Below are 144179 nucleotides of genomic sequence, written 5' to 3'. Positions count from 1 at the left end.
GAGCAATTATCTCGCTTTAATACAGGAGCCAAAGTCAGAGCTGATAGATGAATCGCTTGCACTTTTAGGTACCCGGGTAAGTAGAGCAAATTAAACTAAACCTAACATCAATTTTAACAACAATTACGTCAATCGTGCGCAACAAATACCCTACTCGCCGTGGTAGTTCCGTAATTATGACGTTGTGTTGGTATTCTCAAGGTGGCGGTCAAGGTTAATAAAAAGATGATTGTGGGTTTAACGTACCGAAACTTCAGAGTTGGTTACGAAGGATGGCTTATGATTTCACCCACCTCGAGTTCTTTAACCGCGCACCGCACTATATATGTCAGATATGACGGCGATGATGCGCCTTATATGATACAACTTTAACTTCTAGCACGCAAAATGGAAAAGAAAGAAAAGCTTACGTAATTGCTCAGAATCTATGTCCTCTATAGCAGTGAAGTACACCGAAAGTTGAGCACTAGAAATATTATTTTCAGTAATTTCTTTAGTATGGCAGAACCTGATTACACAGCGAACAAAATGTTCACCTTCGCACAACACAAATGTTTGTGAGTGATCTCGTCGAGACAGTGACGCTAACAACTAGTAAATCAAGCACGAAGCAATCAAAGTTGTGAAAACTTGTACTAGGTGAATCTGCAAAAAAATAATGCACTCCTCTTGTTAAAGGCAATGTTTCATGTTTTCTTTTATAATGAAGAAGTTTTCTGTACTTAAACTGTCATTTGGCATGGTGATAAAAAATGTCAACTTCAATATGCAAAAAGTAAACAAAAAGTGAAAAAACCATTCCCTCTCTTTTTTGACCATAATGGCCAAACCGGGCGCTCTCTGAATGAACGCTTGCTAGAGCGTCGCAGGAATGCTACTTCACTAAGTGGCGCCGGTCATTTAGCCGACCACATTCGCCGTTGCTCGCACAAGCCAGCATGCAAGGCGTTTTTCGAACGAACATGTGTGTTGCGCAAATATAGTAATCAGAAAAACCGGGAAATTTTTGAAGCCTTTTGTATCTCTAATGAAAACGATTACGGTGTCAGTGCTCCTTCTGTTGTACTCGGGAAAAAAGAACTTGATTATATCAGGGCTAACGGGTGTGTCGAATCAGCTAGGTAGGGCGGGGTTGAGCAAGATTGTACTGAGTGATATAAAAAAAAGAGGGAATGGTCTTTTCACTTTTTTTTTTCACTTCTTGCTTTTATTCTTTTTTTCTTTTGGTTTGACACTTCTGATGACTGTTGCCTAGACCAAGGAAATATTTTTGGGTGGTCCTGCGCACTAGCAGACCCCTACCCCTGTGTACATAAAGCCCTGTTTTCCATGAATAAAAGTGCGCTGGAACGATGTTTCATAATGCTAATCACTGAGTGACGGGGGCAGGTACTCGCACCATTGATTTCAATTACCTCATAGAAAGAAAAAATTAAATAAAAACCTAGTATCGGTTCAAGTTGCCTTCATTCAGCAACAATTCGAATTGCCTGTCCGCCGGAACGCCTTTTCGCGTGACTGTGACACATGTTGATGTCATTATACGCGAAGTGAAGTGGATGACTATTTTGGTTTTCTTTGAATATACAGAAACAAAATTTGTTATAGTGCCAATATAGAGGTCAATGAAAAAGGAAACAATAGGTTCAGCTCCATTCTTGGCTTGCCTCAAACCTACGGCACTCTCAAGTGCGATCTTTTTAAGCTATAACCTCAGCGCCCTTATTACTACATCGTTCATTATTGCGATAGAAATGAAATGGCCACTCCAGGCGCATTTCTGCGCTCGCCATCAGCGTCCTCAGCACCGCGATGTTCCGCATGCAGTCAAAGGGCGATAATAGGCAGTTTTAGCAGAGCGTTTGCTTATGCTCTGCTCCGCAGACATTTCACGCGCACCGGTGGCTGCAGAGAATGCATTGATTTCGCTTATCTAACAAGCAAGTCTCCCAGAGACGCCACTGACGTCCTCTCGGCTTAGCTGTAAAATGATTACGGAAGCAACTACACGCTCCCTGACGCACCGCTATATCGGGTCCCTAGCGGAACGTGATCAGCGTCCCACGTTCCGTTGCCGCTATGTGTGCTGTGCGCGCGCGCCTCAGTGTTCCCGGTAACGTTCTGCTGAGCGGCTGTGTGCAAATTGTTGTGATAGGCCGGTCTGAATGGAAGGGATCGTAAACGCTCTGCTAAAACTCTCTAATATCGTCGCCGCGCGCTGTGTGCCGTACTTTCGAGCGAAAGCGTGCGATGGTGTGCCGGCGATGGCGGCTCAATCTCGCGCGTGCATGGAAGGAAAGCGGGGAGGAAGCGTGCCGTCTTCGAGGGCGCGCAGGAAGGGGGGTAGGGATGTGGGGGGCGGAGCGTTCTACTTCGGTGACTGCTGCGTATGACGCAGCTGCGCGGGCGCTATCTCGAGAGCGATCTGCAATGGAGAGTTTTAGTTTAGGGGACGCAAACGGCTTGCGTACGCAGGAACTAGGGGCGACGGTACTGCGCATGTACAGGCCTGGACATAAGTGTCTGCGCATGCGCAGCACCGTCGCCCCTAGTTCTTGCGTACGCAAGCCGCTTGCGTCCCCTAAACTAAAACTCTCTAATGACGTCAGAGTGCGCCGAGTGCTGATCGTTTTATGCGCTCTGTGTTTTCGCCACTTAGTTCGCGTTGAAGCCAGGAAGGGCGAAGGTTAACTCGTTCGGTGCAGCTGCCGCGCTTACTGACTCCAGCATTTTGACGTTAGTTTCAGCGGTCAGCGGGCGAGATTAGCTGATGTTTGCTTGTGCACGCGATATGCTTCTTAATATAGTTAGTGAGCGAATGTTTACAAATACATACCGCAGATAAAACTACCATCCTTACTTAGCTAATGTAAAGTATTTATCCCATGCACATGACTCAAAGGCCAAACAAACTGACATCCTCCCTGGGAATTAGCGCTCCCTAATTATCGCATGTGGCGGTCACCGCAGTGACCGCCACATGCGCGAGTCACCACACCCTGTAAAAAAGGAACAGCGTGACCACCGCATCATTTTTTCAGACGACCACCGAATTCGCTTGTTGGTACAGGAACCACTGTGAGGTAGCTTTTGGTCTAGTAGTCGCTAACTCGCCCATTGAAGATTTCTTCAAAGATTGTAGCTTGGCCTTCCTGCTTGTTGATCATTACGTACCAGGGCCACGGGGCAATATAGTTAATCCACATTGCTCCATTGAATGTTAAGCGATCCTTCCATTCCACCGGCATCACGAAGAGAACAAATAAAGGCAAACGGCTGAGAATCGAAATCCGCGATGTTCGCTGGTTGCCTGACACAATTATTAACCTTAGGTGTACTGCACAGAAGTGGTGATCCAGAGTACACGCCTTCTTCTTGAGACTCGGTCGGAGTTCAAGGAATGTCTTCGAATTCCTGCGTCAACCCACCGGATTCCAGAGTCTCCAAAATGAGATGCTTACAAGAAGCAACATAAATGTACTTCTAGTGTAGCCAATGGCAAATTTTTGCTGCAATCTGATTCTTTTCTGTCAGGCTGATTCGTTCCCCTTTCAAGGCACTCGAAGTCTCACGCCTCTGCCGATTATGTCAAAGTGGCCCTGTGTACTTCAGAAAAAAATTAAAGAAATTCGCCCACTCTTCCATATAAGACATGTATACACCAGACTGAATTTGTTTGATTGGCGCGAACTGCTGGATTTCGAAAGAGAAAATGAGGGGGTGTAGGACATTGAGCTGTGCCTTAGGAAACTTCGTTGCTTCTCCTCTTAGTTGAGCTCTACGTACCGAGTCTTGAACATGTAAAAAGAGAACTGGATAGAAACAGGGTAAGCGCAGCTGACAAGACCAACGGCTCAAAACAGCATAGGCATGTGATGAATAATTGGAGAGGTCCCAATTTCCCAGTTCGTATTGGTGTTTCGCAAAGACACGTCATCTGATTCTATATATCGCCTCCGTAGTATGAGCTGACCCAACGTTTCCGCGCTCTGATGTTATTCCCACGGAGCTCTCTTATGGTGGCGACACCATAAAGAAAGGCTCACAGTTTTCAATACTCTCGACGGGAGGAAAACTCGCATTTGTAACTTGCGCAGAAATGGCACTACGTGGGTTGAATGCGTAGTGGCGAAGACTTACACAGTAACGGGAACCGCGAGAGTACGGTGTGAACTGCGACTGAATGACGTTCCTTTTAGAGGCGCGATACTCGTTCCGCAGAAGGATATAAGGAAAATTGTATACACGGTACAAAGTGCGAGAGTGGTGCATTGAGAGATAGACACTCTTTAAAGAGCGCTGGAGATGTTTTACTGACATGCTTGGCATGCTACGCCAAACGAGATTCAGTACGTTCACAGTACATAAATATAGTACAGTAGTTGTACAGCGCATGCAAATGTTCACTAACCTCGGAGGACTGCTTCGGCCGTGGTCCTCAAATTATTTTTCTGCTGATCAACAGGCCGCGCCCGTACTTTCACCTTGTCCCTCTTTCTATGAGCCTTCAGCAAAATGAACCAGAGCATCTCCCCCATTTCACCACTATATAGACCTTTAATGAGGCCTATAAATGAACGTAAATGTTGACACAAATGTTAAAGCTCCTTTCTGAGCAAAATTGGTGTGACCATTCTATAGGCTGCCGAGTGTGCCCTTTAACTGTGGTAGCTCACAATTTCTAGCGAAGAACTGCTGCTGGGTATTTTAGGAATTACGGCTGACGAAAATGGAAAAGAATCTGCATGTGGTAACTCAATAAAACACGTTGCTCGTCTAGTCGATGCATGGCTAATTACCAGAATGGCTTTGGGAGCGCGCCTGACTATGTTGCCTCCAAACCCCCTCCCCCCTCCCTTTTCTGTCGCCCCTAGTCTTTATACTGTACTGCAGTTCTGGCCATAAACTGCGTGTGTAACTTGTAAGCAGGCATTGTCAGTCAAAATAGTTAAGTTTTCCAATGAAGATCCAAGCAATCAAACATTTCACAGCCTCACCTGTGCCAGTTTATAATTTCATCGTAGTTAGAGGTGTAAACTCGAAAAGCGAAAATAAGTGCCATCACTATCGAATAATGGCTCATAAATTTTCTTTCTTCCTTATTGATTTAGGTAAGAGTGGTGCTTTTTGAAAGAAGCCTACAGCGACAATGCCATTACACTAAGTCAGCAGCTTAAAGACAGGCAGAAAATCCAAGGAGTTGGAATCCATATATAGCGAAGCTTTGTGTGAGTGCACATAGAGCCGAAACGCGAGTTTGTGCTTATTGAATATCCGCGCGAAGTGACACGGAAGGCTTTATTCAGGCACAGTAGAGAGGCTAATGCAATGCCGCCGCCGCTGCCGCGCATGCGCGAAGGCGAGTTTCAGATTTCCTTTTCTTTCCGCCACACCGCCGGTACCGCCACTGTCGCGGGTGGTTGAATGGATGGATGCAATCAGCATCCCCTTTAAAACAGGGCAGTGAGTTGCTCTACCAAGCTCTCGAAATTATCTTGCCTGATGTCCTACCTATATCTAAAAAAAAAAAAAAAATTCTCAGCCTCAAATTTTCTGTATTATTATCGGCATCATTGTTTTTGTACGCGTCCGCTGTTTGTGGTCGTCCTACTATTCTGCCACCATACCTTCAATTGCCACTTAGACAAATCTATTGAGGACATGCTTACTTCCACCTGCTATCTCTGGGTAGATAGTTTCACATTCTAATAAAACATATGTTGCATCTTTGCTGTAGCTTTATCGCAGCAAGCACGTTGTTCTTCTATGCAGTACCTCGCTTTACAGGTACGCGTTCTAAGGCATCCTCTTCTCAATTCGCAAAGTAAGAGGCGGGAATCACTGACGACTTGCGCCTCTAGAATTATGTGATATATAAGACTTCTCGTCAAGGTGCTGTTAGCAGAGTGCTCCTGTGCGTCAGAAAGGACCTACCATCTTATCAAATTCAGTCCAGTGATTCAGACTTCCCGGAATTCATCGCATGTAAAGTATCCTTTGGCAAGCTCTGTATAACAGTGATTAATCTATATCTACAACCTTCAAACCGCATTTCAGTGTAAGCGCTAGTGGATATCTTCAAAATAGCTCATTCTAATGTATTTATATGTGGCGACTTCAACGCACACAACATCATCTGGGGCAGTGATCATTGTGATGCACGGGGTAATGTTATTGAGTGCGCCATAGATAAATGCAACTTGACTGTTTTAAACGATGGGTCGCCAACATTCCTTCGTGGATATAGTTACTCAAGCTGCATAGATGTTACCCTGTGTTCACATGATCTAGTGAATGGTGTGGGATGGACAACAGATATGGAAACGCGCGGAAGTGATCATTTTCCCATCCTTGTTAACCACCCTAGCATGCACTATGATATCGGGCGTTACAGCAGACTAACCAACTGGCAAGCTTTTCGGTACCGCCTAACGGATCAAATTAACCAACATGCAACAGTGGAAAAATTTACAGAATTTTTGCAGGATAATATGAACATATGCACAAAGAAGGTCCCAATACCAAAAGATTATGCTGCAGTTGACGGAGAATATGAACACCTAAGAGCCATCCGACGCCGATTCGAAAGAGCTTACCGACGGAGCGGAAGTTTAGAAGCATACAGAAATGCTCAGAAAATACACATTGTAATGCGCAGACGAATGGCAAGCTTAGGCAAACGGCGCTGGCGTGATTTCTGCGGCACGCTGTCTCCTCACACGGCTGTCCCACGAATTTTTCTTGTAATTCGTTCTTTAAGCGGACCTGTAACACAAAGCTTCCCATTTCGTGCTCTCGCTGTAGCTCGGGACACGTGTGAAATAATAGTTGCAGATGAATTTTGTGAGCTTATTTCAAGATCTTCTTTTACGTCACAATGTGCGGAATTTGATATTTCAGTAGAGTTGGCTAAGCGAAAAATTACTGCTTGCTACTGGGCCCAACATCCTCGATTAGATCATACTTTCACATTAAGGGAGCTCCAATGTGCAATTGCATCATGTCGCCAAAAGTCCGCTGCTGGGCCGGACGGCATTACGTACAATATGCTAAGAAACCTCGGACCGACAGGTACAAATGCGCTCTTAGACATCTATAATAACTTATGGATAGAGGAAACTGTACCTGACTCTTGGAAAGTCGCTCAAATCATACCAATTTTAAAACCTGGTAAGACGCCCTTGTGCCTTGAATCCTTCCGCGTCGTTAGTTTGACAAGTTGTTTATGCAAAGTAATGGAGAAAATGATTGACGCGCGACTTCAATGGTGGTGTAATGAAACGAAGGTGTTGTCCAACTACTTAGTAGGTTTTAGAAAACATAGATGCACAATGGATGCAATATTAGATATAGTTACCTGTGTGGAGCACGAGCGTGCACGTGGAAACATGACTATAGCAGTATTCCTAGACATCAAGAGGGCATTTGACACCGTTAGTCACGTTCATGTTCTGCTAAGCATGTTGGAACTTGGTCTGTCTGGCAGGTCCTTGCGATGGATTTCTGAATTTTTATCAGGTCGCAAAATATTTGTTCAGACGGGTGAAGGAAACAGTGCTGAACATATTGTCAAACAGGGAGTATCACAGGGAAGCGTACTCAGCCCCTTCCTTTTTAACTGCGTCATGGCTGATTTAACGCGAAGACTGCCATCACAGTTAAAGTTTTCACTGTATGCAGATGATGTGTGTATTTGGACATCTGGGTCTAATGCTCAACTACTTCAGATGGCATTGCAAGACCGCATAAATATCATCAACCAGTTTTTGAGAGAAAGAGGAATTGTACTATCACAAGCAAAGACTGCTGTATTGCCCTTCACTCGGAGGCAGTTAAAAAATTTCACTCTTAATCTGGAAGGACACCCTCTAATGATTGTCACGCAGCATCGATTTCTTGGCATAATACTTGATAGGCAGCTATCCTGGGCACCCCACTTAAAAAAACTCGAAAACGAGGTCAATGCCACAGTGACTGTACTTCGCAGACTTGCAGGCACATCATGGGGCGGATCAGTATCGTCCATGCTGACTGTTTACAATGCATTAATACGACAAAAAATTGCATATTCCGCGCCCATCTTACACGGACTTTCCCACACGTCAGAAGAGAGACTTCAAAGACTTTTAGCTAGAGGACTACGCCTATGTCTAGGAGTTCCACGAGCGACTTCGAGCTCTCTTGTAATAGCTGAGGCTCGCCAATCACCATTTCCAGTTATGCGAACTACAGAAACATGCCGGCATTATTTCCGTCTTCAAACCCAGCATAAAAACCACCCATTGGCTCTAGACATAATGAAACGAGATAGAAGTTATGTTCATATCGAAATTCAAAAAAATCTTCACATATAGCCAGGAAATGAATTTTGGAACTCAGAAATTGAATATCCTCCATGGCTGCTTACAGTTCCAAAAATCGAATTGTCAGTAGAAGGAATATTCAGCAAAAGAGACATGTTCATTCAAGCTGCTCAACAACTAGCACTATACCAGATATATATGCGGTATTCAGGATACACACACGTCTATACAGACGGCTCCAGTACAGCAACCTCTTCAACTTCATCATTCATTATACCGCACCTCAACAAACAAGAATCATTTAAGTTATCTCGTGCGACTTCGTCCACAACGGCTGAACTGTTCGCAATCCTATGTGCGGTAAAATTTATATTGTCAGTAACAGAAGCGCAAAATTGGGTAATTTTCAGCGATTCACAGGCGGCTCTAACATCACTCTGCAGCACAAAGGGGAAAACATTCAGCGACAGTATCATATATGAAACACTTAAAAACCTCACAAAGGCAAGCGAAGCGAAACATGCAATAGCATTCCAGTGGATACCAGGGCATTGCAACATTCCTGGCAACACAGCAGCCGATGAAGCAGCACGACAAGCGCACCTGAAAGATGATACGGCTCCGCTCCCAATATCAAAAAATGAATTACGCTGCATTATAAGGACAACGTCTTTCAACATGTCTAGAAACACTTGGTTTGACCAGAATTCTAAGAGCTCTGACTTATATCATATTGATCCATTTATTGAATTCAAATTTTCATTGTCATTAGATAGAACTATGGAAACGCTTATTCATCGATTAAGGCTAGGCACTGCCTACACAAAGCATTTCTTACACAGAATTGGCCGAGCGGAAACCCCCGAATGTGATTGTGGATTTGTAGATGAAGATATATATCACCTCCTTCTAGACTGCCCACATCACGACACACCAAGATGCCGACTTAAATCAGCGCTAAGTAAATTAGACCGCAGACCTTTCAGTTTAAGGAAACTTTTGGGCCCTTGGCCAACAACGGCCTTGCAGAAGAGCGCTTTAAAAGCACTAAAGACTTTTTTTGAAGACAGCGGCATCGTTGGACGTTATTAGTGCTTTCATTGTTCTGTTCATTTGAATGTCACTCTATCTATCCATCTGTTTGGGAATTATGTTATGTTGACTGCTTTGTTGTGACTGTATGTGCTAATATATTTACACGATGTATATACCACCCGCTGACTTGACAATGTGTTATTAGGCGACGGTATCGTTTGTACTTTTGAGACTTTCGACTACATAAGTGTGGAGACATTTGCCATGTATATTGTATTGTATGTACCCGCTGACCCGCTGATTAGAAAATGTGCTATTAGGTGACAGTATCGTATGTACTTTTGAGACTTTCGACTACATAAGTGTGGAGACATGTAGAACCCTCAATGATGTATGACGGAACCACCCAAGAGACTTTCGACTACATAAGTGTGGAGACATGTAGAACCCTCAATGATGTATGACGGAACCACTCAAGAGATAAGGAGTAGCCGGCGCCTTAAATTGCGCGCCAACATCTCCTTATATCATATCAATAAAAAAAAAGAAGCTTCCCTTTGAGGTATCAAAAATTATTTCTTTCCACATTTTCTTTGTTCCTGTAACAGGTTTCTTTCCCATTGCAACCACCCATGAGATTGCCTCGGCCTCTCTGACGTTGTTGACGTTCTTCGTTGCCATGTTGCTTACCATACCGGTCGCATACTTGCTGGTAAGGTTCCTAGTTCTTTCCCTTCACTCTGAGTCAATGTTCTTCCTGTACAAATATTTGAACACTCTCGCAACTCATTTACTCTCTTCCACATGCCTCATTTGTTCTTCAAAATCAATGTTACTCTGAGCTTCACTGACCCCAAACTTGTCCAGCCTATATCACCCTGCACAGCTTTATTTGTAGTCATCCCGTGAGCGCCCAATGCGAGGCGTCCCATTGATCTTTGGTCGCCATCTAGTGCTGATTGTGCCCCTAACTTCAAGCAAACCGCACTTCCAAATGCAAGTCCTGGAACCAGAACACCTTTGCACTTGCCCCGCAGCACCCAATACGTATTTTATCCCCTTAGCAAGCTTTGTTTCATTGTGGCCACATTTCTCTTACTCTTTGCTGATATTGTTTTTTCCCGTGTTTCCACATATCTATTGGCTTCGTTTAGGCATATACCAAGGTATTTGTATTATTTTACCCGAGGCATTTCCTGTCCCTGTATTGACACTGTCTGTTCGTTGTCTTCAATGAATACCATAACACCTGATTTTTTAACGCTTAATTTCAGACATAAATTCTCGCCTTCCTGTCCACAGATATCGGCCAGACGTTGCAAATCACTTTGCTTGTTAGCTAGCAACACAATGTCGTCCGCATAAGATAAGCCTGGGAGCTGCTGCTCTGCTTTTGTGTCCGCCTGTTTGGATGAGAGATTAAACCCGAAAATGTTTTCTTCTAGTGCACTTTCGATCCTCAACTTGTACATCAAAAACAGCAGTGGGAATAAAGAGCACCCTTGCCTCACTTCCTTGTTGGTATCAACTTTCTCCTCGCTTCTCATCCCTTCTTAGTCAATGCCAACTGTATTTTTAGGTAATCCTTCAAAAGATGTACACATTCGTTGCCTAAGCCTTCCCCTTGCATAATATCCCGCAAAATGTTGCGGTCTACTCGTCATGCGCTACGGTAATCTTTAACAAAGCCACATATAGTGCTCTCCCTCCTGCTCTTGATATTTTGCTGATATGAGTAAGAGCAAGTAAGTTCTCATCCAGACACTTACCGATTCTGAAGCGATTTTGACGCTCTCCAAGTAGGCCATTATCACTTCCCATGCTTCCAGTTTTAATTTAGTCAGCTGTATTGGTAACCTGTACATTTCCTATGTGCATGGTCACCGGTCTATATGAGCAAATTTTATCTTTTCCCCGTTTTATAAATTCAATTCCTTGTACTTTGCCGCCAACTCCCTCGCATTCGCCTATCTCGTCAGCTTTTTATCTGCTGCTTTCAAGAGAGTTTCCTTGCTCTTTGGTCCTAGTTGGTTAATTAACCTTTCTCTAACCCCGTGGCTGTGTGCGCTTAGGAATTTTTTCTTCGGCTTTCTTCCAGTTAAAAGTTCTCAGCACCAGCTCCTTTTCCGTCTGGTTCTTTTTCATGCTCTTCTTTTCCTCTAAAATCACTTCGTCATTGCGCGGAGGCGAACGCCATCTGGTGGTCGTGCAAGGAACCCAGCGGTGCGCGGATACTCCGCTTTGATTCGTTGGCATATTCGGCAGGAGAGTGGTCAGGCCGCAGAACCCACGGTCACGAAATCTGGCGAGCTTCGCAATGAAAATATTCGCTTTTTAAAAAACGCGGTTAAGATATAAACCAACTACATCATGCTGTATTCATTCGAAAAGCCTACCTACGTGCCACACTTATTGTTACAGGGAGCTATAGGCTCCCTTCACCCCGGTGACTGATTCATTGGCGCAACACATTCGCTTATTATGAGCGCAAAGCTTAACATTCTTTTAAATTAGCACGAATGAGTAACGCTTCCGTTTCATGAAATTTTCTACACCATGGCCAATTCCACAGGAGTCCTTTGTTTTGATCGTTTCTTCTTCGCGTTACTTTGCCGTTGGCAGGCCTTCTGCTGTAACAGTAAAAAGAAGAACAAAAAACACTTCCAAGGCGACTGACCTGAGTACTGCATATTCTCAGGCAGCGACAAAGCAGCACCAGCGTTCCGCAAGTGTCGATCGCTACGAAAGCGCTTAAGGATTTTGTAAGGCCATAGAGCAGTAATAAACTACAGAAATGTTGAGTGCGTGCGTGAGTTTTTTTAAGACTGTATGTGCTCTTCGTGAACTTTATTGATCACTGTAGACGCAAAAATTCACACGCAGTACGTGAGCATCATGCCAGGCTATCAACCAGGCTAATAACCCCGGCTTCCTGTTAACGTAAGCACTTCTTTCCGTCTCTATATAACATCATATCTTCGATTTTTGTCTTGTTAGAAAGAAATGCTTAATATTATTTTGTGTTCTTTGAGCAAGAGGGCCTTCTTAACGACCTTATTATGATTATATATATATATATATATATATATATATATATATATATATATATATATATATATTACTGTTGTCATATCATTCTTATTCCAAATTTTATTATAATGCTCCGTTCCTACATTATACGATAGCCCTATATAACCGGTGTTCCGAGCAAAGTTTCATGTATTTTCTTTATCCTAATAAAATATCCCTAAGAAGTCACGGCCCCACCATTGTTGCTTTGGGAAACCTTTATTGTGCAGCCTACCATTTCCTGCGGCTTTCGGTCAGAAAACGCAACAGCCCTCACTTTAAACGCCTGGCTAGCCGGGGACATACTACTCCATTTCATTTCGATAGTACTTATACAGACGTTTGAGGCGCATTCATGCCGTCGACACCGGCATGATGTCCAGCTGTGAACGGCACTTGCGGCGCCTGCACGCTGGGGACGAGAAGGTATTCTCGGACGCGCAGCGCGTTTGGCTGCGAAAATGAGTAATCCAAGTGAATGCCCCCTCGCGTGTTCTTTCTTTTTCTCTTTGCCTGTCACAGCTAACTTGAGGTTTTTACACACAACCATTAGTGTTCCTGCCCTAGGAGGTGTCAATTTATTTAAGAAGAACCACCTCGTTGCTGCCAAGTAGATGTATATACACACTGCACCGTGGTGCTTGCAGTTGTCCGAGCAGAGTGAACACAAACACCTGTATTCAGAAACCCGTGTCAACTTGAATCCCACGTTTGACTTCATCTTAAATCACGCTTCGTGTGAACGTGCCGAAGGCATTCAGACTGCGTTTCCTTCAGCGCGTTCTTGAAGCGCGTCATTTAGATCAAGTCAAGCATAGATCAAGATGCACCTATTCATATTAAGGGGGGGGGGTAAACTTCAAGCTACAAATGCTGACGGTTTTCCATTGCCCTCAGCTCCTGTTGCATGGAGGGGTGCGGCTTGCCACGCTGGTGGCAGGGCGCTCTCGATCTCGCGAGAATTGCCAGGCGCCTTGTATCTGCCACGGCGCAGTGGCAGTTGCCGCAAACACCCTGTTGCACCAACACGTCTCCTCGGTGTATCCTTGGAACACGGTCCGGGCATTTTCAGATCAACACTGAACCCTTGCTGTTATATTCACTTCGCCTTTCCGGCGCGACCATGGTGGGCGCGAGTGACAATTTTTTGGCAGCCATACTTCTCAGTAGAACCGAAAGCACCAATCCCCCCGCTTCTTCTTTTGAACTAGTTCACTTCCCTCGCCCTTCTTTAAGTGCTCGCTTATTTTCCTTCTCCATTGGCGGGAAGGAAGGCGAGCTATATGGACGGGGACGAGGAAAGCAGTTGGCCTCCAGTCTATGTAATTTTTCCACATAGAAAATGCAGCTTTAGAGATATTTCTTGTTCCGCAAATGTTTATCATTTCAAGTCTGCGTCTTTCTGTTAACATCTGTCTTTCCCGGATTCACTTAGTCTAATCGCTTCGAAATTCATAAATTGGATGTTCTGAGGGCATGCAGGAAATGGCTCACTCTACAAGGGTGCTATGCGACCAAAAAAAGAAAGGGTGTATCAGGATTCTTAAGTATGTAGTTGGGAAAAATCGCTGGGAAAAAGGAAAGTTGAGTGGAATGCAATGACAATTTGGTTCCTAGAACTGGGGTTTCCGACATATATATTTACATACATTTTGTATGATAGATGATTGGATAAAAAATTGTTTGTTCTTATTGTTCGGTACTTGATTTATTATCTGAATTGTGCAGAGAGCGTGTATTTTGGTTTGCCAACGAGGATTTTAGTTATTATATGTCTTCTTGTATAGCTTAAAGAAGCAATATTGTGATCACATAAGCCGATATAGTAGGCTCGGTTCACAATAACAGATATATATCTCTGACAACGTGCAGCTAGGGTCCGAGTGCAAGATTTCTGGTTTTTTGCTTAACCAGGGAAAATGCGAATGATCAACGCAGCACACTGTTCCATGATCAATAAGAAGCCCGGCGATATAACCGCCTAAAAGTGTCGTTCCTTCTTGCATTCGCCGTTGTACTTGAGCAAGGAAAGTGTTTTGGTGAGTTTAACTGTTCTTTAATTAAAACTTAGAAATAATAAGGAAATCAGAAAACAAAAGTAATTAAAACGACAGCTGGCCTGGTGGAAGCGCAACGCAAGTATTTTGCTTAGGCGTGCGACGTACTACCAGTGAGCATCCGGGGCAGCCATACTCCACCGTCCGTTTGCTTGCTTATTCTTTTCTATTGTAAAAGCTCATCTCATGGAGTATTAACCAGCGTCAATTATGGACATGGCTGTGAATGCACAAGATCCTTTCAGTTGTATGCACTAAACTGATAACTTCTCGGAATTCAATGTCTGTTGGCTTCAGGTGATGCTAACTTACAAAACGTGAGCCCCTTCGTTTCTCTTATTAAAGCGAATAGCATTCTTTGCCTACCTAAGCTGTTTTGAGCCTGCGTACCCATCCATTCGTCCGTCCCTCCGTTCATTAGTCCATCCTTCCATCCACCCACCCACCCATCCGTCCATCCATCCGTCAGTCCATCCGTTCATCCATCCGTTCATCCATCCGTTAATCCATCCGTTCATCCATCCGTTCATCCATCCGTTCATCCATCCGTTCATCCATCCGTTCATCCATCCGTTCATCCATCCGTTCATCCATCCATCCATCCGTCCATCCATCCGTCCATCCGTCCATCCATCCGTCCATCCATCCGTCCATCCATCCGTCCATCCATCTGCTCATCCATACATCCGTTCATCCATCCGTCCATCCATACGACGCTCTTCATGGCGTCGTCTTCATGGATTCGTTGTCACACCACCATAGTGATGCCGTCATGGTCGCTCAATCGTTGTCATTCCAGATTCGGGATCGCACTTCCGTCATGCTGTCACCGACAAGCCTTCTACGCCAACCCAGTTGTCCAAGTGGTCTACAGCTTGGGCCAGTAGAATAGTGTTCGGGGTCGTGACTCCGCCGTGGTCATTGCATTGCCTTCGTGGCATTTTTGTCATCGGAATATCACCATGCCATCGTCGTCATGCCGTCGTCGTCGTCATTCATTCAACGTCAATTTTTCTTCTAGATTGCACTGTTCTCGTACGTTTGTCACTCATTTGGGATGGTGGTTTATTTTTTATCTTTGCCAGAACGCCAAGTGTGCAGCGCGTTTGCTGCAGTTTCTTTCTCAGACTTGGTTCTTTATTTGTGTCAGTCAGCTAGTGAGGTTATTCGCCCTAATGGCGTTAACCATTCTCATAACAAGAAGACACTGACTGTCTTCAGGCTAAGGCAACCTCAGCGCATGTTGTAGAGCTCCTAAGGGAACATTATGCACCGTTGAATAGGCGCTGAACATGGCAACAAAAGACGTACCTCATGTTCATAAAGACATCTACCTGAATCTTGCATACACCAAAAGTTTGCTGCTATCGATTGTTTTATGCGTGGTACACAAACGCGGAGCAATGGGAAATGCAATCTACAAACACGAGGGCCGAATGATTTATAGAGGGGCTTGACATGGTGAACTCGAAGCTGCCAGAACGTGTCCGTTGAAGTGCAAAAAAAAAAAAAACTTCGAATGCGTGCTAATGGTTGCCACATTTAAGGCGCATACACATCACACCTTAACTAACTGCAGTCTCATTTACTCACCCCAGCACAGCGCGATTACGGCATAGCTTGTGAATCGCAGCTGACTGTGATAAGAAGCCGACTCATATACCTACGCTTGCATTTACGAGTCAAAGATCTCGACACAGCCGGAGCTACTATACAGCGTTTCTTTTAATGACTGGACTTTCAATGCTGTTGTTATAGTGTCATTACTTTGTTGGCAAAGTAGCTGTGTCTATTCTAAGAAGTTTTTGGCGTCCAACATCACAGAGCTTTATCCACTCCCACAGATAATCACAATGTCATGAATCTAATCGACAGAGGCGTTGCGACAACAGCAATTTTCGGCGAAGAGTTCATGGCGACTTGAGATTTAAGTGAGTGATTGAAGCGGCACACATATGTGAGCATCAATAGGCTTGCGTGCGGCACTCTCTGGGACGTAGGGCTGCTTTCAGCGAGTGCGTATTCGCCGAAATTTATCCGTTTATGCATCAAGACCCTCACTAAATAGCGACGTGAAACTACGCAGAAGATTGTTCACATTTATTTCCATTATCTTTCCTAAGGAATAGTGGTTGAATAGAAAGCAGGTGTCGTCATTCTTAAGGCGAACGCTTTAAGTGGCTCACGGGTCGAAAGATCTGATGTTGTCAAAGTTGTCCGTCCTGCATTAAGGTGCGAAAATTGAAGCGAGCCGAGCCCACGACGTTTGGTGTTAATTAGAGTGAAATTAGTTAGGATAGACTTAATTAAGGCACACGAGTCCACGACCTTTGGTGGGGGGAGAAAAGAAGTAATGTGATCAATATAGATAGAATTTATTGACAGGAATGACACAGAGGTCAAGCTGAACTAGTGCGCTCTAGTCCTCTACTCTGCACTGGGGAAGAGAGAAGGGAAGTGAAAGCATTGGAATGGGTGATGATGATAAGAGAAGTGGTGGATGCTTATGTATGTGAGACAGTTGTCCTGCTAGAGCCGCTCGTCTAGCTCGATGTCCTGCAAAAAGTAATAGGATGAAACAACACATTCGAATGAGTATGTCAAGTAATTTAATGAATGTCTCGTAAGCGCAATGGATGAAGGCTTTCGCCTTCCTCTTTAACGCATGCTAAAGTGACTGTCACCGCTTTTTTTTTCCTTTTCGTATATCATGCAAATGATAGTTATTAGGTACGCCCTTGCGCAGCTAACAATTAAGGTGAACGAATAATTTTGTCACAAAAAGCACACAATGAAGATTTGTGCTCTCAAGTGTTTCCCATTCTGAATTAACAAGTGTAGCTGTAACAAGGTTTTTCTCGTTACAGTGAAACATCCTGTATTCCTCAGTATATTTTAGAGTGTGGCACTATGTAATGTAAGCCGACGTCCCTAAGGATCACGCGGTTGCAAGACTAGCGCTACTTTAGGAATGCACCTTTTCCAATGGCTCTGTTCCTTCCGAGAGAAACAGCATTGAAATTTTCTTTCCGGCAATGACCCATAACGCTGGGGTAAAGCTCCTTCTTAAGCCCCATGGACGCTCTAGTGAAGCCGACGCCTTCGCAGCTCATTCTGGCGAACACATTTGTCGAGAAACTCGCATTCACCAGAGCGCAGGAAAGTTTAGGCTCATTATAGCCGCCTCGCAATGCCCGGCTCTGAAAGCCATTATTTCTTCTCTGGAACGTATGCGGCAAGAAAATTTTCGGCATTTCGAAAATTATCGGACGTCACCCTTCGGTGATTTGAAGCAGACTTTATGGCACCTCCAGTATTTACGCAAAGTACACGGGGGACTGAATTCCCGGCATAGCTCTTACAACTTTAGAGCGCTTCGCTCACACACAGGTGGTGCTAAACGGGCAGAAATGCTCGAGATGGCTTTATATTTTAATGAAAGAATACGGCACGAAAAGGCGGTGCGGGTGGCGAAAATCCTTTTTGAAAGAAATGAACTTTTTTTGATAATGACGCGTGGGAACACGATTAATATATTATGTTTTTTCAGTGTATGCTGTCACCCGTTAACATAAAGGCATTTGCACCCTGTCACTGCGAGTATTCATCACCATTATAAATGATCAGCCAGCACCTTTCGACTCGTCGTGCTGGCTATGGCGTTTTGCTGGTGATGCGGTGTGGCAGAATTATTAAAATACTAGATATAACTAATATGTGCACTTGAACTTAGGTATACTTGGGTATACGTACACGTAACTTGGGTGTAGCTCATGATTCTCGAGCTGAATCCACGGCGCCCTATTACACCATGCCTCATAGATTACGCTTTGGTTTGGAAAGTTAACAGTGGTAAGTTGAAGTGTAAATTTAGCACAGCAGAATACTGCACGTGATTAACACCTAGGAGGAATAAGTGGCTCTCTGCTTCTTTAACGTTTTGATCACGTGACCCGACAGAAATAGGAGAGGCAAATTCGAATGACGGAAAACATGTCTGGTGACCTCGGGTAGTATCAGGAATTTAACATATTCACAATTTGTCCCGGCGCTCAACAAATGTTGGCTCGTAGGCATACAACTATACTATTCTAACTTCAGTATGAATGTTGGCTCCCATGTGTGCTAGTGCAATATTGATACCTCGGTGGCAATTTCGAACCGCCGTAGCACTCAGATAGGTTCGATTAAAAGGAACAAGGAGCGCAGTTCTTCGTTTTAGCAGAGGTGGTTTTTAAGACGCTTGAATGTTTTCACACTGTTTTTCTGTTACCTTCTCAGAATACTGCAACGATTCTCCTCTTCTTCGCGTCCTGCTCGGTTGGAGCGCAAAAACAAAGCCTTCTTTAATGCAGTTCAGTATTAATGAGATGCATTCCAATTAGGGTTGCAAGCTCTTCTTCTGGAAACAGCGGCTCAGAAAGACGGAAAGAAAACACGGACACTGCGCATGGTGAATCCCGTGTAATCTCAAGAAAACGGAAGTTTTTTGGGTGCTAACGCTTCAGCGACCATGATTGAGTCTCAATGTAGAAAGTGCAAGGGAAGCAAACAAATGGTCTTTGTTATGCAGAGGCTGCTGAATAACGCTTGATTAGTATTACGTTTAACCTTTGAGAAGTAAAAAACAATTCCTGAAGGTTATTCGAGATAATAACTGTGCCTAGCTGCTTTGAGCTGTAAGTGGCACCGTAGCACATTTTAGCGCCGAGGGGTCGGCACTCGACAGGAGTTCGTTTATCTTTAGCATTAGTAACGCACTCTAAATGTCGATGATGATGATGATGATGACGATGATGATGACGACGACGACGATCTAATGGCATCCCCTTTCAAACGGGGTGGGGACAAATAGTCACATAGCCTGCTTGCTTTATCTCGGTATGCTATACGTGTTTCTTTATCTAGCATTCTTTTATGTAACTCTAATTTTTTTTCCCTTCAAAATATACCTGTTACCGATATGTATGACTAAGAGATCCTGTCGGAACAATCTCTTCCCTGCTTCTTGCCCACCAATACTCGAAACATCCCTTCCCTATATCGGCTGCTGAACATTGGATGCTTCCGCCCACTTTAAATTCAAGCGCTTCTGGAAGGCTTCTACGGATCTCACTCGGGGAATCCCTTCGCATCCCATTAGGATGTGCTGAACGGTCTGCGGATTTTTACCGCTGCATACACATACCTCATCTAGTTCCGAATATTTTCTCCCGTATGTCTTTGTCCTTAGGCAACAGGCTCGAGCCTCAAATACAAATGTGCTGCCCTTTAAAAGTTATCGTACACCTTTTCTCTTCCACTTTCTGTCTTCTCAATCTTGTAAATCTCTGTGGTCCTTTCTGTCTGCATTCTTCGCATCTAATTACCTGTCTCTGTTTCCCTGACTTTCTTTCTGATCACTCCTCGTTGTCTATTTGTAGCTTCAGTCACCCTGTACTTGGTTACCAACTTTCTCGACATCTTCCTCCATTCTGTGTCCACGCTTTTCCAGTAGAGATACTTGTGCACATTAACTGTCCGTTTGTTTTTGTCCATGCTGCTGAGTCGTTCTTGAAAACAAATTTTGCTCTGTGCTTCTCTAATTTCAGAAGACGCCCAACCCATGTCACCCTGAATTGCCTCATTTGTGGTTTTACCTTGGGCGCACAAACCCAACCGGCCTACCGATCTTTGGTTGACTTCTAACACCGGCAAGACATCCAATCTTAAGCATGGAATGGCATATGCGAACGTTTACGCTAGCACCATTATATTTTTCGAGATCCCACACACCACGCTATACTTATTGTGGCCCCACACTGCTCTGTGTTTCATTATTGCAGCCCTCAGCTTCCCGTTTATTTTCAGATTCTCTTGGTGGGCGCTTGGGTAAGTACTTCGTCCGTTTATGTATACGCCGAGGTATTTATATTGCTTCACTATGGATATTACTTGCTGTTGCATCCACACCACGTAATTACGCGTCTCTTCATTAAAAGTTATAATTCCCGATTTCTCTGTGCTAAACTTGAGGCGTAGGTTTGTCGCTGCTATGCCACAGATATTCGCAAGTGTTTGTAAACCTCTTTTACTGTCCGCTAGTAGCACGATGTCGTCCGCACACGTCAGTCCAGGGAGCTTCTGTTGCACCATTTGCCCATTACGCATGTAGGATAAATCAAACCCCAATTCGCTGTTTTCCAGTCGTCTTTCTACGCCCTTAAAGGGAAGCTGAAACGGTTTTCAATTTCCATGAATTGCTGGGATTGGGAAGAACAGACCTAATAATTTACGGTTCCGAATTTTTTTCTTCGTTTTCTTAATATAAGGGGCGGAAATCGCTTTCTAAATCACCCCCGCGGACACGCCCCCATCGCTTCCCGGAGCGCCGGGTGAGGTGGTTGCCAGAGGAGAGAACCGGCGAGAGTGACGTCATTCGCGGCGACCGCGCGGCCGGACCGGCGTGCTGGCATGTACTGGCATGCCTCTTTCCGTCCTGCGCTTTACTGAACGACGCTACGAGAGATCTGCCGCCGCCGCCGCCGCTCACGTTTGTTTTATTTTGCGATTTTCGTAAAATGTTCTTTCGTGAAGCTGCCCGTCGCGGCAGGTTCACGTGCATGCTCGCGCGAGCAAACGCCGCTGGCACACTGCGAAGCATAGACGGAAACGCGCGCAGTAATAAATTTTGGTGACCGGACTTCGTGCGTAGCTTCCACAGCGTTGCACCTGAGTTATGAAATGGAGTATAGGCTTGCCTAGTGACATTCAACGTACGGTTGCAGTTATCGTGTTTACCACACGGCGGTGCTAAAACTGCCTAATATCTTTATGTCAACACTAGCATGGAGCACGCATACCGATTCTTGATCGAGCCACAATCGCAAAGTCGTCGAACCATAGTATGAATATTGCACATATAATACCTCTGGCCATCTCTGGATGTGTATGATAAGCAACTTCCTGACTGTACCTCGTAGCACTGCATGTGCGCGGTTTGAAGCGCGGCACTTATGTTCGCGATCGTGTATCAACACTCAAAAAAGCACGGGACTTTAGACAAGCAGCGGCAAGGTGCTTGACATCGCGGAATTGCATCCGTGTTTACAATCTAATGAGAAGTTAGTGCTTCGGCATTCTTCCAGCAGCAAGTTCCCAGTGACACTTTAGCGCATTTTTCCTCCCGTCATTGGAACGTGCAGCTATATGAAAAAAAAACAACAACATACATACCAGCTAAGATTTCCAACGCGCGAGAATGTGCACAAATAGCTCTCGCTGTTGGCACAGTCAACATCGTCGTTGCCGCCGTTACCGCCATTGCCGCCATCGTTTTCAGTATCGGCTGTCGGTTCGAACATGTACGGCGAAAATACAAGCTGTCCGAGACAGCGAGAACGTTCCATAATGCTTACAACTCAGCTATGAAGCCAGAACAGAACAGCGTGATACGCTCTGAAACGGCGGCATGCGGTGGCGCCGACCGGCGACTGCCGCGATTGACGTCACAGCGGCCCCGACCAATCACGGGCAACAGCGGCCTTCGCTCGATGCCCTGAGGCGCTGGTGCGCATTTTCTTGAACAAACAGCCGCTTGCGTTTGTTTCCGCCCTTTTTGAACCAGATATTCGTGTTCAGGGGACTCAAAACTGTAGAATGCCGCAGAGAACTCATTTTTTTCGAAAAGTGTTTCATCTTCCCTTTAATGTGCCGCCGTAAGCAAGTAGCGCCCTCCAGGAGACGTACAAAGAAGTTGCAAGAATTACAGATAAGACAGCGCTGCTTCTCAACTAATCGTTGCTTTGACCCTTTATGAACTAGCGTTGCCAGCACGCAACACCACAGAGAATCTTGTTTTCTTGCCGAGTTGCATCACCGAGTACTAAATTTTTGGCCAAATGCCTTAGACCAACACTGAATGACAGGTAGCAAGCGGCATTGTTGGTTTATAGCAGGAAAACAGGACAATGAAGAAGAAGGTTGGCACGTGAATGGCATTCCTTAGAAAGCACGGTCAGAGGAGGTAGACCGATGCAACATCTCCGGCTGGAGTAGTATCACATACGTATTGTAAAGCAAATGAAGTATTTATCAATGGTTAACATATGACGAGAGCCGTCTGCACAAATTACAGACGAAGCGATAAGTGGCTCAAGGTGAAGCTCACTTTCAGTTTCCGCCCTATTGAAATCTTATCCCCTCCCATTGTTTCGCCCCTATTGTTGAAATATTTCCTAAAGATATTTTCTTTTCCTTTCATTGCTTATGCTGATTCTCCATGCTATCAGCACAGTTGGAACGCAAAAAAAAAAATTTCTGTGAATATTTTCTTGTGTAGTTCTTAAAGGTATTCGCGAACGTTCATTACAAGAGTGCTCAGAAACAAAATTGTCAACCAGTTCCGCACGCGTATGGCAAATATATGATTGTCCTCATACAGTCTTAAGATTGGCTTAATTTTTCTTTGTATGCATGTAAGGAAATGCTGGCGCCTCCTATAGGTGTAGCTTATAGTTAGTTCTGCTCTGACGTGTGATATGAAAACCGTTCCCAAAAGCTGTCAAAGATTATTCACGCGAAGAGTTAAAAACATTCCTTTCAACAAAGGGTGTCGAAATGCAGCCGCCGCATCCAAGCACAGGTTTAATTTCGTGTCCTTGAATAAATAAAATCTAAGTGAAAGCTTGACCAGACAGACAGCACCACGCACGCCATGCTTCGCAGTTTCGTCTAAAACACGAACAGTTAAATGAAATCATTGGCTCTGTGTAGTTAACAAGCGTGTACAAACACAAATGGACAGGCTTGAAAAATATTAGAAAGATAAGAGGAAAACGCTGACGGTTTAATTTATTACATGCTAGCTGACTTGCTTAATAAACAAAGTATTTAACAAAGTGCGGTCCTTTGCTGGCAAGTCGCTCTCAGCATGAAATGGGGAAAAAAACGAAGCTGGTACCCATTCTAAAACAGAACCCTTGGTGATGGAGAATGACCAAAGGGCGAGCGGATAGGTGGTCACGTGGTGTGACGTAGTCGCTCTCACGCAAATAAACGGGGCGTGGATGCACAAGTCCGTGTTTATCAATGGAGTAACTGATAGCGTCCCTAGCGACAGCGTCGCTTACTTCTCCGCCTGGGTTTCCTGGGAAAACCTTACTTCGCGATGGTCCGCTAATCTTGCCGTAAATGCAATCGCATGAAGAGAAGTTTATGCGGCATCAAAAGTTACTCGATTAGAAGGGCTCTGTAGAAGGCCACTTGACGGCTATCATTGCCGAGGCAGGAATATAGACGCTTGAGTCCTGAATTTTTCACGGTACAGTTAAACAGAACATGTCTATACTCCATCTCACAAGTTGGTTACAGCACTGTGGAAGCTACACAAATTTTTAGCCAATAGGAAGGCCGAATGCCCCTCGAGATGTGCTCATCAAACTCGCGTTGTTTGCGCAGCGTCTGCTTGCCATCGTGTTACGTGCTCCACGGTTGGTGGATTGACAAAAGAAAATATTTGGACGCCATAACCATAACCTCACAGAACCATAAATCACATATTCTTTTCTTGAATTATAGTTGAATGAGAGCGCGTACATCACTATCCTGTACGCGCTTCTCTCCGGCATATTGATGCATACGTATGCCGCACAAGTCGGCACTTGCACGCATGCACGCAAGCCATGAGCCTGTTATGCATTGGAAATGTTTCCGTGGAAGTTAGGAGCAACACTGAAATTGAGAAGGTGTTTAGCACACTCGGCAGCAACTTAGGTTCGGCTTATTCTGTGATACTGGCTTCTCTCTTCCTAGATGCCTTAAACCTTTGAGGTTAATCCTTGCTTTCGGTAGAAATACTCAATGTTAACGCAAGAAAAGAGAATGCAACTGTGGTTAACTACTGCAGTACATTGGGCTGAGAAATTTGGGAAAATATAGTACGGAATTAAGAAATGTATATCGGCAATTTCAGGCAGATCATGCATCATAGACAGCGAAACTGTATAAGGAATTTCTCCCACCCTTCTGGTATCTCAAAGCGTGAAATCTACCCGGGGCTTTCTGTACGCTTCACTGTATACGTATCTGGTACAATTCCTTCATCATACAAGAACCTTTTGAAATGATTCGCTATATTAGAGTGCACTGCTTCAACAGGCTGCGTTATATGCAGTGCAAGTTCTTGAATACTGTGCCAGTTATACGACGCCAACTACGTTCTGCACAATGCACGTGGGCTCCCTTTCCACCAACCACGGCTCCACATGGATGTCCACACTGCCACGCGAATGTAACTGTGGGACTTCGGTAGCGGCTTCAAAGTGTAAACAAAAAAATGAAAAAAAAAATCATCGTGTCGAAGTGAAATGCGTGCAACACATTTCGGGCAGTCGGAATTGTCCGATTAAATCTGTTGTGACATCTGTGAGAGAAAGCGGTGTCCGCTAACGTGGATGAGACTCCCTCCGTTCCCCACCACTTCGTCCTTTCCCGTATAATGCTGCACCTACGCCGTTGGTGGCGCTTAAAGCAGGGTTTGTGAGCTTTTTATGCATTTACGTTTTCGTGGGTTTCCCATTTGTAGCTTTGTTGTTCGCGTTCTGGCACGTTGTTCCCGCATTTGCTTAAAATAAAGAGCTAAAGCGAACGCTTCAAGTGTACTGCGACGGCACTAGAGAACCGCCTTTTTTTTTAATTTTCACCTTCTTCCAACGAATGACATCCGCTATGTCGAGGCGCTTGGCTTTCATGCTCTGCTCTCTCTTTACAGCTCCCTTCCTCTCTTTTTTCAGGGGTGCCATAAGACCTCAGGTTACAAATTTTGCGCCTGTTAACCTCTGACAAGCTCGAAATGTCAATGTCACGTCTCTTGCTTTTCTAGCATCATTTCCTTTTTCAACTTCTTCTTGCTTAGATAATTTTTTTTTTCAAACAGCGGGAACGGCAAACGTAAATTTAGGCGCCCACCATTTCCTGCGAAATGTGCGCTGTGTGGCAGCAACGACGACAGCCGCATAGGTAGACGGTGAGCAATCAAGTGTCTGCGAGGTCAGCGCAACGTAAATGTCTTTTATGGCTCCCTCGTCATCATGTTTTTTTTTTTTTTTTGCTTCTTTAGCTTCAATTTGCTGGAAACTTTCTCTGATCTCTACTTTCCGATGACCACTTGGGTTTCCTCACCAAGAGTTTATTCTTTGAATTAGTCCGTTGTTTCTTTCCCTTTCTTTCCTTCTACATTTGTATTTCGCTTCCCTTCCTCTAGTACCTTTTTATTTTCACATACAGTAGCAAGCAATAGACAAATCACCTTAATGCGACCGGGGGCGCGTTTTCTTTTCTCACATTACAAATGTTTTGTCTCCTCATTTCAATCGTTATAGGCCGTAGTAATTTTTTATTTGAAACACGGATTTGCGCTTGTTGCATCAAGGGAAGCGTTTGTAGATTTGGCCCTCGCGTACGAAAGCACTCGCTTTGATAACCGTTTGCTTCCATTCATAACGACACTCCCAGTATAACTTTACGATTCGAAACTTTACGTCGGGCGATATTACACTCACCTTCTTCCTTCTTTAGTATAAGTGTTGCTCTTTCTGCCATAAAGAAAAACCGAGAACACGTAAGCATTTATTACGATATGCGAGTGAGAAAGCATTACTGCCTAATTTGACGTCACTGACCTGCCTTTAGAGTTATGAACTCCTCGGGGGCAAGCGAGCGCGGTGAGACGCTCGGCCAGCGCCCCCTATAGATAGCGCAAGGCCGGTGTACATCGATGTGTGACGTCATGCCACCTTGTCCGACTGCCAAGGAATCTAACGGGTACGCTCCCGCGGCAGCCGCGCTGATTTTGACGTCACCGCTTTCGTCCTGCCGGCCTTGACAACGGAAATTTAAGTCGAAGCATCATTACGCCATAAAGCAGAGTACACAGGGTTGCTTCCCAGGAGGCGTTGGTTTAGCCCAATGGGCAAGACACTCGGCTTCTGAGCGTGGGGTTGTAGGCTCGAGACTCAATACCGCCAACATTTTTCCTTTCGAATTTATTATATTTTCTAATGCACTAATTTCTCCATAGCTATCGCCGAGGCGCAGTTAGAACGCAGGCTGGAACTTGCACGGATAAGGAACGTGCGGATAACAAAGGCCGGCCCGAGTGTCTTCTGCGGTGCTCCTGATTCTTTCCGCTTTCAATTTGTGCACTAACCAGCTGCTTTATAAACATATTTATCGCCATGCCATGCACATATATTTAATAGCAAGGTTTACCACAATAAATAATTAAGTTCCCCCAGCAAGGCGCGATTAAGATTGTCACGAGGACAGCTCGACTCAATCCAAAGCGGTAGTAGGCTTATGCAGCTTTCATCGATTGAATTACTACTCACGTTCAAGGACACTTCTGACTGACAAATTTTGTTAATAGTGAAAGTTGCGTGCAAATTTATTGTGGAATATTCGACCCTAATTACCTTTTGTCCTTTGTTAACAAACGCAATCACCACCTGCGTTCCGACAAGAATGGGTCCACGATAACAAAAGCGCCAATGGATAGCCTATAAATGGCGGCTGACGTGATTTATCGTTCGCTCGAAACCCTGAGATAGAGATGTGAAGGTTGCTACGGCAGCGTCGATTGTTAGCACTTTGTATTACTGCGATATCAATGATATGGACGCTCCTGGCGAATTTCCGTCGTCGTCGTCGCCGTCGGCTTGATGCTCTGTATAAAGTACATGTTCGATAACATAGCGGCCAAGCGCTATAGGCTGTAGGTGCGAGCGAAAGCTTGAACCTACAGCTGAAAAGTAAGAGGAAAGCTGAAAGGTAAGGTGGCTTCGGCGGTTTTTTTAGTTAGTAAGCAAATGCTTATAGTAGCTTATAAAATGACTAATCTCATTTCGTATAGTTGTCTAATAATTTGCTATCGCAATCGATGCTTCGCCAGTCGGGGAAAACTGTCTTTATTGCGATAGACTACAGTAACAGGCGGTATTGACTCTAAGAGGATGCATTGAAAGATTTTGCACAGGCACGTCCCCATTGAAGAGCGTTAGTAGTCAAAGCTGCATGAACAATCGCCGAAAAGCGTGAAAGAATTTTTTTTTTCAAAAGACGGAATGCATGCATTGAATCTTTGACCCGTGCGGTATTTAAGCGTAAGCAATTGTGCGCGAGGAAGTGCTTAGTCCTGTCGAAATAAGAAAGCGAGCAAGACAACTTCTCAGTCAGCCCCGAAACGAGGTGAAGTGAAATAGAAAACCACAAAGAATACAAAAGTATAACACACTTGTTCAGTTCAAATAAATTGTTTTCCGAGAAAAGCTTCCGATACACACCTTACAGATAAAAATAAATTATGCAGGTAGGAGGCGCATGTTTAAACTTATGTGAAGCCAAGCGATAGAGAAGCAGGTACTGAAATGCTATGTAACTAAAGGCAAAGCCTACAATTCATCGTGTACAGCTGTAATTTCGGGTAATATTCGTCCCCAACAAAGGTCACAATCGTAGTGTGATGCAGTTTTGCTATGCACAACCCACGCCGAGATGTAAACCGCAAATCACATAGAAGCCGTGCGAGACAATGGAATGACGATGATGGAAGGGCCATGACAAAATGGTGACGGTCGCATGACCTCGACGGTATGAGGACTATATGAAGACGAAGAAGTGATAGTAGCAGGACAACGACGGAACGACGATGGTATGGCATCAACGCATGGCGACTACTGCATGGTGACTATGGAATGATGGCGAGTACAGGATTACGACGAGAATGGAAGGGCCATGACGGCACCATGACGGTGGTATGGGCACGAATGCGTGACTATCAATGTATGACGGCAATTCAAGTCGACAAGGAAATGACAATGGCAGGATGATGCTGATGATGATGGAAGGTGCACAAATGCGGTACAATGATATAATAATGACGATGCCATATCGCAGACGGTAGGATGACGTTGAAATGATGATGGCGGCGGTACAATTGCCAGCCGACAGCAGAATAACTATGACACAATGTTGATGATGAAATGACCCTTACGATGACTGTTTGACAACGACGCGAAGATTACGATGACATGAAGGCGAAGGGATGTCAAAGAAGGAGCGATGAAGACGACGTGATAAAGAGAACACGATGATAAAATATTGAGTACACTGTAATAATGACGGCTGTATGACGATGGCTATGACGTGACGAAATGGGCAAGACGACAATAAAATGACGAAGATGGTACGACGACGAGGGAACGATCACGGTGGCATTAAGACGACGGTATCACAGAAAATGCGTAGCGACAGCTGTCTGACGACGACGCAATGACAAAATATGGCGATATGACGATGACATGATTATAGCAGCGTAACGGCGACTGCATGATGTGATGGAATGACGACGAGAGAATGATCTTGACCACGAGAATATCACAACGCCGTGATGACGATAAAGTGACGGCGGCGGAAGTATGAAAATGGCATGAAACGAAGTAATAAAGGAAAATGCAGACAATGAAATCACGACGCAAGCATGACGCCGACAGGCCGACAGCATGCTTGTGTTGCTACTGATGCCTGCGCGTACGTACTTCACCTGCCGCCCACGGCTACCTCGGTCTGCATTACATCCGGAGCTGAATCCCAGACGTGAACGGTCGTCACCACTTGTTTCAAGCGTGTCCATTATTCGGGTCGATAAAATTCGCAGGAGGAATCACACAACAGATATTCGATTATCCTTGAAAGCAATGGAGCGAGCCTCTTTACTAGAATTTATTTTCAATGAGCTGAACAGGTTCGGAACAAATTCTGTTATAGCTTTCACGCAATTTCTTCGCCGTGGTGACAAACTCGCACTAACTATGTTGAAGCTAAGTTGCGCCGTCCCAGGCACTAGAACAAGCCCGACCGGTATGGTTGGCCGCGCTGCAGGCTGGACAGACCGGGTGCACGTCCTGCACCAAATGAGGACCCGTCCGTGGACGAGATCGGACCTCTAGAGCGGCATTTCGTACGTGCCTCTGGGAGTGGCTACTACAGAAGCTTACAATACACCAACGAACTGCAGCCAATATGCTTGGACACTCTTGGGCTTAGTACGCACATCCCGTCAGTTAAGCCGCCCTACTTCAATGCCTCTCCCTTGCGTTATGGTCCTGTGGTGCTTGGAATTGTGAGTGCACAGCTACAAACAATAAAGATCGAAGAAGTTGAGGGGTTTCATATGCTGGAAACTGCCAACTGGGTTTTGAGGGACGCTGCCTATAGAGTCAAAGGCTTCGGACTATTTTGACACGTACGCCGAAAGCATGGTACACGAGCGTTTTTGAATTCCGTCTCCGTCGGAACGCTGCCGCCGCAGCCTATACCAAACCCATGACCTCGTGTTCCGAAGCACAACGCCATAACCACTGATCCAGCACGTCAGGTAACAATAGCATAGGTAGCATAGTAAATTACTTATGTAACGTTCTTACTTGTAGCTGTCGCACACTCGTAGAAATCCTTCCCTGGCCACTTTTGCAGTAGTGATCGGCGCGGGCTCAAAGATTTTTTAGGATTAAGCGAGACCTTCCACAATCACCGATTGAAGCGGCAAAAGGACTTGTTTCGATTACTTTTCTGATTTGGATACTTTCTGCTAATGCGGGAAACGTTTTCCAATTTTCCGCTCTCACAATGAACACGTATTATGGGGCTATATTGGGGCGCCTATACATTCGAGTTCATCCGCTTCCCTTCAGACGCTGTGATGCGGTCTTGCCGCAACACGATATAAAATACAAAAACCACCGTCAGCTTGCTCGGTGCTTTGAGCGTGCAGCTCAATTTGTAGACGTTTTTTTTTTGTAATGTATATTCAAGGGCATCAGATCGCGCCCTTTCCTACGCTGTTTCATGTATATCCTGACGTTGTATTTCTTAATGATGTGAATTGGTCTGTAGCTGAATATAAAAACGAAATCATCCCCTGGCAGGGATAACATCCAAAATGTGTCCTTGTACCGCTTTTAGATTGCACGCTTTCTAGTGATTACTTCTCGCGTATCTTTATTTTCAGTCGCCCATCGTAGGGACTTAGCGATCTGGGCGTGTTTTGCCTATGCTTAAAGGTGCGCTCAAAAGAAACGGTGAATCAGTTGACATTGATAAAATATTCTTCAAGGATTCTACTCGTGTTGATTTCGCGGCAATACGTTGAAAAGTAAAAGAGAAAAATTACTGTAGAAGCTCTCGTAATTGAGGGTAATTTCTCGCCTAAACTGCTGAGCTGATACGTAAGTGTGACATCAGTCACTGCAAGGTACTTTTTCGCATTTTGGCCGTTTCAGTTCAGTAACAGTTCGTCAAACTCTCCAAATTCAATGTTTCGCTATTTCAGTATACGATAGTATGCGAGTCAATTTCTACAGATAAACAATTAAACAATCCCCGTGCTGGGGACGTGAGAACGCGTGACGTTAAGATGAGCTGTTGCGATAACATAGAGGAGGTGTCGCCGCCTGTCGTTTGTTTTCGCATCTTCTATGGCGTACTCAGCGTCATTTCGCGGTAAAAGTGGCTTTTTTTACTATTGCAGAAGCGTTGTTTACTAGTACACCTTAAACCATTTTTGCTCTTTACTGTCCCTTTAGTAATGGCGAAGTAGCATTGACAACAAGCTACTGATGAATCTCCCTAACGCTATCTAGATGCAAACTGTTGGAGCATAGCATTGCCAACCAGATAAAACATTACTTTTACACCGAGGAAACATGGCTTTGTGAGGACCTTTCCTACCGATACACGGTTGGCTTCAGCTGTTTACATCTTTGCTAGCATTCTTGACGTAGTCAGATTGACGTTGCTGTCCTGGAATTTAGAAGAGCTTTTCAGATTGGTTGCCACTCTAGTGTCTTTCAGAAACTTGAGAAGGTAAATGTTCATCTATAGATTATCAGCTGGGTCTCTGCAACTTAACTAACCACAAACAGTTGATTAGCTTAAGCGCATTTTTCTTCTCATGAAGTGTCAGTTATCTCCGCTAAACAAAAAGCACCGCAACGGCCGTCGATAGTGTATTCTCGTTGTTCTATGGGAACGTTATGCATCATTATTATATCTTTAACTGGCTGACAAGAAATAGAAAACAAACCAACAAACTACCGGAGCATGAAATTGGTTAGAGCTTGGCAAGAACATTCTTTTCCGCTTCGTCAGTGCATCTGTATGTATCAAGTCTGGGTATCCGGTTAGTCTAATTGCTCTGAGACAACATTCCTGGCGAGACAAAAGAATGGAACCTCGATCTCTCAGTTTATTCTCTCCGCCACGCATATCTGCCGGCGCACTGCCAAATGCTGACTTTTTTTAGCATTGAGAAAAGTCAACAATTATGGGAACCACTCTGAGTGCTCCAACACCCGTAGGGTGAGCAAGCGTTTCCATGGTTCTCTTGAGTGTGAAAAAAATATTATCAATTTTGAGTTGGGTATAGACTACAGTTCGTTGACAGATAGGCAAAACAAACAATAAGTAATGCAAAAAGAGAACATGGTGAAGAAACATTGCCTTCTGACATACAGGGTGAATATGCGCTAATTATATGTTTGATGATACGCGGTGTGACGACATTACTCTGAACAATCAGGAAAAAAGTATGCATATATTGTGCTCGCACGCGAAACTGCGAAACAGAACTATAGCAAAGCCCTATGGAGCAAAGACACGAGTAATAAAAGCAAGGAACCGCTCAAGTATTAATTTTTAGACATTTTAAATATTTAAAAAGAGGATTGATTAAGATTACAAAATTATCGTCCCATTCCTGTGACATCACAATGCTGGAAGCTCTGGAAGCACACCGTGACGCTCTGCCAGCGTCACCACGCGTTAAACCGTCGGTAGCCGGCGCTTTCTTAAAGTTATTCCTATTCTTTCCTTGGGATGAAAACAATGTGCTCACGGAGTTTCAGCATGGCTTCAGAAAGAGTTATTCGACTGTAACGCAAGTGCTATCAGTGATTCATTCGTTTGCTTTATCTTTTGACAATAATGGCCGAGTGCATGTTATATGTTTAGATTTCAGAAAAGCCTTCGATTAGGTTCCGCACGACCAATTGCTCTTCAAACTTCTAAATATTGGCATACCTGACATTTTTATAATCTGGATTATTGCTTACCCGACCAAACGCACTCAGTACGTTTCAGTTGGTGAACATAGCTCGGCCACTCTCCCAGTCACATCAGGGGTGCCCCGAGGTAGTGTCCTGGGGCCTTTACTGTTTCTAGTGTATATAAATGACATCGTTAAAACCATAACTCTTGGTGTGCAAATTAGACTGTTTGCCGATTATTGTATTTTGTACAGTAATATAACTTGTCAGATTGATGAGAATGTCCTCGAAAAGAATTTAAATAGCATATTGCGGGGTGTAATGAATGGGGTATGTTTATTAACGCCAATAAATCCGTATTTCTTCGTGTTGCTCGTAAATGAACCCACTAACTTTTTCTTATATGCTAGCCTCTTCAGCTCTGCGTGAGACTAACAACTACAAATACTTAGGTGTTAGTTTGACTTCCACATTGCCGCAAACTCTGTTTCCTAAGACACAAACTGAAAAATGGCCCTCGTAATTTGAAATTACTGTGCTATTTTTCATTTATTAGACCAAAGTTAGAGTATGCACGTATATCATGGGATCTTTACACTAAGTCAAATATCGCGCGTCGTGAAAAAATTCAGAGAAAGGCAGTTATATATCATGGGATCCTTAGACTAAGTCAAATATCGTGCGTCGTGAATAATTCAAACAAAGGCAGTTAGGTTTATATTTCATAAATTCACAAGACAGGACTCTCCCTCTAAAATTATGACAGAAAATTTCATACCCACTCTTGAATCACGCCGAAAGATGCTAAGGCTTGAATTCCATTCCCTTCTTATCAACAACAGGCTTGAAATGAAACCATCGACTTATATGATGCCTGCAATAACACGACCAACAAAACAGCCTCATCCGGACTCACTAACAATAGTGTTATGCTCGAACTGACACGGTTAAATTTTCTTTTTTTTCCCAGAACTATATCAGACTGGAACGACAGTTTGCAGATACAGCGTGACTAAAAATTGTATAAATTTGTACTTGCTTGTTCCTAATTTCTTCTCTTTGGTTTTTATGCATTCTATTGCCCCTCTGCTTGGATCGAAAGGTCTGCAGTATGTATTAAAAAAATAAAAATTATAGTTGTACATCTAAGATTATGAAAAAACGAAATGAAAGCGAAACTCAAACACCAAAAGTTCTTACGCTAAAGTCGCTCATAAAGAAAGATTACAGTGAATCGTGATGCCGTACATATCTTTTATGAAGGCGGCACGCAGCACTGAAGAATGAAAAGCTTTGTAAATTCGTCCCGAAATGTGCCCAGGGGCTGATTGATGAAGTTTTCCATTCGTATGTGATTTGAGCCATCGCTCAGGTGCCGTCGCTAATATGGCCAACGTCCCCAGCGGCCAACATCAGCTCCTACGAAGCCTTTGAACGCAAGAACATATAAAACAATGTATGTATAATGTTTACTACATCGACGAGCAAAAAGGTCACTTTAAATGTCACTTCATATAGGACGTTTTGGAGAGCTAGTCTGTATGTTTTATATGAAATAGAAGAATCCACGAAAGGTAAAACAGTCAAAAGAATAAATATGTGCCTTCTTTCTACTATGTTATTTTAGTTCTAGTTGTCAGATCTCATTTTTTTTGCTTTTGTTATGACTCGAGCATGGGTCCGAACACAAAGTTGTGCTGCTCAGCCATGCGATTAAGTACAAATAGCCTGTGCAGCCAGGATCATGCGTATGATTCACTGATTTTAACAAAGAAAATGTTTTTATTACACGACTAAGACGAGTGCTTTATTGCGCGCGTGCAGTCGGTCTGTGCATCCTTTCTGAAGGATATATATGCCACTTCTCGCGTTATTTCTGTTGCTAACAATATTTACCGAAACTTGTGACGGCCGCGTTCGGTGCAGTGTAGTGTACGAGCACTTTATAAGCACCAGGAAAATATCAGAGCGAAATCGCAGAGAACCTATAGAACAAAAGATAAGAACAAACAACAAACGTTCGCGTTTGCATAAAAAGGAAGCATCATATCTGAAGCCACAGAAAGATATTTCGTTTTGAAGCGCTTCTAGCCAAGGAAGCGGCTTTTGCGCAAGCAAACATAGCAAATACATAAGCAGCGTGCCGGAATACTGTGCTGTGGTCGTTAAATCTGATGTGGCAACAAGCTGTCGCCGAAGGTAAGGCGGTCGCTTTGCGCCTGCTTACTGTCCGCGCTACAGCGGCTGATAGTGGATGCTGGACGAGCTACTCGCGGCCATGGGGCGTGAGCCAAACGCGAGCGGACTGCACCGTCTCTCAGGAGAGACCGCCGCTGTCCACTGGCTAGCACCGTCAGTGTGCAGGAAACTCGCCCCTGCCGTCAGGAAACTCGTTATTTCCTCGTCAGTCGTGTCCACGTGAGCCGTATTAGTAACAAATAAGGCGTGAATGTCGACAGAGGCCACTAACAAAGCAAGATTGCAGCACCTTTCAGTTTATCAAGCGAGAATCGTGTTTTCGATGTATCTCGACTACGATGAGGGGAGTATGTGTACGCGTCGGCATATTTTGCGGAGGCACTTCATCTGCTCGTTTAAGAAGTAAAAAAAAAACAAGGAAGGGCTTCAAAGTATTTGTTGTACAAAATATAAATTGGGTGAACAGAGTAAGAAAAGAACTTCAGTGCCTGTCTAAAAAGTGGCCTTTTATGTAAATAGAATGAAAGCAGAGAAACGCTATCACAATCCTAAAGTGCCCCACGCTGTGGTGTTAAATTGGACCTCAGCCTCATTTTTGCAGCCACCGAAAGAAAATCTATAGCCTAGCTTCGCTTAGCCTCTTAATCAGTTTATGTACTGATACAGAAACACTGTCAAAATCCTTGTTTCCTTAGAAAAGTTTTGAGACCTTGCAGAGCAAGCACAGTGAACTAAAACGCACAAACCATGTTATTTGGGACCTTCTGAAAGAAATTAAGACGATTTGATCCTCGGCTTGGGATAACATATATCAGCATAACGCCGCTGCTAGATCGTCTAGCCGCGAGGCACGTAAGGCAGATGTAATAAAAATTTCAAGGCCCCTGGTGATAAGGCTGACATTTTCCTTTGGATGCTTTACTATTTTAGAGCACAGCTTTTCGGCGTCCGTTCCTTTGGGGAGCGTTGGCATTTCCAGCGTAACTGATCGAAATAGAGCGAACGAGCACGAAGCGGCGGGCAACGGTGGATGATAAAAGCAGCGAGAAAAAATAGGCGCGAGGAGGAAAGCGGAGAGCAGGGCGCAGCCATAGAGTTTCTTACTACATTACCTAAAGGGAAATCTGGCGCTGCTGCGCTGTGGTATGCATGGGAATGCCGGTATATTGTGGATTCGGATTGGCATCGTTCTCGTAGAGACAGGACACCTTGAAGACGCGCTTGGCAAGTACCGTTCCGTCTGTCACAATGATTCATTTTCTACTAGAACAGCACGTGAAAAGCTGTTTTAGCTTTATTATTACGCGAAAACATGTTTTGTTTAACTATGAGAACTTGTTATTGTGTGTACGACTACATGTTACGTAAAAAGTATCAGCGGGCCGCTAAAGTTGGAGGACAGACGACAAGGTTCGCGCTCGCTTTGAAACAGTTGGTCGTCTGTTCTTGCTTTTCTTCGCTTGGTCATGCATCGTGGGTGAGTAAAGATGTAATATGCGTGAATGGAAACATTTTATGAAGATTTTACTTTGAGAACGCGTTATTTGCGTAGCCATATCCACGTTTTAGACGAAGCCTCTTACAACCAGTGGCGTAGCTAGGTCGTCTGGCACCCGGGGCCCATAGGTCTTTTGTCACCTCCCCCCCCCCCCCGGGTGTAGCCGGCGGAAAGAGGGGTGTCTTAAGACGTATATGACACCCCCCCCCCCCCGACTGGCCCCTTGCACCCGGGGCCCACGGCCCCCCGGCCCCCCCTGTTGCTACGCTACTGCTTACAACACCAGCCAACACGAGCCTCGCAGACACATATACCGTCATTCCCATGACGGCACGGTGCCCCCTTAAGAAACTCCCATAGACGATGGCGCCAGATTACCCTCTAGGTGTTATAGTGAGAAACTCTATGGGCGCAGCCGAACCATAAGGCGGAAGACGGAGGAGGGTGTGGTGAAAGCGTGAGTGGGAAAGCGTAGTGGGGCGACGGTTGCTACGCGGTAGGGACGAGAGTATAGCGCGCTTTGTATGGGATGTTTGTCGGCGGCGGCTTCTGTGAGTCGCGGCCACGTGTCACCCGGGCGCTGGTCCCCCGCGCTGGCTTTCTCGATCTCCTGGTTATCGAGGCAGTGGCGCCACACTTGGCTCCGTTTGCAACGCGCCGCTCGAGCCCGATTATCCACGCCAGCGAGTGATCGCGAAATGAAAACACGTGCAGAGCTGCGTTCAAATTTCGCATTAGGAAGTATCGTTATCGTCGGTGAACTTTTTTTGTACCTACGTGTTGCAGAAGGTGAAATTCAACATAGTGATCCCTGCTAGCAAACGAAAATTGCGATGCGAGGTTGGGGCGGGCTGCGCCTTGAGGCCATAGTGTAGACGCAACGGAAAATTGGAACAAATGCAACGAAACTAAATTTAATGAGCAGTTTCTACTTGCTGGCTTCTACAAAGGAACTACGGATACCTATAACGACATTCTTGCCCGATACCACAAACGACACCGACAACATCAGAAACTAAAACCATCAAAACGCAAACAGCAAGCTGTGTACCTTGGGGCGTGCTTAACGGCGCAAGGTGATCATCGGAAACACTTTTTTCCGAAGAGTAACAATTTACTTACCGAAATTCTAAAGTCATTCAAATGCCAAGTTGAATTAATTGGGTGGTTTACCATCGAGAAGCAACACACTGATCCTTGCGCATGAGGAAAACTATAGCGGAAGAATCGAGCTTGATTTTCACCATCTGGGATTCTTAAGCGTGAACCTAAAGTATGTGGAATACATTCATTTAACACAAAACAAGTGCAGTTCACACAGCAATACGAGAGTCTTCAACAAGAGCAGGATGTTTTGAGAAGAACTCATTACCAGAAGCGTTTCTTTTACGCTTGCAGCATGCAATGCAAGATGCTTCACCCTGTACAGGCACAAGTTAAGCCCACTTCAGCTGACGTGTTAAGCCTCAGCCGCTTCGCTAACTGTCCAAACAACTTCATTTATTGAAGAGACAAAAGTACCCGCTTCTTTGACAAATCCGGCCGAAAGGCTGCTTTGGGCAGTAGTATTCATGTGATGTCATTTGAAGTCATTCATGTGAAGTTTTTTGACTAGGCAGCGGAACGTACACAGTTTTCATACGTGTATTGTTATGCGGCGTTAACAGACCAAGCGAACAGACTGGCAGAAATAGTAAATGTAATCAAATGATTTTTTCTGTACTTGGTTTAACTTGGGGCGCATTTCTGAGACAGCCGACAGGTTGACGAGAAAACAGCACTTGCTTATCACCGATTGGCATCAGAAACGAAGTGGACTTTAACTTTTTGTGGTGATGCTTTTGCAACAGCTGCTCGAAACTAGATTTGTTGTATCCGCACATCCCTTGCATTTGTCCTTTCCGCGGCGCTGTCGTTTTCGTGTGACTTCTCTTTATCCTCAACTTTGCCTTTTACAGCCACTACGCATGAAAAGCAAGCCCCTGCGGTAATGGGGTTTCTGTAGACAGACACCTTTACAACCACTGAGCTACCTTGTAAACTGCTCGTTTGTGAACTTGTGCACGGTCTTTGTATGCCATGAATGCTCCGAAAGCAGCATTGTCTGTTCATTGAACAAAAAGAAGTGGGACAGAAGGACTCTACTTTTGTTTGCACGACTATACGAAGCCAAATGACACTGAATCCCAGAAAATAACAGATTAACCTGACTGCGGTGTTTAATAAAAAATGTATCAATTCTAAAGAAAATGAAAATGCACGCGAAGGCAAACCTACGAACCACGAAAAGCTGTATTCTAGTCGCCGTGTTACCCACGTTAATTTCCGTTTGTTTCTTTCACTTCGTTGTATTTTCGCTTCATATGGCCGTGAGCCCATATATGTTGGAGGCTACAGCTCACAGCAATACAGCGGACGAACAATACGTTGTGTAGCCTGTAACGAAGTTTTTGGGAATATGACAGTGTCCCCTACAAGATGATTCTCTGGTTGCAGTAAATGAGCTCAGGGGTCAGGAAATTACTGAAGACTGCTGATCATATTTTTCACAATGTCTCCACAGTCAGCGTCGCCGGAACATAATGCTCGTGGGAAACATCAGGGACGTGACTCCTCCGTCCAAGATAAGTGGCCACTCGAACTTGACCAACCTCGTTTCAGCTTCACCAGTGGTGTGTCTGAGGACGTTGAACTGCTATATGAAGAATACACTGCCCATAACGTAGACGGCTGCCGCATCGTTGTTCTTTGCGTCTATAAACCACACAAAACAAAACACACAAGCAGAGGGAGAAAGTAAAGAAAAATACGCCGCCAAAGAAAGCCATCGCTGCTCAGTTGCCTCCCGTGAAGCGTGCCGATAAGTGTTTCTCGTGATGATGACAGCTTTTGAACGTTTCCTCCTCTATCCTCCCCCACACGGTGGTTTTTTATTTTTCTTTCGCGCTACTGCCTTTGTCTTTTTCTAGTGTTTTTGTTATTTCCACTTTCGCCTGCGTGTATTGCCCGTAGCCTGCACAAAGGAAAAGAGTAGCTCTCCGGGAAGTCTGAATCTTCGACCTGAATGACTGCGCACCGGTGTAGGCAACCCGTACTGCTTATTTTACACATGATGGCGCAAGCTCAGCGCAGCATTCGCATAATTTATTACTTGCCACCTTATCCCATTCAGAGAAAAAAGAAGGCAAGAAAGTCACAGGCCACCGGCCTGCGTGGCGCACGCAGGACCGTTACAGCGTAGGCTGGAGGACCGGCTCCATAGGAGACCGTCGCCAAGTGCACCCGAAGCGGCGAAGCTCCCTGGCCTCATTTTCGGCAGCATGCATTTGAGGGTCTCGGCGGCAAAGCTATAGGACCTCATTTTCGACAGCACGCACTAGAGGGTCTTCGCGGCGAAGTTTGTTTGCGTCCTTTTCATAAGGACAAACTCAATTGTCCGCCCGGCATCGACGGCGAGCTGCGGCTTGTGCTGCTGCCTGCACAGCGGTCTGCTGTGGCCGACGCTGCTTGGTTGCAGCGGCGCGCGTAGCTCGACGATTCTCTTCTTCAGCAACGGTCTGTACCTTGCGAGGGGCCACCATATCGTGTACCAAAGTAAATCAGGTATCGAGACTACGCGGCGCGATACGACGCAACTGCTACCTGGCGTGTCACGTGGTGCAATAACATGCAACTGCAATGCAAAGTGTGCACGTATCGACGGTAGGGGCCGCGGATCTCACGTTGTGTCCCATGTGGCCCCATACAGCGCAACTGCTACATAGCGTGTCACGTGGTGCAATGATGTGCAACTGCAAGGGGTTTTGCCCTCGTCAGGGCATCGACTGCTTTTCTCAGCAGCGTTTTTTTGTGCCCGTAGCTCACTCTCCTGCGCACTCAATGGGATGAGAACAAGCCAGTGCCTAGAGTGCGATGAGGGGGGGACGAAGTCAAAACTTTCAAACTATAGAGGAGAGGGAACGGAAAGAAAGCGTGGATGTTATGATAGTGCTTAGTAAGTGTAGAGAGGGAAAATGTAGGCATACTGCGGTTGGTTCTTTGAATAGACAAGGGTTAATAAAACGAAAATTAATGCCCCGGTATAAGCAGGTATTCTTACTACCGCAGGCCAAGTGTACCCGGAAAACAGGAACATTGAAGATATACTGTTCGCAGAATTAAAGGACCAGCAATAACAAAAGAAAGAAAGAAAGAAAGAGAGAGAGAAAGAAAGAAAGAAAGAAAGAAAGGAAGAAAGAAAGAAAGAAAGAAAAAAAGAAAGAAAGAAAGGAAGAAAGGAAACACCTGGTAAAAAAAATTCAGTTGTACTAAGACTTCCCGGTTGAGAGTAAAAGTAGGAATCTTGTTGAAAGATGACAAAGAATCAAACAAGACTGGCCACCATATTAAATAATAACACATTATTTTATTTGGCAAGATAAAGTACTGGTAAATACGACTTTTGAAAATGAAATAAATATAATAACGTAATGAGTTTGGACAAACAATCCGATTACCTGTGGTCTGACGGAGCACACCATTTCGTCGAAAGAACGCCGCTGACAGTCCAAAGCACTGACTGTCACATTTGTTTACGTTTACATGGTGAAGCGATCGCTCGTCGTTCGCTTGAAATATAATGCAAGCCATGCATCAGAGATGTCAAATTATGTCCAAACATAGCAAAACACACATAATTTGTGCATGTAGGCAGCGTCGCGCCAATGTGATGATGATGATGTGTGGTGTTTTGTGGCGCAAGGGCCAGGTTTGGCCAAAGAGCGCCATGACAAGTGGTAATGTTAATGTATTATGGAAGATGTGACTTGGCCGTAAAGTGGCCTAAAAATAGTCGCAGTAAAGTGCGTAAAATCTAGGCGCTGTAAAATTATGGCGATGACTAATGACGAATACTATGAACACTAGAATGCATTGGGAAAATGATGCAATGTACAAAATATGTGAGATGCCAAAATTCTCTAAGAGCACTACAGCCTCGCCAGAGCCCTTGAACCCAAGGGACGAAAGGCATGCGCTATGCGAAACAACTATCAGCGCTATCCTCTATAGAGAGGAGTTGCTACGAAGGTATGGACTAATTACATGTAATACAACATCTTTCAGGAAACCTAGGACTGCGCTGGTATCAAAGAGCGGTTCTGCACCGAGTAACATAACAGGATGAAGGGGGATGTGCTGCCGGTATGCTAAGGGAAAATGTTTCTTTCTTTCATATTCGGCTTCCCGACACTCCAGGAGGACGTGGAGGACGGTCAGCCTCTCCCCGCATCTACCACAGGTTGGAGGCTCATTTCCAGTGAGTAAAAAGTTATGCGTGCCAAAAGTGTGTCCTATTCTTAGACGACAGAATAGGACATCTGTCCGGCGTGATTTTGTTACAGGAGGCCAGAAACCTAATTGTGGTTTTATTACATGTAGCTTATTATTTGTTTCCAGGTCCCACAAGCGTTGCCAGTAGTTTCGCAGTTTCCTTCTTAATAAAGGTTTCAGGTCTGTGACAGGGACTGCAGCGGTAGAATTAACAGTGTGTGATGTAATTGATGTGGCCATCTGGTCCACTAGAACGTTATCCTCGATGCCCCTATGGCCACGCACCCAGCATATAATCACATGCTGGTTAGATGCATATGCTTTACATAAGACAGTATAGAGTTCAATTATTATAGGATTTTTGTGCTTACAGAACGACATCAAAGACTTCACAACACTAAGGGAGTCCGTAAATATAACTGATTTATTTTAGTTTTGATTTCCTTACATGCTTCACGGTCGACAATATTGCGTAGGCCTCAGCCGTGAAGATACTAGTTTCCGGATGCAGTAAATCGGATTCCGAGAAGGATGGACCGACGGCTGCATATGACACCCCCTCGCGTGACTTCGATGCGTCTGTGTAAAACTCCGTGCAGGAGTGTTTGTATTGCAGTTCCTGGAAATGCATCTGGATTTCAATCTCTGGAGCGTGCTTTGTAACCTGCATGAAAGATATATCGCATTTTATCATCTGCCACTCCCAGGGAGGTAGCAGCTTAGCTGGAGGCATTAGGCGGAGCTCGAGGAGTGGGACATGCATTTCTTCACTAAGCTCCCTCACACGTAGCGAGAAAGGCTGTCTTACGGAGGGACGATTATGAAAGAGTGTGGCATATGTCATCTCGTTAACGGTATTAAAACACGGATGTTGAGGATTAGAGTGGACTTTCAGAAAATATGTTTGGCTGATGTATGTTCTCTGCAGATGAAGTGACCACTCATTTGATTCTACATATAAACGTTGTCTGGGACTCGTTCTGAAAGCGCCAGTGGCCAGTCGGATTCCTAGATGCTGCACTGGGTCTAGCATCTTTAGCGCGCTCGGGGCGGCAGAGTGATAAATCACGGCACCATAGTCTAGTCGCGATCGAATGAGGCTTTTATAGAGATTCATTAAACACTTCCTGTCACTACCCCATGTAGTCTGGGATAGAAGTTTCATTATGTTCATTATTTTCAGACATAATTCTTTAAGATGTTTAATGTGGGGGACGAAAGTGAGTCTGTAGTCAAGTATAACACCTAGAAACCTGTGCTCTTTGTTTACAGGTATTTGTTGTCCGCCCAGTTCTAAGCAAGGATCTGGGATCATTCCTCTCTTTCTTGTAAAAAGGACACAAGAGTTTTGTTAGCATTGAACCATTGTTAGCATTGAATCCATTCCTGTCGGCCGACATTGACACTTTGTTCAGGCCATGCTGTACCTGTGACTCGCATACAGCGAGGTTACAGGAGTTGAAAGCTATTTGTATGTCGTCCACGCAAACAGAATAAAAGATTGCCGGTGGTAATGAAGCGCGAAGCGTGCACATATTCACGATGAAGAGTGTGCAGCTGAGCACGCCTCCTTGGGATACACCCGTTTCTTGCGTAAAAGGACGTGAAAGTACATTACCGACTTTTACCCGGAAGGCACGACTGGACAGACAGCTTTCTATGAGGTTTAGCATATTCCCATGTGTGCCCATTTCTGACAGGTCCCTTAAGATTCCGTAATGCCACGTTGTATCGTACGCCTTCTCCATATCGAGGAATATGGATAAGAAAAACTGTTTGTGTACAAATGCGTCTCACATATTTGCTTCTACACGTACAAGATGGTCAGTTGTGCAGCGCCCTTCTCGGAAGCCACACTGATAAGGATCAAGCATTTTGCTCTGTTCAAGGAAATGAATGAGTCGCCGATTAATAATTTTTTCAAATACCTTACAAAGCCAACTTGTCAGGGCTATCGGGCGGTAACTTGCCACTGAGGAAGGATCTTTGCCTTGTTTCAAAACCGGGATCACAATGGCTTCTTTCCATGCAACCGGGAGGTATCCTGCAGCCCAAATTGTGTTGAAAATTGTGACTAGTGTAACTTGGGTGTCTTTATGTAAGTTTTGGATTATTTCATACATGATTTTGTCAGATCCCGTTGCAGAGCTCTTGCATGCGCTCAAGGCAGCTCTTCAACTCGGCAATACTAAAAGGACAGTTGTATGGTTCATTCTGTTGACATTTTCTCATGAGTGGCTTACATTCTTCTATTTGTTTATATTTCAGAAAGGATTGCGAGTAATGATTAAAAATTGTATAAAAATTCGGCAACAGCGCCGACCGCCCACCACGGAGCCCAACGAGGGGACGCGGCAGAGCTTGCATGCAAGTCTGCACGACGCCACTCGTACGCCGCCACTATAACCAGATATGGTGTACCCAAGGTTGAATAACCACACAGGGTTAACCCTTGCCGCCAAGGAGAAAGGAAGTAAATAGAAGAGAGAAGGAGACAGGAAACGTGGAAAGTAAGGGAAAGACGAAGGTTGTAGGGAGAGAGAGACAGGAAAAGGCGACTGCCGATTTCCTCCAGGTGGGTCAGTCTGGAGGTGCCGTCTATGTGAAGCCAAGGCCGAAGAGGTGTGTTGCCTCCGCCGGGGGGCCTTAAACGTCCAAGCACCCAGCTTCGGCTCAACCCCCAGGATCCCCTTTTCCCCAGACACGGCTATGCCGCGCACGGCTACACGTGGGAGGGTCCAACCCTCGTGTGCTCGGGTACGTGGTGTCGCAACACACCAAACGCCTGCTTGCGCAGACGCCCCTGCGGGGACGCCAATGTGAGTCGCGCTGGTAGGAGCGACAGGACACCTTGGAAAACAGCGAGCGGGAGACTGTAGTACGGGTTGTATGCTGCTTACTTATCATTCTTCGTACTCTTTTCATGAACATAATTCACGTGTTTTAAAAAGTAGACATAGACTAAGACTTTGCGCATATGGTCGATCATTAGAAGAACCCGTAGCTTTCTGGCGGAAACGCCGATGCCAGTACTGACAGCGTTGCCAGCTGAACGAGGCCAGCTGTTATGCACTGGTGTATCGAAGGGGCCTACGTTTGTTCTCTATTTGTGATAAGAGGCAGACGGTGCAGTTTGGAAGCCAAATAATAGAGTGAACATCATCATAATCATCTGCAGCATCATCATCATCAGCCTGGTTACGCCCACTGCAGGGCAAAGGCCTTTCCCACACTTCTCCAACTGCCCCGGTCATGTACTAATTGCGGCCATGTCGTCCCTGCAAACTTCTTAATCTCATCCGCCCATCTAACTTCCTGCCGCCCCCTTGGAATCCAGTCCGTAACCCTTAATGACCATCGGTTATCTTCCTTCCTCATTACATGTCCTGCCCGTGCCCATTTCGTTTTCTTGATTTCAACTAAGATGTCATAAGGTCGCGTTTGTTCTCGCCAGTGAACATAAAATTACGTAACAATGCACGTATATATGTATATATATAGCCACATTTAACACAGGGAAGTGCCGGCGAGGGCAGACTGCCAGGCTTTGAGGAGAGGAGGAGACAAAGGAGAGGAAAGACAGGGAGGTTAGCCAGTGTAAGTACCGGCTGGCTACCCTGTGCTGGGGAAAGGGGTAAAGGGAATAAAAGGAGAAAGAGGAAGAGGGAAGAAAACAGAAAAAATAAGAGAAAATTCACACAGTAACCCGAAACTACACGCTACAACGTTCAAAGGCGGTCGCACAATTCGCATGTCCTTAAAAGCTTCAACAAAGCCCTTCAGGCCTTGAGTGCCGAAGCCCGTCTGGACCAATGTCCTAGAGCTTTTTCCTCTGTAAAGGGGCGATTGTCCAGTTTTGCGAGAGCGGTCACGAGCACTTTTCTTTGCACTGCGTAACGGGGACAGTCACATAGGAGGTGTTGAATCGTCTCCTCGCAGCCGCAGGTGTGACAAGTAGGGCTGTCGGCCATTCCAATGCGGAAGGAATAGGAGTTCGTGAATGCCACGCCGAGCCACAGGCGGCACAGAAGTGTAGCTTCCGCTCGTGGCAACCCTGGTGGTAGGCGGAGTTGCAGACGTGGATCCAATTTGTGGAGACGTGCGTTCGTGAAATCACAGGTGTTCCACAGATTTTGCGTAAGCTCGCGGGCGAGGGAGCGAAGACTTGTGGCTGCATCTGTTATTGACAGCGGTATGGGTATAATCTGGGCACCATCATGAGCCGACGGGGCAGCGTCATCCGCACTGTCATTTCCTGAAATTCCACAGTGACCCGGTATCCACTGGTAGATGATGTTGTGTCCCTTGTTGATTGCGTGATGGTGGAGCAGTCGCATGTCTGCGACTAGTTGCTCATTTGGTCCATGGTTGAAAGGGGACATCAGACACTGAAGAGCTGCCTTTGAGTCACATAAGATGGACCATGAATGTGATGATTTGTGAACAATACACTCCAGAGCAGCACGGATAGCTGCGAGTTCTGCAGCCGTCGATGACGTAATATGAGATGTCTTGAACTTGAGGGTGACGCACTCTGCGGGAATCACCACTGCTCCAGCTGAACTATTAGAGGATACAGAACCGTCTGTGTAAACGTGGATGCGTCCTCTGTGCTGTTCATGTAGCACTGAAAGCACGGTTTGTTTGAGGGCGAAAGTTGACATCTCCGTTTTCCTTTCGATACCGGGAATAGCAAGAAGAGCCTGGAGTGGATGGATGCACCACAGCGGTTGAGATGGTCGTGCTGCAGGCGTGAAGTTTGACGGTAAAGTTCCATGGTTGGCGGCAATAATCTTGCTAAATGCTGAACGAGGTCGAGCGGCAGGAAGGGGGGCGAGATGATGCGATGGAAGTCCGGCGAAGTGCCTGATATGCATCCCTAAAGTGTCTACTTGAATATACATGTTGATGGGGTGGTCATGCGCGATGGCTATTGTTGCTGCCGTGGACGCACATCACGGAAGACCAAGGCAAATTCGCAGAGCTTGCGCTTGTACAGATTGGAGGGCACGGAGGTTAGTCTTGCCGGTCCCACCCAGTACAGGTAAGCTATAGCGCAGGAGACCGAGGAACAGTGCGTTATAGAGTTGGAGCATCGCACTCACAGACGCACCCCAGGACTTTCCCGCAAGAAATCTGAGCACGTGGGTTATCATGACTAATTTCCTTTTTAGGTAGGGGATATGAGGACTCCAGGAAAGGTCTCGATCTATTATCACTCCTAGAAAGCGGTGCGTCTTCTCGTAGGCAATTGGCTGTCCATTAATTCTGATAACGTACGGTTTCATTGCTTTACGCGTGAAAGCGACTATAGAGCACTTCTCGCAGGACAGCTCCAGACCTCATGCTCGAAGATAACCTGATGTTAGTGTGGCCGCTTTTTGAAATCTGGCGCGCACCTGAGGACGCGTCGCTCCTGATGACCAAATGCATATATCGTCTGCATAGATCGACACAAGGACGGATTCCGGAAGGGTATGGACCAGGTCGATGAGCACAAGGTTAAATAGAGTGGGGCTCAAAACTCCGCCTTGTGGTACGCCTCGGTAGGTGTTGCGTAGTGATGACGCACCGTCCTCTGTTTGCACAAAGAATGACCTGTCCTTCAAGAAGCTGGATATCCACCGAAAAACAAGGCCGCCTAGGCCGACCTCACCCAAGGCGTCCAGAATGGCTTGATGGGTTACGTTGTCATATGCGCCTTTGACATCCAGGAACATCGCCGCTGACAGTCTCCTGAGGCTTTTTTCCTGCTGAACAGACGAGACAAGATCTATGACGTTGTCTATAGAAGAGCGTCCGCGTCGAAAGCCTGCCATAGCGTCAGGATATAACTTGTAGTATTCTAGATACCACTCTAGACGCGTCAGGACCATCCTCTCCATCACCTTTCCTAGACAACTGGCCAGAGCAGTGGGACGATAAGACGCCACGTCTAGGGGTGATTTACCTGGCTTGAGCAAAGGCACAAGGTGGCTGGACTTCCATGCAGCTGGAACTTCTCCTTCAGGCCATGAATTATTATACACGTCTAGAAGTGCATGCCGGGCTGTGTGACCGAGGTTTCCAAGAGCTGCGTATGTCACCCCGTCAGGCCCAGGCGATGAGGAACGTCTGCACGCTGCCAACGCCGCCTGCAACTCCTCGATGGAAAACAGATTGTCCATACGAGAATCCCGCGAGATTGGAACATCACGGGGAACACGTATAGCGAACGATGGTGGTAAACCAGCAACCTTGAAACAGAAGTCCTCCGCTACGTCGATCTCTCTGCGACCTTGGTAGAGAGCCAGGCATTTGAAGGGGTGGCGTTTTTGCGGTGATGTTCGAAGACCACGCACTGTTCTCCATATATGTGACAGGGGTTTATGCGGATCAAGGGTATCACAGAAGGTTTTCCATCTTAGAGACTGCAGGGAGTTGATCCGACGCTGGATCTTCTTCTGTATGCGTCTAGCCTCCCTGAGGTCGTAGATGGACTTGGTGCGCCTGTACCTTCTTTCCGCGCGACGGCGGATTGCTCGAAGCCGCTCCAATCCTCCTTCGAATTCAGAAAATTTAGGAATAGGCCTCAAAGATCTTGTGGCTTCTTGAGCAGCGGCGTTAATTAGCTTCTCGATGTTGCCAGGCAGACAGTCCTGGATCTCTTGGCAATTCTTCTCCGTGAGCAATGTGTATTCAGGCCAGTCGATGTGATGAAGAACTGTAGTAGAGTGTGACTTGCGTATGCCGTCGATTTTAACATATGTTGGAACGTGGTCACTACCATGCGTTTCGTTGTCCGTGAACCATTTCACACTGGCACTGAGGCATCTGGAAACAAATGTCAAGTCCAGGCAGCTGCTGTATGTCAATCCCCGCAGAAAAGTTGGACTGCCATCATTTAGGCAGCAGAGCTCATGGTCCGACGCGAAGGATAGTACACGTCTGCCTCGACAGTCCATCTTTAAGCTTCCCCATAGCGGATGATGCGCATTGAAGTCGCCGGTAATAACCCATGGTCCAGGTGTTGCTGTTAAAATTGCACCTAGTCGTGCGTTGTCAAATCGACTATTAGGTGAAATGTAGGCACCCATGAGCGTGAGTGCGACGCTCTTGCATTTTATAGTCAAACACACATACTGATTGTCGTCATCAGGTGCCACTGGGTGTAAAACATATGCGAAATCGCATCTGATATAAACGATGACTTTGCTGCGGTCGGTACAGGTGGCAGACATGAAAGCTTCATATCCTGATAGGCGGATGGCGCTCTCAACGTTTGGTTCACAAATGACGATTATTGGAAATTTGTTCTTAAAAACAAACGGACGAAAGTCCGAAATACGCGATTTAATGCCTGTGACATTCCATTGGAAGATAGACGCTTCCTTTACCTCTTTAAGGAACGAATGTAGAGGAGCAGCCATGGTGCTTCTCAAGACCGGACAATACCGGATACAGGGCATCCAGTATTTGAAGTGCGCCTCGAGCCTCCGGAGTGTGTATGGCGGTGAGTAGTGCTCGTAGCGTGTTCATAAGGGCCCTTATCATGGTGACAACTTGTTTGTCGTTGTCTTGGTTGCTGCCAGAAGGGGAAACATGATTCGGCGAGCGTGCTACATCTTGTCGCTCCACTGGTGGATCTAGCCGTGGCAATGGCGGCCACTCCTCGCTTGAGGCAATGATATGGGAGACTTTCTGCTGAGGAATCTCATTGCTGCTATTGTTAGTCGTATGCAGAAGTTTCTGGACTGTCAGTGGACGCGGTGCATCCTTAGCAATAGCAGTGGGTTTCCTAGATCTCCGGCGACGTGAACGTCGACGTCGCACCTTAGCGGCAGCCTCCCTGTGCGAGGAACCATCCCTGACCATTTGCCTCAAGACTTTCGCCTCATTTTTCACATGTGGGCAATTCTTCGAAGTTGCATCGTGAGAGCCCTGACAATTTGCGCACTTTTGGTTTTCAGCACCACAGGCGTCGGAGCTGTGCGACCCAGAGCACCGTGAGCATACGGCAGCGTTTGTGCAAACCGCACTAACGTGCCCTATCCTTTGACACTTCCTGCACTGAAACGGCTTTGGCACAAAAGGCCGTACAATGTGTCGGAAGTGGGACGGTAGGCTGTCTCCTTTGAAAGTTAACTTGACACACTGCGAGTTTCCCAGGCGACGGGCTTGCAATATGGCAATTCCCTCTGTCGACGGCTTGATGAGTATATGCAGGTCAGCATCGCTTATGGAATTATCTACGTCATACACAACGCCGGCCGTAGAGTCATGATGGTCTTGTTTATAGCAGCGTACGTTGATGCCATCCAGCACCTTAACGTTGCTCAGAATGTCTAGCGCGCTGCAGTTTGTGACACCTATAGCGAGGATGTTCTTACGGCCGTTGATCCTTATATCTTTGACCTGACCCGCAACAAGTGCCTCGAGCGATACAGATGTGGCTTGGCGGTTGATCCGGTTTAGATTGTCGCTAGCAGCCACAGGCACATATAAAATGGTGAGGTCTGATGGCTTTCGCGTCGGGATCACAGTTGCCTTACTTGTGGAAGAAGACGTCCTGACGAGCCTTCTCTTTGCTTTGTCCTTCGCTACGGGCACGAAGTCGCTGTCATCCGAGGTTTCATCACTGGTCCCTGAGTAGATCACAGTGTCCTCGCTGTAGGCGTCACTCGGGCGACTAGACCGCGTTCTCGGTGCGGTCGCTGTTGACTTAGAGGGACCAGGAACCTCTCCAGGCGACTCCACGTCCATCGCCGTAGTTAAGGGAGTGGCATCTCCCACAAAGTAGCTTTAAATTCTCAGAGACACAAAGGCAGCGTTCCACACAGGACACTTCGTCGTCGAAAACGGCAACGTACCGAAGCTGATAGTGCACCATGTCTTCACTTCTTTCTTTTTGTGCGTGTACTGCATGAAATTAAGAATGGGTTATGTTGTTGTCTGTACGGGTCAAAAGTAAAATACATATAGCGGTTTTATTCAGCTTAATGGCTTAATTACCTTCAGGTAAGTCGCTCAGGACCGCCTTAGCAGGCATACGAACTCGCCGACTCTGATGGGCCTCATCTAGTCTGAACGCGATCAACATCAGCTCAAACTGTGTGTGCGGTTTTCGAGAGCTGAAAGTAGTGCAGTCAACAACGCGACGCCTATTGCCACCCATTCACGCAGAACGTAACTTTTTACGACAGCAACTTTTCATGCCAAACAATAGCTGGCGATCGATGGGCTAACCACCCCATAGGTACATTAACTGACCATGCATTATCAAATTTGGCATATACACCAGACGCAGGTGCTCTAATGACCGAAATAACTGATCACTATCCTATATTTTTAACCTTTCACTATACTCATAGCTCCGAAAAAATCCTGTACACGAAGTTTGCGCTAGACAATCATCCCTTCAAGTCGTGTCGAATCTTGATTGGTCCCCCATCTTTTCTACAAATGATCCACAAAAAGTATTTGCAGTGTTTATCTCTATGCTTAAGTCCTGTTTTGATCGTCATTCCCATCAAGTTCAAGGCAAAAATAAATTCGCGTCGCCTCATAATCTATGGGGAACAGATAAGCTCCTAGCTTTAGTGCGCAAGAAGGATTTCACCTTGTATCGAGTGGTGAAAATAAAGAAAATCATGATGGTGATGATTATGATGATAATCTTTACAAGATAACCAAGCGACAAACATGTAACAAGAATTTAGCCATTCGGTAGAAGAACTTTTCTAACCAGCTTTCTACCACATTGAAAAAAGCTAAAAAAACGTGGTATGAAAGAAAAATTTCGGAATGCAATAACATCTTAAAAAGGAAATGGGAAATTGTTAACGCCTTCTTAAATAGGGCAAGTAATAGCGAAACTATAACAGAAATTGCTTATCAGGGTAAGGCGTACAAGACCGCCAAAGAAACAGCTGATGCGTTTGCTGATTTCTTATTTAGCAGTGAACTACAGAGACCTGCGCATGACAATCTCGTGCCCCAGCGCCTGCCACAGTCTTTCTTTTTATTTCCAACTACAACCCAGGAAGTTCTAAACATTATAAACGACATGAAAATAACAGGCGTCGGCATCGATAAATTACACCCTTCTCATATAAAATTAATTGCACCCTCAACAATTGATGTCTTTACAGACTTAATCAACATCATGTTTAAATCAGGCAGTTTCTCACAGGAACTAAAACAAGGCAAGATCACCCCAATTTTTAAGAAAGGGGACTGCTTTTTAATTTCCAATTATCGCCCCATGTGTATACTACCTTTTTTTAGCAAGGTAATTGAAAAGCTTATAGAAAAACGCTTAACTAATTACCTTACAAAAATTAACATTCTCTCACCATTTCAATACGGCTTTCGCTCGGGTTACTCGACGGAACTTGCTCTTGTTGCTCTAACCAATCAACTAGAACTGGCTGTCGATGAAGGCAAATATACAGCTTCAGTATTTATAGATTTAGGCAAAGCGTTTGAGAAAATGAATCATCACATCTTATTTCGTAAGCTTGAATCGCTAGAAATTACCGGCCCAGCACTTTATTACCACAAAATTACTTAACAGACAGAATGAAGGTAGTAACTACTAGAATGAAGGTGTTCCTTCTAAAACCATGTTCACTAATACTGGCGTGCCCCAGAGTTCCATATTGGGTCCGCTTTTATTTTTAATATACGTCAATGATTTGCCTAACTGCCTCTCTTCTTCGAAATGTATACTTTATGCAGATAATACTACTATCATTAACTCAGATAAATGTTTTACAACCTTAGTATCTAACCTTAATGACGATTTACACAGCCTGCTGGAGTGTTGCCTTACTAACTAGGTTCAGATAAACCCGTCGAAAACAAAATTTGTTGCATTCACTTCGCACCAACGAACACTTCACTCCATTCCTCCTATATTTCTGGGCGCAAGTCATGTCCCTGCAAGTTTGTCATGTAATTTTCTTGGCATAGAAGTAGACAGAAATCTTAAATTTATTGAACACTTAACCAAAGTTAAACAGAAGATTACCTACGGGATTAGGGTACCTCTAAAAGCCCGAAACAAATTTAAACATCAAATATTGCTATCATTATACTTTTCATTTATTCATTTTCACATTAACTACTGCGTTTCTTGCTGGGGAAACACTTACGTAACCCATTTAAGCTCATTGCAAATCCTACAGAATCAGGCTATTAGGATAATTACATTTAGCCCATATAACAACAACGCCTCATACCTTTTACGAACTAACCACATTCTTACAGTCACGCAACTCGTTAAATATAACCTAGGTACCTTTTTGTTCCGTGAAATCAATTACACACGTTGTGATAGCTTGACACCACAATCTTCTCTAATAAATACTAATGTTCTAGGTTTGCAATAAATAGGAACTTCATTTTACCCAAAATACATACTAATTATGACAAGCAGAGCGTCAATTTTTCATCTATCTCATTCTGGAACACACTACATTACATATTAAAATACTTCAAATTCACTAATTTAAGAAAAACAACTAAGGGCGCTATAACGTAAAACTATTCCAAATTTTTTATTCCATTTCTGCTATCAGCCCTCCACGATTGGTCAAAAACTTTTTTCAACCACCCCCAATTCACCTGTATGTCACGCGATGTAACGAAAACCGCGATACCTCCCCATCTGATATCATGTGTACACACTGATTATGCATGATTTGACAGAAAAAAGAAAAACAGTTATTTGTGATTCGACCCTTTTTCGCCATTATCCCTCGGCTATTGGTAAAAAGTTTTCGGGCTGCACCCACTTCACCTGCCTGTCACGCGACGTCACGAAACCGCAAAAACTCACCGCGTCAAAATGACGTGTACGCGATAAAGATGCATTAATATGCCGAACAAAACTGAATTTTGTTAGGAATAGCCGCAGGCTGCCCCGTTCCGGAAGGAATAAAAGATGGCTGCCGCCGATCGCTCAGGCGCTGGGTACTCGCACCTGCCGGCGAGCATGGGTGTATTTGCGTATAATAAAACCTCTTGCGTGGCCGTGTAACGTTTTCGGGTACTTTCGGCACGTTTACCCCCTCATTCTGCCAACTCTTTTTTGCTGAGGGTCCGTTTTAGCGTCATGCCTGAGCTTCCGTTGCATGCCGCCGCGATTTTCGACCAGCCACCGCAAGCTAAGTAAGCGAAAGCCGACCAATCGTAGACGCCGGCACCACCCTCTTCATCCGGTTATCGACTTTCAGTGCAGTGGCTCGGCCCCATCGAATCCCTCTCCACTTGAACGTTCTCCTCGCCTCTTGTCAGCCAATTAGATACGACAAGCCGCTCAGTGTAGGCAATGTTATTCGTTCTTCAAGCAAGCAAAAGTGACCTCCTATGAACGAGGAAAGCGTTTGATTGGTCTGTTCAGACAACCCTGCGGCTGACCGCCCGGTGCTTGCGTTCGCGGTTACGCAAATTTGACGTCAGGAGATTGGAATAGAAACATATTGGAATAGTTTTACGTTATAGGGCCCTAAAACAGCACTTTCTGTCGAATACTGATGCCTAGCTCATACTTACAACCATTCTTTCAGGGTGCCTTCAATTCATTTTCATTGCCATACCATTAGGTTTCTGTCTCTGCCTTACATATACATTCGAGTTAGCAAATTATACTGTGTTTGTCACGTCAGCTTTATTAATTGTTAACGAGATTATGTTACAGTGCCTTTTTTCTTGACATTTATGCACATGAAATTCTTCAATCGTGCTGTTTATAATAAAACCTGTAACGCTTCCATGTTAACGATTTGTTGAAACTGCTGTAATTTTTCTTTTATTACGTTTACTTTGTAAAGGAGGTCCCATTGCAGTCTTTGGCTTCGGGACCTCCTTCTGTATATTAACATATTGTAATCTTTCTAATCATCTCAATAAAAACAGATTATGATTCTGATTCTGGGCTACTCGATGCTGTCTCCTGCTATTAATTCTCAGCCTGCTCGGCATATATGCCACCGTTTATGTCATAACCCAATGTGGCCAGCAGTTGAAGAGGAAACAACGCTGGAGGTTAGAACGAATCCTGAAAATAATTTGTACTAAAATACGCGCAACTTTTAAACCAATTTTTTTCAAGAAACGATGAACGTGTGCAGATAAACTCATGCAGTAAATTTCGTTGAGATTCATTGACCTCAAAGAATCACTAAATTGAAATTTGACGATACTGAGACATCCTTAAAGTAGGTATCGTTGTTGACGTCAGCTATTCGTCTCGGGAGTGCGTTGGTGCGCCTGCAGCGTGTATTTTTCAACCTTTTGAGACTGCCGACCTATACGTCAGCGAAGAACTTATGTTTCGTCAATGCCTTCGCCAGCTCTTTTGCTGTTGCAAAGTGTCAACTCGGAAGACACGAAGGAGCATAAACAAGGGTTTTTTTGTTGCTTATTAGCTGTTACGACTTCAGATAGATAGATAGATAGATAGATAGATAGATAGATAGATAGATAGATAGATAGATAGATAGATAGATAGATAGATAGATAGATAGATAGATAGATAGATAGATAGATAGATAGATAGATAGATAGATAGATAGATAGATAGATAGATAGATAGATAGATAGATAGATAGATAGATAGATAGATAGATAGATAGATAGATAGATAGATAGATAGATAGATAGATAGATAGATAGATAGATAGATAGATAGATAGATAGATAGATAGATAGATAGATAGATAGATAGATAGATAGATAGATAGATAGATAGATAGATAGATAGATACTAGGAAGGGTGTGAAGTACCCTAAAAAAGCTAATGGCAATAATACTCTATGCGGTCTTTTAAAAATTGTCACTGGGCGAGTGTTACATCGCACATTAAAAAGTTATGATAGCATAGAATTTTATTGCGATTAGCTTTCTTAGGATACTTCACACACTTCCTAGTATCTATCTATCTATCTATCTATCTATCTATCTATCTATCTATCTATCTATCTATCTATCTATCTATCTATCTATCTATCTATCTATCTATCTAACGGGGACGGGCGCAAACACATTAGGGTTAATAGTTTAGCTACAGGGTGTGACGTCAGCCCTTCGATGCAGCTAGCGGTTAGAACATGCCCCAAGATTACTTTTCCTTCTCGAAGGGTGATATCTGCATGCGTATTGGCAAGCACTAACTCGAAACGATACCAAACAAAACTGGGCAGGACTTACTGCGCATAATAGTTGACTTTTGAAAATGTTGAAAATGATTGATTGATTGATTGATTGATTGCCTTTAACGAGCAAAAGAAACTCGGGGAATATGTGGGACATCGTAGTGGGAGGGCTCCGGGTTAGTTTTTACCTTCTACAGGGGATCTTTAAAGGGACCACTAAAGGGAAACAATAAATCAGCTTAGACTAATGAAGCATTGTTTCAGAACTCTGCAGGCAGTCATTTAAATAAGATAGTTTGATTATTAGATGAGAAAATGAAAGTCCAAGTCTGTATTTGAATTTTGCGCCGAAACCCCAGCGCCGGTACGTCAGCGTGACGTCAGGGATTCTAACGTATGTTTTCGCATTTGGGCTGCGTTGGCGGAGTAAAGGTTCCCGAAACTTGCCATGTTTAATATCTGGTTCCTTTAGAACACAATGTAGTCAATCTGCACCGCTATATATAATTAGTAGGTCTTAGAAGATGCCATCAAAATCTAAGACGTCACAGCCCCCAAGTGCGGGAACTTAAGTAGGCGTCGCCATCCGTATTTCGTTGTTGCGCTTTTTCTGGCTTACCAAACGTCTCATCGTTGTAAGAGTGGAGTTTTTTGGTGCTCTAGAAAGGTACTTTACTGATGCAGAAGAAATAATTTTTCACTTTAGTGTTCCTTTAACGTGCGCGAAAAGTTTTATACATGACCGTTTTAGATTCTGCCACAATTCGGATGCAAGCACTCCAGCCTGGTATCGGGTCCGGTACTTAACGATTAGCATTAGAGTGCCCAGCGTAGTCAGCGTGGCAGGGGCGTAAAACTCGAAACAAAATTCAGTGAGTTTGGCAAAAATACGTGTATTGCAATGGCGCACTCATGTGCTGCTCGTCGGCAGTGCGTGTAGAAGAACACTACCTCGTTTCTGAGATATTATACACGGCTATGACCTGCGATAGTTTCATTTTCTTTATTTTCGAAGCTCAACATTCTTGGAGAAGCAACGCGAGACATTCAGCTGCCACTCAGAACGGACGACGTCAAAGCTATTTTATTTCGTCGATCGTAAACAACACTTCATGTTTTTAATGCCATGTCACTAGAGGGCGACATAAAATTACAAAGGTTATTGTGTCCACGTCGGTTTAACGTTTTTTTTTTGTGCAGTTCAGAGAGTGCTTACAAAGGAAGAGTGTATTTCAAGTCCGTAGCGTCTGCGCAGTGAGTGTACATCAACAGCTCGGCATATCGTTCCTTACTGGCTGGCATAATTATGAAAATTGTTTTCCAAGTGTTGAGAAAGCTAAGATACCACTCAGCAGCAGAGTTAATTTCGGGCGTTGTACGAATTACAGATTGGTTCTGTCTTCTTGTGCCACGTAAACACCGTAGAAAATGCGAAGCCACGTACTGACAAAGTCGACGGAATTATCAGGCATAGCTTTAGCGGCGAGCACAATTATTCTCCACTTGTGCGTGACTTCCATGGTATCCACATGTACGGAAGCATGATGATGATGATGATGATGTGTGTTATTTTGTGGCGCAAGGGCCAGGTTTGGCCAAAGAGCGCCATGACAAGTGGTAGCGTTACCGATGTATTATGAAAGATGTGACTTGGCTGTAAAGTGGCCTAAAAATAGTCGCTGTAAAGTGCGTAAAATCTACGTTCTATAAAATTATGGCGATGACTATGAACATTAAAATCCATCGTAAAAGAATGATTCATTGTTTAAAATATGCGAGATGTTAAATTGGTTACAGCACTACTGCCTCACCCGAGCCCTTGAACCACAAGGGCCTAGAGGCATGTGCTATTCTAAATAACTATCGCAGCGGCATCCTCTGGAGAGAGGAAGCGCTACGAACGTGTGGGGCTAATAACATGCAACACAACATCTTTCAAAAAACCTAGGACGGCGCTGGTGTCAAAGAGTGGTTCTGGACCTAGTAACATAACAGGATGAAGGGGGATGTGGTGGCGGTATGCTAGGAGAAAATGTTTTTTTCTTTCGGATTCGGCTTCCCGACACTCCAGTAGGACGTGGAGGACGGTCAGCCTTTCCCCGCACCTACCACAGGTTGGAGGCTCGTTTCCCGTGAGTAAAAAGTTATGTGTGCCAAAAGTGTGTCCTATTCTTATACGGCAGAATAGGACATCTGTCCGGCGGGATTTTGTTACAGGAGGCCAGAAACCTAATTGTGGCTTTATTACATGCAGTTTATTATTTATTTCTTCGTCCCACATGCGTTGCCAGTGGTTTCGTAGTTTCCTTCTTAAGAAAAGCTTCAGGTCTGTGACAGGGACCGAAGCAGTAGAGTTAACTGCATGCAATGAGATTGATGTGGCCATCTGGTCGGCTAGAACGTTTCCCTCGATGCCCCTATGTCCAGGCACCCAGCATACGATCACATGTTGGTTAGATATATATGATTTGCACAGTGCGGAGTAGAGTTCATTAAATACTGGATTTTTGTGATTTCGGAAAGACATCAAGGCCTTCACAACACTGAGGGAGTCCGTGTATATAACTGATTTCGGGAGTTGTGATTTATTTATATGTTTTACGGCCGACAGGAGTGCGTAGGCCTCAGCCGTAAAGATGCTAGTTTCCGGATGCAGTACGTCGGATTCCGAGAAGGATGGACCGACGGCTACATAGGACACCCCGTCGTGTGACTTTGATGCGTCTGTGTAGAACTCCGTGCAGGAGTATTTGTGCTGGAGTTCCCGGAAATGCATTAGGATTTCAATCTCTGGAGCATGCTTTGTGACTTCCACGAAAGATATATCACATTGTATGAGCTGCCACTCCCAAGGAGGTAGCAGCTTGGCTGGATGCATTAGGCGAAGCTCGAGGAGTGGAACGTGCATTTCTTCACTAAGCTCCCTCACACGCAGCGAGAAAGGCTGTCTTACGGAGGGACGATTGCGAAAGAGAGTAGCATATGTCATGTCATTTATGGTATTAAAACAGGGATGCTGAGGATTTGAGTGGACTTTCAGAAAATATGTATGGCTGATGTATGTTCTCTGCAGATGAAGTGACCACTCATTTGATTCTACATATAAACTTTGTATGGGACTCGTTCTGAAAGCGCCAGTGGCCAGTCGGATTCCTAGATGGTGCACAGGGTCTAGCATCTTTAGTGCGCTCGGGGCAGCAGAGTGATAAATCACGGCACCATAGTCTAGTCGCGATCGAATGAGGCTTTTATATAGATTCATTAAACACTTCCTGTCACTACCCCACGTAGTCTGGGACAGAAGTTTCATTATGTTCATTGTTTTCAGACATTTTTCTTTAAGATGTTTAATGTGGGGGACGAAAGTGAATCTGTAGTCAAGTATGACACCTAGAAATTTGTGTTCTTTGTTTACAGGTATCTGTTGTCCACGCAGTTCTATGCAAGGATCTGGGATAAGTCCTCTCTTTCTTGTAAAAAGAACACAAGAGCTTTTGTTAGGATTGATCTTAAACCCATTCTTGTCTGCCCACATTGACACTTTGTTCAGGCCATGCTGTACCTGTCTCTCGCAGACTGCGAGGTTACAAGATTTGAAAGCTATTTGAATGTCGTCCACGTAGACAGAGTAAAAGATGGCGGGTGGTAGTGAAGCACGAAGCGTGTTCATCTTCACGATAAATAGGGTGCAGCTGAGCACGCCTCCTTGGGGTACACCCGTTTCTTGCGTAAAAGGACGTGAGAGTGCATTGCCGACTTTTACCCGGAAGGTACGATTTGACAGATAGCTTTTTATTGTATTAAACATATTACCGTGGATGCCCATTTCTGACAGGTCTCTTAAGATTCCGTAACGCCACGTTGTGTCATACGCCTTTTCCATATCGAGAAATACCGATAGGAAGAACTGTTTATGTATAAATGCGTCCCGGATATTCCCTTCAACACGCACGAGATGATCGGTTGTGGAGAGCCCTTCCCGGAAGCCGCACTGATAAGGATCAAGCATTTTGCTCTGTTCAAGAAAATGAATGAGTCGCCGATTTATCATCTTTTCGAACACCTTACAAATGCAACTTGTGAGGGCTATCGGGCGGTAACTTGCCACTGAGGAAGGGTCTTTGCCTTGTTTCAAAACAGGGACTACAATGGCTTCCTTCCACGCGGTTGGAAGGTACCCTGCATCCCAGATGGTGTTGAAAAGTGTGAGTAGTGTAACCTGCGTGTCATTGTGTAAGTTTTTGAGCATTTCATACATGATTCTATCAGATCCTGGTGCGGAACTCTTGCACGCGCTCAAGGCAGCTTTCAACTCGGCAGCACTAAAAGGACAATTGTACGGTTCATTCTTTCGGCATTTATTGATGAGTGGCTTGCATTCTTCTATTTGTTTATATTTTAGGAAGGATTGCGAATAATGATTTGAGCTTGATACACTCTCAAAGTGCTCCCCAAGTGAGTTGGCCTGGTCTTGCAGTGAATCGCCCTGTGTGTTTACCAGGGGGACTGAGTATGTTTGCCTACCTCTAATCCTATTAACTCTGTTCCAGGCTTTGGCCTCATCCCTAAACGAGTTAATACTCGATAGATACTTTTGCCAGCTTTCTCTTCTGGCCTGTCGGCGGGTTCTCCTACCTTGGGATTTTACTTTTTTTTTAAAGTTTACAAGATTTTCTGCAGTGGGCGAAGCGCGTAGCATCTCCCACGCTTTGTTCTGATTCCTACGTGCGATTCTGCATTCATGGTTCCACCACGGGACATACCGTTTGCATGCCGAGCCGCTTATTTCACGTATGCATTTAGATGCACCATCTATTATAAAGGCTGTGAAGTACTCCACAGCCGCATCGATTTCTAAAGAAGACATGTCGTCCCATGATATACTAGTTAAGTTTGCCACTGTTGGCAAAGCCGTACAGGTAAGTGCTACTGCGCTCTTTATCAACACGTCTTATTTTACACACCACCTAGCAGCCTGTAACCTAAGTTCCCTCTTAGCTTTAACTACTGCATGGTATCCGTACATAAGACGGTATGAAACGACCTGTTCTGCCACAAATTGTGCCGCATTCCCTAGGCGAAAATTTTATTTGAGAGACGAACACAGAATGACTAACATTCGTGATTTCTGTTTTCTTCCTCCACTCTAATTCTTGTCAGCGTTTGCTTGCGCTTAAGTGTCGTATTATGTTCCTTTGTGCTTATTTAATTTTAGCTCAACTAAATATCTATATTTAAGTTTATAAATGAAAGGAAGTAGCGGAAGGCGTACTATTCCCTAAATCCAATTTTTTTTTCATTTTATTTGGGAAACACAAATACAAGGTTTGCCCGCAAGGTAAGGCAAAGGGAGGGCGTAATCCTCCTCCCTAAGGCCTTTACCTCGCTGGAGCAGCATAACTAGCAGACAACTGATAAAACAAATTACAGCTAATAAGACACAAAACTTCAAAACTACTTAGAGCAAAATTTTAAACACATTAAAAAGTATCAACCGTTTGCCAAATAGCAAGTAACTAAATAAATACAGCACAGCAAAAATAAGAACATTCTGTAATTAACAAAAGTTATACTTTCAGAATAGAACATTAATAACATTACTATTGACATTAAACAAAGAAACTTTATTCACATTCGTTAAACACACTGTGATCGAAAATATTATGTTTTGTATTGCATGTTTAAATTTGTGAATTGTTCTAGAATTTATAGCTTCGTCAACAATGTTAGGGTACGTATTACATAAAGACATGGTTTCATATTCGATCGTATGCGTGCCATATTTTGTCCTTTGTTTATTACTATTGATGTGTGACGTATGTTGTATCCGGTGTCTCTACTCAGGTAACGAGTTAAACATAGTTCCCTGTCGCTGGAGATCTCTTTAAATAGCCGTATGCAGATCTTTGTTTTGTAAGAGTCTCTAATATTAGAAATGTTATAGCGCATCATTAGTATAGAAGATCCTATGTATTGTTTCGCGAAGTTCAGCAACCGAACAGCTCGCCGTTGCAGTATTGCCAATTTTTCTATATATGTTTTATTACCGTTTCCCCATACTAAGAGGCAGTAGCTAAGATGCGAGTGCACAAACGAAAAGTACAATTGTATGAGAAGCATGATAGCCACAAAGCATCGGATCCGTTGTAGCAGGCTAACAGATCGTGCAACCTTAGTGCGTACCTTATTTATGTGCTCTGTCGAGCTTAGGTATTTGTGAAATTTAACACCCAGATACAAATCGTTTGAGACATGTTCAAGTTGCGATCCAGAATAAAAAAGTTTTACGTCGTAATCTGTTTGCCTATTCTTGGAATAAAAAACTGTAAATTTGGTTTTTTTGTATTTAAGTCATGTTTATTTAGATACAGCCACTCGCTAAGTTCTTGTAACCAATGGGTTGCGGTAATTTCTAGATCGTGAAGGTCTGCTCCGGAAAAAAAGACATTAGTGTCATCAGCGTACAGCATGATTTCCTCTATCAATGGAGATCTTTGTTTAACCCTACCGAATATCAATACATATCTCGAAGCATTCATACACACTGAACAAGCCGGCCGGGAGTAAGCAATTTAACAAGTGATCATTTATGTTTTGACGAGTCTGAATAAATACAGATATCAAATCGGAGCCGTGAGCAGAAAAGCAAATATTGACACGTGTACTTATCTTTATCGGGCGACCACGTTTCGCCGCCTAACAAATGTTTTCGCACAGCGCGGGACGCGCCTGCATGTATCCGAAGTTTCTGGAAAGTGATCGATGCTTCTAGCAGCTGTCCATTGTCTCCGAACCTTGTGTTATCTGATTTCATCGCCTGACGCGAATGGTGTAGAACTTTGGGGAAGGCACGCGAGTGCCAACGATTAGTCTGGAACATTCGACGACTACTGTACAAAAGCCGACGCGCTTGACCCGCTGATCAGATTTTCAACGATCGCCGAGTGTATTCGCCGCTACCGTTGTTCTTTGAGTGTAGCCTGCTTTTGAGGGCACAAGTTCGCCCAATAAAACGGTAGTTTCAGTAATCACAGTTCTGCTGCCTTCTTCACCGTCACTATCACGTGACATCTGGTGGAAGTGCTAGTTCGTTCATGTACCAAACGCCCCCGCTAAGCCGCGATCCAAGCCCGAAGCCCGAGGACAAAGCCAACATCGCCCAAGACCAGCGTGCTAGCCGCAGACTGCAAGGACTGCCCCCAGAGCACGGACTTCTACCTGAGTCGACAAAGAAGATTGTGGTCGAAACAACCCGAATGGCTGCCCCTGCGTCCCCCGTTATCGTACAACAACCTCGGGACTCACCGACCTTCCATGGAGCAGCGACTGAAGGCCCGGAATCCTGGCTGGATATCTACGAACGAATCGCGACTTTCAACAACTGGGACTTCGACGACAAGCTGCGGCATGTATACTTTGCCTTAGAAGATGCCGCCAGAGCGTGGTTAGAGAACCGGGAGTCGACCTTGACAATATGGGACCTCTTCCGTAGCGGCTTTTGCGCACCTTTACGAGCGTCGTGCGCAAGGAAAGGGCCGAAGCCATGCTAGACGCCCGAGTGCAGCTACCTAACGAGAACGTTGCCATCTTCACGGAAGAAATGAACCGCCTGTTCCGATACGCCGACCCAGATTTGCCCGATGAGAAGAAAGTCCTCCTTCTCATGCGTGGTGTGAAGGAACAACTTTTCGGCGCAATGATACGAAGCCCACCGAAGACCATAGAAGAGTTCCTTCGCGAGGCCACCAGCATCGAGAAGACACTGGAAATGCGGAACCGGCAATTCAACCGCCGTACAAACTCTACCCACTACGCAGGAGTTCAATAACTGGCCACGGACGATCTGCGCGAGACCATCAGGGCCATTGTGCACGAAGAACTGCGCAAGGTCTTGCCTTCGTCGCAGCCTCAAGTGGCCTCGATCGCCGCCATCGCGAAAGAAGACGTGCACCGATCGCTTGGAGTTCCTGAGGTGCAACCAGAATCACCGCAGCCCCAGCCAGAAGCGATGACCTACGCCGCCGTCGCCCGCCGTCAAGGCCCTCCTGCACGACCGCGCCAGGGCCCTTTAACGCCACAATTACGTCGTCCACCGCCGCCGCCACTAGGCGAGGAAGACGGACATTTGGCGCGCTCTTGACCACCGCCCGCTCTGCTACCACTGCGGAGAAGCGGGTCATGTCTACCGGCGATGCCCATACCGGGAGATGGGACAGTGAGGGTTCGCCGTTAACTCGTCGCCACCAGAGATTGGCGAACGACCTCGCGATATCGCCGACTACTTCGCCGCCACTCAGTGGAACCCTCGACGATCGGCTCGTTCGCGATCACCAGGCCGCTACCTGTTGCCGCAGCGCAGACCATACACTGGCCCAGCCCGGGGCCGGTCAGCGAGCCCGTATCCGGAAAACGAAAAGCACCAACCGATGGAGGTGCGGCCGCTGTTCGTCGAACTGACGAAGATCCTCCGCCGCCGACGAAGGCGCCGAAGAAACTACCTCGACGACAAAACGACACGCCGCCGTCTCGACCAAGTGTGGAGGCAAAGAATACGACGATGAAAGACGACCTGACGACGTCACATACCAGCTACAGGTCAACGAGACGCAGCCGTGATCCCATACCAAGACCGAACCGTAATTCAAGACAAAGAACCACCGATCTCGACGTGCTTCTCGACGGCCACGCAGTCACTGCCTTAGCCGACACAGGGGCTGATTACTCCGTCATGAGTGGACACATCGCCGCCCAGTTGAAGAAAGTAAAAACTGCGTGAGAAGGCCCTCAAGTTTGGACCGCTGGATGCCGCCTCATCACGCCGACTGGAATCTGCACGACAAAAATTTCCGTTCATGACCGGACTTACCCTGCCACCTTCGTCATCCTCCAACAGTGTTCACGAGACGTCATTCTCGGCATGGACTTCCTGAAACAATGCGGCGTAACCATCGACCTGAAGTCGAAGTCGATAACGCTGTCGGGAGATGGAGCGATACCACCGGAGAGCTCTCGTAGTCACCATGCCTTAAGCGTGCTCGAAAGTCAAGTCAGCATCCCGCCTCGCTTCAGCATTGTCATTTCCGTCGGCACAAAAACACCTGCCGACGTAGAAGGCGTCATCGAGGGTGGCCAACGTCTGCTGCTCGACCGTGAAATTTGCGTCGCAAGAGGGATCGCTCAACTGCACGGAAGGAAACCTGAAGTGTTGCTCACAAACTTCAGCCAGGAGTTCAAGCACATCAACAAGGGCACGACGATCACGTACATCGAGGAAATTCTGGAAACCAGTAATGCGTTTGTCCTCTCGCATTCCGCCACATCTACCCCCACGACCATGTTTCCCGAACCAGACTACAACATTAATCCAAGTCTCCCCATGATTAAGCAAGAACAGCTCAGAAGTCTGCTCCGACGATACAAAGGCTGCTTCTCGACGTCATCAAGGATTCGACAAACACCAGTCGCAAAGCATCGCATAATCACCGAGGAGTGCGCTCGACCACTCAGCCAGAGCCCTTACCGAGTTTCGACGCGAGAACGTGAAGCTATTAGGCAATAAGTCGACGAAATGCTGTGCGACGACATCATCCAGCCGTTGAAAAGCCCGTGGGCATCCCCTGTTGTCTTGGTGAAGAAAAAGGACGGAACCTTACGTTTCTGCGTCGATTATCGTCGACTGAACAAGATCACAAAGAATTATGTATACCCCCTACCACCGATATACGACGCATTAGATCGGCTCTGCAACGCAAAATACTTCTCGTCGATGGATCTCAAGTCTGGCTACTGGAAAATAAAAGTCGACGAGAGAGATCGCGAAAAGACCACCTTCATCACGCCAGACGCCCTCTACGAGTTCAAGGTCATGCCATTCGGACTGTGCTCGGCGCCTGTAACGTCCCAGTGCGTCATGGACACGATGTCAGCACGATTGAAGTGGCAGACCTATCTTGTTTACTTGGATGACGTCGTCGTCTTCGCCGGAAATTTCGACGATCACCTTAGGCGGCTGGCGACAGTACTAGAGGCCATCAAGTCGTCAGGGCTCACTCTGAAGCCAGAAAAGTGCCGCTTCGCTTACGATGAACTTCTGTTCCTAGGCCATGTTATCAGCAAATCTGGAGTCCGACCCGACCCGCAGAAGACAGCTGCCATCGCAATGTTCCCGCACCCCATCGACAAGAAAGCAGTGCACCCGCCGTGGTTGCTCAGTGGCTATGGTGTTGGGCTGGTGAGCACGAGGTCGCGGGATCGAATCCCGGCCACGGCGGCCGCATATAGATGGGGGCGAAATGCGAAAGCACCCGTGTACTTAGATTTAGGTGCACGTTAAAGAACCCCAGGTGGTCAAAATTTCCGGAGTCCTCCACTACGGCGTGCCTCATAATCAGAAAGTGGTTTTGGCACGTAAAACCCCCGGACAGTGACAATAACTATTAGAGTGTCCTGAGGAACTTGGTTGGCGGGAACCAAAGGCTCCCCGATCAAGTTGGTGGTTCCGCCCACGACGGGACAGGGAGATGGTGACTCTCCGCGACGTCGCGGGCCCTCTAGACGGCCTGTAGTTGGTTTGGGAAATCCGAGCTCTTCAGCAAGGCGTCCTACTTGCACTTGCTATGAAAGTCGGAGCCCGCGTTGTACGGGCACAGCCCATACCCCTAATTTATTTTTTAAGAAGGCAGTGCGTAGATTCCCTGGCACGTGTGCCTACTATAGGTGCTTTGTCAAGAACTTTTCACGCATCGCTGAGCCGCTGACACAGCTAACTAAATGTGACGTCGAGTTCAAGTGGGAAACGCCGCAGGCCGACGCATTTAAAGAACTCAACCGACGCATGCAGTCGCCGCCCGTATTTGCGCACTTCGACGAGGACGCCGATACCGAAATCCACACTGATGCCAGTAGCCTAGACGTCGGTGCCATCCTAGTCCCAAGAAAAGATGCACATGAACACGTGATAGTATACGCTAGCCGCTCGCTGTCAAAAGCGGAAGGCAATTATTCTACAACCGAAAAGGAATGCGTCGTCATCGCTTGGGCTAGAGCAAAAGTTCGGCCTTACCTATATGGCAGGCGAATCAAAGTCCTCAGCGACCATCACGCCTTGTGTTGGCTAGCGAGCTTAAAGGATCCTTCAGGATGGCTGGCGCGGTGGAGCCTAAGACTACAAGAATCACTGTAACCTATAAGTCCGGACGAAAACACTCTAATACTGATTGTCTATCACGCGCCCCCATTGACTCGCTGCCGCAAGATGAGGAAGATGACGACGCCTTCCTTGGCAGTTTAAGCGCGGAAGACTTCGCTCAACAGCAGCGAGCAGACCCGCAGTTGAAAAACCTCGTCGAGTATTTGGAAGGGCACACCGACGTTGCCCCTAGTGCATTTAAGCTAGGATTGTCTTCGTTCTCGCTTCAAAACAACCTACTCGTAAATCAGAACTTCTCACCATTGCGTGCCGACTATCTCCTTGTTGTCCCGTCAGGACTGCGTCCAGAAGTATTGCGCGCCCTGCATGACGAGAAGCCGAGGAGCCGCCGGGCACCTCGGCTTCTCCCGGGCACTATCGAGGATACAGGAAAGGTATTATTGGCATCGCCTGACCGCCGACGTTGGCCGTTATGTCAGAACATGCCGAGACTGTCAGCGACGCAAGACACCACCGACAGGGCCAGCGGGATTACTACAGCCAATTGAGCCTCCTTGCCGACCATTCCAGCAGATCGGGATGGACTTGTTGGGACCTTTTCCGACGTCAACAACCGGAAATAAGTGGATCTTCGTGGCGACGGACTACCTCACCCGCTTCGTTGAAACTAAAGCACTGCGGAAAGGTAGCGCAGCCGAAGTGGCGAAATTCTTTGTCGAAAACATCCTGCTGCGACATGGCGCCCCAGAAGTCCTCATTACCGACATAGGAACGGCCTTTACAGCGGAGCTCACCCAAGCCATTCTGCAATACAGTCGGACAAGGCACACGAGGACGACCGCCTACCACCCAGAGACGAATGGCCTTACGGAGCGCCTGAATAAGACCCTCGCCGACATGCTAGCAATGTACGTGGACGTCGAACACAAGACCTGGGATGCCGTCCTGCCGTACGTAACATTCGCTTACAATACGGCGGTTCAAGAAACAACACAGATCATGCCGTTTAAGCTGGTTTACGGCAGGAACCCGACGGCGAGGCTCGAAGCCATGCTGCCGCACGTCACTGACGAGGAGAATCTTGACGTCGCTACCTATCTTCAACACTCCGAAGAAGCCCGACAGCGCGCCCGCCCGCCTGTGGATCAAGAACCAGCAGAGGACCGACAGCCGACACTAGAACCTCCGACGACGCTTCGTCGAGTACCAGCCTAGCGAGCGTGTTTGGGTATGGACTCTGATACGCCGACAAGGACTCAGTGAGAAACTACTGTGACGCTATTTCGGACCCTACAAGGTCATTCGACGTATTGGCGCACTGGACTATGAAGTCGTCCCAGACGGCATTTCGGATTCACAGCGGCGCGGCGCACTATCTGAAGTGGTCCACGTGGTGCGCCTTAAACCCTTATACGGACGCTGACGAACTTCCTTATTTTGTTGTTTTCTTTGCTACGAGTGCTTTCCTTTATTACTTGCGTTTCTTTGGAGCATCGGGTGGATGCTGTTTTAAGAGGGGTGTATTGACACGTGTACTTATCTTTATCGGGCGACCACGTTTCGCCGCCTAAATCGCACAGCGCGGGACGCGCCTGCATGTATCCGAAGTTTCTGGAAAGTTATCGATGCTTCTATCCGCTGTCTGTTGTCGCCGAACCTTGTGTTATCTGATTTCATCGCCTCACGCGAATGGTGTAGAACTTTGTGGAAGGCACGCGGGTCCCAACGATTAGTCTGGAACATTCGACGACTGCTGTGTAAAGGCCGACGCGCTTGACCCGCTGATCAGATTTTCAACGATCGCCGAGTGTATTCGCCGCTACCGTTGTTCTTTGAGTGTAGCCTGCTTTTGAGGGCACAAGTTCGCCCAATAAAACGTTAGTTTCATTAATCACAGTTCTGCTGCCTTCTTCACCGTCACTACCACGTGACAATGTCCAATTGAAGGCCGCTCAGTGGTCGTATGAGTTAGGACATCCTCGCGGGCAAGCTAGCGCGTTGAGAAGCTTGGCCGAAACCTCATAGATAGCACAAGGCCGGGATACTTCGATATGCGACGTCACGCTATACCTTGCCCGACTACCAGAGAACCCAACGGGGACGCTACCGAGCGAGTAAGCCGCGGTGATTTTGACGTCACCACTTTCGTCACGCCGGGCTTGGCAATGGAAATTTCGGTCTAAGTAGCATGATGTGCTGAAGCAGAGTGCACGAGCCTGCTGTCTAGGAGGCGCTGGTTTAGGGCAGTGGGTAAGACGCTCGGCTTTTGAGCGCGCGGTTGAAGGTTCGAAACTCAGCTCCACTAACATTTTTCCTTTCATATGTATTTTGTTTTTTACACATTTATGCCTTTAAAGCGATTACCGAGACGAAGTTAGAACGCAGATAGGAGATTGTGTGGTCACGGTACGGGCGGATAGCACAGTGTTGTATCTGGGTCGCAAGCCCCAAGGGTATCGTTGGCCTGGCGGCCTGGGGCACAACTGGAAGCATCCGAAGGTCCTGACAAAGCATGAGTCAACTGCTAACAGAACAACTTGTTTATTCTAGCATCGGAAAGGAGCGGCCGGTCAGGTCGACCGAAGTGGAGAGAGGGGTGTTACGTTTGGCCTACGACGCGCGTTATAGCTGGCGCGGATGCAACGGACGCCGGGGCTTCGTTCAAAGCGGCAGACATTTTGGCCCGTTCGGCGCCGCCGCTACGCCTCCCTGCCAAGCGCGTCCAGGCATGTTCCAATGCCACGTGTCTTCATGTGCGTGTGTGAGTGTATGTGCATATTGGTGCCCACGCTTGTCGAAGCGCGGCAGCCGGGGAGAGGAGCTTCCCCCAACTGTGAAGCGAGGGGGTCTGACAGGCGCCGACACGACGTATGAGCCACCTTCTCTTCCCATTGTGCCCGAACGGCGCCGGCACGACGGCTGCGCCACCTTATCCCTTTGTACCCGAGCGGCACCGTCACGTGCTCGTCTATAGAGGGGTTCCTTCTTGCCCTCAACTGCGAGAGTATAAAAGCAGCTGCCCCCGGACGCCAAAGGAGGCTCCGATTTCTTCTGTTTAGTAACGTGCTCTCCCGTCTCTCTACTTCGGTCGACCTGACCGCCAACTCTTTGCGATGTTAGAATAAACAAGTTGTTTTGTTGTCACCTGTGGACTCATGCTTTGCCGGGACCTTCGGATGCTTCCAGTTGTACCCCAGGCCGCCAGGCCAACGCTACCCTTGGGGCTTGCGACCCAGGTGCAACAACGGGCGTCAGCGCCGAGTTCCCAACAACTCGGGCCAGCGGTGCGATTCAAACAACTGTCTGCCAGCGGTGAGATCGCGACAACGGAGGCCAGCAGCGAAGATATGCAGTTGACTGTATGCTGAGCAGCTCAACGACCATCCGGGAGCAGTGCAACGAGCCCTGTGTGATGACTGGTTGCCTGCAGCGGAACGACTGCGCTGAATTCTTGGCTGCGAGGTTTGGTGAGTGCGGGACTTTCTTCTTCTGAGCTTTGCCAGGCTTTTGTTAGTGTCAGAAACAGAGCTGGTAATTGTGGTTGTCGTTGCTGCCGGGTTAGTTTGCGGCAAGACAATAATAGGCAGTAGAGAAAGCAGCATTCAGAGCAGCCATGGATTTGAAGTCGTTGCGCAAACCGAAATTGCTGGAGCTTGCAAGAGAGTTGGGTCTGGATGTCTCAGACAAACTCAGAAAACCAGAACTGCTAAAGGCTATTCTTGAGTTAGAAGCTGAGGATGACGACCTGTCGGAATGCCTTGAGACCATTGAGGAGAGGGCAAAAAGACATGAGCGCGAACTTAAAGAGCAAAACGAGAGACAGGAGCGCGAACTTAGAGAGCAAAAAGAGAGACAGGAGCGCGAATTTAAGAGCAGAAAGAAAAAGAAGAGCGCGAACACGCTTTGGAAATGAAGCGTCTCGAGGTAGAGATGGAACGCGCTCGTAATGGAAGTCAGGCACACGGTGCAGGAGAACGCGTATTGTTCAAAATGACTGACCTGATGCGGCCGTTTAAGCTTGGAGAGGACATTGGTTTGTTCCTGGTTAACTTTGAGCGAACGTGCGAGAAGCAGGGGTTCTCTCGGGAAACGTGGCCACAGCGCTTGCTCACTTTGTTACCCGGCGAGGCGGCCGACGTAGTCGCCCGCTTGAATAGAGAGGAGGCAGAGGATTTCGACACAGTGAAATCGAGTCTGCTAAAAAAGTACCGGCTGTCAGCGGAGGCGTTCCGTCGGAAGTTTCGGGAAAATGAGAAAGGCAGAAGTGAGTCATATACGGAGTTTGCGTACAGGCTTATGTCAAACATGCAGGAGTGGCTCAAAGAAGAGAAAGCGTTTGGTGACCACGATAAAGTTCTGCAGTGCTTCGGGCTGGAACAGTTTTATAGTCGGTTACCTGAGAACGTGCGGTACTGGGTCTTGGATAGGCCAGACGTTTGTACGGTGGTTAAAGCCGCTGAGCTAGCCGAGGAGTTTGTGACGCGTCGGGCTCGCGGGGCTAAGGACGGTCAAAAGGGTGAATTTGGCTCAAAGTTTGAGAGGCCGAAGTTCACACCCATGAGAGAAAAGGGGAACACACGTAGTGCGGATGCGAGTGAAAGCAGTGCGACCGAACCTAAGGAGACGGCGGCAGCCGAAGCCGAACGCAGAAAGCGGTTCGAGATGAGGCAAGCGCGCGTGTGTTATACGTGCCAGAAGCCGGGTCACTTTTCGGCGCAGTGTCCGGAAACAAAAACAAAAGTTGTGTTTTTGTCATTATGCAGCACTGACGAGAACATGAAGCTTCTCGAGCCTTACATGCGAGACCTCCTCGTGAACGGGAAAGAGTGCCGAGTGCTTCGCGATTCCGCAGCTACGATGGATGTAGCTCACCCGTCCTACGTAGAACCCGATATGTTCACGGGCGAGTGTGCATGGATCAAGCAAGCCGTGGAAGCTCATAGCGTGTGTCTGCCCGTAGCAAAAGTGCTTATTGAAGGACCTTTCGGAGCACTTGAAACGGAGGCCGCTGTGTCATCTATGCTGCCCCCTCAGTACCCGTACCTATTTTCGAAGAGGTCCGATCACCTCCTGCGCGAGAAGGGGCTTTTGTTTGGTGAGGCTAGCGTTCAGGCCTTAACCAGATCGAAGGTTCGGGAGCTCGCTGCAAAGGCGGTAGTTGCGGGGCCGACGTTGTCGAACAATGAGAAAGGGTCAGAGGCGCAGCAAGCTGATATTCAGAGCACGCCCGAACTGAATAAAATTGAGTCTGTAACGTTGAAGGCGCCTGATACTGGAGAGGAAATTCCCGATGCGGGAAAGTTAGAAGAGCTATCTGCAGATTCGCTCATCGCGCCTACGTCAGACGGACTTGATAGGTTGCTACAAGTCAGCCGGTCGGCTTTGATAGCCGAGCAAAAGAAGGATGGCAGCCTAGAAAACATACGCTGCATTATCAAGGAAGGTATCGCCAAGAAAAATGCTCGCTTTGTGGAAAGAGGTGGGGTCGTGTACCGGAAGTATCTAGACCGCAGAGGAGTGGAGTTCGATCAGCTGATCGTGCCTCAATGCTATCGTCAGGATCTGTTGCGCTTGTCGCACGGGGGTTCATGGTCCGGACACCTAGGAGTTAAGAAAACTAAGGACCGTCTCTTGCAAGAGTACTATTGGCCAGGGTGTTTTCGGGACGCAGACCATTTCGTGAGGACATGTGACACCTGTCAGCGGGTGGGCAAACCAGGGGACAAATCGAGGGCGCCGTTGAGATTGGTACCTATCATTACGGAGCCTTTTAGACGGCTCGTTATTGATACAGTGGGACCTCTGCCGGTAACAGCCACGGGGTACAGACACATTTTGACTGTGATCTGCCCAGCGACAAAGTTCCCTGAAGCAGTGCCGCTTAAAGAACTCAGCTCAGTTGAGATAGTCAATGCACTACTGTCCATATTTGCGCGGGTTGGTTTTCCTGCGGAAATCCAATCAGATCAGGGCACAGTGTTTACTAGCGCTTTGACGACAACTTTTCTCGAAAGGTGCGGGGTAAATCTGTTACACAGCTCAGTCTACCACCCACAGTCGAATTCCGTTGAGAAGCTCCACTCCGTCATGAAGCGCGTGTTGAGAGCATTGTGTTTTGAACATCAAACTGACTGGGAGCTGTGTCTGCCTGGGGTGATGTTTGCATTACGGACCGCGCCGCATGCGGCTACGGGGTTTTCGCCAGCTGAGCTGGTGTACGGTCGCTCGCTGCGATCTCCGCTTCGCATGCTTCGAGAATCGTGGGAAGGCAGGGGCGACGACCCAGTCGTGGTGGAGTACGTGCTTAAGCTCCTCGAACGCTTAAGAAGGGCACAGGAGTTGTCAGGTGAAGCAATGGCAAAGGCCCAGCAGAGGGCCAAGGTTTATTATGATCGGACCGCCAGGGCCCGTCGTTTTGAGGTGGGCGATGAGGTCATGATATTGCGCACATCGCTAAACAACAAACTAGACGTGCAGTGGGAGGGCCCAGCACGAATTGTTCAGAAACTGTCGGACGTTAACTACGTGGTGAGTCTGCCAGGAAAGCGGAAAGCACTGCAAGTTTACCACTGTAATCTGCTCAAACCTTATAGACAAAGGGAAGCAGTAGTGTGCATGATGGTAAACGTTCCTGAAGAGCTTCCGGTCGAGCTTCCGGGACTAGGCTCAGTGACGAACAGGGAAGACACCGGTCAAGTCATTAGTGACCTTATCCGTAAAGCACCGCTGTCGCCTGAGCAGAAAACCGAACTACACCAGCTCTTACAAGAGTTTCAAGGTCTGTTCTGTAAGAGGCCTGGTAGGACTTCTGTCCTTACTCATGACATAGAACTTACCTCCCCAGAGCCAGTACGATCCAAGGCATATCGGGTGTCACCCCGCCAGAACGATATTATGGAGGCTGAGGTAAAGAAAATGCTACAGCTCGGTGTTATTGAGGCAGGTGAGAGTGATTATACCTCCCCTTTGATTTTAGTTGAGGTACCGGGCAAGGAACCTCGTCCTTGCGTCGACTACCGCAGGCTTAATTCCATCACTAAGGATCAAATTTATCCGATCCCTAACACCGAGGAGCGCCTTGAGAAAGTTAGTAGCGCTCAGTTTATTTCCACCCTAGATCTTGTCAGGGGTTATTGGCAGGTTCCACTTACAGAAGAGGCTAGTAGGTATGCGGCGTTCATTTCCCCAATGGGAATATTCCGTCCTAAAGTGTTGAGTTTTGGTTTGAAGAACGCGCCATACTGCTTTTCAAGCCTCATGGATAAAGTGTTGCGGGGACAGCAAGAATTCGCTTTACCGTATCTAGACGACGTAGCGATATTCTCCGCATCCTGGTCTGAGCATATGGCACACTTGCGGGCAGTGCTAACCCGCCTGCGCGAAGCGGGCTTGACAATCAAGGCTCCCAAGTGCCAGTTAGCACAGGCCGAGGTTGTCTACCTCGGTCACGTGATTGGTCAGGGTCGTCGCCGCCCCTCTGAAATAAAGGTGGCCGCTGTGCGAGACTTCCCGCAACCGCGCACGAAGACCGATATTCGGTCCTTCTTAGGTGTCGCCGGCTACTATCAGAGGTACATCCCCAGGTACTCTGATATCGCGGCTCCCCTGACGGATGCTCTAAGAAAGACAGAGCCGCAAACAGTCGTCTGGGACGAGACAAAGGAAAGAGCTGTTAGCGCCCTAAAGAGTGCCCTAACAAGCCAGCCTGTGCTACGATCGCCAGACTATACAAAAGGGTTCGTTGTTCAGTGCGATGCTAGTGAGCGAGGCATGGGCGTTGTACTGTGCCAACGGGAAAATGGAGAAGTAGAACACCCCGTCCTGTATGCTAGTCGTAAGCTGACCAGTCGTGAGCAGGCGTATAGCGCCACCGAGAAAGAGTGTGCGTGTCTCGTGTGGGCCGTTCAGAAATTGTCATGCTATCTAGCCGGCTCGAGGTTTATCATTGAGACGGATCACTGCCCTCTCCAATGGCTGCAGACCATCTCTCCCAAAAATGGCCGCCTCCTGCGCTGGAGCCTCGCTTTGCAACAATATTCCTTTGAGGTGCGTTACAAAAAGGGGAGTCTCAACGGTAACGCCGATGGCTTAAGTCGAAGCCCCTAACGTAGGAATCAGCCTCAAAATTGTTTGTTACTGATGTTTTTCTTCCTGAGGCAGGATTTTTAACATATTGCTTTTGTTTAGTGTTTCAAAGTGATGACATGCTTTCTAGTGCAATTTTCCAATTTGTGGACGCGTTCTGAGTGCTGCTAGACTACTGTAAGGAACTAGGCAGTGGTATAGAAGGGGAAAGAGCCTGGCAGGGCTTAGTGAGGGTTGTGCCGTGCTTGCTGACTGAGCGGTTGAGTTTCAGCGTAGTTCTACGCTTGCCGGGAACGAGAACAAAAATGTGAACTCTCCCGAAGTCACCTTGCAGTGTCCCGTGCGAACCTGAACGAGAGAACGAGGCCTTCTCTGTGCGCTACGCTCAAGAAACGTCGAGGGACGCCCGACTTCGGTTATGAGCATCAACGAGCGACATCCCTCCGGACAGCGGATGCAGTCCCCTGACCATCGGGATCTCCTTCCCCCGGCGGGGCGGTCTGTTACGTTTCGCCTACGACGCGCGGTATAGCCGGCGCGGATGCAACGGACGCCGGGGCTTCGTTCAAAGCGGCAGACATTTTGGCCCGTTCGGCGCCGCCGCTACGCCTCCCTGCCAAGCGCGTCCAGGCATGTTCCAATGCCACGTGTCTTCATGTGCGTGTGTGAGTGTATGTGCATATTGGTGCCCACGCTTGTCGAAGCGCGGCAGCCGGGGAGAGGAGCTTCCCCCAACTGTGAAGCGAGGGGTCTGACAGGCGCCGACACGACGTATGAGCCACCTTCTCTTCCCATTGTGCCCGAACGGCGCCGGCACGACGGCTGCGCCACCTTATCCCTTTGTGCCCGAGCGGCACCGTCACGTGCTCGTCTATAGAGGGGTTCCTTCTTGCCCTCAACTGCGAGAGTATAAAAGCAGCTGCCCCCGGACGCCAAAGGAGGCTCCGATTTCTTCTGTTGAGTAACGTGCTCTCCCGTCTCTCTACTTCGGTCGACCTGACCGCCAACTCTTTGCGATGTTAGAATAAACAAGTTGTTTTGTTGTTACCTGTTGACTCATGCTTTGCCGGGACCTTCGGATGCTTCCAGTTGTACCCCAGGCCGCCAGGCCAACGCTACCCTTGGGGCTTGCGACCCAGGTGCAACAACGGGCGTCAGCGCCGAGTTCCCAACAACTCGTACCAGCGGTGCGATTACAACACGGGAGAGCACGTTACGCGACGGAAGAAATCGGAGCCACTCTCGGCGTCCGGGGCAGCTGCTTTTATACTCTAGGAGTCGAGGGCAAGAAGGAACGGCCTGCGAGAGGCGTCCGTGACGGCGGGGCACAGACACGCTGAGAGACACGTTGAGACAAGAAGTGACGCATCCGCCGGGCCGGCGCCGATCAGACCTCCTCGCTTCACAGTTGGGGAGCTCCTCTCCCCGGCTGCCGCGCTTTGACAAGCGTGGGCACCAACATGCACACACACGAAGACGCGTGGCATTGAAACATGCCTGGACGCGCTTGGCAGGAAGCGTTACGGCAGCGCTGAACGGGCCAAAATGTCCGCCGCTTTGAATGAAGCCCCGGCGTCCGTTGCATCCGCGCCGGCTATACCGCGCGTCATAGGCGAAACGTAACAGACCGCCCCGCCGGGACAAGGAGATCCCGATGGACAGGGGACTGCATCCGCTGTGCGGAGGGATGTCGCGCGATGATGCTCATAACCGAAGTCGGTCATCCTTCCGCGTTTCTTGAGCGCAGCGCACAGAGAAGGACTCGTTCTCACGTTCAGGTTCACACAGGACACTGCAAAGTGACTTCGGGAGAGTTGCCATTTTTGTTTCTCGTTCTCAGCAAGCGATAGAACTACGCCGAAACTCAACCGCTCAGTCAGCAAGCACGGCACAACCCTCACTAAGCCATGCCAGGCTCTTTCCACATTTATACTACTGCCTAGTTCCTTACAGTAGTCTAGCAGCACTCAGAACGCGTCCACAAATTGTAAAATTGCACTAGAAAGCACGTCATCACTTTGAAACACTAAACAAAACCAATATGTTAAAAATCCTGCCTCAGGAAGAAAACATCAGTAACAAACAACTTTGAGGCTGATTCCTACGTTAGGGGCCTCGACTTAAGCCATCGGCGTTACCGTTGAGACTCCCGTTTCTGTAACGCACCTCAAAGGAATATTGTTGCAAAGCGAGGCTCCAGCGCAGGAGGCGGCCATTTGTGGAAGAGATGGTCTGCAGCCATTGGAGAGGGCAGTGATCCGTCTCGAAGCATGCGAAGCGGAGACCGCAGCGAGCGACCGTACACCAGCTCAGCTGGCGAAAACCCCGTAGCCGCATGCGGCGCGGTCCTCAATGCAAACATCACCCAAGGCAGACACAGCTCCCAGTCAGTTTGTTGTTCAAACCACAATGCTCTCAACACGCGCTTCATGACGGAGTGGAGCTTCTCATCGGAATTCGACTGCGGGTGGTACACTGAGCTGTGTAACAGCTTTACCCCACACCTTTCGAGAGAGGCTGTCGTCAAAGCGCTAGTAAACACTCTGCCCTGATCTGACTGGATTTCCGCAGGAAAACCAACTCGCGCAAATATGGACAGTAGTGCATTGACTATCTCAACTGAGCAGAGCTCTTTAAGCGGCACTGCTTCAGGGAACTTTGTCGCTGGGCAGATCACAGTCAAAATGTGTCTGTACCACGTGGCTGTTACCGGCAGAGGTCCCACTGTATCAATAACGAGCCGTCTAAAAGGCTCCGTAATGATAGGTACCAACTTCAACGGCCTGGTCGATTTGTCCCCTGGTTTGCCCACCCGCTGACAGATGTCACATGTCCTCACAAAATGTTATGCGTCACGAAAACACCCTGGCCAATACTACTCTTGCTAGAGACGGTCCTTAGTCTTAACTTCTAGGTGTCCGTACCATGAACCCCCATGCGAGAAGCGCAACAGATCCTGACGGTAGCACTGAGGCACGATCAGCTGATCGAACTCCACTCCCCTGCGGTCTAGATACTTCCGGTACAGGACCCCACCTCTTTCCACAAAACGAGCATTTTTCTTGGCGATACCTTCCTTGACATTGCAGCGCATGTTTTCTAGGCTGCCATCCTTTTCTTGCTCGGCTATCAAAGCCGACCGGCTGACTTTTAGCAACCTATTAAGTGCATCTGACGTAGGCGCGATGAGCAAATCTGCAGATAGCTCTTCTAACTTTCCCGTGTCGGGCATTTCCTCTCCAGTATCTGGTGCCTTCAACGCTACAGGCTCAATTTTATTCAGTTCGGACGTGCTCTGAATATCAGCTTGCTGCGCCTCCGACCCTTTCTCACTGTTCGACAACGTCGGCCCCGCAACTACCGCCTTTGCAGCGAGCTCCCGAACTCTCGATCTGGTCAAGGCCTGAACGCTAGCCTCACCAAACAAAAGCCCCTTCTCGCGCAGGAGGTGATCGGACCTGTTCGAAAATAGGTACGGGTATTAGGGGGGCAGCATAGATGACACTGCGGCCTCCGTCTCCAATGCTCCGAAAGGTCCTTCAATAAGCACTTTTTCTACGGGCAGACACACGCTATGAGCTTCCACGGCTTGCTTGATCCATGCGCACTCGCCCTTGAACATATCCGGTTCTACGTAAGAGGGGTGAACTACATCCATTGTAGCTGCGGAATCACGAAGCACTCGGCACTCTTTCCCGTTCACGAGGAGGTCTCGCATGTAAGGCTCGAGAAGCTTCATGTTCTCGTCAGTGCTGCATAATGACAAAAACACGACTTTTGTTTTTGTTTCTGGACACTGCGCCGAAAAGTGACCCGGCTTCTGGCACGTATAACACACGCGCGCTTGCCTCGTCTCGAACCGCTTTCTGCGTTCGGCTTCGGCTGCCGCCGTCTCCTTACGTTCGGTCGGACTGCTTTCACTCGCATCCGCACTACGTGTGTCCCCCCTTGCTCTCATGGGCGTGAACTTCGGCCTCTCAAACTTGGAGCCAAATTCACCCTTTTGACCGTCCTTAGCTCCGCGAGCCCGACGCGTCACAAACTCCTCGACTAGCTCAGCGGCTTTAGCCACCGTACTAACGTCTGGCCTATCCAAGACCCAGTACCGCACGTTCTCAGGTAAGCGACTATAAAACTGTTCCAGCCCGAAACACTGCAGAACTTTCTCGTGGTTACCAAACGCTTTCTCTTCTATGAGCCACTCCTGCATGTTTGACATAAGTCTGTAGGCAAACTCTGTATATGACTCACTTCTGCCTTTCTCATTTTCCCGAAACTTCCTACGGAGTGCCTCCGCTGACAGCCTGTACTTTTTTAGCAGACTCGATTTCACTTGGTCGAAATCCTCTCCCTCCTCTCTCTTCAAGCGAGCGACTACGTCGGCCGTCTCGCCGGGTAACAAAGTGAGCAAGCGCTGTGGCCACGATTCCCGAGACAACCCCTGCTTCTCGCACGTTCGCTCAAAGTTAACCAGGAACAAACCAATGTCCTCTCCAAGCTTAAACGGCCTCATCAGGTCAGTCATTTTGAACGATACTCGTTCTCCTGCACCGTGTGCCTGACTTCCATTACAAGCGCGTTCCATCTCTACCTCGAGACGCTTCATTGCCAAAGCGTGTTGACGGTCGCGCTCCTCTTTTTCTTTCTCTTTCTGTTCTTTAGGTTCGCGCTCCTGTCTCTCATTTTGTTCTTTACATTCGCGCTCATCTTTCTCTTTCTGTTCTTTACGTTCGCGCTCCTGTCTTTTTGCCGTCTCCCTCTCCTCAATGGTCTCAAGGCATTCCGACAGCTCGTCATCCTCAGCTTCTAACGCAAGAATAGCCCTCAGCAGTTCTGGTTTTCTGAGGTTGTCTGAGACATCCTGACCCAACTCTTTTGCAAGCTCCAGCAATTTCGGTTTGCGCAACTACTTCCAATCCATGGCTGCTCTGAATGCTGCTTTCTCTACTGCCTACTATTGTCTTGCCGCAAACTAACCCGGCAGCAACGACAACCACAATTACCAGCTCTGTTTCTGACACTAACAAAAGCCCGGCAAAACTCAGAAGAAGAAAGTCCCGCACTCACCAAACCTCGCAGCCAAGAATTCAGCGCAGTCGTTCCGCTGCAGGCAACCAGTCATCACACAGGGCTCGTTACACTGCTCCCGGAAGGTCGTTGTGCTGCTCAGCATACAGTCGACCGCATATCTTCGCTGCTGGCCTCCGTTGTCGCGATCTCACCGCTGGCAAACAGTTGTTGCATCTGGGTCGCAAGCCCCAAGGATAGCGTTGGCCTGGCGCCCTGGGGCACAACTGGAAGCATCCGAAGGTCCTGGCAAAGCATGAGTTGACTGCTAACAGAACAACTTGTTTATTCTAGCATCGCAAAAGAGCGGCCGGTCAGGTCGACCGAAATGGAGAGACGGGAGAGCACGCTACTCGACGGAAGAAATCGGAGCCTCTCTCGGCGTCCGGGGCAGCTGCTTTTATACTCTCGGAATCGAGGGCAAGAAGGAACGGCCTGCGAGAGGCGCCCGTGACGGCGGGCACGGATACGCTGAGAGACAGGTTGAGACAAGAAGTGACGCATCCGCCGGGCCGGCGCCGGTCAGATCTCCTCGCTTCACAGTTGGGGAGCTCCTCTCCACGGCTGCCGTGCTTTGACAAGCGTAGGCACCAACATGCACACAGACTCACACACACACACGAAGACACGTGGCATTGAAACATGCCTGGACGCGCTTGGCAGGAAGCGTTACGGCAGCGCTAAACGGGCCAAAATGTCCGCCGCTTTGAATGAAGCCCAGGCGTCCGTTGCATCCGCGCCGGCTATACCGCGCGTCGTAGGCTTACGTAATAACAGGCTTCCGAGAAAGAGGGTGACTTGGCGTCACGGCGATGCCCCCTCTCCTAACGCAACCGTTGGCGCGCCAGTGCGGCAGTACGTGTTCCCTTCCTTTGCTCCACTAAGCGCACGTGAATTGGCTTCGCAGCCAATGGGAATTCGATGTGCCGCTTTGCTGCAACAGACGCCGGCTTTTTCGCTCATTGAACCATTTTATGTGTTCTCATCAAAACTGCTTGTTTTCTAGCCTTTTGGTTTTTTCTTTTTTTTTGTCTTCCCTTACATGCGAGTGAAATTAAAAGCCCGCTTGTTAGTACTTTTGGTTGTACTCTCTTCTCGTGCCGTCGTTTTCTTGCTTTGAGCTTTCTGTTTAGTCTCGTCCTTAGCTCTGTTTGCTTTCGAAGTGATGTACCAACTAGCTCCCCAACAAGCGTTATTGTGTCTTGCTGCTTTACTGTCGATGTCGAGAAGCGGTACAAAATTTCATTGCAACTTGCACTCACCAAGGCGCTTATTGGTTTATCAAGCCAAAACAATTGTAAATTAGGGTATAGAAGTAATCATAGAAAAATATTGGCCCCTCATTAAGAGCCAGCTTTAGCTCGGGCCAAACTCCGATGGCGCCTATTCAAACACATCTAACACGCAGAAACGTTTTGTGAGATAACCACAGGGCCAACTTTAATGAAATTTGATGCATTTGAGAGAGAATGTTGAATTCTAGTGACTGTATTAAGCGTAATTTTCATTTAGGGTGTGACTTTTTAAAATGGACTTCCAAAAATTGGTAAGCTTTAAAAAAGTGAAAGCATGAGTTTAGAAATTTGTATCTCTGCGCTAAGAAGAGATATCGCAGTTCTGTAAACTGCATTCGTCAGAGCATCAAAAGCAGACAAATTTTATTTATCAATATATCTCTTACATAAATGTGTGCCAATGTTTACGAACGCTTTGCAAAAGTGCTGCTCGCACATTATTGGTGTATTTGGCAAACATGTACTAAATTTGTCCGCCTTAGATGTGCTAGTAGATGTAATTTATAGAATTGTGATATCGCTTTTTGTGGCCGAGCTACAGAGTTGTAACCTTCATAATCTTTTTTTTTCTATAAATTTGCAATTTTCAACAATTTTTATAAAACGATTGACCGCCGAAATCGCAAATTCGCTACAAACAGTCACTAGATTTTAACATATTGTTTTACATGCCGCAAACCTCATCAAATTTGGTGCAGTGGTTGCCGAGTAAAACGATTTCGCCTTTCCTATGTATTTAGATAAGAGGCCCCTAGCTAAAGCTTCCTATTAAAAGCATCAGTTGTTGCAACAGAGAGAAGTATTTCATGCAGAAACGAAGGAATTATATGCTTTCTAAAGTATATATATTGTACTGCTTATACTTGGACATGTCTGGCAGCAGTGCTTGCAATTTTTGACATTTTTGCGACGGAAAATAATTCTGCAATTGCGTGCGCAAAAAAGAAGTAAGTACGTGAAATAGACCGACACTCTTTTTCCTAAGGGATTATGCTCGACAAAATTGTCAAAGTGGCATATCGTGATGGTGTGTGTATATGCAGTGTGAAACCTCTGCATATACACACCATCGACATTCCTTATCTTCTAATCATCGATGAAACAGAGTACATTGCACCCCCGACACTTGATTTTGTCGCTTTGCCTGACCCATTGCAAAATATGGGAAACGCCTAACTCATTTCAATTGTTCCTCGAGTTGTGGTTTTCCTATATTATCGTAGAGGATGAGGACACAATTTCATGGTTAGTAGTACACCTGGCTAGGGAACGTGCGACGATTACTACTTTGATCGCGTCTACTTTATGCCTTATATTTCAAAGCATTGAAGTGTTTTCATGGAGTCTGGCACAGGAAACACTCACACTGAAAACTCAGCACTAGTGTATTGCACAAAATTCCTTTTTTTGTTTACATTCTATTCATTACTGCCATGGCCAATGAACGACATTGGTATGGTATAATGATGCGTTATGTGTAAAAAGACGGCATTTTGCTGAATATTAGACTACACAACGATTTACTGAATTTTCGATACCCTGAAAACTGGCGCTTGACCTTCACTTCGCTGAAACGTATAGATTTGCGTTGTCTTAGCAGTAAATTAGGGAATAAGTTTCGAGGAATTCTGTGCAGCGTATGGCAAGAAAACATTTCCTGCACTGAGTGCATATGAATTTGAGTGTATAGCCCTAGTACAATTGAAACCAAATGGGCGAAGAATATAGCTCTAAGGACGGTCATGTTTGAAACGCGAAATAGATGTCTTGAATGCCATCACTCCGTTTACTGGTCAGTTGTGGATAAAGGCAGGAGAAGTGTGAAATCTAGCCCATACATATGGGAGAGAAAACACGAGGATACAAGAGTGGAGAGGAAGTGCTTGGAGGGATTTCTGGAGTATACCTGGAAATCAGGCCTGGTCGTATGGTACTTGTTTTGACTTACGGTTTGTAAGGCTCACAGCTTGTAAGACATCCCAGGAGAAACAGCCTTGACTGTCTGCGTGATTTATGTCGCATTGCTTCTCGTTTTGGAAAAGCCAGTCCAATGCTCATTGCCAGGTAAGTGAAGAAAACAAAGAAATATGCTGCGTTTTCAGAGGACAGGCGGAATTTGAGGCAGATTCGTCGGGCCCCGGTAACGCCGCAGTTGTCTGGCCCGATTGAGCAATAGAAGCCCCGAAACATTTAATAGCAGACAACTGCATTTCGTAATAAACAGATAATCCTAATCACTGTTGAGAAACCATGAAATAGAATGACGTCGTTTTTTTTCTATATTTCGAGAAGTCGTCTCCAGAACCAGTGCCGTGCTCAATGTCGTGAATAATTAGTGACCATGCGAGGCAAGAACATAAGCCGAAAGGGCAAGTCGAAGGAAGAGATTAACACTCTCTTTGGTGAAACTACTGTTTCGATATCAAAACAACTGTGTTGTTCGAATTAAATTCCCCCGTTATTTGCCCGTGCGTTAGACGCAAAAGCTTACTTTACACGAAATTCTCGGAACAACCGATTTCCTCCATTTCGTGCCGCCAGATCGTCTACCTTTGCATTGAAAGTTTAACTCTGTAGTAGCTATTGCAGCCTAGAACGAGCGATGACGTTAAATTAGAAGCGCCATGCCTTCTCAAAGCAAACATTCACGTTTGTCCTGGAATCCAAGTCCAACAAACTTTTGTGGTCGACTTGCGTTATTACGAATTGCAGGTAGACGGTAGTGAGCGTAGAGTTCAGCGTGTAGACTACAGTTCGCGTTTCGCATGCAGTCTGTTTACACATAGCCAGCCTTGCTATTAAATAAAAGATGGTGTTCGCGAATTGCCGATGCAACCAGTAGGTCTTGAGAAAGCGCGATAACGTAATAACAGTAAAAACTACACCCAGAAATCAAGATAGCGGGGAATATACAAGGAAGGCAGGGATGTTAACCACTCAAGAGCCTGGTTGGATACTTAGGCTAGAAGGGAGAAGGGGAGGATAGAGAAGGTATAGAGACTTGAACGGACAGTACTTGAAATAAAGCCGTTCGCGCAAACCAAACCAAATTCATAGGTAAAGCATCCGACATACGGCAAATCATACCGTACATTTTTATTTCCTATTATATTGAATGTATTCGTCCAGGAACAAGTTGGACAGTCATGTGACTGCAACGAAGACTGTCCATCTGGGATGTGCTGCGTGCGACTTACGCTAGATGAAGGAACTGTGTGCCACCCACTGGGCCAAAACGGAACTACCTGCTCGAGCACTACCCTGAAGACGAGTTCTTCCGGTGTAACTGAGGCTACAATGGATACAACTGAGGGAACCACGCCGAAGTGCACGGATCCGTACAACACAGCGTGTCCTTGTACAAAGGGTAATGGTTCACTAGTACTAGGAGCAATATTGTACAGAATAAGGCGTTCGAAAAAAAAAGCGAAAGCTTCTCATTTTTTGAAACACAAGCGCAAGCAGTGAACTGTTTTCAAGTACTTCAAGAATTCCAGCGGCCTATCTGTTACTTACAAATTCGCAGCAGCTTGAAGAACACTAACTGCGTTACATAATTATTTTTGTCTGAATATTGAAGTTCAGCGCATAGTCCCGATGAAAATAAGTAAGGGCTTCGCAGTTTTGTCGTCAAGCATGGGGTTGTTGTTGACTACGGAGAAGTCTATGTATGTCACCATAATTTTTCATGTAGAGAAAAGACCACCGTATTTCCTGATTCAAGCGGAGAAGTCATGCAATGAAGTTCTTGTGCGGTTCAGAACAGCGATTTTACACTACCTGTTGCGATAAATATTTTCTTTACCAAGCAGTCAGCTTTTAGCACCGATATTCTTACCAGGCGCTATGCATACTCCGTATCAGAAGACCACGCATAACATGTACATAACGTCCATACAGCGCCTATACAGCGTGCTGCGCATGGTAAATATAATTAGTGTAATGAAGCAGACGCGCCCTTGTGTATAACAAGGAAGACGAAGGACCGTGCCTTGATCGCGAGTGGGCCCCATGCTACGGACAGCCCTTGCAGTGCCTTTACCTAGCGTTCCACAACGTTGTGAACGACAATACACCTCGTCGCATTTGATGGAGGTTGCTGAGATCCTTCATCTTGTCTGGAGCTCCGCACTCGAACCCTGCCAACAAGATCGCCTTGCACTATGCCTGATCCCGCCACCTCGTTGGCTGCACCACTGGCTGCCACTGTCATCTGCGCCGGCGTCCCTCGTCAACGCGACCCACCCATTTTCAGTGGGGCCGCCGAACACGACGTGGATGACTGGCTGTCATCATACGAACGTGTAAGTGCCCATAACAAATGGGATGACCAGTCTAAGCTGACCCACGTGCCCTTCTACCTAGCCGACGTAGCCAAACTGTGGTTCTTCAACCACGAATCCGAATTTACAAGCTGGTCCTCGTTTAAAACTCTTTTTGCCGAAGTGTTTGATTGCCCAGCTGTGAGTAAGCTACGCGCTGAACAGCGCCTACGCCAGCGCGCACAGCAGCCTGCAGAGACATTCCCCAGCTACATCGAGGATGTTCTCGATTCGTGCAAGCGGGTAAATCCCAGCATGTCCGAGGATGAAAAGATCAAACATATATATACTCAAGGGTATCGAGGACGGCGCCTTCCAGATGTTGCTGGCCAAAAGCCCAACTAGCGCATCCTCATTAACCTCTGCCAGTGCTTTGACGAGCTGCGCCGCCAACGTTCCATTGCCCGCCAGAACATTCAGAACGCCGATTCCGTCTAGAGCATCGCGCTTTTTCCCGACATGACCAGCTCGACCCTCTCACAGCATATCAAAGATTTTATTTGTGAAGAATTGGGCAAGTAGCTGTCGCTGCTGCCTCACAGCGACGCACCTACGGCAGCTTTGCCGCCAATGCTGCAGCACCCCATCCGGACTCAGATATCCGAAGCGCTTCCTGCAGCTCCTACGACCCCCCCCCCCCCCCGCCCAATCCTATGAGCGTGCCGCTGTCCCAAAGCGACTTTGCCACTCATCCTACGTGGCTCCCGCTCAGTTATGCAACCGTGGTTGCACGGCCATCTGCGCCGACAGCTCCCTTTTCATCGCCCGTGCATCCGGCTTCATTTCCAGTTGCCCGACCGTCACCACAGTTTTTTCGTCCCACCGAGAAGTAGCGCATACAACCGGCCTATCTGATTCGCTTGCAGCATTGCTGGCCATGTGGCGCTCTTTTGTCGCCGACGCGCCCCAACTACGCGTACCACCTTTGACACGCCCAGCTATGTGCCACAATACGCTGCCACGCCTCCATTTTCACCGCGACGTCTTGATACTGATCGCCGGTCAGAAACTCGGCGGTCCCCTTCTCCTCGTCGATGTTCGATTTCACCCCTGCGTCGTCGAGCTCCCACTGAAGAGGGAAACTGATGGGTGCAGTTCCCGAGGCAAGAACTGCAAATACATCGACGTTTTCAAGACCTCGTTCCTCGCCGCAAAATGCTATTACCGTTTTTGTAGAGGGAGTACCCGCAGTGGCACTAGCCGATACCGGAGCAGCCGTTTCCGTCATTCACGAGAACCTTTGTCGCAAATTAAGAAAAGTGACTACAGCTCCCTCTGGCCTGGTGCTCGCCACTTCCAGCGCGCAGCGAATTCACCCTTCAGCGCTGTATGCACGGTCCGTGTCGTCATCAACGACGTTCTATACATAATCGAGTGTTTCGTGCTACCATCGTGCTCTCACGACCTTATCTTTGGCTGGGATTTCCTGTCACGTCATCATGCTGTCATTGACTGTTCGCGTGCAGAAGTGTCGGTTTTACCACTATGTGAATCACTGCTCACCATCTCTCATCACTTTGCCGACAAGCTCATTGTTAATGACGACATAACCATACCTCCTGAGTCGTCGATGGCTGTTGTCCTGTCGTCTGATGCCGCATGTGACACCACTGTGGTGTTCACGCCGTCCGATTTGTTTGCTCAGCGCAAAGGCATACTTCTTCCGTTTGCCGTGCTTGCTATAACATCTGGGTCAACTGTGATTCGGGTCACCAACTACTACCAGTACCCGATGAGCCTACTGCGTTGAGAGACCGTAGGATACTTCCAGGCGGTCGACTACGTTGACGATCTCGATGTTCCTACTGACTCCCTCCGTCAAGTTTACGCCACCGCTTCGGTCTCAGACTTATCACTTTCAGTGGGTTTTGACAACGCCATCGACCCTGATTTTTCCCCATCTCATCGCCGCCAGTTTCTCACTCTCCTTCACAAGTTTCTCTCTTCTTTCGACTGCCATCAGACGTCATTGGGCCGTGCTACCGATGTTTCTCACACCATCGACACCGGTTCCCACTCCTACTTGGGACAGCGCCCGTATCGTGTCTCCGCTGAAGAGCGCCGAATCATCACAGAGCAAGTGGACGATATGCTCAAACGTAGAGTCATCCGCCTCTCTCAAAGTCCTTGGTCTTCACCTGTAGTATTGGTAAGAAAGAAAGATGGCTCCATTCGCTTTTGTGTCGACTACAGACACCTAAACAAGATAACAAGAAAAAACGTTTATCCACTGCCTCGGATCGATGGCGCTCTCGACTGTTTACACGGCGCAGAATATTTCAGTTCCTTGGATCTGCGCTCTGGGTACTGGCAAGTTCCTATGGCCGAACCTGACCGTCCGAAAACCGCATTATTTACACCCGATGGCCTCTACGAGTTTAACGTCATGCCCTTCGGGCTGTGTAACGCGCCCGCTACTTTTGAGCGTACGATCGACACTATCCTTCGCGGCCACAAATGAAAGACCTGTTTATGTTACCTCGACGACATCGTCGTCTTCTCAACCGATTTTCCGACCCACCTCACTCGCCTGCATGAGATTCTGACCTGTCTCGCATCTGCCGCCCTACTGCTTAACCTCAAGAAGTGCCGTTTTGCTGCGAGCAAGCTAACCATCTTGGGTCACGTTATCTCAAAAGACGGCGTCCTCCCCGACCCAAACAAGCTCCGTGCCGTTGCAGACTTCCCAAAGCCCACGTCTATCAAAACCCTGATAAGTTTTATTGGCTTATGTTCCTATTTTCGTCGCTTCGTACCTAATTTCGCATCCATCATGGCGCCCTTGACAAGTTTACTTTCCGCCAGTAACGGCATAGCAGCGTGACCACCTGAATGTGATGCAGCATTTCAGCAGTTGCGTCACTTGTTGACCTCACCACCGATTCTTCGGCACTACGATCCTGATGCTCCCACGGAAGTTCATACTGACGCCAGCGGAGTTGGCCTTGGCGCGGTCTTAGCGCAACGGAAAGCTGGCTATGATGACTACGTCTTCGCTTATGCGAGCCGTACTCTAAAGAAAGCGGAATTAAATTACTCCGTCACAGAAAAGGAGTGCCTAGCGATCATCTGGGCACTAAGCAAGTTTCGCCCATACCTTTACGGCCGTTCTTTTGCCGTAGTTACTGACAAACATGCCCTTTGTTGGCTTTCTTCCTTGAAAGACCTGTCGGGACGCTTGGGACTTTGGGCGCTTCACTTGCAAGAGTACCACATCCGCGTCATGTGCCGCTCCGGTCGCAAGCACTCCGACGCTGATGCGCTCTCTCGCTCCCTACTGACGCCTGATATGGCGTCTTTGTCACCTCCCTCGTCCACACTGTCACCGTTAGCCATCACTGGCATGCTCACAGAGCATGCGCAAGGACCCAACACTTGTAATATTACTTGTCTGCCTTGTCGCTTCGACTGACACCCCTTCGGCACGAGCACTGCGTTGCCAAGCAACCCACTTTTCCGTGCGGGACAACATTCTATATCGCCGCAACTACATGCCCGACGTTCGTAAATGGCTCCTTGTTATACCTTGTCATATGCGCTCTGACATCTGCGCGTCTTTTCACGCTGATCCCCTAAGCGCTCATGCCGGCGTCCTCAAAACTTACACACGGTTGCGTCAACGCTATTATTGGCGAGGCATGTACAACTTTGTGCAAAAGTACATTCATTCTTGCACTACATGCCAACAAAGCAAGACACCTACCCAGCGTTTAACAGGACCGTTACAGCAGCTACTGTGCCCATCTCGTCCGTTCGACCGCGTCGGCAACGACCGCTACGGCCTGCTTCCATGTAGCTGGTGTGGAAATCGGTGGATTATCGTCGGTGTAGACCACCTTACTCGCTACGCTGAGACTGCAGCTCTGCCAGTAGCGACCGCCCATGGCGTTAGTTTCTTCATCCTTTGCAATTTGGTTCTTCGCCAAGGCGCTGCCCGAGAACTACGGAGTGATAGAGGCCGTGTCTTCCTGTCGGAGGGCGTCCAAGCCCTCCTTGCTGAGTGCAGGATAATTCACCTCAAATCGACCGCGTACCATCCCCAAACCAACGGTTTGACCGAGTGGTTCAATCGCACTCTTGGCGACATGTTGCGGATGTACATTTCATCCGATCACTCCAACTGGGACACCGTACTCCATTTTGTTACGTTCGCGTACAATACCGCGACGCAAGCGACCACCGGCTTATCCCCCTTTTTCCTTGTGTATGGCCGTGAGCCTTCATGCCCATTGGACACCATACTGCCCTGCCAACCTGACGCTACAGCGTATACTCCGGTGTCCGAAGTCACCAAATATGCTGAAGATTGCCGTCAGCTGGCACGTGCCCTGACTAGTGAGACACAAGCACGTCAAAAACAAGACATGACCGTGCTCATCAACCACCGCACAACTTTGCTCCTGGTTCGCTTGTATGGCTTTGGATACCAGCCCACGTTCCTGGGCTTTCTTCTAAACTCCTGGCGCGTTATCACGGGCCGTACAGTATCGTCGAGGCCACTTCACCGGTCAACCACATTGTCGAGCCGCTCACAGTATCACCAGACCTGCGCCGTCGTGGCCGAGAGAGAGTACATGTCAACCGCCTGAAACCCTATTACGATCCACTCATCTTCTCCGCGCCCTGAGTCGCCAGGATGGCTACGCTTCGATCGCGGGGCATTGTAATGAAGCAGACGCGCCCCTGTGTATGTGCCGACTGACGAGGAAGATGAAGGTGCGTGCCTTGATCGCGAGTGAGCCCCGTGGTGCGGAAAGCCCTTGCAGTGCCTTAACCTAGCGTTCCACAACGTTGTGAACGACAATACACCTCGTTGCATTAGCTTCATCTTTTTCCTGCATCCTGCATCATATATCCTTTCTTTTTGTTATCAGCGTATAAAATCCCATCCCTCTCTCATTTCGCTCGCCCTGCACGGAAAGATGGGAAGTGAGCTTTCTGTATGGTATTTAAGAGCACTACTTTGCAGTCAAACTACGGTATAACGAAATGGTATGTAGCGAAATAACGGATATGACGAAGTCGGTGAAATCGCCCTTGAGATTCCCGTAGAGATGCATAGCGCAGTACATGCAATAACGGATATAACAAAGTAAGGGCCTGACATAGCGAAGCAAACATGGCTTCCATTTCACGTTGGTTATAAAGATGTTTACCTGTATGCTGTCTTAATTAGCACCGGCGGTCATACCTTCCACGTCTGCTAAGTTATCAATTGCTTTTCTTCCCTAAATATATATTTCGACGAATGTAATGCAATGCCTTTCCTCAGCACCCGCCATAGTTGCTCAGTGGCTATGGTGTTTGGCTGCTGAGCACGAGGTCGCGGGATCGAATCCCGGCCACGGCGGCCTCATTTCGATGGGGGCGAAATGCGAAAACGCCCGTGTACTTAGATTTTGGCGTACGTTAAAGAACCGCAGGTGGTCGTAATCTCCGGAGTCAACCACTACGGCGTGCCTCATAATCAGAAAGCGGTTTTGGCACGTAAAACCCCATAATTAATTTTTTCCCATTTCTTTCAGCAGAATATATATGCGAATTTATTTCGGGGCGGCAAGCGTTGGAAAGAATGGACAACCCTAATCCAGTGCTCGGCAAATGTGTACCAAGATCGAACTATGCTGGAGAACCACTGCAATGTTAAAAAGCACTGGAGAGAAAATAAACAAAATATGTCAATTTTATCCCAGAAAATTCTTCCGTGGTGGCGGTTTCCTTTCCTTTTTCTGTGCGTCTTTTTTTTGAGTCTGTGCGTAATAGCCAAAAAATAAGTCACAGTGACGTTTCACTTCGTGAAAGCGAGTGACGCGCAAGCGTATGGGTGCTATAGCGCACGCGACGCTATCGGCTCTCGGTGCGCCTAGGCGCCCACACTGTCCGCATCGCAAATCGTATTGAAGACAGGGCTCGCGCGGCCGCGCCATACGCAGCAGCCGCCGGAGTAGAACACCCCGTTGTAAGCAGTCGCTTACTATCTAACTTACTTAACATGGTGTTAGCGCGCACCTGCAGACATGTATACCGTCGTGCTTTATCGCGCTGTCTATCGCTTCAGCTCAAACTGAGCGGTGGGAACGCAGCGCACCCAAAGCAACGAGCCGTCGGCCCGCCTAGATTGTGCCCTCAAAGCAGATTGCTTTCAAGATAAAGCCCACGGGACCGCGCGTGGCCGAAGCTCAAGGGACAACATATTGCCTATATATATATACTCAGAGTGAATCGGGGAGACCGGGAAGTCTTTACCAATGTAATCTCCGTCGCTTGTCTGGCGATATGCTTCAACGTGCCCGCAGGTGAAATGAAGTAGAAACATATAGTTTAAGTTATTTGCTATTCAGAACGTATTCGACTTTAGAGTGCACTATTAAAAATGTTCGAATAGCCGTTTCCGTTCAAATGTAACGCATAATGGCACTTTTGAATTCTCGAAGATGAGGGGCCGATGCAAGCGAGGAGTCTTCCCCGGATGATTGTGCTGCTGGAGGGTCGTGGTTGTTGCGGAGAGGCACACCAGTTCCTGAGAGAATTAACGCACGGCTGATAATCCGTTCTTCTGAGCAGGTTCCTAGCCGTCATTCAGTATAAACGCCCCATTTTGAGGCAGCCTGTGAATCTCCTAACTTGGTTCAGGCAAGGAAAAGATTTTTTTACAGTGTCACCATGTCTGCAACCCAATAAAACTGGGTGCCCAATGCGGTACTACACTTGTCTTCTTCAACGAACACAGCTGACCTGCAAGTATCACTACGCATATGTGAGGCATGCCGTTCCTTTTTTTTTTGTTTCATTATTACCATATATAATACAGAAACTGCTGTGTTGGGCGGACCTAGAGTTGAGAACATCATTACGTTTGGGTATAAAATATAAGATAATTGTAATATGTTTTTCTCAGGAATCGGACTCGAGAATAATTTTTCATTTACACCCCTGGCAAAAAGCCGAAGGATGCCGCTACCTTCTTTGTTCTTTAAATTAAACAAAATTCTCGCGTTTTACGTCTGGCGATATGATTATGAGGCACTCTGTACCACCTGGGGCACCTTAATGTGCACCTAAACAGAAGTACACGAGTGTTTTTTACATTTCGTTCAGACAGAATTCAGCGACCAGGTTTGAAACCGTGAGCTCGAGTTTAGCAGCGCGACGCCATATATTCGCTACGTAGCCACTAATTAGGCAACCGTGCTGTTTTTTTTGGGGGGGAGGGGGGGGTTGTTAAGCATGGACAGGACAAAAAATTTCAAACGGCTTACGGGGCAAATATTAGCGTATATAATGGCTACCTAAAACTGTTTTCGGCGCCCGAAGTCCGACCGCAATAATATATCCCGTACCAATTACTGCACATTGTGTTACGCGAGCAAGACAGAAACATGAATGGAATGTTGCACTGCAGTTTTTTTTTCTTTTTCTGTAGGCATACTTCCCGTAAATCTGAGTACAGGGCGCCTTATAGGGCCGATACACTCTAAGTGTTCGATGCGCAAGCAGTATGTCTACATATGTTTTTCCGTCTGCATTTCGCAAGACCTATCAATGAAAAACTATATGCGCACAAATGCACATGAGACATACCTGCTCCTTGAAGATCAAGCAAAATATTTGTTCCCCAAAGGGAACCGTACAATAACATAGTAGAATGAAAGCCGACGCTGCGGCCGCAGTCCTTGCGCAATCAACGAGTGTGATTAAAAAAACGAAATCAAGAAGAGAAAGAAAGCCATATATGGCCTAAGGCGTAAATACACGTCACATGTAATTATAAACATCCTCTGAGGAGTCTGCACGCATACAGCAGCAGGCGAAGTAGCACGAATGACCCTTTGGGCAAGTATCGCCAGCAGTTTCCAATGGCGCGACCTTGATGCGGCCCAATCCACTTCGATCGCAGCGCCGCCACAGTATTTTTCGTCGTAACGCGCTTCACCGCAAAGCACGCACCGCCACAGGCGTTCGTTCAACTCAACCGTATTCTAGTACATGCATTCTATCCAGTACGTATGCACTGCAAAGAAAACCTGTAGCAACTGCGAGAGGAGATCAATCTCGCGTGCATCCGCCTACCTTGATTCTCCGCGACCCTCCGGCTCGTTTCTCCATCCCCACTTCGCTCAAAGTTACCTGCACATTCTTCTAGGAGGCGACACTTTGGCACGCGCTGAGCGCGCTACTTCGTAATTTCTCCAGCGCTCGATTCTCGTCCCCTCCCCACGCCTATCTCGCTCGCTTGCTTCGCGGCCTCGGACAGACACCACCGTTTTGAAGCGCTGGCCACTTGCACGCAAAAACATCGTTTGGTATGGTCAGACAGGGTAACGCAAACGCTCCAAAACATTTGTTCTTGCGACTAAATGCGCATTCGACACAGCAAAATTATTTTATACATCAAACCAAGGTGTTCTGTTTTTATTTTATTATTTTTTTGCGCTGTGAACATTAGACGAAATAGCTAGCTCTGGATCTTTCGCCTGTTTTCGTAGCTGGCGCCGGTCGGTGAGATGTGGAAGGTGATACTAAACACGCCGAGAAAATGGCGCGGGTGCTCGTGCCATCAATTGTGAGAAGGGGAGTGCGGGACTGCGATTTCCCGCGCAAACGAGTTGAGAGAGGAGCGAAGGAGACTGTAGCTCTGAGCTCACATCGATAATCACCGTCGATGGTTTCTGCGCAATTCACTCAAATTACCTCGCTTTCCTTTAGGCCATAGATGCCTCATGCATTAATGAGAATTTTGACGAGCGGTACATATGTGATTCTTAGCACCTACACGAGGTAGCATAATAAGCAACTGCAGATGCATCGCGAACGTCTTGCACAGCTGAGCTAGCTATATTTTAAGTATTCGTTGGTATTGAGGACTGCAGCCTATTTAGAACTTTGCGATCGTTATATTACGATTTTTTATTACTGTGTCAAAACAAGCAGGAAGAGGAGCTCGTACAGATTATGAGAATCCTCCAGAATCGAAGGTAGCACGATTCCATTGCCTATTTGATTTCCGTTTACTTCAATATTACAACGTAATTAAAGGTTCCTTACCATTTGTCTTTTAAAACTTTTACATGTCAGCCTAGTTTATGCGACAGATTTGTTGTTGATTTGTTGAATGATTAGTTGAATGATTCATATTTGTTGAATGGTTCACTGACTAATTCATTTATTTGTTTGCTTTTAACGTCGTATAACAACAGAGGGAGCAATATAGCAACTAAGGGGAGGATACTACAGATGCCGTAGTCATGGACTCTTTATAACCTTTTTGCACCTGCGGTTTATTGAAGTTCGCATATAATTCCGCACGCAAGTTTTGCCGCTCAGCAGAACTCAACGGCCACAGGCGCTTGTCAAACCACGATATCTCGTGGTCGACTGCAGGCTACCCAGTGATCCATCCTGGTGGAGGAGTAAAATTCCAAATACCATAACAGGAACAAGCTACGAGCACAGGCGCACATTGTAGATGAATCGCGTGCAGCTACCCGCACGTTGGCTGCTAAATCAAAAAATGTATCGAAATATTCCTGAATGTGAGAGCACCCGGCTTGCTCCAGCAACATTCGCTTGTCCTATACATCCACATTTCAATAATAATTACATAATTTTGAGGTACTCTTGAGGTTCAGTAGTAGTTCCTGGACAACATAAAACTAATGACTCCCGCTGACTTGGTACGACTTCACAATGCATTTATTTCTCCAAGCTAAAATAAGCCCTCGTGTTTTATGAAGTACTCTCACTAGAGTGCCTCTTTGGGCAACACGGATATACATCTCTATAAACATTTGGTGCATTTTGCTAAGTACCGAGCGCGCATACAAACAAAGGGAACAGTTCTCGGTATTAGTGCCATTTGGAGTGCGAGTTTTCATCAGGAAATATCATTACATAAAAGCCCATACTGTAGGGCTAGCTTGTAGAAGTTTCTATTCTACTTAACTTGGCGTCTACGAAAAAAAGCCAGTGAAAGCTACGAGAGCAAAGGCAGGGAGCTCTATCAGACGAGCGTCCAGTTTTCTATCTCACATAGGGGTGGCAACAAGGAAGAGAAAGAGAGAGGAAAACCAAATAAAGGAGAGGCAGGGAAGATCAACCTGCCCAGCGTCTGGTTTGCTACCTTGCACTGGTGGTAAGGGAAAGGGAGAATCGAAAGAGAGAAAGAGGAAGAGATCGAGCACTATGCGCACGCAGGAGAACACGCAGCACAACTACTAGATTATGTGCAGCGTAAAAATGACAGGGTTTGCATTTATTACTATTTTCCCGTATGTTCTTCCGGCGCTAGCCACAGTACAATATAAGTGGCCACGTGATGATGAAATCAACGATATTCTCCTCCATAGTTCTTTTGGCAAACTCACTTATTACCCCTTTGTTCGTTATCTGTTGCGGCTTCACAATAGATGTATAGTGCTCTTGCTCAAAATGTCGCCTTTCCGAAAAGATTATGAAAAAGCAAGCCACAACACAACGGACTCGTTTGATGGTCAGCTCGTTCCAAATCACCCTGTGCACTGGCAACAAGTAAAGGCCGATCACAGTGCAAAAGTGTGAGCAATGTAGTATTCTTAAGTAAAAACAGATTTATTTACCCGCACAGTAGACGCATGTGGCAGAAATCTTGAGGAGTCTTTCGTGGACATGTCCTACTTTTATTTATTTTTTGCTGCCTCTCCGCGTACAATGATATTTCTGGAAGAATACGTGCGGAGGTCGCGTGGTGTCCAAAAAAAAGCATTAAGGAGCCTCCATAGAATTTAATAGAAGACGCTATTTTTATATTTTGACAGCGTCATCTTGCAACTATTTTCGTTTTTCCTAAGGCGAGCGTAAAGTTATTAGGTTATCTCTCAACCTGCAACAATTTTAAATGTCTAGGCATACGCTACACTATTGTAATGAACCCCGGTATTTCTATTTGAAGTCATTTAATATGCTTGTTTTCATGCTGTTAATCAAAAAAAGGAATTGTGATTATTGCTGAGAATATTATCAAGCTGACAAAGCAGGTTGCTCAAACTTGAATAGTAGCACCTTAAAACAACCTTAAGGCTTCGTCAGGATTCCCTAAGTTCGTTTTATATTAAACACATTTCTTATACCATATCACTTTGTCTAGTTGATGTGCCCCTTCACTGCTTCAGATTCATTATTTCAAATTTCTTTCCTGTTCAAAGAACAATCTTTTTGTGTGATTATGTGATTGCCCATGCAGCCAACAGGGAGCCGAGAATTTTGAATAATTGTGACAGCGACCTTATCGTTGTCATAGCGTTGAGTAAACGAGGCGTTGTCTCAGCATAGGAATGACAGCATTCTCTCAGAACTGCGCAACCAGCCTCACTGAACCAAGCAAGAATATAAAACGAAGAGCACAAGAGATTGTATTACTTTTCAGCCCAAGTTGAATAGCATGTATCAATGCGAAATATCATCCTCAATGGAGTCGCGCCAACGCCTGGACTGAAAGGCGAAAACCATTCTAGGCGAGGCTGTTCGCGACACCCATAGTCTCGCTGATAGGTTTTCTGCGGTCGCATTATTTATTGATCGTAGAACGCCGTGTAAACGCAACCGTGCAGCAAATCGAGTCCGATATTGTTTCTCCTTTCTCAGGATAGTACTGAATGCGACATTAGCGTTTCGACATCCAAACATCGAAGTTGCGCAGCCAATAAAAATTGCATTACCCAATTTTACACTGTCACGCAATGTCTGAGAAGTAACATGACGAAACGTTCCCGGCCTTTCCTAATTCGTCGAAAAATATGTTTTAAAGGTATGTTTGGAAGACCCTTGCGTGAAATTTTACTTTTGCAGTTACCAGAAAGGAATTACAACAGGAAGGTGTGAATAATCCAGCGTTGAGTGTCTGAAGCAGCACTGCGGTATTCTGGAAGCTGATCCTTTATTTTGCCTTTCATGTTTTCGCGTAGGTTTATTACAATGACAAAGGCTACCGTTTCCATCCTTGCTGAATGAACAGATGTTTAGCGGAAGAAAAGTGAAACGCTTTCTCTTTTCCCAGAATAAGCTCAAGCTCGATAAAAAAAAAGGAAGTGGAAGAGGAAGTGGTTCAGCCTCTCTCCGTTCTCCCGTCAAAGTGCCTGACACTGCCACTGTTTTAACGCACAGACTGGGAGAATTTTTCATCATCACTGTCGGCGGCAGTACTGCAACAATGCACGATTACAACTCGTGCAATGCACGTAGTGTTTCATGCGCCGGGCGGCCGGTGATTAATGAACGCCGCCTCTGACACGCACTGGAAGATGATTCACCGTGCACGCAATATGAACCTTCAAAAAATAACGATAGCTGAAAAAAAAAATGGGCCAGACAAACATTTATTAAAAAGAGTGCGCGCAAAGCATTTGCTCCGTCCCTGTATGTTCACGTATCAATTAAAATTCCATTATCATCCATTCAAAGAGTACTAAAGCAGCTTACCGCAGTATTTAGTCGAATTAATTACTCGTATCATATAGAGAACATCACCGATGAAGCTAACAATGTGTTTTATTATTTATGACGCGACTCACGCTTAGCCACTGTTCCCACTAAGCGCCAAGAGTATATAACTATTTTTCGTGCCAAATTACAGTTTACGTGTGCAGTGTGGTCCTTCAATTAATTAATCTTTGCCGTGCGCTGCAATCTGTTCAAAACGCTGACATGAGATACGTATTCAAGAGCTGCTTATATCACTGCCTCGACACTGAAACTAAATCTAAAGCCAGCGTCATTAGACTATCATCTGACCGTAAAGTAGCAAGACTCTCGAATTCATCAGTTTTTGCGGCTTTTTACAGATGATAAAAAGAACGAAGCTTCAGAGCGCAACAGCTGTGCGCACAGGTTGGCCTGCAAATCATGTTTACGAACTGCCTCTAAATATAGTCAATTCCAGAAGTTGCAGGAATGCCCGCACGTGTTTTCCGAGCCTGCGACGCATGAGGTAATCGTCCTAGAATTATTGTTTATGATAGCGTAATTCCGTAATTCGCACATACTCATTTAACACTGCTCCACCAAGATCAGGCTCGGTACCATTATAGTGCATGAGCAATGGAAAATAATGAGAAAACCACGATTTTGCAGTAAATAAATTGTGCAAAACACATCATTTGTGCTTTCCTTTCTCACACTTGTAAGTCACCGGGGCTTACTTTTGGTGCTTGTGAGATAACCTGCCCAGCGGTATCCTGCATTTTGAGGCTTGCATATTCTCTATACAACGACCACGCGAAATGTGCGCTATGAACAATAACCTGCGACCACTACATTCACACAGCGCCTCCTTGTGTAATGCGACATATGTGTCATTAAAAATTGCTGCCAACACTCATCCACGATATGCGTGATATCTCCGCAGCGTTCATGACGACAGCGAGTTCCAGAGAAGGTTTGCAGAGTGAGTCATTCTCTCGTACTTTTTGTTCATGAAAAAGGAAAGACACTGTTCTCACACTGTGCCTCAGTGTAACCTACGATGTATTACCACTGCCATGCCTAGCTTGACTTGTGCGCCATGTATTTTCTTCTTGAAGGAAGACATTTTGGCAAAATAGTATCTCAATGCTTCAAGAATAACAACAGCATGACGACAATGTGGAACTGAAATATTTATGTGCCTTGCAACGAGACTGCGCGTTGAGCAGTCTCCAGCTTTTCAGCAGATGTACAAGGCAACCTTAACGCGGTTAGCGTGGACAAAGGAAATACCGGAATCTCGGTAAGCAGCACGCCCGTACAAAGCAGACACACAATCGACTATCTCTGCAGATGGAGAGCGAAATTGAGGCGAAGCTAGTTTGGCCCAATTCGCCTGCACTTTGTGAATTAGTTCAGGCTGTGCTGCACCTCCCATGTTTATTTCAGTGGTACAAGTGTAGTGCCATTTGCATTGCCCCTTTGATTTCGAAAATGGCAGGTAAGAGTCCGGCACTGTTGCCAAACTTGCTGCATCACCTGCATTGTCAGTGCGGATGAGGTGCAGCGACGAAGCAGCACATAATTACTCCTAAGCCATGTTATACCACACGCCCCTACAAAGAATGTGACCCTGCTGCTTAATGGCGGAACTGGGCCGTTAATCGACAACGATGGCACCCATGTCTATGAGACAAACCAGTATGTGAACGTGGCCCTCGAATTTGTCCTTAGAAGGGCTCTTCTCGTTATTGAGGCATGCGATTTATTTTGCCTACCGACTGCACGGGCCAGTATTTCAACTACACCATTAAATTGCCAATTTTCGCTGTCTGAGTGCTGACAAAGAGACATTGCTTATTATTTTTCCGATGCCATGGCAGCCGCAGTTGTGACAGGAGTGACCACTGCACACGCCGGCCTACGCCAGTGACAAAAGGCACGAGATGCTAGCGAGAAAGAGAGAGACTGGTTCATAGGGAATAGCAAGACTTGCTGATCGCAACAAATCACTTTGTGGGGCTAGTTGGTGCACAGCTTTCAAAAGATGAAGCGCCAACAGTGATGGCACACTAGGAAGGAACAAGGACAGGACAAGGCGCCTTGTCCTGTCTTTGTTCCTTCCTATAGTGTGCCGTCACTGTTGGCGCTTGATCATTTCATTGCTGATCGCACCGTAACTCAAGCGTGCGGCTGACACCTGAACATATGATCAGCAGTTTGTGTAAGAAGGCACGTAAGCAGTGTGTGTAAGAAGATCGCTCTTGGTCTCACCATAGCGGACTGCTACCGCCAGTGCGCGCATACGGATACGCGAGATGCGAACGCAGTAGCAGAAGCCTGCATTACGCCAACATTTTCGCACTCGTTTCCGGAAGGCCCTAGTGTTTGATTATGGCTGCGCTTTTGAACTGGTGCTGCACTGGCTTAGAACTACGAAGCGAGCTCGTTAATCGAACGGAACAGCTATATGTCGGAAATCCAGAAAGGAAGCGAAAAAAATAGAGGACAGAACGAAAGGCGAGCGAAGCTCTAGGCTTCTTTGAAGAAGGAACATTAAACGATTTCCACAAAATGGTCGCGATGTGTTGTCTAAAAAGTTGCGTAAGATTGCTATTGGAGTACGGATGCGCAGTTTCGGATATCACAGCTGGTACAGATGTAGATTTCCTCAAAAATATTACGATATCGAGCACCGTGCTATGCTGTGCATAATTACGACAGAATTCTCAATATAACTTCAATAAAGCAATCATTAGAATGGGACTCCCTTCAGAAAATAATGTTTACGCCTAAATATTTTCCACGTTATGTTTTATTCGTACACTGGCATACCGGGAAACAGACGCATTCGAGAGCCATTTTTTATACAAAATGTATAGACCACATACATCATGTAGGGGAATATAGATGTAGGACAAATATTGAAAAAGTATGCCTCCTTCGTCAAAACAATTTATTATTGGAAACGTTTACTGGAGAAAGTTGTTGGTGTGCAAATGAAATCCTTTATTGCGGCTTTTTGACTGCCTGTTTGAGTGCCCCTCCCCTTAATTTTTATCTGATCATTTTGTTCGGTCGAACCTCCTTCCAGTTGACGACGCCATGTTAATATTTACTCATATTTAAAATACATTTTAAATGTCTCTGCGGTTTATATGTCAATCCAACATTTATGCTCACGCTTCATTTAAAAAAAAATTAAATTATTGGGCTTTACGTGCCAAAACCACTTTCTGATTATGAGGCACGCCATAGTGGAGGACTCCGGAAATTTTGACCGCCTGGGGTTCTTTAACGTGCACCTTAATCTAAGTACATGGGTGTTTTCGCATTTCGCCCCCATCGAAATGCGGCCGCCGTGGCCGGGATTCGATCCCGCGACCTCGTCTCTGCAGCTTAACACGATAGCCACTGAGCAACCACGGCAGTTACTACACTGCGTATTCATATTTTACGTGCTCTTTATGTATACCACCTGTTCCTTCTTTTGTATTGCATATTGTGCTTTTTTAATGCGCAATGACCGCTGTATACGTACTATATCTGAGCAGATTTCTTATGTACACCCCTCCCCCCGCCCCCGCTACGACGCCGCCAGGCGCTGTGAGCAGAACGTAAAAAAATAAATGATAAACAAATAAGGAAGCTTCTGTCTTGGTTTGTATTGAAATACAGTTGACGACATAATGAAGGGTTTCGCAATTTCGCCCAATGGTGAGTGCTTGCACCCTTTTATAGCTCTGTTGATTAGAATAACATTCATGATAATACACTCAAGCTTCATCTACGGCTTTGAATTTATTGTTTCTTTTTCTTTTGCTCTGCATCGGCAGAATTAAAAGTATAGTACTTGTGCTGTCTACAGCCACGAAAGATATAGCGCTGTACGCAATGCCTACAGCACGTCCGCACAAGTTACAGCGATGGCAAATTCACGCCTGCAAACAGGTAATATTAACGCACTGCGCTCATCAGCAACGACATAACTGCATGCCGCCAGCACAGTACTGAGAAATTTTTCATTATTTCTGCTTTTCGTTGGTGATTTAAATGCACGAAATATGTATTCCCTACTTTGATTATATAATTTCGGGCAGAATGCTGCAAAACGTTATGAAAACCCGCGAACGACCGGCCTGGAGGTGGATTCGCGATGCAGCGCCGAATCACAAAGCACTAACGCGCAGGAGATTACAGGACTGTGCAGCGCTACCACGAGGAATGATGCGCTGACTGTACAAGCTACGTTAAATCGTGAACTGATTTGCTGAAATATTCATGGCTTCTCGTTTAATCTTCTCTCTCCATAGGGTCTCCATCCTCGAGCACTGCCTGTAAACAGCGGCTTATATTTTAGAAGAGAACGAGCACTGTGCATGTAGAATATTTTGCTGAGCATAGTGCATAATTTAGAGAAGTAAATACCTCACTTTGTGCTGAAATTGATACGTTGTTTAGTAGTGGGCTGAACATTCGAAGGCTAATGATACAACACGAACGTACTGCGGAACTCCGCGCTGAAAGACGCTTTGCTTGACAACGGTAACGATAGAGGGTCAGATATTCACAGATATTCTGGGTCGCCAGACGTGGACAACTGACAAACTACGCGGCACCGAATCATGCATAAACACTAGATTTTCTAAATCGTAGACGAAACTAGAGCGGCCAAGAGGCCAGTAAGCTTACTTTCGGGACAGCTTGCGAAACTGCGAACACTGGTCTCCAAACTTTCGGAAAGACGTCAAGGCGAAAGTGAAAATACGACAACGCTAGAGGTGTGCGTTCGCGCACACTCTGCATACTTTAAAATGTACAAAAACGCTAAAGGAATGTGTCAACTCGCAGTGTGAATTTTCGTTGTTTGCCATTCAGAAGTGGCGGTGCAGAAACCCTCTTCAATACAGCCCTGGTAATCACCACTGGTATAGCAAAAAAAAAAACAATATAAGAAACAACCGGCGCAGAGATATTAAAAACAATAACTATCAGCTCATCGGCTGAGGAGGTGTATTTACTCAATTTTCTGCTTGTGATGTGGGCGCGCACATAGGTATGTGGAATAACGTGTGCACGTGTGGCTGCGTGCGTTCTCCTTCGTTGGGTGTCTCTGGTCCTTCGTCATCTATGTATCGTGAATCAACGTATTGTATTTATTTATGTATTTACGAAAGCAGACACAGCCCTTTCGATAGGCACACATGCTAAGAGGGGGAGAGAGGGGAGTTAAAATAAAAAAACAAATTCATAACCCAGATGTCATGCACATTGCAACATGATCGTGTTATCCCCATCTCGGTATACCAACTAAATAGCATCTCCTAGCAACGTTGCAAATGGACGTGTCAGTATTACATAACGTTTCCTTCACCTTAAAGCCACTGTACACATAGATGGTTGCGGCACAGTTTTCTAATTCGGACAAATGTTTGCGTAGGGCGAGACCACCGATGAGTGACGCGAGCTCTAGCGCAATAGAAAGACAAACCTTTGTTTACTTTTTGTTTATCATTTGACATTTGTAATGAAAACATGTGCTCCGGTGGTATCCACGTCACGCAGATAAAAAATAGCATTGCTCAATGGTCCTGTCAACATGACAGGCTCGTTCGCCTTCATCTTAACGACCAACTATTTCGGGCCCGGCGCATTTAAGAAGCACGCTTCGGTATATTCAGCTTTCCCACCTACACAGCAATGTGGGTCAGGACTTGATAGCTGAGTTACGTAGGCGACTTGCGAGTCGCGGGAATACATGCGCTGGCTAACGGCTTACGCCGAGTACGGAATGAGTAATTCGTCATTCCTTTATTTTCTAATGATTTTACCGCCGTGCAGGGATTGAGAACACCGCTTTAAGCGAGTAATAAAGGTTTTCCCTGGCGTCTTCAAATGGCGCACCACATACAAACGTCATTTATATATAGCTTTCCGTTTACACTAAGGAAGCCGTCTCAGACAACCTATAAGGGGATTGCGGACGTTGAAAAGAGCTGTGCGCAGGCTGAGGTATTAGGCCGGAGCTAACCTCTCAAAAGTGAAGCTCATTATTTATGTCAGTCCAACTTAGCAAATACGTTAGTACTTGTATGATAAGTGTGAGCAACGAGCGTAATCTCTGTCGGGTAGAATGGCAAACTAGCTGGTGCAGCTGCATAGTTAAAATCAGCGCGTAAGCCGACGGTAATACGAAAAGAGCGACACACGAGGAGCGCTCTTTATTCTTTATTTTTGTTCTTACTGGTACAGGTTTCAGATTCGCGAAGGACCAAGCCAGCTAATATTCTGTAAACACCATGACCCTTTAATCCTTTTTTTTATGTGAACAAGTATAAATGTATAGAATGAGAAGCTTTACGCGACACTCAGTTTAATATATATCCTACGCGGCTTATCGTCTTTGAAATCAGCCAATAGCCAACCTGCTACAGTTATAACTGGCATCTTTCGCCAGTTATAACAAGAGTCTGAGCTCTGAACTCTTGTTACATTATGTTCACTTCTTGCTCAAACTAAATTTCATAAGATGTGCACTGCAATATAGCACGCTTAAACACACGAGCACGTCGCCGGATCAGCAGGCGCAAGGTTTTAATCCTGAATTCATCAAAAAATATTCGATCACACAGAGCATTGTCCGAGAATAATTCCGGGGATGAACAAGCACCCTCAGAGATGCCATTAAGCCCCATATCGCACCGAAAAATACTAAATGATTCGTAGGGGTTGTCCAGACAGTTTTTTTTATTATTTACATTACTCCTAAGGGCCCTCACATGAGGGTATTACATAGGGGGGGGGGAGGGTACAAGAATAAGGGTACAAGAACAAGGGTATATAATTGATAATAACCGCTCTTCTCAAAATTTTTCCAGCCAATCGATAGGTCCAGGTGTCCTCTTGAAGTAGCCATTCTCGTGAAACGAACTACGGTGGCATCGTGCATTGCACTTTCTGTATGCGCTTTATCGATGTTCAACTCCACAACGCCACCAGCGTTCATCGACTGGAGAAGTCTACGGTCGCGGCGTCGTCTATGCCGAAGTAGCCAGTCACAACACATTTATGCACATTTCAGTGTTCTTGTGTACTCCTCGTTGCGTGTAAGAAAGCCATTAAAACAAAGGTTTGCTTCAATGTAAACACTGAGCGTATCTCGCGTCGATTGGCTGTACTTTATTTCCTGTTTGGTTTTATTTCTTTGTGTCCTGCTTTCTTTCTTTGTTTTTTTTTTCTTTTGACAAGAAATGTCTTCAAGAAGGGTCAAAGTGCGTCGCTTGCTGAAAGCAATGTAACGAGAACATTTAATAGTGTTATCGCTTAGATTTTCGCAAATACACTACCTATGCAGCTTAATTTGGTATCAGATCGTAAAGAAAGAGTGATTACTCTATTACACATGACTTGTGTGCGCTGATGGCGCTGTTGTGGCTCCTCGCATGACGCAATCGGAGTTAAATTTAGCAGAATTCTGAGAGAAATTTAGGCGCATTTTGGCAGCGCCTTTGTCCATTCGTGCAAGAATAGTCGCGTTTCAGAGAGCTCACTATATCGTAGTAGGTAAAATTTGCTTAAGCAATGCTAAAAATGTACATATATTGCAGAAAATCCATGCTTACTCGGATATGCCAAGAAAATTATTCATGTTTTCTTATGAAATGTTTGAATTCATGATTTAGAGAATTGAAACACATTATGAGTGTAAGCTAGACATATTTTGTACTTGTAGCACGTAAGTTGCTCAAGATTGCTTTATAGCTGTATATATTGCTATATATTTCAACCAAATGAGGTTAATGTTCGATACACTGTTGTTTTTAGGTGCAATACATAGGCTAATACTCCTTGCCATCGATGTTTTATGTAGCCTTCAGTTTTCAAAACTTCTCACCCCACTCCACCTCCAGACCGGTCGCTCGCGGGTTTTCATAACGTTTTGCAGCAATCTGCCAGAAATTATATAACCAAAGTAGGGAATACATATTTCGTAGATTTATATCACAAATGAACAGCAGAAATAATGAAAAAAATATCAGTACAGTGCTGGCGCCATGCCAAAGGTTTTTCTCATGGCATGAGATCAGGGCGTTAGAACTAGCATATGGTTCTTCGAAAATTTATTTTACAATCATGAGGATGTGAAGTATGGCCCTTTGAAGGCCATGTTTGCGGTATTCGTGCCAAGAGCCAGCCTTAGGCAACTGGCAACAAAAATGGCGCACACAGCCCTGTCTCAACTGGATGCGACGCATGCTCCCATCATCAACGTCGGCGTCGTCATCAGCCTATGTTTATGTCCACTGCAGGACGGAGGCCTCTCTTAGCCGTCTACAATTACCCCTACCTTGCTTTGCTCAATCCAACTTGCGCCTACCAATTTCTTAATTTCATCAGCATACATAATTTTCTCTCCTCATCGACTGCACTTCCCTTCCCGTCGCACCCATTATGTACCTCGAATATTCCGCCGGTTATCTGTCCAACGTATTTCGTGACCTCAGCAGACCCATGATTTCTTTTACACCGAAGCTGTCTAAGGCTAGGATCTGGCACACCACATCCGCAGCATAGACCAACAATTTTTCATACGTGGGCCGGTCCCGACGATGGTGCAATGCCGGGCCGACCCGCGGCGGAGGTGAAGCAGGCGTTAGCACTCCACATACATGGGCCAATCACGAGGTTGGTGCAATGCCGGGCCGACCCGTGGCGGAGGTGCAGCAGGTGTTAAGCACTTCGCATGTGGTGCAATGCCGGGCCGAACCGCGGTGGAGGTCAAGCAGGCGTTAAGCTTTCCCCATATGTGGGCCGATCCCGAACATGGTGGCATGCCGGGCCGACCTGCGGCGGAGGTTACTCAAGCGTTAAGCATTCCCCATAGGTGGGCCGATGCCGAAGAAGGTGCAATGCCGGGCCAACCCGCGGTGAGGGTGAAGCAGGCGTTAAGGACTCCGTACACGTGGGCCGATCCTGAAGGTGGTGCAATGCCGGGTCGACGCACGGCGGAGGTGAAGCAGCCGTTAAGCATTCCCCATATGTGGGCCGATCCCGAAGATGGTGCAATGCAGGCCGAATCGCGGCGGAGGTGAAGTTGGCGTTAAACATTCCCAATATGTGGGCCTATCCCGAACATGGTAGCATGCCGGGCCGAACCGCGGCGGAGGTGAAGCAGGCGTGGGCCGATCCCGAAGATGGTGCAATGCCAGGCCAACCCTCGGCGGAGGTGAAGTAGGCGTTAAGCCCTCCCAATATGCGGGCCCATTACGAACATGGCGGCATGCCGGGCCGAACCGCGGCGGAGGTGAAGCAGGCGTTAGCACTCCACATACATGGGCCAATCACGAGGTTGGTGCAATGCCGGGCCGACCCGTGGCGGAGGTGCAGCAGGTGTTAAGCACTTCGCATGTGGTGCAATGCCGGGCCGAACCGCGGTGGAGGTCAAGCAGGCGTTAAGCTTTCCCCATATGTGGGCCGATCCCGAACATGGTGGCATGCCGGGCCGACCTGCGGCGGAGGTTACTCAAGCGTTAAGCATTCCCCATAGGTGGGCCGATGCCGAAGAAGGTGCAATGCCGGGCCAACCCGCGGTGAGGGTGAAGCAGGCGTTAAGGACTCCGTACACGTGGGCCGATCCTGAAGGTGGTGCAATGCCGGGTCGACGCACGGCGGAGGTGAAGCAGCCGTTAAGCATTCCCCATATGTGGGCCGATCCCGAAGATGGTGCAATGCAGGCCGAATCGCGGCGGAGGTGAAGTTGGCGTTAAACATTCCCAATATGTGGGCCTATCCCGAACATGGTAGCATGCCGGGCCGAACCGCGGCGGAGGTGAAGCAGGCGTGGGCCGATCCCGAAGATGGTGCAATGCCAGGCCAACCCTCGGCGGAGGTGAAGTAGGCGTTAAGCCCTCCCAATATGCGGGCCCATTACGAACATGGCGGCATGCCGGGCCGAACCGCGGCGGAGGTGAAGCAGGCGTTAAGGACTCCGTACACGTGGGCCGATCCCGAAGATTGTGCAATGCCGGGCCGACGCACGGCGGAGGTGAAGCACCCGTTAAGCATTCCCCATATGTGGGCCGATCCCGAAGGTGGTGCGATGCCGGACCGACCCACGGCGGAGGTGAAGCAGCCGTTAAGTACTCTCTATACGTGGGCCGATCCCGAAGAGGATGCAATGCCAGACCGATCCGTGGCGGAGGTGAAGCAGGCGTTAAGAACTCCTCATACGTGGGCCGATCACGAATATCGTGCAATGCCGGCCGACCTACGGCGGAGGTGTATCAGGCGTTAAGGACTCCCCATGCGTGGGCCTATCCCGAAGATTGCAATGCGGGGCCGACTCGCAGTGGAGGTGAAGTAGGCGTTACGCACTCTCATATATGCGCAGATACATGCGCCGATCCCGAAGATAGTGCAATGCCGGGCCGACCCGCGCCGGAGGTGGACTTCGCCCTTAGGCATACACTGACACAGCTTCGCTCGTGATCCTATTTCACAGAGTGGAAGGGCACTGAGTTTTTTCGTAATCTGTACTATATATATCTTATATCCCCGTTTGCTCGCTGATCCACACCGCTCTTTTCCTGGCTATTAAGGTTATGATCGCATTTTTCCTTCCATCCCTCTTTGCGCGCTCATTGTATATTGAGCACAAGGACCCCGTGCAAGTACTAGGTACGAGTACATGTGCTGCTTACAAGCGTACGTGACGCATGTACGCTTGCAATGCACCAGTGAAAAGGAGATTTATCTGCGGCACCAAATCGACAAGTTCTGTTGTTGTGTTGGTAAAGCTTAGTTTCTTTTTTAAACATACTGTTAGTGTTTCTTTTTTTTTCCGCGTCGGTGATTTCCTTTAAAGCGTTATGATTCCAACAAGAGTAATCGGATCAGAACAGGTAATCGGATGAGAGCACATCGAACTGTGTTTGGAATTGCTTTTCTGGAAAGCTGTTCAGGTTCTCTTCGGTATATTAGGGTATTCTGAACTAATTTTATACAGCCTAATCAAATAAAGTGTTTTATTACTTGAAAAAGCAGATTACCATAACGTATTTCGTGAAAAAGAAGGTTGAGTCTACAAATTTGTTATGGAAGGAAGCGCTCCTGTTGCTTTAACATCTTTTTTTCGTCAAATTCGTCTCATATGTTTCGGAAATTGGATCATCCCATTTAATTTACTACAGAAAAATCTGATTCACATAGACAGATCAAACAGGCACAGCTTATGCCTCAAGATATGGAACGAAAAAAAAAGTTTCGCTTGTTTCTCTTATTTTGACAATCCACGTTAACCTGCTTTTCTGCGCACGCTTTCGGAAAAGGGAAGGCTTGCGACTTACATTTTCATACAATTATTATAAGCCCAGTTCAAAGAGTGACCTAATGTGTCTGTGCGTTCAGTATTCGGGCAGAAATCGCGCACTAAGATTAGAGGAATAGACACAGGCTCCTGAAGTAAAGATAAAATAATGCACTGAAAGTTACCAGATCTAAACTAATTTCCCCGTTTCCAAAAAAGGAAAGCAATTCTAGGGAAAGCAACTACAGGGAAAAAAGGAAAGCACTTTATTTAGCGGTATTAAACCAACTGTCTATTCAATAGCAGCCCAGAGGAGTATGCATAACTGGGTCATATTATTTAAATTTTTATTTTGTTATAATTCTTGGTAGTAATTCTACACTAACTCTCTTTTTAGAAAGGCATTGAGGCTGTATGCATCACACAAAATTCTGTAACCTCTGAGCATGCTCAGCCTTCCTTAGATATTTATCACGCGCTTCGCAGAGCACAGACAATTTAAAAATACTTTTAACAGCCGCTGGTGTTCACTTGACAGGAGTCTCCTTTCATTGAGGTGCAAATCGAATTTATGTATTATCATCTACTTCAACCTGTTCTGAAAATTTGTTCTCGAAACACTTTCAGCGACACCATCCTCATAGAGAGGGTTGTATACTTTCGTATGCGTAGACTTTGGAGCCATATCAAACTCGTGGCATTTCCAGAATCTCTGTACAGCGATAAAGATATCGTGTCAAGATAAAGGGTTCTCCGTAGCGCTTTGGAGTTGGCAAAAAGAAGTAATGCGAACCGGTGCCTAGCATCCCAGAACACCATTCTCATAAAATACCCAAGGCACTCAACACTGCAATTAGGAAAACCGCTGTCCTCCGCTGCGATTTCAGAAGAGTAGAACTTGTTGCTGGGTGAGTTTTTAGAAGTTTCATTCTTGTTACGAATGCTCATAAATGAGATGGTACATTACTTATAAAGGAAAGCGTGTGCCATACTGTAAAGGAGAAAGACAATGTGTTTTGTAGCAAAATTACTTAAGGACTGGTAACTTGAAATGGCTTCATTCTGATTTTTTTTGGCGAGCACACATGTGCTGGTAAAATTCACTCATACTATTTGCTAATATTTAGCATAACTGCTTGCAGAGTACCTTGCATCTAAGTATATTGATATTTCAAGAACACCTGCATCGGACAATAAATACATGGTGTAATAAGGATCCAGAAAAGGGTACTCTCGAGATTAATAATCGTAAAGGTAAGTTTGATAATATTTGTCCTTTCAATATCATGCGTGAGTGTAGCACTGCTTACACGTTACTTGCTTTGCATGTTGTGAGAATAACAAACAGAAGTCACTCTTCAAAGAAGCTTTCTTACCTTTTTTACGCGAGCCCCTGATGGCTAGCCAACTTTTGCGACAGATTGAGCAGGTGGAGGAACGAAGTTTAAAGCATGCACATGCCTCTGCGATGAAAATAAATCTTATTATTGCAGATGAGCGTACTTCAGCCAAGGACGAACCTTCGTTCTATAGTCAAGTGGCCGCTCCTTCAAGCGTGAAATTACAAACAAACTAACCCGGCAACACGAAATTTTTTAAAAGCCTACGATGTTCTAGTTCGGTTCCGTACTTTCCTCTGTCTTATGTTCGGCGTATTTGTACGTTCCCTTTCTTTCTTTCATGGAGCAGCACCGGTTTCTCTTTTAGTTGGAGGCTTCTATGTAGCTTTCCTAAAACAGCGTTGAACACGATAAGCGCAGAACCATCTCGGACCGCGCCCGGCCTACCACCCTCAAGTTCCCAAGAAGAATACAGCCCCCCGTGCTGGAACCTTCCCCTCCACATCCTCCCCCATCATACAATCAAAGCTTAAAAGTAGCACCTCCACACCAACACCGTCATCCCCACTTTAAGAAGGAGCGGAGTTGGTTCCGGAACGTCGGGAAAACAAACTGTTTGGTTGGAGCCACTAGGGAGTCACCATTAGTTAACCAAACCAGACAGAGAATTCTGTCGAAAAGTTTAGCTTCAAGTTTCACGTAGTGTACAAGGTCTAGCTGCGTGCGAAACATTACGTAGTTCTGGCTCATCATTACACAGCCTGCGAGCTATAACATTACCGCCGCATCGTCTGTTCATTTTTTTTTTCTTGGGCTAGATTTTATCAGGGCGGAAAGAAAGTTTGCCTGTCCGTTCCCTTTCTTTCTCTTCTTCCATCTTGAAGGAAAAGTGAATATAAGTTCGAGAGTATAACGCTAGGTGACACGAAACTACTGACACATCACCACCTATTGTTTTTCCTCTCTCCTTGTACATTTTGCCAACTCACGAAATCGTCGCTTGTTTATTACTTTTTTTGAAGTGGGAGTTTTTATACTGCTTTCGATAAGTGACTTTGATGTTAGCTTCCATGCCATTAATAGGAACAAAACGACGTTTGTGGAAGTTAGTTTTAACGAACAGCAAAACGAGAACAAGGTAAAAGCGGCAGCCAATATTTCGACAAGTGGACTTGTCTTTTTCAAGGCGACATGTGCTTTCCTCGGCACAGTATATACAGGTAGGGTTCTTGTAAAGGGGAGAGGAGCAAGGTGGGTGAGTAAGGCAACGACAGAACGTGTGTTAGCGGTGAGTGTGTACAAGTGAAAAGAAAGTGGTGCTACATCACCGGCCGTGTTTCAGCCAGGCATTGTTTTTTTTTTCGTGGCAGGGGCCTGGACGACGGCGGGGTGAAAATGGAGGGGGCGGGTAGGCGGGGTTTATCTGCTTCTGGGAAGCCACTTGAAACAAAGCCACTTGAAACGGGCCTGTTACGCGTGGAACTAGGATATATTTTTCTTTTAAAAATTCATTTTAAAATAAAACTAACAAATTTCCGATGTGTTATTAAGTGCAGTGCACGCAGTACTATTCCAAATTATGCGGAAACACTTGTACGAGCGGCGAAATGAAGCGCTGCTCTCGGCAGTGCTCTAAGCCAGTGCAGTGCTACTCCTCGAACGAGGCACGCGGTGAGGATCATCAAAAACGCCAGGCTACCCATCTTCACTGCCGTTCGAAGATTCCTCCTGCGAAAGTTTTCTTGTTTCGTTTATTACAAAAAAAAGGAGCTGCACTTTCTGTTTCCGCGTACGATTGCCCTGCGTGAGTTCAGCTGCGCCTCAGTAAAACACAATGTCAGGCTAGGCTGTTCGTTCTTTCTGGCTGCTGACCACGAACCCGAATTAGGCGCATTGCTATGCAGAGAAGAGCGCGACGTGTCTACGTACGCTATACCACCGACGAAGCACATGGTAATAAAAGGCGCCGGGAAAGGTAAACTCTAGCCACCGACTGCAGAAGTAGAGCGAGCTGCCGCACAATTCGATTCGCTTTAGCGGCTTCTTTCCATCTGTCCGCCAACGCTGACCTTGTTATAGGGAGCCACGTGTTCGGTTCGCCAAAGGATACTCATCAGCGAGACACGTGTCCTGCGCGCCTGACGTCATCACTTTCGACGTCCCCGTAGGAACGCATTCGTCAGCCCCAGGTCGTTGAGTGCATTTTGCCCTGACCTCTTCGTCGACCTTTTTTTTTTCACACTTCCACGATCTTTTAAATTTCTGCCTGCTTCACCTTCGCGTAAAAAGAGAGAGAGAAACCACGACGAATGGAAGGAAAACTTATGCAGATCCAAAGGTCACGTGGAAATCTACGAGAAGCGAAGCGTTAATCAAGCGGAGTGTGCCGAGTTGCAAATGGCGACGCGTACTGTTCGCTATTTTCATCCAATGCAGTGAGCAACCGTATTCAATATTTACGTTTATGCATAACGCCATTCACAAACTTCTTTTTTTTTTCTTTTTCCTCAACAGCATACACGAAATGGTGTCTTTTGTTTCAAATACTCATTTGCTCATTTAATTCTCATAAAAATACTCATTTACTCATTGATTCATTTAAGTACTCCCTCTTTCCTAAAACTATTGAAGATTGGAATGCGCTATCGCATAGCATAACGGAAATTGATTCTGTAGAACAGTTTGAAAAATCTGTACTGGCCTATTGTTCTTCTATGTAACCATCCTCTCACATTATTAGCTTTTTTGTGCAATGATAAGCAGCATGTTCAACATGACATGATTGAAATGATCCTACGGGATATTGAAGTTTCTGTTTGTGATGTCGAAGTTATTATTTTGTATGGCACATTTGTTGCTTGTAATGTTCGGTGCCTGTTATACAATGGTTATATTCTTGTGTAAAATTGGCACACCGAAGCAGTTGCATTTTCTGGATTGATTTGTGTAGCGCTCGTGTTTGTAGCGATCTTTGAAGCTTATTTTATGATTACTCCAACCTGTATAGGCCTTTGGGCTAACAGTATCAATAAATAAATAAGAAAATCAATAATTCGCAATTTCTACATATGTCACTTGCGTCTACGTCAGGGCGGCCGAAACTACACGCTTTGTGCCTTGTGTTCAGTGACCTGGCTGGAATTGAATTTGAGAATGAACATAGCAACAAAAACGTTAGGTAAGAAATGTACGCTCCTGTATAACTGCTCGAAGTTAATGGGATATTGCAACGATTGCGTGGCAAGTACTGTCATATCGCCAGTGGAAAAAGCATGCGTGTTGAAAAGTGTGTTGATGCCATGTAATTGATTCTCATAGGACGAGCGATTACGCCCTGTCTTTCGTTTAGACTGTGGATAATAGTTGAAAGTCTCTTCTGGCCGAAAACACAATTCTACTCCTTGAGCTACATTACTCAATTAGGCGGATATCGCTTACAGCACAATTTGATTTTCATAACTGACTAATTAAAACAAGATTACTACTGAAGTGCTTAAAGAATTATTTTAAAGCGTATATAGCAATCTACGAATTGTAACAGGTGAGTATTTGAGGTGTAACCACATAGAGCGAATCAGTACGATGACACACGTTTTGAGATATTGATACCTGAAGTGTGCGATGAAATAAATAGATGGGCGCTCTAGTTATTTTCTGGCTTGAACGCATAAAATGGCGTTTTCTTAAAGATGTAAGGGGAAGAAATTGTGCATTATAGCGCAAGTATTACGGCGCCTAATTTGAAACCTGTGCCATCCTCAGGGTTCATTCGGAGTAGATATGCCTTGCGTAAATTCGAAAATTGCAATATGCGCCGTAGGATGATAAGTTGAAAACATAACTGGCGCAGTTTTGCTCATTAGCTGATCAAACAGTTTGATTCCCCGCGGTTTTTAGAGTACTCCAGATCAAGGTATACAAATATGCCATTTTTGAACAGACAATTTTTGAAGATTTCGTGCATTCTAAAAAAAAACCCTGTATACGGGGTCGTCGTTTCTAAGTTATATGCAATTTTTAAAAACTGCCCGCGGCAGAGAGCGAAATTGTTGTCCTTGACCAGGATCTCTTAAAGAGCGGACAACGCTGGAATGAGAAATCGAAACATATAGTGAACTAATTAGGAAAAATTCACTAATTGAGTTTCTAAGTAGGTAATTCATGGCCCATATTGCAGTTTACGAATTTTAGCCGGTGAGCTTTCAAGATGTACACATTAGAAATGAGTTTCCTGGATGACACCAGTTTCGAGATATTATTCCCGAAAGTATATGACGAAATACATGCGCGTTCCAGCTACTTTTGTTATTCAATACAGAAAAAAACCGTTTTGTTAAAAAATTAAGTGGTACAACAGTGCATTCTTACGGCGAGTTTGATGGCGCATATCTCGAAGGTGGCGTCATTTTGATAAGTCATTATGACTGTTATGCCTGCTAGTATAGCCTTCCGGTAAATTCATTGAAAGCTCGCCGGCTACTATTCGCAAATTGCAATATCTGGCGTAAAGTAGTTAATTCAAACGATAATAAGCGAATCTCTTTTAACTAGTGGAATATGTGTTTAGTTTTCTCGCGCAAACAATGAACGCCTCTTTGAATAATCCGGCTCAAAGATTAGAATTATGTTAGCTACAACAGGCCAACTTAACTTTAACTTAACAGGCTAAACTTAAGCCTAATCACCTTGTACAGTGAGTGGTGCAGTGATGCATCATGGAATTAAGGTCTTGTGCATATAATGGGGGGTGCCTCAGTTCACCCCTGCGGAACAAGTGAAAAATACGCGACGCTATTGAGCCAACTATCTTCGCTGCCACCGCTAGACCATCACTTGGTTAGGAGCAAAGACTTGGTATTCGAGACTAGCAATTTTCTATATGGGGTCCTGAAACAAAAAATTGGTGGGAATGAAATACCACGTCACGAAGGCCCTGCTTCTTTAGGTATGCTCCCCAAGTGAGTGCTGGTATAGATTATCTCGCCTTTTTTTAGTCATGTGGACTTGATTTGTTCGTTGATTTCAACGTTGTCTTTTTCTTTTTTTTGTGTTTGTGTTGTTGCTTGTATTCTTCAATTCATGTAAACAGAAACACCTCACCTGAAGCGCCAAGACCTACACATAGCAGTGCTGACATCTTCAGCTTCCAATAAAGTGTTTCTCCTTCACACACATCCAAAAATTTAGCAAATGTTGATGATCGATGCCCGGCATTTTTTGGGGCAAGGGTAAATGATGGCCAAAGAGCGCCATGAAATGGTTCAAGCAAGGCTTATTGAAAGAGAGAGACAGAGAGATGAAGAGGAAACTCTGTGATGTTAACCACATATTACACTCCGGTTTGCTACCCTAGACTGGGGTTGGGAGATAGGTGTTAGAGGACAAAGAGGAAAGGGCTAAAAAGGCACACAGAGAGACACAGACATACAGGGCGTTGCTGTTAGAGACGTTCACAACGCCGGTAGATCGCAAGAAGCGCAGTAGCACTTCTACGGCCTTCAACTGCGACGTTAGGTCTTATCAATGGACTAGAATTCATTCTTCCAATAGTGGTCGGTCGCCCAGCTGATCGAGTTTGTAGCGAAGGGATTCACTATGTGGACTGTACTGCGGGTAGTCGCTCTAAATATGGCCAATCGATTCTTCATGGCCATAATGGTCACAGGTTGTGGAGTCGACCATCCTATGGGGAACTGTTACGTTTCGCCTACGACGCGCGGTTTAGCCGGCGCGGCTGCAACGGACGCCGGGGCTTCGTTCAAAGCGGCAGACATTTTGGCCCGTTCGGCGCCGCCGCTACGCGTCCCCGCCAAGCGCGTCCAGGCCTGTTCTAATGCCACGTGTCTTCATGTGCGTGTGTGTGTGTATGTGCATGCTGGTGCCCACGCTTGTCGAAGCGCGGCAGCCGGGGAGAGGAGCTCCCCCAACTGTGAAGCGAGGGGGTCTGACCGGCGCCGACACGACGTATGCGCCACCTTCTCATCCCATTGTGCCCGAGCGGCGCGGCCCGGCGTATGCGCCACCTTCTCTTCCCATTGTGCCCGAACGGCGCCGGCACGACGGCTACGCCACCTTCTCATCCCATTGTGCCCGAGCGGCACAGTCACGTGCTCGCCTATAGAGGGGTTCCTTCTTGCCCTCAACTGCGAGAGTATAAAAGCAGCTGCCCCCGGACGCCAAGAAAGGCTCCGATTTCTTCTGTTGAGTAACGTGCACTCCCGTCTCTCTACTTCGGTCAACCTGACCGCCAACTCTTTGCGATGTTAGAATAAACAAGTTGTTTTGTTGTTACCAGTCGAGTCATGCTTTGCCGGGACCTTCGGATGCTTCCAGTTGTACCCGAGGCCGCCAGGCCAACGCTACCCTTGGGGCTTGCGACCCAGGTGCGACAACGGGCGTCAGCGCCGAGTTCCCAACAACTCGTGCCAGCGGTGCGATTCCAACAACTGTCTGCCAGTGGTGAGATCGCGACAACGGAGGCCAGCAGCGAAGATATGCGGTTGACTGTATGCTGAGCAGCTCATCGACGATCCGGGAGTAGTGCAACGAGCCCTGTGTGATGACTGGTTGCCTGCAGCGGAACGACTGCGCTGAATTCTTGGCTGCGAGGTTTGGTGAGTGCGGGACTTTCTTCTTCTGAGTTTTGCCAGGCTTTTGTTAGTGTCAGAAACAGAGCTGGTAATTGTGGTTGTCGTTGCTGCCGGGTTAGTTTGCGGCAAGACAATAATAGGCAGTAGAGAAAGCAGCATTCAGAGCAGCCATGGATTTGAAGTCGTTGCGCAAACCGAAATTGCTGGAGCTTGCAAGAGAGTTGGGTCTGGATGTCTCAGACAAACTCAGAAAACCAGAACTGCTAAAGGCTATTCTTGAGTTAGAGGCTGAGGATGACGAGCTGTCGGAATGCCTTGAGACTATTGAGGAGAGGTCAGAAAGACAGGAGCGCGATCTTAAAGAGCAAAAAGAGAAACAGGAGCGCGAACTTAAAGAACAAAAAGAGCGAGAGCAACAAGAGAAAAAAGAGCGCGACCGTCAACACGCTTTGGAAATGAAGCGTCTTAAGGTAGAGATGGAACGCGCTCGTAATGGAAGTCAGGCACACGGTGCAGGAGAACGAGTATTGTTCAGAATGACTGACCTGATGCGGCCGTTTAAGCTTGGAGAGGACATTGGTTTGTTCCTGGTTAACTTTGAGCGAACGTGCGAGAAGCAGGGGTTCTCTCGGGAAAAGTGGCCACAGCGCTTGCTCACTTTGTTAGCCGGCGAGGCGGCCGACGTAGTCGCTCGCTTGAATAGAGAGGAGGCAGAGGATTTCGACAAAGTGAAATCGAGTCTGCTAAAGAAGTACAGGCTGTCAGCGGAGGCGTTCCGTCGGAAGTTTCGGGAAAATGAGAAAGGCAAAAGTGAGTCATATACAGAGTTTGCGTACAGGCTTATGTCAAACATGCAGGAGTGGCTCAAAGAAGAGAAAGCGTTTGGTGACCACGATAAAGTTCTGCAGTGCTTCGGGCTGGAACAGTTTTATAGTCGGTTACCTGAGAACGTGCGGTACTGGGTCTTGGATAGGCCAGACGTTTGTACGGTGGCTAAAGCCGCTGAGCTAGCCGAGGAGTTTGTGACGCGTCGGGCTCGCGGAGCTAAGGACGGTCAAAAGGGTGAATTTGGCTCCAAGTTTGAGAGGCCAAAGTTCACACCCATGAGAGCCAAGGGGAACACACGTAGTGCGGATGCGAGTGAAAGCAGTGCGACCGAACCTAAGGAGACGGCGGCAGCCGAAGCCGAACGCAGAAAGCGGTTCGAGACGAGGCAAGCGCGCGTTTGTTATACGTGCCAGAAGCCGGGTCACTTTTCGGCGCAGTGTCCGGAAACAAAACCAAAAGTTGTGCTTTTGTCAATATGCAGCACTGACGAGAACATGAAGCTTCTCGAGCCTTACATGCGAGACCTCCTCGTGAACGGGAAAGAGTGCCGAGTGCTTCGCGATTCCGCAGCTACAATGGATGTATTTCACCCCTCTTACGTAGAACCCCATATGTTCACGGGCGAGTGCGCATGGATCAAGCAAGCCGTGGAAGCTCATAGCGTGTGTCTGCCGGTAGCAAAAGTGCTTATTGAAGGACCTTTCGGAGCGCTTGAGACGGAGGCGGCAGTGTCATCTATGCTGCCCCCCCAGTACCCGTACCTATTTTCGAACAGGTCCAATCACCTCCTGCGCGAGACGGGGCTTTTGTTTGGTGAGGCTAGCGTTCAGGCCTTAACCAGATCGAAGGTTCGGGAGCTCGCTGCAAAGGCGGTAGTTGCGGGGCCGACGTTGTCCAACAATGAAAAAGGGTCAGAGGCGCAGCAAGCTGATATTCAGAGCACGCCTGAACTGAATAAAATTGAGTCTGTAACGTTAAAGGCACCCGATACTGGAGAGGAAATTCCCGATGCGGGAAAGTTAGAAGAGCTATCTGCAGATTTGCTCATCGCGCCTACGTCAGACGGACTTAATAGGTTGCTAAAAGTCAGCCGGTCGGCTTTGATAGCCGAGCAAAAGAAGGATGGCAGCCTAGAAAACATACGCTGCATTGTCAAGGAAGGCATCGCCAGGAAAAATGCGCGTTTTGTGGAAAGAGGTGGAGTCCTGTACCGGAAGTATCTAGACCGCAGGGGAGTGGAGTTCGATCAGCTGATCGTGCCTCAATGCTATCGTCAGGATCTGTTGCGCTTGTCGCACGGGGGTTCGTGGTCCGGACACCTAGGAGTTAAGAAAACTAAGGACCGTCTCTTGCAAGAGTACTATTGGCCAGGGTGTTTTCGGGACGCAGACCATTTCGTGAGGACATGTGACACCTGTCAGCGGGTGGGCAAACCAGGGGACAAATCAAGGGCGCCGTTGAGATTGGTACCTATCATTACGGAGCCTTTTAGACGGCTCGTTATTGATACAGTGGGACCTCTGCGGGTAACAGCCACGGGGTACAGACACATTTTGACTGTGATCTGCCCAGCGACAAAGTTCCCTGAAGCAGTGCCGCTTAAAGAACTCAGCTCAGTTGAGATAGTCAATGCACTACTGTCCATATTTGCGCGAGTTGGTTTTCCTGCGGAAATCCAATCAGATCAGGGCACAGTGTTTACTAGCGCTTTGACGACAACTTTTCTCGAAAGGTGTGGGGTAAAGCTGTTACACAGCTCAGTGTACCACCCACAGTCGAATTCCGTTGAGAAGCTCCACTCCGTCATAAAGCGCGTGTTGAGAGCCTTGTGTTTTGAACATCAAACTGACTGGGAGCTGTGTCTGCCTGGGGTGATGTTTGCATTACGGACAGCGCCGCATGCGGCTACGGGGTTTTCGCCAGCTGAGCTGGTGTACGGTCGCTCGCTGCGATCTCCGCTTCGCATGCTTCGAGAATCGTGGGAAGGCAGGGGCGAGGACCCAGTCGTGGTGGAGTACGTGCTTAAGCTCCTCGAACGCTTAAGAAGGGCACAGGAGTTGTCAGGTGAAGCAATGGTAAAGGCCCAGCAGAGGGCCAAGGTTTATTATGATCGGACCGCCAGGGCCCGTCGTTTTGAGGTGGGCGATGAGGTCATGATATTGCGCACATCGCTAAACAACAAACTAGACGTGCAGTGGGAGGGCCCAGCACGGATTGTTCAAAAACTGTCAGACGTCAACTACGTGGTGAGTCTGCCAGGAAAGCGGAAAGCACAGCAAGTTTACCACTGTAATCTGCTCAAACCTTATAGACAAAGGGAAGCAGTAGTGTGCATGATGGTAAACGTTCCCGAAGAGCTTCCGGTCGAGCTTCCGGGACTAAGCTCAGTGACGAACAGGAAAGACACCGATCAGGTCATTAGTGACTTAGTCAGTGGAGCATCGCTGTCGCCTGAGCAGAAAACCGAACTACACCAGCTCTTACAAGAGTTTCAAGGTCTGTTCTCTGAGAGGCCTGGTAGGACTTCTGTACTTACTCATGATATAGAACTTACCTCCCCAGAGCCAGTACGATCCAAGGCGTATCGGGTGTCACCCCGCCAGAGCGATATTATGGAGGCTGAGGTAAAGAAAATGCTACAGCTCGGTGTTATTGAGGCAGGTGAGAGTGATTATACCTCCCCTTTGATTTTAGTTGAGGTACCGGGCAAGGAACCTCGTCCTTGCGTCGACTACCGCAGGCTTAATTCCATCACTAAGGATCAAATTTATCCGATCCCTAACATCGAGGAGCGCCTTGAGAAAGTTAGTAGCGCTCAGTTTATTTCCACCCTAGATCTTGTCAGGGGTTATTGGCAGGTTCCACTTACAGAAGAGGCTAGCAGGTATGCGGCGTTCATTTCACCAATGGGAACATTCCGTCCTAAAGTGTTGAGTTTTGGTTTGAAGAACGCGCCATACTGCTTTTCAAGCCTCATGGATAAAGTGTTGCGGGGACAGCAAGAATTCGCTTTACCGTATCTAGACGACGTAGCGATATTCTCCGCATCCTGGTCTGAGCATATGGCACACTTGCGGGCAGTGCTAACCCGCCTGCGCGAAGCGGGCTTGACAGTCAAGGCTCCTAAGTGCCAGTTAGCACAGGCCGAGGTTGTCTACCTCGGTCACGTGATTGGTCGGGGTCGTCGCCGCCCCTCTGAAATAAAGGTGGCCGCTGTGCGAGACTTCCCGCAACCGCGCACGAAGACCGATATTCGGTCGTTCTTAGGTGTCGCCGGCTACTATCAGAGGTACATCCCCAGGTACTCTGACATCGCGGCTCCCCTGACGGATGCTCTAAGAAAAACAGAGCCCCAAACAGTCGTATGGGACGAGACAAAGGAAAGAGCTTTTAGCGCCCTAAAGAGTGCCCTAACAAGCCAGCCTGTGCTACGATCGCCAGACTACACAAAAGGGTTCGTAGTTCAGTGCGATGCTAGTGAGCGAGGCATGGGCGTTGTACTGTGCCAACGGGAAAATGGAGAAGTAGAACACCCCGTCCTGTTTGCTAGTCGTAAGCTGACCAGTCGTGAGCAGGCGTATAGCGCCACCGAGAAAGAGTGTGCGGGTCTCGTGTGGGCCGTTCAGAAATTGTCATGCTATCTAGTCGGCTCGAGGTTTATCATTGAGACGGATCACTGCCCTCTCCAATGGCTGCCGACCATCTCTCCCAAAAATGGCCGCCTCCTGCGCTGGAGCCTCGCTTTGCAACAATATTCCTTTGAGGTGCGTTACAAAAAGGGGAGTCTCAACGGTAACGCCGATGGCTTAAGTCGAAGCCCCTAACGTAGGAATCAGCCTCAAAATTGTTTGTTACTGATGTTTTTCTTCCTGAGGCAGGATTTTTAACATATTGCTTTTGTTTAGTGTTTCAAAGTGATGACATGCTTTCTAGTGCAATTTTCCAATTTGTGGACGCGTTCTGAGTGCTGCTAGACTACTGTAAGGAACTAGGCAGTGGTATAGAAGGGGAAAGAGCCTGGCAGGGCTTAGTGAGGGTTGTGCCGTGCTTGCTGACTAAGCGGTTGAGTTTCAGCGTAGTTCTAACGCTTGCCGGGAACGAGAACAAAAATGTGAACTCTCCCGAAGTCACTTTGCAGTGTCCCGTGCGAACCTGAACGAGAGAACGAGGCCTTCTCTGTGCGCTGCGCTCAAGAAACGTCGAGGGACGCCCGACTTCGGTTATGAGCATCATCGAGCGACATCCTTCCGGACAGCGGATGCAGTCCCCTGACCATCGGGATCTCCTTCCCCCGGCGGGGCGGTCTGTTACGTTTCGCCTACGACGCGCGGTTTAGCCGGCGCGGCTGCAACGGACGCCGGGGCTTCGTTCAAAGCGGCAGACATTTTGGCCCGTTCGGCGCCGCCGCTACGCCTCCCCACCAAGCGCGTCCAGGCCTGTTCTAATGCCACGTGTCTTCATGTGCGTGTGTGTGTGTATGTGCATGGTGGTGCCCACGCTTGTCGAAGCGCGGCAGCCGGGGAGAGGAGCTCCCCCAACTGTGAAGCGAGGAGGTCTGACCGGCGCCGACACGACGTATGCGCCACCTTCTCATCCCATTGTGCCCGAGCGGCGCGGCCCGGCGTATGCGCCACCTTCTCCTCCCATTGTGCCCGAACGGCGCCGGCACGACGGCTACGCCACCTTCTCATCCCATTGTGCCCGAGCGGCACAGTCACGTGCTCGCCTATAGAGGGGTTCCGTGTTGCCCTCAACTGCGAGAGTATAAAAGCAGCTGCCCCCGGACGCCAAGAAAGGCTCCGATTTCTTCTGTTGAGTAACGTGCACTCCCGTCTCTCTACTTGGGTCAACCTGACGGCCAACTCTTTGCGATGTTAGAATAAACAAGTTGTTTTGTTGTTACCAGTCGACTCATGCTTTGCCGGGACCTTCGGATGCTTCCAGTTGTACCCCAGGCCGCCAGTCCAACGCTACCCTTGGGGCTTGCGACCCAGGTGCAACAACGGGCGTCAGCGCCGAGTTCCCAACAACTCGTGCCAGCGGTGCGATTCCAACAGGAACGCATAGGCTTTGGTAAAAGCAACGCCCAATCACAGTCGATACAAAAGCGTGGCGTCTCCACGGCGAAGCTTTGATGGGACTCGAAAGCTTAATGTGGGATCAAAGGAGTATAGTCGGGAATTCCATAAATGTGGCTCAATCCATTGTGACGTGGTACACTGGCAAGCCAGCAGAAAGCAGCAACTACTTTCTACCACTTTCTAGAAAGCAGCAAGCAGTTCTAGAAAGTGGTATCGGTACGTGGTGGAGGCGTATTGAAAAGTCTGCTTGGCAAAGGGACTTCGCCTAGCGTGCCCACAGTTCAGGTGAATATTTCGCGGTATCATTTGCGCGCATAGTTACGGAATTGGTAGCGACCATTGATTTATTCTTACGGGTGGTTGTTGGGTTGGTGTTGTCGGCAAGCTCTCCACAAACGCGTAGTGAGAATTCAGAAATTCATGACTTAGCTGTCGCTGTAAGGATAAATCAGATTTACCAATAAGATTGTCAACTTTGTTTCACACGATTCTTTAACAACAATAACTGTGGCCAAAATGAAAGAAAAAAATCAAATAAAAGCGCGCCCTCTAGATGTCGAAAAACCACCCGGTTTTAACTCTCAGGATATATTTATCAATACGATTCAACAAGGTATACTTCATACACTTCTTATACAGGTTATTGGCGTCATTATTGCTATATCACTCCGCTCTAAGCAAGTATGGTTAGGAAACTTGAGCAATTATTTACGTTTCGCACCAGATCTACAAGGGAGAATCAGTGCAGTATGCCCGGAACCTGGAAAGTGTGCCGCATGCAAAGACTTGCAGCTGCACTGACATGAACCACACTACTACGTTTTTTTAACAAAAAGAAAAAGAACTCGGGGAGAAATATAACGCTAGACAGGAAATCATAGGAAATCACTCAATGCCATATTCCGTCTATGATAAGAGCTAACGCGAAATTTTGGTTTTCACCAAAGTTATGCGCCGCTAAGAATCTTTTTTCCGGGAAACAGCATTGTGAGAGAGAGAGAACTAGAGAGAGGGTTACACTAAATGTTTTAAGCCTGGCTACGAAAATGCCCCGCATTTTCCACGCGCAAATGTGATTTAATGATAAGGACTCTTTTCTGCTTATTTTATGCGTAAGACACTCGAGGATTTCCCGCACCACCTGCGCGAGCACTCCTTCGAACCCCTCTTTATTCAAAAGGCGTCAGTCCTCAGAGTGGCGGCGCAACAAAACTTTTCTCTGCAGATATTTTTTTTTGGGGGGGGGGGGCAAGTGGAAGTGCTGAACCTTCAACTGAAAGCCAACACTTCTAAGTGCTTCGGTAGAAGGTGTTTATTCGAGCGCGTAATCTTAGGCCAGCTAGAGGGAGGGATACAGAACGCGGAAGTTCGCGTAAGAAGCGAGCAACCAACGGCTCACGGAGAAAGAAAACCGCCTTAGAGACCGACGAAATAAAGCTTACGTGCCCTTTCTCGTTGCCCATAAATTTCTCGGCGTTGCTGTTTGTTTCGTGCAAAAGCGTGGCAACCATTCGCGCTTCGCTAGAAGAGTCGATGGATGCACGGGATATGCTGTCCCTGTAGCTGCCGCACAATTCTGTGAAAACCCGTCGCGGCGTTCGTAGAGAAAAGAGCGGAAAGAAGACAACGAAAATATGCCGAGACAGGCAAGAAATGAAGAAAAGAAAGAAAAGAAAATTGAAGAAATGGATAGATAGATGGAAAAAATACAAAAGTACAGAAAAAATAAAAAGAGAGAAAAAAGAAACGAAAGGCAAAAACGAATTTTAACGAAGGGGAGCATTTCGATTCGCCAATTGGCCAATTCCCGCATTCACAAAAAATAATAATAAAGGAAGTGGTTCAGCGGTCGCTGTTGGTGTTGGTGAGACTTACTTTAGCATCAAGCGTTACTGCAATTTTATTTTATATTGAATATTTTTCCACTTTGTTATTCTTCATTTTGCCCTTCGTGATTTTCTTATTCACTTTACAACTTTATCTCGCACCGCCACTTTAGCAATGCAAAATAAGTTTGTTTTTCACTGCACTCTTCTGTTTTTGTAATGTTATGTCCATAGGAAATGTTCGCATTGCGTCCTGAAACTTTGAATTTATTTTTCATAGCTTGAATTTTCTTTTTAACCCTTCGTTGCCTTTGTTGGTTTTTGAAAAAAAAAGAACTTTTCAGGGTAGTTGTTCTGCAGAGAATTCCAAAGGACGTTTTACCCATCTGCGCTTTACGTAGTTCTATCCTATGTTTATGTCGATGCTCGTATTTCCCCTATACACTAATCCTCACCATGGGCGCTGTAGGTATTGTAAATAAATAAATAACTAAATAAATAGCAGTGACATTGCCTCCTATACTCTAAATCTATATTGAGTGCCGGCTGACTCACACATAAAACTCGGCATATCTGAAAATAAAAAAAAAATATACTATCAGATGTTTGTTTTCGTCACAGTGATTGTATGCAGAATGGAAATGTGGAATTTGCCATTATAACCAATCTGCATTGTTTAAAAAAATTACTGCTTCAGGACAGTTTTGTGAGGTAAGATGAACGAGACTGACAAAGAAAAGACCGCGTTCGCTACACCGGACGGACTTCATGAATTTAACGTGATGCCTTTTGGGCCTTTGTAACACCCCTGCCACATTTGAGCGCATGATAGACAACGTACTTCTTGGTCTAAAATGGAACACCTGCCTCTGTTATCTGGACGATATTGTCATCTTTTCGTCTGACTTCAGTCAACATCTTCATCGATTAGACGAAGTTCTCAAGTGCCTTGTCAACGCTGGTCTCCACATCAATACAAGAAAATGCAAATTTACAAGCAAGACTATAAAAGTATTGGGTCACGTCGTCTCAAAAGATGGCATCCAGCCAGACCCCGAAAAGATTAGTGCCGTTCTCCAGTTTTCTCGCCCCCAGCAACAGAAAGCTCTACGTAGTTTCCTCGGCTTGGCGTCGTATTTTCGTCGATTTATACGCAACTTCGCAGCAATAGCAGCTCCTCTACACAAGCTACTGGTTACCGGTGCCTCTTTCACATGGACTAGCAACTGCGAGTTGGCTTTTCAAGATCTTAAGCGGCATCTCACTTCCGAACCAGTGTTCGCAACTTTGATAACCGAGTCCCCACCATATTCCATACTGACGCAAGCGCACAAGGTATTGGTGCAGTACTTCTGCAACGTAATGCAGCCTCTAAAGAGCAAATCATAGCATATTCCAGCCGAACACTTTCTCAAGCTGAGCGGAGCTACATCATTACAGAGCAAGAGTGCCTGGCGATCGTTTGGTCGATTCAGAAATTTCGCCTATACCTTTACGGCCGCCACTTCATCTTCACCGACCATCATGCTCTGTGTTGGTTGTCATCATTGAAAAACATGTCAGGACGCTTAGGACGCTGGATACTCCGCTTGCAGGAATATGACTTTACTATAACGTACAAGTCTGGAAAAAGTCATCATGATGCAGACGCATTGTCTCGCTGCCAACTCTCGCTCTCTCCGAAGGGACGAAGACGAAGTGTCTGCGAGCCAGAACGCTATTTCTATAGCTCAGCTGTCTTTTCCTTATTTCTGCGTACATCTTTGGAGAGTCGGCATGGTTCGTGGCGCGGATGCAAGTTGACGTCCCCGTGCCTCTGCCGGGAATGGCGACTTCAGCGGCGGCTGCGTCTAGGAAGCGGACCGGCTTCCAGAGCGATACCGACGGCGATGACACCAGCGTCTACTCGCTCAGCAGTGAGGACTTCTCCGATGACGCCTTCGAGCTTGTGCGGAGCCGCAAGGGGAAACGAAGACACACCACCAGGGCATCCATGTCTTCGAGCACGCCAACGGTAGGACCAACTCAGCATACCGCAGTCAGTACGATTCTATTTGTACCAGAACTCGCTACCGACAACCTGAGGCGACTCAACAGACAGTCCGTATCGGTGCAACTTGAAGCGGTGGCGCCAAATCAGATAGCAGACGTTAGAGTCAACACATGAAAAAATGTGTTGGCTATCGACGTCACACATGAGACTGCGCTGAGAAATTTGACTACAGTTTTAGAACTAGCTGGCGTTAAGCTCCGCTCGTACATCCCCCAGAACAGTGGTTCAACTACTGGTGTCATCTACGATGTGGACGTCTCCATCTCCAGCGCCGACTTGCCGATCCTAGTGAAGCCTGCCGTTGATGGCGTCGCCATAACACATGTGTATCGCCTCGGCACATCCCGCTGTGTGAAAATTATATTCAAGGGCGAGACTCTCCCTTCGCACGTCAAGCTGGGCCACTTTAGACACCCTGTGCGAGCGTTCATCCCAAGGCCACTGCAATGCCGCAACTGTATGAGGCTGGGACACGTGAGTGCCGTGTGCGAGAACACGAGAGTTTGCTCACGCTGCAGCGAGCCCCACGCTGCAGACTCTTGTGCAGCCACGGTTCTCAAATGCACCAATTGCCTTGGGTCCCATGATGCTTCCTCGAAGGACTGCCCCAAAATTAAGAAGGAAAAGGCGATCTTGAAGCAGATGGCGAGAGACCGTTCGTCTCGCCGAGAAGCTGTTGCGGCCATTAGAAAGCAACGTTCCCGACGCAGCCGGACTTCAAACAACGCTGATACCTCTATGAAGAGTACGCCCCATCCGACATCGCCTCCTCCTCTGCCCCGTAGGCATGGGGCAATCCAATCTAAATCGGACAAGGCCATGGCGGAGAACAATACCAACTTGGTCCTCACTACTAAAGCAACAGCCAAAGCCAGAACAACAGCGGAAGTCACAACCGAAGCCACAGCTGATGCCGCAGCCGATGCCTCAGTCGGTGGTACGGCCGATGCCACAGCCGGAGGAGATGCCACAGCCGGAGGCGATACCGCAGCCGATGCCACCACCGGAGGCGATGCCGCAGCTGATGCCACAACCAGAGCCGGAGCCACGTCAAGTGATGCAGCTGCGCACGGCTGTAGAGCGAACAGCGCGAGTTCCTGACAAATTGCCTGAAGAAGACCGGCAAGTCGTTATGATGCTCCGGTCTCTGATGAATACCCTTCGAATACTCTTAAATAACCTGCACACTCCGTCAGCGCGAAGTGCAATGTAAGTGCTAGGTGCTCTCAATTCAGTACTTGCAACTCTTGAGTAAGCATCATGGCTCACCCGCATCATTATATTCGCACTGAAGTCAGAACGGCTGGGTTTTAGCTTAAAAATATACTGCCACGCACTGCAACGTACTGCTGACGCCCACCGGATCCTTGGTCTTCACTGGTACCTTCAACGTGCATCACCAGCTATGAACGTAGCGACGGAGCACTTGCTTTGACTTGACTGATTTCGAAGCACTTTGCTACGTGCACAGAGATTGTTCCCTCTATCCCGCTTTCCTCTTTCGGTTCCTCCTTTCCCTTCCCCCAGTGTAGGGTAGGAAACCGGACGCTCGTCTGGTTGACCTCCCAGCCTTTCCTCTCTTTGCTATCTCTGTCTCTCTCGATCTCTCCTGGTAACGTGCCATCGTTTTGCCCACAAAGTCGTTCCGATGTTACGCCTGCCTCACACCAGCTCTCGATCACGCCCCTGGACCAAGTTACGCTTTCGTAACGCTCTGATTTCGTCTCGCTTCAGCGGCCCGACTCCTACTGTCGAGTTCTCCTGGATCGCCTTAGTGGGTTTGCCGACCCACCCAACAGCCGCTTGCGACGCCAACTTCGACAATTCCGCCTTCATGGTGGTGTGCTTCACCGCTACGTTTACCACCCAACAGGTCACCGGTGGGTCCCAGTTCTACCTCGCTGCCTTCGGCTGCGGGTATGAGACGCACTTCAAGACGACGTACTGGCTGGCCATTTAGGCTTCCACAAGACTTACGACCGCATAAAGACCCGCAGCTTCTGGCCTGACCTATCCACAACGGTGGCCAAATACATTGCCTCTTGTGCGTCAAGTCAGCACCGCAAAAGTTCGACATCCCCTCCTGCCGGTTTACTACAACCTCTCCCTTGCCCGGACGCATCTCTTGAATTTGTTGGTATTGATTTATATGGTCCCTTACCGCTGACAACCTCCGTTCACCGTTGGATTGTCACTTCGGTTGACCATTTAGCAAGATATGCCGAGACTGCCCCTCTACGATACGGTACCGCTTCTGAGGTCGCCGACTTTTTCTTGCGCTCCATCGTCTTGCGCCACGAGGCTCCTCGCGTTCTTCTCAGTGACCATGGCAAGGCGTTCACTTCAGAAGTACTCAAGGAAGTTCTTCGGGCTACTAATACCGTCCACAAATCTACTTCTACCTATCAAGAGGTTGAGCGAAATTTCACCGATTAAAGTATTCTGACCCACTTCTAGCCTACGCACAGTTTCCAGGACAATTTCAAGTGTTTGCTCGACGGCTCGACAATTTCAAGTGTTCGACGATGGCAGAAGGTGTTCTGCCATCGTCAGCACCATGAGATAACCGTAATGCACGATAGCGGTGTTGACGAAGTTACAGTGACGGCAACGGTGATGACGATGCTATGTTGTTACCGCGACTGCGACTACGACTGCTTGGCGATTACAGTGGCGATGACGACGATGGCGGCGCGACGGCTCTGATAATGCCATGCCGCTAACTCAGGGCACCGCTACTTTAATGCGTACTTCACAGGATCACCAACTTCTTGCGTTGGATCTGTTGGCGGAAACTCGGGCGTGCGCAGATGCTCTTCCTTTCATAACCAAACTATTTCTACACAAGGAGACGCATGGGCCAATCGAAGCAAAGCGCAATTTGGCAAGACGGAAACATGGTTGCGTCTAAATCCGGCCTAATGGTTACAGCGCCCGACGAGTGAACAAGGTTACCCATGTTGAAAGCGCACTAAATGAAACATTTAGTTTACTATCAAGAGGAATCAGCGATTTCAAGCAGACTACACACCACAGGCACAAGTTCGGCTGAAAGAAGCTAAAATACTTGGCCCGACAAACCTCTTTTTTTCTTCGTCTACAAGACTAAAAGGTGTTTGGGTGGTCTATAAAACTGTCTGCATTGAACAAACACGTTGGTTGAGCTAGTAACGTTTTCCGGAACCCCAATAGATGCTGGCAGCCGGCTTTACTCCCAAACGCCTCCCATATTATTGATTCGCAGAGTGCTTAAGAACTGTTTAATTTTTTTAATCGTTCGCTTTATACGACATGCTCTAAATGGTGAAATGAAACTCCTAAGTAATGAACATATGTCCCTTAAAAAAATCATCGCGATACTAGCCCCAGTTTAGAAGCAACACTCCCCCCCCCCCCAGTTTCTCTCCTCTCCCTCTCCCCCAAAAAATAAAGAAAACAACATGCACCATTTCCTTCGACTCTGAATTCATTTACTTTGAAGGCAACATTTTACAGCAAAGAGCTCGCGATTTTTTTTTGCCCGCTTGCGTGTACCGTAAACAAGCACGATCAGCCTGTGTTGGGCGGTAACCCCAACTGAGCCTCATTTCTTGAGCGATAACCGCTCAAGAATCGAGCGGTTATTGGGGGCTTGGGAAAATGGGTGGTTTGAGCTTGTGGTTGAGAAATTTGTATTAATGTAAACAAGAATTTGTTCAACAGTTAATTATATAATTTTTGTTATATAAGAGAAAGAACGTCCTCCGATATATCGTGGCACGATCACAGGAACAAAGAAATGTGGAACTTGTTAAGAAGGGTCTGGGATGTTCTACAGGCCGAAAAGTATATGGTGGTGTGGTGACATATTCTTTTTTTTTTGCTTAATGGGGATGGTGAATCTTGATATTGAGCATGAAATGCCTTTACTTTCCGTTGTCGACGACTTTGAAGTGACCTTGAGCCAGAAGCCAGGGCCGTTATCTGAGCACTCCGAGGAGAACATCCGGACAACCAGTCAAGACAGGATTGCATACACTAGTTACTTCCCATGTAAGTAAGGAAAAGATATAGCTTGCGATTTTCTCCAAATGTTTGTTATCAATATTACTCAAGCTGTAACTTCTTGTATGCCCAAGTTTGATTTGTAATTTCCAATAGCAACATTGAAAAGGCATATGCAGGGCACTAAACACTCGATTGTCATCTTTTAGCGATGAGATAGAGTTGTCTGTGCTCTTTCTAATGCCAGTGGTCCATGAGCTCCGCGGAGCGTGCGGCGAGCCGGGAGCACCGGTAGCGTCCAGCAGCGTCAACGCTTCTAGCGTCACGGCGCACCGCCTATGACTGTTTGATGGAGACGAGACTTGCAATAAGGTTCTGTCTGTGACAGAAAACTATTGTGTTCATATGGACCAATGAACAGTATGGCGTGGTGCGATGGGGTGTGGTGGGATGCACCGTTGCGAATATGCGCTACAACCATTTTAAGACTGCCGCTAGTATCATTTGCAACCAATCCGCTTTGCCGGTAGCCATTTCATGCTTACATCGACTCCCGATTACGGGAGAGCGAGTATATTTATTAGGCGGTCTTGTGCCAGCATAGTCACGTCGATGACAGCAGTCGTCATCAGCGTAATTAAATTGATGAATGGAGAAACGCACAAAGTGTCGAGCTCCCAGCTGCGCTTGCAATACACGTTATGATAATGAATTGGTTTTAATTCGACTAGCATTCTTCGAGTACTTCGGATTCCTTGAGTCCGCCCATCCATCCATCCATCCATGCATCTATCTATCTATCTATCTATCTATCTATCTATCTATCTATCTATCTATCTATCTATCTATCTATCTATCTATCTATCTATCTATCTATCTATCTATCTATCTATCTATCTATCTATCTATCTATCTATCTATCTATCTATCTATCTATCTATCTATCTATCTATCTATCTATCTATCTATCTATCTATCTATCTATCTATCTATCTATCGCCGACCCAGGATCCAAGCTGTCTACCAGCTGGCCTACTAAGAATGTGCTTGTGGTCGTAATGCTGACACGACCGTTCTATTGTCATCATTCCTTATTTATCTTCGGACTTTCGTGATGCTGTCATCGTCACGCTTACGCCGACCCAGTAGGCCACATTGCCTGATAGCTTGGGTCACAAGGTATGTGCTCATGGTCGTGATGCCGTGACGGTCCTTGCGTCGTCGTCATTCCGCTTTCGTCATCCTTGTCGTTATGCCGTAGTCATTATCTGATCATCGCCAGGTCATCATCGTCATGCAGACAGAGAGAGAGAGACAAAACGGAAGGAAAGACCGGGAGGTTAGTCAGTGTAAATACCGGCTGGGCACCCTGTGCCGGGGAAAGGGGTGAAGTGATCGTTACGCCACAGTCTTCCTGCACCCTTCATCCTATTGGCCTCATACCGTTGTCATGCCCTCGTCATTGTGTCGACGTCATACAGGCATCAAAATGCATTGGTTGTCATACCGTGCTCATGATGCCATTGTGGTCGTTCTCTTGCCGTCATTCTAACTTCGTCATCCAGCTATCGCCATGGCATCGTCATCATGCCATGGCCGTCACACATAACATTGCCGTCATGCCGTCGTCGTCACCTCATCATCGTCAGGTCATCATCGTCATGCAGGCTTCTCGGTACAGTGATCGTTACGCCACTGTCTTCCTGCACTCTTCATCCAATTGACCTCATACCGTTGCCATGCCATCATCATTGTGTTGACGTCATGCAGGCGTCGAAATGCGTTGGTTGTCATACCGTGGTCATGATGCCATTGTGGTCGTTCTATTGTCGTTACTCTAACTTCGTCTTCCAGCTATCGCCATGGCGTCGTCATCATGTCATTGTCGTCACACATAACATTGCCGTCATGCCGTCGCCTTCATACCGCCTGCGTCAATCCATGCACGTCAATAATTCGTCATTCCATGGAGGTCAATATACAGCCTTAATTCAATCGAGTTTACACTGCAGTGGTTATGCCATTGCCATCACTGCATCATCGTGAGACAGTCGCCACCACGCCTCCGTTCTCATGCTTTCGTTGTCGTGAAATTGTAGTCACTCCATATTCGTGATCCGACTCATGTCATGCAATTGTCGTCATGCATACACCTTCATTCCATTGTCCTGAGACCGTTGCGCATTGTCCTGAGACCGTTGTCATTACATCGTCATCATTACGTGGTCATCATACTGACGTCGTGGGGCCCTCGTGGTATACAATCATCGTGTTTCTAACGTTGAAATCAAACCTTCGTCATCTAGTCGTCGCCCCGTAATTACTGTCCCACATTCGTCGTCATTCCATTGTCATGTCGTCGTCGTCAACGGTCGTTTCAGCATGATGATTCATTCAGTTACGTCATTCCATCGTCGCCACTGCGCCGTCATCAGACCCCCTTTTTCGACATATCTACGTCATTTCTTTTTCATTCTATTGTAATTATGCTGTCGCCATTAAATCGTGATTAGGCTTCCATTTGCACGCCAACGTCGACTTTGCGTCGCCGTCAGACAGCCACTATCAAACCTCCATTGTCATACCGTCATCACCAAGCCATCGTCGTCCTGCAATAGTCGGCATTCCAGCTTCGGCATGCGGTTGTCGTTACGCCATCGTCGTCACGCCATTGTCGTCATACACTCATTGTACTGCAATCGTCATCACATCGGCGTCTTCCCGGTTTCGCCTTATGCCATCGTCATCATTTATAAATGGCTATTGCGTCGTCGCTATGACGTTGTCGTTAAAGCCCCTGAAACTTGGTTAAGTGGCGACACTCTCCTCCTCCGCCTTCACTCCTTGTTTCTCCCCCGTTTCGCATTCCCCGCTCGACCGTGGCGCCGTCTACAACGTTTGAGCGTAGCAGACGACCTTCCGCAGAGTGAATGAACGCATAGCAAGACGGTGCAACCTGAGCGTTCGCGTTGGCTTTCTAGCTCCGAATAGCTTTGTATACAGCATAGAATTTGTATACGTAGGGTGAGTGAGTGAGTGAGTGAGTGAAACAACTTTATTTGGTCCATAAAAGATGCGAGTAAACTCGACGTCATCTGCCTAGGGCAGGCTTATACAAATTCAGTGAGGGCAGCTTTTCTTTTCCTATTTTGATAGGTATTACAAAAAGTATCTAAAGGAGCGCTAACGCCGTACCATGACGACACCGAATATATTACGTGCGCTGCTATTAGGTACGCAGAATTTGTCAAGCGCGTGTCGCAAGGTCTTGTTGCGAATGGTTGTAAATAACACGTTTAGTATCAAATGATAACATCCCGGCCTCCAGCAAGCGTTCAGTAATCTAAATGATCCGCGTCGTCCTTAACATATGAATTCGCCGCGCATGTCAGCTATGACGCCCTCAGGCTGGCGGAGGGTACGAACGCACCAGCGTAAGTGCCTTACAGCAAGTGCGTCTCAAGACATAGTGGCCGTACGAAGTAATACTTGAACGAATGAGCGAGCGATCGGCTAAACGAGCCTGCGAACGACTAAACGAACTACAACCAAACCGGCCAGTGCATCAGCGGGTGCCCGCACGGTTTCTTTGCGAGCGCTCCACCACCGCATCTTAGCATTCACAGACTTTAAAGTTCTCGCGAATTAGCACGCACGTCTCAAAAACCTATGATTCTGTCGTTCGGCGCCGAAGGCACCCCGTAACTCGGTTTCGGGAGAGCATGCACGGTTTTCATCAGTGCCTCTGTATCGCTGATCCATCGGGCGACTGCAAACGACAAACACGAACAAAAGAGGCAAACAAGACTATTCGTTCTGAAGAAGGCCAGTAAGTAACAACAAAAGGCAGAGAATTGCTTTCCTAAGATGAGTTTTCACGCTCAAGCCTCAAATTTTGTGAAAAGGAATGCGCTGAACATTAGAAGTTTCGTAATCACGTTTTCGCACGCATCCTTGCGAGCCCGCGAATTCAAGCCTGTTGACGTCCAAAACGATCTATCACACTAAATAGTAGGAATCATCAAAAATTATGCTGTTTTAAGTGCCAAAACCATTTTCTGAATATGAGGCACACCGTAGTGGGGTACTCCGGAAATTTGGACCACCTGGGGTTCTTCAACGTGCACCTGAATCTAAGTACATGGGTGTTTTCGCATTTCGTCCCCATTGAAATGCAGCCGCCGTGGCCGGGATTTCATCCCACGACCTCGTGCTTAGCAGCCCAACGCCATAGCCACCAAGCAACCACGGTGGGTAGTAGGAATCGTGTTAATGCGTGCCGACAAATCGCTACATAATCAATGAACAGTTCAATGTGTAATATGTTATGGCTCGCAACAAATTACACAAGCCTCACACATATTATACCATGACAGTCTCGCAACTTTCTTCACATAGTCGTGTGGAGGATGTTGGTCTCCCTCCCAATTAGATGAATCCATGTCTTTTTGCTTAACCCGTTGCGCTTACCGGACGGTATGGAGAAGAGCTTCTTGCACTTGCTGAAACTGTTTTGACATCCAAAGGCCGAGTAGGTCATGGTGATGAAAAAAAAATCTCATCAAACGACGCGTGGCAGTTGCCGCAAACTAAGTTCAAGGCGTTGGCAAACCAGAACAACACGGAAGAGCAGCGGCGCCAATATGCGCTACTCGCCAGTCGGCACACGCTCCTCAAGCGAAAATGGTGGTGGAGCGCTACTGTAAACAAACGAAGCCGGCGCGAGGGCCCACGTGACGCCATTAGGCCAATAGCGACGAGGCGTCGGCCTAGGCCAGGGCACGCAAGGAGGAGGCATCTTTCAAAGTGTGTCGCTACTTTGCGAAGTTTGGGGGACTTAGTTGTCGTCATACCGCCTTTGTCGCTCAGTCTACGTTATTTATTCAGATTCATTGCACAATCATCGATGCGTTGGTGTCATGTAGTCGCCATCATGCAGTCATGCTTATGGGCGACCGTGGCAAGCGAGTGTCATAGCAACATGGGAGGACATGGGATTCTGCCACATAAAGTCAAAGCATCAGCAGTGTCGCAGTGACAGCTGCTGGTACTAACTATACTTGACTTCAGAAATGCGGTGTGTCGTTACATTGCTAGAATAATAATCTCCGTTCTTTCGCGGGTGTAGTGCCTCAATTTCAGCGGGTAAACAACGTAACCTCGATTTCAATATGCGTTTACGTCTATCGTACTGTAGTAGACACAAATCATTGCCCATATTCATGAGCACTGAAGCATCTGGAAGCACGTAATTTCCGCATCTAGGGGTGAAATCTTTGAGTCAGAGCCAAATAACAAGTACAAAATTATACCACATCCTTACGTGTTCAGGCTGTGATAACATCGTGTCATAATGCGCTCGACCACGGCAGTGCTAGCGCACTAACAGAGACACGCATCGTGCTGCGTTCTGCGCAGTTTACGCAGAGAAGTTATCATTTCTAATGTTCACGAAGTTAACAGACCTCAAGGTGCCCTGAACCACTTTTTATCGAAGTGGAAAAAGACATTTGAAGTGAAGTGAAAAAGTACTTCAATGCCTTCAGTAGAAGGGGAGTTATCGGCAATAAAACACGGCCGCAGCTGTGCTCCCCTTCCTCCTCCAATAACTTGCACTGCGAAGGCTACGGTGTCACCGTGGCGTCACCGTGGCGCGCACTTCAAATTTCCGATTTGGTGCCTATGTCGCGCTAAACGTAAGCCAAACGCGGCTGCCCTCAGAGAGCCGCATTGCGATTAGCCACTGGACTTGTGGCGGCACCTCGCGGCGCCGGCGGTGTAGCCGAGCGCAGCGACCAATAGCAGCCGCGTATTGGAGTGTGCTTTATGACGAAATAAAGCACACAGAAAAGAGCGAGGAGCATGCGGTCTTTGAAACGAGAGCGTTTGAGAGAAAGGTGACTTCGCTTGCGAGCTTCATGGACCGCGCACAACCGCAGAACTTGGCTGAGATGTTCACAACAGCGTATGCTACCCGCAGACCATGTTATTTCACCAAGCCCGAGGGGTGGTTCAGGGCTCCTTTAAAGAGAGATAGAATAGAAGCGACAGCGACGTTTAGTTTTGCGCTTGAGCGCCTCGGGTGGTGACACGTGTGCGCAGCGTAGCAGGCAAGGCAACTGCTTGTGGAAAGGAATACCCAGCGCCATGGCAACTGCACGCTGGGCGTCTCACAATAATGGCGTGATGAACAGCGTAGCCAGTGGTGCTGCAGCCGTCGCAGCTCCGTGACCCGAGAGGCCCGCAAGAAACCGTCGAAATTATAGTCAGCACCCAGTAAAATATTATACAACGATAGCTTGAAAGTTTATTGTCCGTACCACTCAGACCACTGCATACACAGAGGAGCTCGGCATGGTACGCAGGACACAACGGTCATGCCAGGAGCGGAAAGCCAACACTGAAGCCACGGTCCTGTCGCCACTGAGGCGATTGAGCTTAGCGGGATGATGACGATCATGATGACGGTGCGTGTACTTCGCTTCAGCGGTTTCACAGCCTCCGCGTCTCTGTTGAACTTGTATGTGTCAGCAAGCGTGTTGCGCATGAGCATTTGATAGGGAACGCCCGACAAGTCCGACACCAACGGCGACGGCGACGGCGCGATGGCACCTCGAGAGTACCTGTAATTGTTATCGAAGTAAAATATACTCCTACGTAAAGCATCCTTACACAATGTAAGCTCAGACGCCTCTCTAAAGTACACAGATCTCTTAACGGAATAACGCATTACACTTTAGTTCTTTATTTCTTTTATATATTTTTATACGTGAAGAGTATTTCATTTCGGTCAGCATAAGGGATCGCTTGCTAAAACTGCACGTAAAGTTTATTGTATATGTATTTTTTATTCACTTGGGTTGGCTCGAGGTACTACTTGCAAAATGAAATCACACGTCTACAGGAAGACCAGTTTCATGCACCTATATCAAAGTGACTTAAACAGCGCGTGGTCCGTGATACGTCTTCGATACGCTTGAAGTTGATCAGCTCTTAACATCACACCTCTAGGTATCCTTTCGTTGATAGGCCTTGGTCCCAGGATACGTCCAAAATAGATGGCAGGCGTTCGCTTCCAATGTAGGGATGGAGCACTTTGGACGCTCGACTTCGTCTTCACATAGTTGACCCCAAGCGCAAGTGATTGGTGGTGTAAGAGTGACCCCAGCCCGAAATCTACGGAGAGGGGCTTCCTTCATCCATGGAAGATTGTGAGCACTGAATCAGACATGTGAAGGCATGATGAGGAAGAGGAGGAGGAGGAAGAACATTTATTAAAGAAAAGAAAGGACAAGCAGGTGTCTTTCTGCTTGTGCGGGAGGCGCCCTTAGTCCAGGGCTCCTGCGGCGCTTGCTGTCTCCCGGGCCCACCGCACCAGTTGTTCCTGGTTACGAGGGACCGAACTAGTCAGCAGGGCCTCCCACTGCTCGGGTGTTGGGTTGGGTATTTGCGCGGCTGCCTTGACGTTGGGGTATGGACGTCCCGCCAGAGGATAGATTTTCAGGTGATGAGAACTTATCGGGGGTCAGAGTAAAGGGTGAGAGGAGGAGTTATAGGGGTCGAGAAAGAGTAAGATTACGTGCATACAGCGCATAGTAAAATGCAACGCAAACTTCTATTACTAACGTCGCTTTGTTGTTGTTGTGCGGGAGAAAAAGAACATTGCTCGATCATGCATGTGCAGCGTGCACCGATGATGTCGTTGTCACACCACGCATGACGTAATCAGAGCTAAGCTAGCCTCTCGCTCGGCTTTCAGAGAGCCGAATTCGGCAAAGCGTTCGTCGATACGAGCGGGAGTGGATTCGCGTACGAGCGCACTCACCGTGCTAAATGGTATAAGCCACCAAACTCAAAGCTGTGGTCATCAGGAGCTATAGGGCTTACAAGTGCGGCAATTTGATGCAGAAAGTTGACGGTTGCTCGGCTATGGCACCCCGGCTTCGACACCAAGAGACCAGAAATGTCGTGAAGGCACTCAAGCAGCAAATATCAATCCGCGTCCAACATCTTCGACCATTACGGGTCCCCTATAAATAGGGAAGGACCACAAATGCAAGATTATGCCTTAGGACACCGACTAGTTGTATCATTATTTAGGCAAGCTAGATTTGTAATGCGTGAATAAATGTCGTTAGTGTATTTGTTAGCGTCATTCTTGTGTCAGAAATGGTACAGGTGAAGGTGTTTGCAGAAGGTGCTGCTAAAGATGCTGCTGAAAGTGCTTGGTGAAGATGCCTGAGGAAGATTCCCAATCATATTCAGCAGCACGCACAATATGTTGCACGTACCCCGCTTCGGCTTCTTCCCCTTAGGGGCCTCCATAATATTTTAGATAATCAGGCGTATTTCGAAAATTTTGGCCACATCTAAATAACGGGTAAGTGCTAATGGGACACAATCCGTATAGAATGTCTAAAGTAAAGTAAGAATATTTTGGCCGTACTTCACCAGGCATGCACTGGTCAACCTTATTCTCTTCTTGACAAGCATCACACATCGCCTTTTGGGTTCTTTCCATGGTTTCGTACGTGTCTCACACTGTTAATTTTGTGTTTCACACAACTTGGTGTTTGCATTTCGCCATTGCTTGTGAATACCGCAGTGCATAAATGAAATGAAAGGTATCAGATTGAAAATCTGACTTTTAAGTGCATAGAAAAGAACATTTCATGAGATTACATAATCGAAGTATTGAAATAAACACAGTTACAAGGATCGCCGGTACTGTATTTCAACTCAGGGAACCGCTTCACACTGACTTCGACATGTGCTTTAGATGTGTACATGCTGGTTATTGTGCGCGTTGCTGCATATGGGTAATCCTTCGTCCCTATTCTAATGAATACCTGTTATTATTCTCTCTTGGCGACTTTGCTTCTTTTTTCTTGTGCATAGTAGCAGGCCAGTGCGTACTAACTCAGGCATGACCATCTTCATATCTTCTAATATATTTTCTCTGTCTCTCTCACTCGGACATGAAACTTTCTTGTTCATTGTGAACGTTAATCATTCTCCCGTCAAGAATGACACACGAATGTGTTACAGCTAGTTTGGGTTAGCATGTCTCCTACCATTCCCAATGGAAACCTGTCTCAGTTTCACTGTGAATCACATGTCTAATTTGTAATGTAATAGAGCGTAGCATTCTTTGCCTCCATGTAGGCACATTGCGGTAGGCAGGTGGGTAGATTGCTGTCTCGCCTCGTCCCAATTAATAGAAACGAAAGGCCGACAATGGAATCGAAACTCTGCCTTTGAGCACAGGAGGATAGTACTCTAACCATTAGCCCAGGATCGCACACATACTTCCTTGGTTCCGAAGCCACCTGTCTGAATATTTGCCACGCGCGCCGTACCACTCGCTCGTATTGTTTCCTCGTCACAGCGCACGCTTTGGCGCACTCGGTTAGACGGAACTGCCTTCCGCATCGGCTTATGTTCCGCAGTACTTCTATCGCAGCCGTTAACGCTCAGTAGAAACTGTGCGACAATATATCGTCTTCAGGATAGGCTCACGTTGATCAGACTTTAAGGTTTCTTCGCTGCAACAGGAACGCCACCGTAATTTTACCGTGGACCATATGACTCAGATATAGGTACGTACGAACCCATAACACTTATGACATTCTCGACAAATTGCGCCGGGGCGCAGCGAGGCGCTGTTTCATGTCATCATCGCCGCAATGAGGCGCCCGGATGAGCCCCGGTGCAATTTGTCGAAGATGTTATTAGTCCCAACAACAACAACTCGCTTCGAATGGACGCAGTAGGAATCATACCACAGCCGTTATGCGATGGTCATCTCCTTCGTCATCGTCTCGGTGCTGTCGACACACGCACAACTGCTCGATTTAGACGAATGCAATTAGTCCACCTAGTAGCCTTTAGCGGTACTTGAAACAGGGCTGGATAGACGGCTATTTACAAAATGCTTCGCAACTCATCGCCTACCACAGGATCTGGACATTTTTTTTTGTTATTAGATCGATAATGCCTGCCAGTACCGCTACACTCATCACTATCAGATTCATTCTACATAAATGTAAACCATGCACTTGGAGCAGTGCTTATATGCGTCCTTATTTACCTCTGATCATTTTTTAGAATAGGTGGTTACTAAATTAAGTATTCATTTTATAACCATAACAAACTTGTGCCCTACAAACACGTTACATGGTAATGCTTTGATTGTGACTCGAAGGCAGCTCTCCAGTGTCTGCTGTCCCCTTTCAAGCACGGGCCTAATGTGCATATAGTCGCAGACCTCCGACTACTCCACCATTCCGCAATCAACAAGGGGCACAGTATCATCTACCTGTGGATACGGGGTGAGTGCAGAATTTCGGGGAATCACAGTGCGGATGACGCTGCCCGATCGGCCCACGATGGTGCCCATATTATACCAATACCACTGTCAAGAACAGATGCAGCCACAGGGCTTCGTTCCCTCGCACGCGAGCTTTCGCAGAATCTCTGGAACACCAGTAAATTCACGAACGCACGTCTCCACAGATTGGATCCACGTCTGCAACTTCGACTTCCACCAAAGTTACCACGAGCGGAAGCAACACTTCTGGGCCGCCTGTGGCTCGACTCGCAACTCCTATTCCTGCCGCATTCGAAAGGCCGAGAGCCGTACTTGCGACATCTGCGGCTGCGAGGAGACGATCACGCACCTCCTCTGTGGCTGTCACTGTTACAATGTGCCAAGAAAAGTGCTCGTCACCGCGCTTGAAATACTCAACAATCGTCCCTTCACAGAAGAAAAAGCTCTAGGACACTGGTCGAGACGGGTTTCGGCACTCGAGGCCTTAAGGGCTTTGCTGAAGTTTTTAAGGGCTTGCGAATTGGGCGACCGCCTGAATATTCTAGTGCGCAGCATCGCGTTACTGTGTTAATTTTTCTTAGTTTTTTTTCTTCTTTTCCATTTTATTTCCTTTACGCCTTTCCCCAGCGCAAGGTAGCCCACCGGTAATTACACTGGCTGACCTCCCTGTCTTTCCTCCTCTTTTGTCTCTCTTTCTTTCTTTCTATAGCTCTGAGCTTTCGGTTATTATGTTTGCCTAGTGTTAGCTTCTTACTTATCTCTGTTTTGTACTGTATACCTACTTTCAGATATAGCCTTTCTTTGAACTGTATTGTATTAGTTACAAACCGTTGTATAGTGTTCTTTAGAATAGCCTTTGTCATTGCTAAAACTACATTGAACGCTGTAACAAATGACTTCATCGCATGTTTGCCATTGCAAGTTATTCTTTCTGCTACGTTTATCATCACCGACCCATGCAAATACGGTTAGTGTCCGAAAACCTCACTCATGTGCACTAACGGAGCCGAATAATTCAGGCACAAGGCAACATGTTGTTGAACACAGTTGTAGCAACAGTTCTAGAAAGCTTCGAGAGTACCTGAAAATAATATTCTTTGAAGTGTGGCCACCGTAGCCCCACAAAGTCTTTCTGAACCTTTTCGGAAGAAACAAGAGGCTTTTAGTTGAATATATCTCCAGCCCGGTTTAAGAACATCGACGACTGGATAACACACGGCCAAGTGTTAGAATTACGTCATCGTGGCAACATAGCCCTCTCATTTATCTTCACTGCAGCTTTATAGACGTACCCGGGCGAATACCTTTTGCGACATGACGCACTATACTGTACCCCATTTGCTTGCTCAGCATACCGTTCAATCAGGATGGCGCTCCGAACAACTTTCGTTGCCATCGACAACAAACAGCCTGCTTGTCGCTGCGCCCAGTGCCGACACAGATTAAAGCCTGACGACGGGGTGCTGATCTCTCTTTCGTAATTTATCATGCAATTTATATATTTAACTGATACCTAAGGCGTAATACTTGCAGATATACTTTTAAAACATCCGTAGATTCGGCTGAGGACGATGCATTGGCTGCGATAAAGAGGTTTAGTGTTGCGTCTTGTGCGGTGTAGGCTCCATGCAGCACTCAAGGAAACTCCTGCTGTGCATGAGGAACAGTGCCCTGACAGCTACCAGGCGCCTCACGACGATCCCTTGCCGAAACTTCGTGTTGTTGGCATCGCGCTTCGGGGGTTCACGCAAAGAGACTTACCGGAAACCATTAATGCTAGCCAGTGCCTGATGAAGAATCAGTGCTAGCTTGAGGCTTGCATGGCCTAACAAAAGGGGCAGCGCTACACACAGCACCTCAGCAGGAACGTTAAAATACCGTATTCTTTATTTCTTTGCTTCGAACACTTAAAATAAAGAAGCTCAGAAAGGTTGCTGTAACCCCGTCACTACAGGATAATCGCGTGCCCAGGCGTACATCACTTGCCATGAACACCAAAGCAATCCGTTCAATAAATAAACTAAATAAATTTATTACCATTTTAGTTACAATCTTTAAGGCACAAGTTTATGTATGTAAGCTGAAAGAAATCGTGATAAAAGTCCAGCTCCTTGTTCGAGCATTTCAGAGCGACCACGTACGTCAAAATATTTGTGCGCAAATTATTTGCAGAGTATGCTTGATTGCGCACGCAGCGTTGCAAAACGCGGCTAGCGGTTCAACCTTCCTGCGACGTAGCATGGCGGCGTAAAATGAAGCTGGGCTATAAGATTCGATAAACCGGTCCATATACATGGTGTTTCAGCGAAGACATTCAGAAATTTTAAATCTTGCCTGTGGCAGATAACACGATTCTAGTCCATGCCTTGGTCTACTCGAAACGGCGGACATCACCTGCACAAAAAAGAAATTGTCATGCACACCCGACTAATTACCCAAAAATTACTTATCATGCTTTCAGCTAATTACCTTATGGCACAGATTGTAGTTTACAAACTGTAGTGGGTGAGACCCTCGCAAGGTTTCGCTAGCACATGCAGCGTATGCGGCACCCGAGCGCCATGTTATCGCATTTGAACTTCACACGAAACATCACGGCGACGGCGACGCCGCAGGCGAGAACGACGGTATAAATTTGCCTTCAATGTACATGTAATTGCTTTCGCAATAAAGCTTAAGTAGCATTGACCCATCCTTGCACATTGTTAAAGTATACTTTTCAACACGGTCCCCCTGACTAAATGACACATCTCAGAACATGCACGACTGTTGCGTTTTCCCCTGAAACGTGCCCAATTCA

The 144179-nt window shown here is 46.9% G+C and overlaps 1 long non-coding RNA gene across 1 annotated transcript; it reads left to right on the top strand.

The window, feature by feature from the left end:
* The first annotated feature begins 60584 nt into the window (after nt 1-60584).
* On the top strand, nt 60585-91289 carry LOC142558101 (uncharacterized). The gene is made up of 3 exons (XR_012822952.1): nt 60585-60608; nt 84415-84652; nt 91136-91289. It is a non-coding gene; the product is annotated as an uncharacterized LOC142558101 (long non-coding RNA).
* Nucleotides 91290-144179: the final 52890 nt, after the last annotated feature.

This window comes from Dermacentor variabilis, chromosome 9 (genome assembly GCF_050947875.1).
Source record: "Dermacentor variabilis isolate Ectoservices chromosome 9, ASM5094787v1, whole genome shotgun sequence".
Classification (NCBI taxonomy): domain Eukaryota; kingdom Metazoa; phylum Arthropoda; class Arachnida; order Ixodida; family Ixodidae; genus Dermacentor; species Dermacentor variabilis.
The sequence above is the reverse complement of the archived record's forward strand: the minus strand, read 5'-3'. Positions and strand labels throughout refer to the sequence as shown.